The 142,510-nt window shown below is 48.4% G+C and overlaps 2 protein-coding genes across 12 annotated transcripts; one reads left to right on the plus strand and one right to left on the minus strand.

Moving 5' to 3' along the window:
* The first annotated feature begins 7,282 nt into the window (after positions 1 to 7,282).
* Positions 7,283 to 40,453, plus strand: AGPAT2 (1-acylglycerol-3-phosphate O-acyltransferase 2). Of its 2 annotated transcripts, none has more exons than XM_038374516.2 (6): positions 7,283 to 7,603; positions 22,059 to 22,192; positions 24,168 to 24,343; positions 24,709 to 24,804; positions 30,112 to 30,184; positions 37,607 to 40,453. In XM_038374516.2, the coding sequence occupies exons 1-6, from the start codon at positions 7,413 to 7,415 to the stop codon at positions 37,771 to 37,773; spliced, it is 837 nt and encodes a 278-aa protein (XP_038230444.1). In that variant the 5' UTR covers positions 7,283 to 7,412; the 3' UTR covers positions 37,774 to 40,453. The 2 variants fall into 2 exon arrangements, with proteins under 2 accessions (XP_038230444.1, XP_043354943.1); XM_043499008.1 differs by lacking the exon at positions 7,283 to 7,603 and adding an exon at positions 20,706 to 21,910 and having other exon boundaries at positions 22,054 to 22,192.
* Positions 39,301 to 73,128, minus strand: EGFL7 (EGF like domain multiple 7). Of its 10 annotated transcripts, none has more exons than XM_043499006.1 (11): positions 72,804 to 73,128; positions 66,511 to 66,580; positions 63,110 to 63,336; positions 57,214 to 57,411; positions 54,568 to 54,690; positions 53,965 to 54,077; positions 52,034 to 52,129; positions 49,606 to 49,785; positions 46,241 to 46,305; positions 45,674 to 45,836; positions 41,846 to 42,995 (listed from the first exon to the last, which is right to left on the minus strand). In XM_043499006.1, exons 4-11 carry the CDS (start codon positions 57,291 to 57,293, stop codon positions 42,973 to 42,975), a joined length of 843 nt encoding a protein of 280 aa, XP_043354941.1. In that variant the 5' UTR covers positions 57,294 to 57,411; positions 63,110 to 63,336; positions 66,511 to 66,580; positions 72,804 to 73,128; the 3' UTR covers positions 41,846 to 42,972. The 10 variants fall into 10 exon arrangements, with proteins under 10 accessions (XP_038230435.1, XP_043354941.1, XP_038230436.1 ...); XM_038374508.2 differs by lacking the exon at positions 63,110 to 63,336 and adding an exon at positions 72,234 to 72,293 and having other exon boundaries at positions 72,804 to 73,127; XM_038374507.2 differs by lacking the exon at positions 63,110 to 63,336 and having other exon boundaries at positions 39,301 to 42,995; positions 72,804 to 73,127.
* Positions 73,129 to 142,510: the final 69,382 nt, after the last annotated feature.

Genomic DNA, 142,510 nt, shown 5'->3' on the forward strand with positions numbered 1-142,510 from the left:
AAGGAGAAGAAAATAGTGAGTGAGTCAGGGTGAGCATGGGGAAGTGTGTCAGGCTGAGCCGGAGAAGAGTGAGTGTGTTGGGGGAAGGGAAGAGTGAGTGGGTCAGGGTGAGCACAGGGAAGAGTGAGTGTGTCAGGCTTAGCAGGGGAAGGAAAGAGTGAGTCTGTCCGGCTGAGTGGGAGAAGAGGAGTGTGTTGGGGGCAGGAAGAGTCAGGGAGTGTGTCAGGGGGAGGAAGGAGCGTGTCGGGGAGGAAGAGTCTGGTGAGTGTTCGGGGAGGAAGGAGTGTGTCAGGGGAGGTAGAGTCTCTGAGTGTGTCAGGAGGGAGGGAGGGTGGTGGGGAGGAAGAGTCTGTGAGTGTGTCGGGAAGGAAGGAGTGAGTGTGTCGGGGAGGAAGGAGTGTGTCAGGGGGAGGAAGAGTCTGTGAGTGTGTCGGGGGGAGGAAGGAGTGAGTGTGTCAGGAGGGGAAAGAGTCTGTGAGTGTGCCGGGGGAGGAAGGAGTGAGTGTGTCAGGAGGGGGAAGAGTCTGTGAGTGTGTCAGGAGGGAGGGAGGGAGTGTGTCAGGAGGGGGAAGAGTCCGGGAGTGTGTCAGGAAGGAGGGAGGGAGGGAAGGAGTGTGTCAGGAGGGGGAAGAGTCTGGGAGTGTGTCAGGAAGGAGGGAGGGAGGGAGGGAGTGTGTCAGGAAGGAGGGAGGGAGTGTGTCAGGAGGGGGAAGAGTCCGGGAGTGTGTCAGGAAGGAGGGAGGGAGGGAGGGAGGGAGGGAGTGTGTCAGGAAGGAGGGAGGGAGGGAGGGAGGGAGTGTGTCAGGAGGGGAAGAGTCCGGGAGTGTGTCAGGGGGAGGAAGGAGTGAGTGTGTCGGGGGGAAAGAGTCTGTGAGTGTGCCGGGGGAGGAGGAGTGAGTGTGTCAGGAGGGGGGAAGAGTCCGGGAGTGTGTCAGGAAGGAGGGAGGGAGTGTGTCAGGAAGGAGGGAGGAGGGAGGGAGTGTGTCAGGAGGGGAAAGAGTCCGGGAGTGTGCCGGGGGAGGAAGGAGTGAGTGTGTCAGGAGGGGGAAGAGTCTGTGAGTGTGTCAGGAGGGAGGGAGGGAGGGAAGGAGTGTGCCGGGGGGGAAGAGTCCGGGAGTGTGTCAGGGGGAGGGAGGGAGGAGTTGCGGGGGGGAAGAGTCCGGGAGTGTGTCAGGAAGGAGGGAGGGAGGGAAGGAGTGTGCCGGGGGGGGGAAGAGTCTGGGAGTGTGTCAGGAGGGAGGGAGGGAAGGAGTGTGCCGGGGGGGGAAGAGTCCGAGAGTGTGTCAGGGGGAGGGAGGGAGGGAAGGAGTGTGCCGGGGGGGGAAGAGTCCAGGAGTGTGTCAGGGGGAGGGAGGGAGGGAAGGAGTGTGCCGGGGGGGGAAGAGTCCGGGAGTGTGTCAGGGGGAGGGAGGGAAGGAGGGTGCGGGGGGGGAAGAGTCCGGGAGTGTGTCAGGAGGAGGGAGGGAGGGAAGGAGTGTGCCGGGGGGGAAGAGTCCGGGAGTGTGCCGGGGGGGGGGGAAGAGGGAGTGTGTCAGGGGGGAGGGAGGGAAGGAGTGTGCCGGGGGGGGAAGAGTCCGGGAGTGTGTCAGGGGGGGGGAAGAGTCCGGGAGTGTGCCGGGGGGGAAGAGTCCGGGAGTGTGTCAGGGGGAGGGAGGGAGGGAAGGAGTGTGCCGGGGGGGGAAGAGTCCGGGAGTGTGCCGGGGGGGAAGAGTCCGGGAGTGTGTCAGGGGGAGGGAGGGAGGGAGGGAAGGGTGTAGGGGGGGAAGAGTAGGGAGTGTGTCAGGGGGAGGGAGGGGGGGAAGGAGTGTGCCGGGGGGGAAGAGTCCGGGTGCGGGGGGAAGAGTCGGAGTGGGCAGGGGAGGGAGGGAGGGAAGGGTGTGTCAGGAGGGGGAGAGTCCGGAGTGTGTCAGGGGGAGGGAGGGAGGGAAAGGAGTGTGCCGGGGGGGAAGAGTCCGGAGAGTGTGTCAGGGAAGGAGGGGGGAGTGAAGGAGTGTGCCGGGGGGGAAGAGTCGGGAGTTGTCAGGGAAGGAGGGAGGGAGGGAGGAGTGTGTCCGGAGGGGGAAGAGTCCGAGAGTGTGTCGGGGGAGGGAGGAGAGGGAAGGAGTGTGCCGGGGGGGGGGGGAAGAGTCCAGGAGTGTGTCAGGGGGAGGGATGGGAGGGAGGGAAGGAGTGTGCCGGGGGGAAGAGTCGGGAGTGTGTCAGGGGGAGGGGGGGGAGGGAAGGAGTGTGCAGGGGGGGGAAGAGTCCAGGAGTGTGCCGGGGGGGAAGAGTCCGGGAGTGTGTCAGGGGGAGGGAGGGAGGGAAGGAGTGTGCCGGGGGGGAAGAGTCCGGGAGTGTGTCAGGGGGGGAAGAGTCCGGGAGTGTGTCAGGGGAGGGAGGGAGGGAAGGAGTGTCCGGGGGGGAAGAGTCCGGGAGTGTGTCAGGGGGAGGGAGGGAGGGAAGGAGGGTGCCGGGGGGGGAAGAGTCCGGGAGTGTGCCGGGGGGAAGAGTCCGGGAGTGTGTCAGGGGGAGGGAGGGAGGGAAGGAGTGTGCCGGGGGGGGAAGAGTCCGGGAGTGTGTCAGGGGGAGGGAGGGAGGGAAGGAGTGTGCCGGGGGGGGAAGAGTCCGGGAGTGTGTCAGGGGGGGAGGGAGGAGGGAAGGAGTGTGCCCGGGGGGGAAGAGTCCCGGAGAGTGTGCCGGGGGGAAGAGTCCGGGAGTGTGTCTGGGGGGGGGGGGGGGGAAGGAGTGTGCCGGGGGGGAAGAGTCCGGGAGTGTGTCAGGGGGAAGAGTCCGGGAGGTGGTCAGGGGGAGGGAGGGAGGGAAGGAGTGTGCCGGGGGGAAGAAGTCGGGAGTGTGTCAGGGGGAGGGAGGGAGGGAAGGAGTGTGCCGGGGGGAAGAGTCCGGGAGTGTGCCGGGGGGGAAGAGTCCGGGAGTGTGTCAGGGGAGGGAGGAGGGAAGGAGTGTGCCGGGGGGAAGAGTCCGGGAGTGTGTAAGGGGGAGGGAGGGGGGAAGGAGTGTGCCGGGGGGGGAAGAGTCCGGGAGTGTGCCGGGGGGGAAGAGTCCGGGAGTGTGTCAGGGGGAGGGAGGGAGGGAAGGAGGGTGTCAGGAGGGGGAAGAGTCCGGGAGTGTGTCAGGGGGAGGGAGGGAGGGAAGGAGGGCCGGGGGGGAAGAGTCCGGAGTGTGTCAGGAAGGAGGGAGGGAGGGAGGAGTGTGCCGGGGGGGAAGAGTCTGGGAGTGTGTCAGGAAGGAGGGGAGGGAGGGAGGGAGTGTGTCAGAGGGGAAGAGTCCGGAGAGTGTGTCCGGGGAGGGAGGAGGGAAGGAGTGTGCGGGGGGGGAAGAGTCCAGGAGTGTGTCAGGGGGAGGGAGGGAGGAAGGAGTGTGCCGGGGGGGGGAAGAGTCCGGGAGTGTGTCAGGGGGAGGGAGGGAGGGAAGGAGTGTGCCGGGGGGGGGGAAGAGTCCGGGAGTGTGTCAGGGGGGGGAAGAGTCCGGGAGTGTGTCCGGGGGAGGGAGGGAGGGAAGGAGTGTGCCGGGGGGGAAGAGTCCGGAGTGTGTCAGGGGGGGAGAGTCCGGGGAGTGTGTTCAGGGGGAGGGAGGGAGGAAGGATGTGCCGGGGGGGAAGAGTCCGGGAGTGTGTCAGGGGGAGGGGGAGGAAGGAGTGTGTCGGGGGGAAGAGTCGGGAGTGTGTCAGGGGGAGGGAGGGAGGGAAGGAGTGTGCCGGGGGGGAAGAGTCCGGGAGTGTGTCAGGGGGAGGGAGGGAAGGAGTGTGCCGGGGGGGAAGAGTCCGGGAGTGTGTCAGGGGGAGGGAGGGAGGGAAGGAGTGTGCCGGGGGGGAAGAGTCGGGAGTGTGTCAGGGGGGAAGAGTCGGGAGTGTGTCGGGGGAGGGAGGGAGGGAAGGAAGGTGTCGGGGGGGAAGAGTCCGAGGGAGTGTGTCAGGGGGGGAAGAGTCCGGAGTGTGTCAGGGGAGGGAGGGAGGGAAGGAGTGTGCCGGGGGGGAAGAGTCGGGAGTGTGTCAGGGGAGGGAGGGAGGGAAGGAGGTGCCGGGGAAGAGCAGGGGAGTGTGTCAGGGGAGGGAGGGAGGGAGAGGGTTGCCGGGGGGGAGAGTCGGGAGTGTGTCAGGGGAGGGAGGGAAGGAGTGTGTCAGGAGGGGAAGAGTCCGGGAGTGTGTCAGGGGGAGGGGGGGGGGAAGGAGGTGCGGGGGGGAAGAGTCGGGAGTGGTCAGGGGGGGAAGAGTCCGGAGTGTGTCAGGGGGAGGAGGGAGGGGAGGAGTGTGCGGGGGGGAAGAGTCCGGGGAGGTGTCGGGGGGAAGAGTCCGGGAGTGTGTCAGGGGGAGGAGGGAGGGAAAGGAGTGTGCCGGGGGGGGAAGAGCGGGAGTGTGTCCAGGGGGAGGTGGGGAAGGAGGTTCAGGAGGAGGGGGAAGAGTCGGGAGTGTGTCAGGGGGAGGGAGGGAGGGAAGGAGTGTGCCGGGGGGGGGAAGAGTCCGGGAGTGTGTCAGGGGGAGGGAGGGAGGGAGTGTGTCAGGAGGGGGAAGAGTCCGGGAGTGTGTCAGGGGGAGGGAGGGAAGGAGTGTGTCAGGAGGGGAAGAGTCGGGAGTGTAGGGGGAGGGAGGGAGGAAGGAGGTGTGCGGGGGGGAAGAGCGGGAGGGTGCCGGGGGGGAAGAGTCGGGAGTGTGTCAGGGGGGAGGGAGGTGAGGGAGTTGTCAGGGGGGAAGAGTCCGGGAGTGTGTAGGGGGAGGGAGGGAAGGAGTGTGTCAGGAGGGGGAAGAGTCCGGGAGTGTGTCAGGGGGAGGGAGGGAGGGAAGGAGTGTGCCGGGGGGGAAGAGTCCGGGAGTGTGTCAGGGGGAGGGAGGGAGGGAGTGTGTCAGGAGGGGGAAGAGTCCGGGAGTGTGTCAGGGGGAGGGAGGGAGGGAAGGAGTGTGCGGGGGGGAAGAGTCGGGAGTGTGCCGGGGGGGAAGAGTCCGGGAGTGTGTCAGGGGGAGGGAGGGAAGGAGTGTGTCCGGAGGGGGAAGAGTCCGGGAGTGTGTCAGGGGGAGGGAGGGAGGGCAGGAGTGTGCCGGGGGGGAAGAGTCCGGGAGTGTGTCAGGGGGAGGGAGGGAGGGAGTGTGTCAGGAGGGGGAAGAGTCCGGGAGTGTGTCAGGGGGAGGGAGGGAAGGAGTGTGTCAGGAGGGGGAAGAGTCCGGGAGTGTGTCAGGAGGAGGGAGGGAGGGAAGGAGTGTGCCGGGGGGGAAGAGTCCGGGAGTGTGTCAGGGGGAGGGAGGGAGGGAGTGTGTCAGGAGGGGGAAGAGTCCGGGAGTGTGTCAGGGGGAGGGAGGGAAGGAGTGTGTCAGGAGGGGGAAGAGTCCGGGAGTGTGTCAGGGGGAGGGAGGGAAGGAGTGTGTCAGGAGGGGGAAGAGTCCGGGAGTGTGTCAGGGGGCGGGAGGGAAGGAGTGTTGTCAGGAGGGGAAGAGTCCGAGAGTGTTTCAGGGGGGAGGGAGGGAAGGAAGGAGTGTGCCGGGGGGGGAAGAGTCCAGGAGTGTGTCAGGGGGAGGGAGGGAGGGAAGGAGTGTGCGGGGGGGAAGAGTCCGGGAGTGTGTCAGGGGGAGGGAGGGAGGGAAGGAGTGTGCCGGGGGGGGAAGAGTCCGGGAGTGTGCCGGGGGGGAAGAGTCCGGGAGTGTGTCAGGGGGAGGGAGGGAGGGAAGGAGTGTGCCGGGGGGGGAAGAGTCCGGGAGTGTGTCAGGGGGGGAAGAGTCCGGGAGTGTGTCAGGGGGAGGGAGGGAGGGAAGGAGTGTGCCGGGGGGGAAGAGTCCGGGAGTGTGTCAGGGGGAGGGAGGGAGGGAAGGAGTGTGCCGGGGGGGAAGAGTACGGGAGTGTGTCAGGGGGAGGGAGGGAGGGAAGGAGTGTGCCGGGGGGGGAAGAGTCGGGAGTGTGTCAGGGGGGAGGGAGGGAAGTGAGTGTGCCGGGGGGGAAGAGTCCGGGAGTGTGTCCGGGGGAGGGAGGGAGGGAAGGAGTGTGCCGGGGGGGAAGAGTCCGGGAGTGTGTCAGGGGGGGAAAGAGTCCGGGAGTGTGTCAGGGGGAGGGAGGGAGGGAAGGAGTGTGCCGGGGGGAGAAGAGTCCGGGAGTGTGTCAGGGGGGGAAGAGTCGGGAGTGTGTCAGGGGGAGGGAGGGAGGGAAGGAGTGTGCCGGGGGGGAAGAGTCGGGAGTGTGTCAGGGGAGGGAGGGAGGGAAGGAGTGTGCCGGGGGGGAAGAGTCGGGAGTGTGTCAGGGGGAGGGAGGGAGGGAAGGAGTGTGCCGTGGGGGAAGAGTCCGGGAGTGTGTCAGGGGGAGGGAGGGAAGGAATGTGTGTCAGGAGGGGGAAGAGTCCCCCGGGAGTGTGTCAGTGGGGGAGGGAGGCGGGACTTCTTTTTTTTTTTTTTTGGGGAAGAGTGTTATGCCGGGGGGGACGAGTCGGGGGTGTGTCCAGGGGGGGGAAGAGTCGGGAGTGTGTCAGGCGGGAGGGAGGGAGGGCAGGAGTGTGCCGGGGGGGAAGAGTCCGGGAGTAGTGTGTCGGGGGGGAAGAGTCCGGGAGTGTGTCAGGGGGAGGGAGGGAGGGAAGGACGTGTGCCGGGGGGGGAAGAGTCCGGGCAGTGTGCAGAGGGGGAGGGAGGGAAGGAGTGTGTCAGGAGGGGAAGAGTACGGGAGTGTGTCAGGGGGAGGGAGGGAGGAAGAGTGTGCCGGGGGGGAAGAGTCAGGGAGTGTGCGGGGGGGGGAAGAGTCGGGAGTGTGTCAGGGGGAGGGAGGGGGGGAGTGTGTCAGGAGGGGGAAGAGTCCGGGAGTGTGTCAGGGGGGGAAGAGTCCGGGAGTGTGTCAGGAGGAGGGAGGGAGGGAAGGAGTGTGCCGGGGGGGGAAGAGTCCGGGAGTGTGTCAGGGGGAGGGAGGGAGGGAGTGTGTCAGGAGGGGGAAGAGTCCGGGAGTGTGTCAGGGGGAGGGAGGGAGGGAGTGTGTCAGGGGGGGAAGAGTCCGGGAGTGTGTCAGGGGGAGGGAGGAGGCAGGAGTGGGCCGGGGGGGGAAGAGTCCGGAGTGTGCCGGGGGGGGAGGGAGGGAAGCGCGCGGGCGGGCCCGGGGAACGCGGAGCCCGGCGGGCGGGGCGGGAGCGGGGCGGGGCGGGGCGGGGCGAGGCGAGGCGGGGCGGGGAGACGGGCCGGGCGGAGCGGAGCGGAGCGGGGGCGGGGGCGACGGGCCGGGCGGGGCGGGGCGGGGCGGGGCGAGGCGGGGCGGGGCGGGGCGGGGCGGGGCGACGGGCGGGGCGGGGCGGGGCGGGGCGGGGGCGACGGGCCGGCGGGCACGGGGCCGGTGTGCGCGAACCGCCCCTTAAGGGCGGCGGGTGCCGCCCCTCGGCGCCCGGCCTGAGTTCGGGGCTGACTTCGCCGCGTCCCGGCGGCCGCGGAGGCGCAGCCCGGCTACGAGGGGTCCCCGGCCAGCATGGAGCCGAGCTGGCTGCTGGGGGGCGCAGCCCTGCTGCTGCTGCTGCTGCCCGCGCTGCTGGCGCTCAGCCCCGCCGCCCACTTCCAGCTCAAGATCGGTATCTACTGCGTCCTGTGCCTGGCGGCCTCGGCGCTGGCCGTCCCGCTCTGCCTGCTGCGGCACGGCGGCCGCACCGTGCGCAACATGAGGCGAGTGCGGCGGGAGGGGCCCCGGCCCCGGCAGGAGCCCGCCTGCCCCGCTCCGCCTCCGGCACCGCGAGCGGCTGAGCCGGCTTGGGAAGCGCCCCCTGGGCAGCCTGTGGGGAACCTGGGCGGGGGTGAACCTGCTGAGCGGGGGGGCCTTGGCTGGGCCCTTCGGGGTGCTGCTCACTCGCATGCCCCCCTGGGCACCCGCCAGCTCTGCTGACTTGCTCTGGCCCTTGCACTCCCGGGCTGGGGGGCGCTCAGCGCTTTAAAGGGGGCTTGTTTCATCAGCTGGGTGTGACAGGGCGGTCGCTGGGCCCTGCACACCTCCGAGGGGCCGCTTGTGAACACGCCTCTGGGCCCCTTGGCCCGCTGTTAGCCAGTGTGGAAAGGCTCCGCACCCTGAAACGAGTCTTGTGTTGTAACCCAGTGTTGTCTGATTGGACTCGCCCTTCCTTCGGAGATGGCCCCATCCAGTAATCAGAGTGCTGCAATCCTTTGCTGTCAACACAAACAGCTAGGTCACAAATACTGTGTTGTGACAGCTCTGAATGACTTGAGAATAGGAGGCTAAAACAGGTAACTGCTTTCTGTTGGCTTACAGGCAGGCCTTGGTAGCGGGCAACACTGGGAGGAGGAAGAGCTAGGATGTTAATGCCCCCTCCATCCCCCCAAAACAACACGCTTCCTTGGAGACTTGCAACCAAAGCACTGACGGCTTTTAACTCTGGTGGTTAGGTACTGTAAGCTACGGAACTGTGACCCATTTGCCACGAATAGCTTGCCAGGCCACAGGGTGCTGGCTCTTTTCCTTTCCAGTTGTTAAATGGCATTGGAAGGTGCGGTGGCTAAAAATACATTAAATATTTTCCTAACCTTGTTTGTTCCTGCAACCAATTGCTGTTGCCGCCCCAAGGATTCATAGATACTAAAGTAAGAAGGGACCATTATGATCATCTAGTCCGACCTCCTGTACAATGCAAGCCACAGATGTTAAAGCTATTGCAAATTGGCAGGGAGGTGACCTGTGTCCTTATGAGGGAGAGGTCTTCATGAAGTTTCTATAAGATGTGATCTGCCCCATAAACATCCTTGGGACTCTATAATTAGAAAGTCCTCCTTTCTGCTCCTTAGGTGTGTAGTTTTGTTCTGAAGTGGGAGTCTGGATTTTCTATAGGTTTAATGCATTCAGTTGCTAGTTGGAGGACATATATTAGTTGGACGGAGGTTTTTTAAATGCTGTATGACTCGAGCAGTTTTAATCTGTTTGGTTTTTTATCCACCCTATTGCCTAGAGTCAAACACAGCTGGCTGAGTGGGGTGATCTGTTAGATTGAGTAACTTGTCACTTACGCAGTAATGCACCTGATGACTGAAATCGCCAAAGGAGGGTGTGAAAGCTGGGAAGTCACTTAAGGTAAAAGAAAGCTAGTGAGCTGTATTCGGGACTAGGTAACCTGTGCTAGTTGGAGCCCTGACTTGTTTTGCCTCTGCTTAACAATCTGTCTCAACTTGCATTTAGCTCAGATACTCCGCTTCCTTCTCCAGCCCTGAAGAAGGAGCTCTCTGTAGCTCAAAGCTTGTACTTTATTGGATCAACTTCTGTTGGTGGAAAGATAAGACTTCTGTTTGTATGCTACACTTAGAGGTTATGCTGCTCTGATTCTGACAATGTTCAGTGCTGGCTGGGGTGAGGATCTTTGGGAAATCGCTTAGTCACGGGTTTTTGAGAACGCTTGGGACTTTCACAGCTGTAGTATCTTGATCATGCTGGCTCTGGCACTACTGAAAGTGGTGTTGTACAGACTCTAGGCAAGCTGAAGATGGCTGTAGAATTTCCTGTCACTGTCCTGATTTACTTGGGAGATAGATCCCCTAACTAAACAAAAGTGTCTTGGTGGAACATGGGCGGGGGAATGCGGGAGAAGCAGGGAGGGCAACTGAAAAGACACTCCTATGTGCCTGTAACAGGAATGGCAACATAGTGTCCTGACCACTTCTCAGAAATCACAAATGTGAAAAACCATTGGGTAGCAGGGAGCTAAGGTGCAGGTGTGATGGATTTAGAGCAGGGGTAGTTAATTATTTTTATTTTTTTCTCTGGACAAAAAAAAAGTACATATTTTTGAGGCTGTTCAAATAGTCTGGCTGTCCAGATTGGTGCTGGTTTGCCTATTGCCGAACCTGATATAGAGTGGCTGTGCAATAATTAATGAATACTGTATGTTGCCAGGTTATTGGGATGCTACTGTATGACTGTATTGGTTTAGTTTAATGGAGGGCTGGAGTGGGGAGAAAATGGCTCAAGACAAGCCACTGCTCAGCAAACACTTGAGAATTAGGAGATGAGGACAGGACAGGAAAGAGCCTTGGAATACAGGCCATCAGAAGAGTGGTGGCAGGTTTAAAAAGGAACACTATGGGCGATGGGGTGTATTTTTGGCAAGTCAGACTGGGATGCAGGAACCTGCTAGGTGTCTGTAGAAGCTAGGCCTGCCTAGATAGACATGCTGGCAGACTTTTAAAATCTAAATGCTTTGTTCCTACTGCAATATAAACAATACTTGGTTTTAAGAAGGCTGTTTTGTCACTGTAGAATCTGTAGACTATTGGTCAGACCCCTTCGGAGTCCAGCCAAATACACTCAAATCTGCAGGATAAGAATGGCTGATAGACCGGCCCCTAGGTAAGAGTGGGAGAACTGTGACATTCCACCCCAGGAGAGGTAAAGGCATGCTAAGGGGTGAGAGGTGCACTCAGACCAGCAAGCGTTCAGAGGTGCAGCTAGTCCTATAACTGACAGGACTGCACTGAACTGGAGCAGGACCGTAAAGCCTCTCCCTCAACAGGGAAATGCTGTTGCTAACCCCATGCTGACTCCACTTGGCTGTATTGGGAGCCTTCCTGTCAAAGGGCTGCTGGCTTTTTAAACCATCCTTGGGATCCCTGCTCAGAGCAAGGTTAAATGTCTTTATTCCCCAGATATGTCCATTTACAGTTATAGCTGTTGCTTCTGAAAGCAGTGTGTCCCTTTGCTCTTGTCTGTATGTTGGAGCATGGCCACCAGATTCTGCTTCTGTTATCTCTATGCACAGTGCACGTGTGGCAGCTTCATTTTTATGTTTGCTGCCACGGTCCTCTTTCCCCATGTCTCCCCACTCCTCAAAAAGTAGTTTGAAACAGCAATGATTATGGGTTAGTTCAGCATGAGGGTGCTTCTGCATTGGGGTCATATGAGGTTAATTATAATCTTGTGAGCAACCAAAGGGGTTTTCAAAGAGCAAACGCAGATCTATCCTGACGCATAAAACTGTCAGCTTTGTCTGTTAACTCTAAAGTGTGTAGCCGGAGGTGCTGTTTTTTGAATAAGATGTGAAAACAGGGGGCTGACCGGTAGGTGTCTAAGATGACCCTCTTCTGAAGTGTAGGGATGTTAACCTTTTCTAGTCCTAGCCAAATTCCAGTTGTGATTTTACATCTGTAAATTCCTTGGATGGTTTCCATGGTCTGACATCCTTATTCATGTCCCATCTCTAATTGTAGCTGTGTGCTATTAAGCAGTTTCTGTGTACCACCCTGGAGGTAGCTATGTTTTAGTGGTAGGTGGAATGACATGCTCCTAGATAGTAAATAAAGATTGTCTGAGATGAGCAAGTGATTTTTCTAGTCTCACTAGAGTGCAGTGGTAATACTGTTGTGGAAGTGTAGTAGCTAGAATGTGGCTTCTATAGGTACATGGTGTAATCTGGCATGCAGAAGCCAGCTACTCTGTGTTGAGCTTTCATATGAGCAAAATGAATTGATTCAGAATGGCTGTTTCCCTGCATGCTTCAAATATATATTTTAAATGCAAAGGTGTAGCTGTCAAAACAGTGCCCTGGTACTGCTGTGTATCTTTTGACAGTAGTGGCCTGCCACGGCCAGAGATGGGAATAGTCTACCTAGTTTTCCCTTGAGCTGCATACAGCAATCCCTGCATCTTTGTATCCGCCTCTTAAGCCATTCATAGTGCACAACAGATACTGGTCTCTCAAAACCCAGGAACCGCACTGCATGTTATCTACTTTCATCTGATCTATCTATTGGCTGTTTACATATACAGCTGTCCCTTACAGAACACTATTCTAACTGGAACCGGTATTATTGTGCTAAAGAATATTTCTGCAAAGTATATACAAAATACTTCAGCTGAGCATACAGAAGGGCTTGTAGAAACCACCACAAAACTGAAAGACACCTCAATCTATTGAGACTATACAACTGTCCTTTTCAAAGCAGGCCGAAAGCATGCTTGATACAAAAGTACTCTTTTATAAAAGCAAAAACTTTCTTCTCCTAGGCTCTTGCTGTGATCTCGCTACCGTGACCTCTCTAGATCTGGAGGAAGGAAGAAAAATCTAATTGTACTTCATTTGACCTCCGAGGCGGTGTTCTAGTGTTGTCAAAGCAACCGCTGTACTTGAAGGGAAAGTCATGCTACAATTACATGTTCAAAAATTTCCTTGGGTCATTCACTGAGAACTCTGAATCTTTCACACTTTCCAATGTGTATGTTTCTTGATCTGCCTTCTGTGTGGCCCATCGAGTCTTTTTTTGTTTTGTTGATCAGTCTCTCAGAAGTTCTGTTGCCTTGATAAACAGCCAAAAGGGTTCTGTAGCCATGGGTAAAAAAATATCTGCACGTTGGGGAAACTGTCTTTATGATATCATAGCTTTTGTAATTGCAACACTTTTTGGTCTGAAGACTTTCACTTCAGAAAGAGAACAGTTTTCAAGGGCTTTCCCTTCTCCAACAAGCATTCTTTAGAGAGCTGACTGACTTGTCCTTGTTTGGCTCTGCTGGCTGTCTGTTTGTTTTTAAATTAGTTCTCCCTATATCACCACCCAGACATCTCAACTACTCTGGTCTCCTTTCCCTTGCCTACATGGTGGCTGGGGCAGGGAAGCAAAACTGCAGTAGGAGTGTGGTGGGAGGGTCAAGAGCCTGGATCACTGGAGTGATAGGCTTGGCCCTCCTGCATGAGGGGTAGGTCTGAAGGATTTTTCACCAGAGTGGATGGGGAGTTGATACCAGCAAGAATAGTGATTTGTAGAGGGAGTGCAGGCAAGAGAGTAGAGGACAGACGTGACAGATGGGGAAACTGAAGACAAGATTTTAGAGTGGTAGCCATGTTAGTCTGTATCGGCAAAAATGAGGAGTCCTTGTGGCACCTTAGAGACTAACAAATTTATTTGGGCATAAGCTTTCGTGGGTTAGAACCCACTTTGTCAGATGCAAGATGTAACTATTATGATAGCCAAGTATTGTACTTCCTCAAAATGAGTTTTTTGTGATGGGGAATGCAATGATTCAATGCATGTAAATATACAAATAAGCCACCATCCTCCACTTCCTGGGATATTGCCAGCATGGCCCTGCGTGCTGCAAAGGTTATACACAACTGACCTAACACAGTTCTGCGGTTACAAACGCCCCTGGGAAATGATCCAAGTAGAACTGTCTTTCGTGGAATTAAAAGTCCAGTGGAAATGATTCCATTAAGATTCAGAGGGTTGTAGAACTGTCTCTATCTTGGCGTTAAACTAAACGGTGCCCCTTTATCTGTAAATGTGTGTTGTACCAGCATGCTGCTTGTGTAATGCAACCGCTGCACTAGCTGCCTACCTGTTGCTGCTCTGTGGTGGTCCTGCATCCTGGCAGGCGTATGATGACTTGCTTTGCAGTCTATGAACTCTGAATGTATTGTGCCATGTTAGCAGGATAGTTCCCTCTGAGACATGCCAATACCCCTGCCCTCTGATTGTGCATGATAGTAATTCTCATCATTGTGCTTAGTCTTTTCATCCAAAGTATCATGTTTTTTTTATAGATGTGGGGCATCAAGGTGCAGAGGCTCTCAGGGCCACAAAGGGTATATCTGTGCTGCAATTAAAAACCTGTAGCTGGCCTGGACTCCGGGGCTGTTTAATTGTGGTTTGGACTGTAGCCTAAGCTCTGGGACCCTCCCACCTCACAGGGTCCTAGAGCCTGAAAGTCTACACTGCAATTAAACAGCCCTGCAGGGCTGATCCCTGTGAGCCGGAGTCAGCTGGCATGTGACAGGCCAGCCCTGGGTGTCTGAATGCAGTGTAGATGTACCCAAAGGATTATTGTCAGGTGTGGGAGTGGAGCCTAGGAACTCGGACTCCTGCTGTCTGCTAGGTAACACTGCCATCTTTGCTCAACTTGCATGCGTTGCCTTCTTTTAGAAGGGAACCCCTCTGCCATAATGCTATGTCTCGAGGCAGCGCTGGTTCTGGGGTCTCAATATTGGGGGCGGGGGGGAGAGAAGTGGGGTATTTTGGTGCCCCTGGGTATTACTAGTTAAACAACCTTCCAGGAGACCTGGGCCAATTGCCACCCAGGGGTGGCAGGTAGTGCTGGGCCTGCCTAGAGGCAAACTGCCTCCTGAGGAAAGCTGGTGGTGGGGATTCCTGGTTTTAACTTGTTCTGGTTAGAACAAAGGTCAAGTTATTTTAAAGTCCAGCTCCACTGAGGTGGGATTGCACATGCTAAATGAGAGACTTTCTGGCATAGCAGCTTCCTGGATTGTCTGTGAGCCAAGTTCCCTGTTGCATCTCCTGTTTGGTACAGAATACACTATCGCTGTAGATAAGGGGCAGGGCTGGGCTGACCCTGCCTTTTCCAGGAAGGACAGGTGCCAGGCTTTACAGCAGAGCTGACGGTTACGGGCTGGTGTTTTGAGCATGGCTGAACTGCCTGTAACTGTGTGTGTGTGTACTTGAAATAGTGCTTTGCCTTTGTATTGCTTTAAGCAGTTAGTGCCTAATTCAGCCTTGTGTTTAAACTCTGATCCAGGTGAACTGAAGTGTGATCTGTGCACCTGCAGAAGCTCTGGATTCAAACTTTGGGTTATGGGACCCAAATGTTTGCTGGGTTAATTCTGTACTTGGGTGCCAGTGATTCCCCTACTGTTGTCTTCAGGTAGCATCACTGAAGTCAGTGCAGTTTATTCTCAGTCTATCTCGAAAGGGGGTAGGAAAGGTAGAGGGGTAGGTGTGTGTACACCTGCACACACATCTGAGAGGGTGGCGGTCATGGTGTGAGGAGTAAGTGTGTAGATTTTGGTTTTTAACCCTTAGCACCAGTCTCCGGGCATGTCATCCTGGCTCCATTCTCTGCACCTAGACTAGTGGATTACGGTTTAACCTGCACTGATGAAAGTTGACTGAATGAATGAATGACGCACACAGCTTAGAGATAACCATGGCAGGCTTTATGGCCTGGTACAGAGATCCTTGCCCCTGCCGCTGATTCAACTCCTGGCTCCATAATGTCAAACCCAACATAAGAGAAGAGGTTGCTATATGCCAATGTGAGGCTCGGATGTCACTCGTTACACCCAGCCGATTGAAATCTCATTAAAGCTGCCAACATGTAGCCTGCCCCATTAGAACTTTAAAAGCATGAAATGCACCCTGCATTGACAATATATTTTGGTGCTGGGGTGGGGGGTGCACTGCAGTTAGACACCCACAGCTAGCCTGTGCCAGCTCACACTGGGCTCAGGCTGTGGGGATGTTTTAATTGTGGCATGAAAGGTCTACACCAGAACATCTGGCTTGGACTGCAGCCAGAACTCTGGGACCCTCCCACCTCGCAGGGTCCTAGATCCTGGGCATCAGCGTTTACACTGCAATTAAACAGTCGCACAACGCAAGTGTTGTGAGTCTGAGTCAGCTGGCACAGGCCAACTGTGCGGGTTTTAATGGCTGTGTAGACATGCCCTTGGAAATGCATTCTTAGGTCTCTGATAACATATTGGTTGATTGATTAGACTTAATGTTTTAGTTTCACAATCAAGTGTGGCTTGTTGAGGCTTGTGAAATCCAGTCTGGTGGTCAGGAAGCTCTCTCAGGTGAGTGCCTGTGACTTGTATGGAACGCAAGTGTCTCGTTTTAAAATAAGAACTTGGCCTCAGGCATGTAGTGTTTGAAAAGAACCTTACAAACAGGAAGCGAGCACAGCTGAGCCAGTGCTGTGTGTGTGCGCGCGCGCGCACACACACACACACACACACACACACACACACACACACACACACAACGCGGAGGCCCTGGAGTGACATCTGGGATTTGACATAGCTGCAGCAGGTTGGCTGTTCTTTCTAACCCTGTGAGCAGCCATGAAAACTGTCAGCCTGGTCAGTTTAGTACAGCTGCTACTCCATAAGACTGAGCAGCAGCAGGGTCAGGAACTGGAGGAAGACAGACAGGATTTATCCATACTACAGACTACAAAGCCTGGACAGTGTAGCTATGCCAGTAGAAACCCCTAGTCACCCCACCCGAGTAACCAGGGAGGTAAAGGAATGCTGTTTCCTCCTGTCCCCTGCAGATGTCTCTCAGTAGCACGAGGCTTATGACCTTTGTAATAATGTCACAACATGTACCGGAGGAAATCCTAGCTGCAATGCCCCTCCTCTTGCCCAGTTAGTGTAGCTGAATGAGTCGGGCCCTGTGTACTCTGGCTCTGCTCCAGACCAGTACTTCACCCTTTATGGTCTGAGCAGTTTCAGGACAACCCCCTCACATGTTGTGCAACCTGGACCTTCCTTTTGCAACGTCAAGCCACCCCCCTCATTCTTGCCAGTATGTGCTCTTGGGTAATATGTAACCAGCTCCTCCTGCGGCTTTCTGCAGAGCTCTAGTTTCCCAGAGCAGTGACCTCTCCTCTGGTTTGGCGAGGGAAGGGTGGTGGAGTTGGAAATTGAGTCATTCTCATGGATAGGATACTGGTGATCCTTGTGCTAACTTTGTCACATTGGCTCTCGTAACCCCACCACACAATCCTTTTGACTTTGTGCCTGAAGTGAGACAAAATGGGCTAAACTTCTGCCTCTGATTCCTGCAAAGAACAAGTTGGTGTGTGTGTTGTGCATGCTAGATCTGAGCAATTGCCAGTCTCCTGTTCGTTCCTCTTACAGTAACTGACCTGTCCAGATGCAGACTTGAATGCAGCCTGGGTTGGTAATCACTGGAGGTTTCTATTTGTGTGTGGAGCACTGGCTCATTCAGACACCTTGAGAACCAGAAAAAAGGAAACCTACTTTATTTGTAGTTTACCAGTGTGACAGGGTCAGGCCAGATGGTTACAGGAGAATGGTTTTTGTTTTTTTGCAGGAGCATTTTCTTTATTTACCTATAGAAAACATCATTTACTTTAGAGGAATGAACCTAGATGAGTGGGTGGCACCGATACCAGGTCTGCCAGGTGTTTCACTGGCTTGTAAGTGATGGAAAACTCTCCCAGGTAGTGGACAATCATCTCGGGCTTGATTTCCACCTGGCAGATATAGTAGCCCCAGGTTAAGTAGGTACTTTTTCCCTGGGTAAGGTAATGGGGAAGGTTCCAGAACAATCAGGAACTTTCTGGAAACAATTATGGTAGTCAGGCTGATTAGAACACCTGCAGCCTATCAAGAAGCTGCTAGAATCAATTAAGGCAGGCTAATCATGGCACCTAGGTTTAAAAAGGAGCTCACTTCAGTTTTCAGGGCACGTGTGGGGAGCTGGGAGCAAGAGGTGCTAGGAGCCGAGAGTGAGAACGCAGACTGCTGGAGGACTGAGGAGTACAAGAGTTATCAGACACCAGGAGGAAGGTCCTATGATGAGGATAAAGAAGGTGTTGGAGGAGGCCATGGGGAAGTAGCCCAGGGAGTTGTAGCTGTCGTACAGCTGTTCCAGGAGGCTCTCTAGACAGCTGCATTCCACAGGGCCCTGGGCTGGAACCCGGAGTAGAGGGCAGGCCCGGGTTCCCCTCAAATCCTCCCAACTCCTGGTCAGACACAGGATGAGTTGACCTGGACTGTGGGTTCACGAAAACGGCCAAACTGAGGGCTGCCGTGAATCTCCGAGGCAAGCTAATCCACCAATAAGCGCAAGACCCACCAAGGTAGAGGAGGAACTTTGTCACACCAGACAGGAGCCATTAGCTTCACCCTGGAGGCCAGGTCGTCTCCTGCAGGCCAGTCCATGGGCTGTGATTCACTGAATTAAATGGGTTTCAGAGCAGCAGCCGTGTTAGTCTGTATTCGCAAAAAGAAAAGGAGTACTTGTGGCACCTTAGAGACTAACAAATTTATTTGAGCATCAGCTTTCGTGAGCTACAGCTCACTTCAAAATGCATCCGATGAAGTGAGCTGTAGCTCACGAAAGCTTATGCTCAAATAAATTTGTTAGTCTCTAAGGTGCCACAAGTCCTCCTTTTTTCTTTTTAATGAATTAAATTGATCTATCTCAGTCCCCTTCTCTGTGGGCCACTGTCCCTGGTGCAAACCACTCCTGCAGCTGGAGGAAGTGGGGCTTTCTCCCAAGTCTTGGCATAGACACTGTGCGGGGTAGGCCACAGTCATCCGGACTGACAGGCCCTGCTGTGTTGGGATCAGTGCTATGCAGAGGTGCTCATGTTGCATTACCTGGGCTGTGTTCGGTAGATAGAGGACTTGAGTCTCCTAGCACCAGTCCTGCCAATATCAAACCTCGTCTGGTATTCTGCTGACCTGACTAGTTTGGGGAGTGAGTGCTGTCCTGTCAGTGACTCCCACTAGCTCGCTCGGCATCTCTCTAGTAACCCTAAATCAATAGGATTTAGTGATGATCCAGGAGAAAAAGTTGCCCTCTCCTGACCTTGCTCCTGTCTAGGAAAACAAGTAGCTGCTGAGTCGGGCTAGTCAGACGCTTTGGTCTACTTCGTTAATAGCAAATCGTTTTTTGACAAAATGAGAATCTTTGCAGAAAGCTGCTGCTTTTCTCACTCTCGTTTTTTGTTTTGTCAGAAACAGCTTTGCCTGAATCTGGTGGTTTGACCAGTTGGACTCTTTCTGTGGGAAAACTTGAACATGTGAAAAATTGTCAATTTTCATCCGTTTTCTGCAGGGGAAGAACCGGTCCTGACCAGCCCTAGTGCTGGCACGGTGCCCCATGTATTCTCCCTTGGGTGTGGTGTTGTCTGCCTCTGGTATCCCACTCAGCTGGCTGTAAAAGTCCCAGTCTGTTCAGTCCAAACCAAAACTACTTGCAGAGTTCTCTCAAATCTAGTTGGGCTTTTGATGAGACTGTACTGTCCTGAGCGTGCAGGGCTTCTGGGAGGGGACCACTCAGTTCCTCCCAAGGCATGCTGTAATGAAGAGAATCCAGGTAGAGAGGGAGAAGTGCTTGGCGGGGCGTCCTAGTGGATAGAGGATGGGGACTTGGGAGAACTGGGTTCGATACCTGGCTCTGTCCCTGCTCCGCTGGGCTTGGGGTCTCAGTTTCCCTATCTATAAAATAAGGATAACACTTGCCTCCTTTAAAGTGTTCTGAGGTCTGCAGATTAAAAGTAGCATATAAGAGCTAGGTGGAGATGATAGGGAGGAGAGAAAACCCTAACTTGTAGTATGGACAAGGGTGCTTGTGACCAACTGCAGGCATTCTGGCTTGTGTGGCTAAAACGCTGCCCTGGTTACTAGCAGCTGACCAGGTCTGCCCCCGAACCGAGGCCTAGCTTGGGACATGGGTGCGTGGGCCTATGTTTTGTTTCCTATGGAGGGTAGGAATCTCTAACGATGCTGATGATCTGCTTTAGCCAGCCTCTGTGCAGAGCTGGGAGGTAAAGCATCCGGGAGAACGCTGCTCTGTGTGAATGCCCCTGGACATGCTGGCTCACGCTGAGGTGCTGTGTGAGATCGAATGCATTGAGCCAAGGTAGCTGGGGAGGTGGACGCAGCTGCACAAACAGTTGTGCTGGCTGAAGCTGCCATATGGGTGCAAATGAAACTGCAGCCTTTGCCCTGTCTGGCTACAGAATTGCTGCTCCCCACCGATGGGGAGGCGGCAGCCAGTGGGAGCTTCGGAAATGGCCATCTCTTTTGCTGGGGGGCTTATTGGAGAGTGAAAGTGCCCAACCCAGGCAGTCTCAAACCTGGTGCAGGGGAGATGGGGGGAACTTCAGTCTCGGCAAGCGGGGCTGTGCCTGGCTGTCTGGCATGTTCATGTGGAAAGGTGGGAAAGAGCTGCTACTGCCCATGGTGTGAGAAGGTCTGGTTAGGGTGTTCGCTCCTTCTGCCCCCAAGCCGAGAGCCAGTTTTACAAGACACCCCTCCCTCTCCTGCCAGCATTAGGGAAGCATGAAATACTCTGATTCCTCATTAACCTTCCCAGGTTCCAGATGTGCTGTCACACCTTCATCTTCATCTTCCCCTGTAGGTGGCAGTAGCTATACACGCACACCTGAAACAGCCAGTATGCGCTGGTCAGCTGATCTCTGGGCCCCACACTCCAATTCTGAGCTCGGGGGACCCTGTCCCACCACTATGGCTTCTAAGCGCAGATCCACACACACATTCTTCTCTTATTAGATCAAGTCTTTTGTCTTAAGCAGCGTGCCTGTTACAGTGAGATTCTCTGGCACTTAAGCACAGAAAACAAAATCCGCTCGTGTTCAAGTGTTTTTACACACACCCATCTCTCTTATCCCCTACATCTGCTGAGGGAGGCTGTTAGCTTCCAGTACACTCCCAGCATAGGCGCTTGCTTCCTCTGTCTCTCTGATGGAGGCGCCTACTGGCTGCCCCATCCCCTGCCCCCCCCATAACTGTTAGCAAGCAGGAGGTGAATGGCTGAGCATTGGAGCAGTGAAATGTGGGGTTTATCCAGCACAGCAGGCTCTTTGCGTAGGTGCTAGAAATGTATGGGCAGTTTCTCTCTGGTAGCTGCTGAATGTCCCGGCCCTGTGTCATTGCTCTGTTCGCCCCAGCCCTGTGGCATGCTGGGAAGAGGGATGGGAGGCTTGCAGTTGGAAGTTCTGGTTTTTAACTGCTAACCTTAATTTAAATGAAACTCTGGCTTGGCACTTAATTCCATAAGAGCTCTGACCAGCTGTGTAGGTGGTAGGAGCAGCACCCTAATCTCTGCTTGCTGGCAGGGAGCTTCTGTGCATCCTTGTACGGGGTGGCATCTTGGTTCTTGAGTCTGCATGAGTCATCCTGTCTTTGCTCCATGGAATTTCCTCAGCAAACGGCCAAACTCTCACTTTCTTTACTAGAATGCTGTAAATTGGCACCCTTGGTTTCAGAAACAATGATTGCTTGTGCTGTAGGGAGCTGAGCACAAAACTGAATCGCATCATAAGTGCTCAGCCCAATGTCTTGTCACTGGGTGCTGAGCTCTCCTGAAAACGTGGCTCCTGCCCGAAGAGCCCGCAGCCTAACTCAGTAGGCAAGACTGAGTATGTTGGGGAAACCCAAGTGGGGCTAGCATGGCCCATCTCCAACGGGTTCAGGAAACAACTTTTCTCTTGCCAGAACTTCTGAAGCAGCTCTTCATAGTGTAGCAATGGGGTCTGCACGGCTGGACCCCAGTACCTGTGTGGGGAGCCCCAATGAAGCCAGTGGTGCTCCCTACAGATAGAGCTCTCCTCTGAGTTCATTGCGGGATTGAACCCTTGCTTCTTAGTAAAGAATAACTGGCCAAGATGGCACTGAGAAGGATCCCAAGCTGCTCTGTGCCTTCTCACAAAGCTCTTTGGAGTGAGCATCTCTCCAAATAAGTTGCATTAGGCAGATATCTCAAGTAGCATTACATAAGGGCTAATGTACCATGTCTAGTCATCTTGCATGCTGGAAGATGGCAGGTGGTGAATGTACTGATCTGGTTCCTGTAGTGGGCTGTTTCACTAGACAAAACTTTCCCCCTGCAGATGGCAGTGTCTTACAATGATGGTGCAGATAGATGTGAAGAGAAATAAACAAATATGACTTCCAGGGAGAGGTCTACAAAATCCTGTAGTTTTGTGTATTTGATCATTGAGCTTAGTAGATAACTTGTTTGCCCTTTGCTTATATGGGCCTTTCAGTTATGTAACTTGGACTGAGAAAGTCAAAGCAATTTCCCAGACTGGGGAAGAATGTCGCACCTTTTTGGAGCACAGCAGGCCTGCGGCAGAGTGCTGGCGTCAGGGGGAGAGCAAATGGTGGCTTGTTTGACTTGCCTTGGCACTAAAGTGTCCTGTGAGGGGTTCACTGCTTCTCTGCACACCTCTGATCTGGGAGGGTGACTGTTCTGTGGAGCAGTGAGCTGTACTGCTCGGAGGGATTTAGTCCAAAGGTACCCTTGTGTAAGACCTTGTGCAGGGAGGCTGTCTGAGGGTGGGGTTATGTGACAACTGTTTGGGACAGGAATTGAAGGACATTGCATCCTCCTGCCCCTTCTAATAAACTACAGGGCAAATTAGACAGCTTCCAGCTCATGCAGGGACATCCCAGGACGTGTGAGGTGTTGACACCTTTTTTGGTCCTTGGAATCTGTTAAGGCAGAGGAACAGGCCTGTCTCCTGCCCTAGTGCTGCATCTTCCACACTGTAATGCAGACACTATCGACTCCATGAGACCTGCTGCCCTGACTTCTTTTCTCCTCTATGCAGAATCATCAAAAATATAGTCAAGAACTTCAAGTATATTTATGGCCTGAGGTTCGAGGCAACAGGTCTGGAGAACTTCCAGGTCGAGGGGCCGTGTGTCATCGTGTCAAATCATCAGAGCATCCTGGACATGACTGGTGAGTTGCTTGGGTTGGGAAAGAAGCTGTCTCATTTGAAAGTGAACTGTTGGGTGCACCTAGCTTTGCTGTTGGGGAAATCCTGCGCTTGCCCCTGATTTGGGGAGTCTCCAAACCTTGTAGTGGAAGAGACTCCAGGACAGCTGTCTGTCACACAGTGCATTGGTCAATTCTGCCTACAGGAATTGCCATTTATGGTGTTGAAAGCTACAGCAGTATCTTGAGCGGGGAGATGCACAGTGTAATGGGGTATTGGGTGAGCAGGGAAGGGTATACTTGCAGTTCAGGCTCTCTCCACAGAGCAGTGGAAGTGCTGAGCTCTGTAGCCTGGTACATAGTGATCTAGGTATTGCCAGACTGGATCAGACCCAAGGTCCATCTAGTCCAGTATCCAGTCCATGACAGTGATCACCACCAGATGCTTCAGAGGCAGATGTAAGAACAGCGGTGGGATAATCAAACACAGGCACACAAGAGGGACTCAGTGTGTCTTAGAGCAGCGGTATGAGAGTCCTAGTCTGAACAGTCACTGACTGGCTCCGTGCCCCCTCGGGAGAAGAATGTGGCTGCCCCCACTTTTCCTTCTGCCCATGCTCTCTAGTGATCCTCTGCAGGATACTTGTTACTACAGCTCGCTCAGGCTCTTAAAGGTTTAGCTGTGCCACCCCAATTACTGACCCATGGCAGGCATGGGTCAAGTCTTAGCCTTCAGTTGAGAGGAAAGGTTCTTCTACCCTTGCCCTGAAATAAAGGCCAAGGTCTCCCCATGGCTTAGGGCCTGGTACATCATTCAGAATGTGAAGGCTGTCCTATTAGGAAGGTTGGCTTGCAGCCCTCTGTCCTGCAAAGATAGAAAAAGCAAGCCAGGCAGTGAGGTATGTGGAGTGGCACCTGGAGGCCATACTCCCATTTCTCCAGGTTGGGACAGTAACTAGACCATCCTTCCATGGGTAAATATGCCAGCTGGAATGCCTCTTGATGCACTGTCTGGTTCACTTGGGTACGTCCCAAAGGTTTGTTCATCTTAATAGATAACGTTAGCATGACGGGGTAGCGAAAGAATTTTAACAAAAAACCACCAGAAAATAAGTTAATGGAGCCCTTCAAACAAGGGAGGAGACTGTGGTACACCTACTTTCTAGCTGCAACCTGTCCAGTGGCTCAGCAATTGAGACTACGTTGTTGTTGTTGTTGTTATTTATTATTAATTTATCGTGGTGCCTTAGTCTGTCATGGACCAGGAAGTCATTGTGCAGGTGCTGTACAAACACAACTAGAGTCTAGAAAGGAACAGGTGATCCAAAGGTGGTGGTGGTGTAACCCCATCTTGCAGACAGGGGAGTAAGCAGGGAGGGTCTAAGGCGAAGTGAGGAGTGATGGCAGAGTTGGGAATAAAATTGCGGTTTCCTTCATCGCAGCGCATTGCTCCAGCCATTGGCTCCTGCTGCCACCCTGTAAATGCAAAACGTAAAAAAAAAAAAAATTGCCTTTCTGGGCTGCAGCCCGTGTTGGAGAGGAAAAGGCTCCCCTAGCCATGGCAAGCACATGGGTCCCTTCTGCCATGCTCCTGCTGCAGAACCAAGGAGGTCCCTGAGGCAGAGCTGTAGAACAAGTGGTTATTTTACAATGTCCCCTGCCCCTCCCACCCACACCCCGTTCTCATTCTATCCTTTTATGACTAAGTCTCTTCAGTGTCTAATACCTGAAAGCTGCTGAAAGACGTGTGGTGGTGTGTGAGCTAGCGATGCTTCTGAATCAGCAAGGGATCATCTTTGCAAAGCTCTCTGGCTACTGCTGCCCTTCCTGTACATGAAGCCTGTTGCACCCATTCACTCTGGGTGCTTGGCAGCAAACCTGGGTTGGTTCACTCGTATGCTGACTATCTGGTTTGTGGGTGGAGAGAAGGGTGTTCTTGTTGTCATGGCTTATTGTGGGTGGGCTTCTTACACTCTCTCTCCCTTCACCCCGGGCTTAGGGTTGATGGAAATCCTCCCAGATAACTGTGTTCAGATCGGCAAGAAGGAGCTGCTGTACATGGGCCCTGTGGGCCTGATAATGTACCTGGGTGGTGTCATCTTCATCAACAGGAAGAGTACGAGCAATGCCAAGACGGTGATGTCCGGGGTTGCCCAGACCATGCTGGATGAGAACGTGAGTACAGTATATGCCAATAGGTTTTGTGAGTGCTGGGCACTGCTTGCATCTGTTACCAAGTAGAGGGCTGCATGTGCTGGAATATTAGTCAGATACTGGATTAAGGATGCGGGAGGGTGGGATACCATGAGAACTATTGTCTGACCTCTAGTACCTGGTGGCTAGTGTGGACTTCAAATGCTAGTCCTGGCTATAGCTATATCCTGCAGCAAAATCTTCTGGGGGGGTTGCAAACAACTAGGAACAGAGGCATGCTATCTATGATCTGACAGAACCTCTCTAGAGGGGTTGTGGGTTAATTCTACAGCTAACTTTTGGTGTGCGAACAAATGGAATTCATGGTTTATCTCACTGTCTTACAGGTGAAGGTGTGGGTGTACCCAGAGGGCACAAGGAACGGGAATGGTGACTTGTTACCATTCAAGAAAGGAGCTTTTCATCTCGCCATACAGGCACAGGTAATGCTTGTCAGCTTCTTTCACAGGCCAAAGCACTAAATGGGCCTTCCAGTGAAAAGTCTACCTATGGTGACCAGATACTGGCAACACTGGGTTCTTTAGCGGTCCGAAATTTGAGCATGATAAGACACCCTTTGAAATAAACACTGTCTTCAGAGCACCGAAGATAGTAAGTTGTAGAGAGAAGCAGCTTTCTCACTGGGCTCCCAGAAGTATGGGAGTCTCCTTTGAAAATGGCACCTGAAACATTTTCAGATAAATGGGATGGTGGGGACCAGGGGGATTACAAGGGACTGCCCTCCTTGGTGCATGGGGAGAAGATGATGGCCAGCCAATACCATGGTGTAGCTGGCATTCTCCTCCAGGACAATCCCATGGAACATGATCAAATTCTGGCTAAGTTGGCTCCTTCTACTACTGACTTGCATTATAGCTTCTAAAGTCATAGTTCTAAGTCACACATCTAGCCTGCAATAACTTGGGTTAGAACCCGCCTTTGTCAATTAGATCCCTCCTTTAGCCAACTGAATCACTTCCTCAGTGTTGCCTGCTCTACAGTGCATGGTGACCCAGCAGGTGCTGTGGTGTCTGCGTTGTTTAGCACAGTGCAGGTTGGGACTGATTGATTAGTGCCATGTCTTGGAAGAAACCAAGATTAAAAACGCTGCATAACAGGGTTTAAGGACTTCTCCATGTTCCTGCAAGTACCGAACTGGTGACTCAGCAGGTTCTGGAGAACAGCCCTGTACTGGGATGTCTGGGGAATCGGCTTGTCCAATGTTGCTGAAAGCTGCAACATTTCTTGAGTGATCCCACTGAAAGTGCAGAAGGTGCAGGTGCTGCCTCTTAGTGGCACTCTAACAAAGTATTCCTGTGGGACAAGCCTTAAACTTGAAATAAAAGGCAGCTTGGAGTGGCTATTAAATATGGTTAACTATGGCAGCTTTAAACCTGTGGCTTTCAACCCTTCCCGACTACTGTACCCCTTTCAGGAGTCTGACTGGTCTTGCAGACCCCCAAGTTTCACCCTCACTTAAAAACTACTTGCTTAGAAAATCAGACATAAAAATACTTTCTCACTTTTTTTTACCATATAACTATAATATCAATCGGAATATAAATATTGTACTTGCATTTCAGTGTGTAGTACATAAAGCAGTATAAACGAGTCATTGTCTGTATGAAAATTTAGTTTTGTACTGACTTTGCTAGTGGTTTTTATGTAGCCTGTAGTAAAACTAGGCAAATCTCTACATGAGTTGAGGTACCCCCCCGGGGTACATGTACCCCCTGGTTGAAAACCAGGGCTTTAAACCCCCACCTCTACCAGATCTATCAGACTTAATGGTGACTGAGCATAGGGTTCAGTGCACTAAACCTTAGGCTCTACAGGCAGCAAAATGTATTTTTCCCCCTCGGCCCTAGATGAGCCAAATCATTTAAAAGCATCCGGGATGGGTTTGCAGATCTATAGATAGGACAGGCAGTTGCTTCTGGGAGCATCATTCCTCTTGTATATTTAAATTTGGCTACCTCATTCCTGGGGATGAATTACTATGAGGACAAGATGCAGGGTGTGATCTAGTGAGCACTGGGGCAAGGAGAGCATTGGATGCTCCATCATCTTGCAAGCTTGTCAGTGTGGGGCTCCTATAAGATTTAATACAACCTTGGGGGTAAAGAAATGAATCAAAGTCATTAACACTGGAGTCTTTTTGTTAATGCTTGTTCCTTTAAAGTAGCTTCTGGACTCCATTTCTATGGAAATGGCCGCTCCTTCCTGTGCGGCCTGTGGCATTGTTTTATATGGTCTTCAATGCACTCTCTTCCTTAAAATGACAAGATCAGTGAGTGGCTAACAAGGGAGCACCCAGAACAGCTCCTTATCTTAATTGTTGTAGTTTCTAGAATTGCTGAGTGGGTGGGGTAGAGTGACCAGATAGCAAGAGTTTAAAAAATCAAGATGGCGGGGGGGGTGGTAATAGGTGCCTATATAAGAAAAAGCCCCCAAAATCAGGCCTGTCCCTATAAAATTGGGATATCTGGTCACCTGAGGATGGGGTCTGGAGCAGATGCTGCAGCAAAGGTGGGTTTAGGGGAATTTTGAGGACCTGGGAGGATTCTATTCTGCTGAATGGGGACCAATTGTGGTAAGGTCTCTCAGTAAATTCCAGTGTTGACCTCGCCTCTAAGCCCTAAGGCCATGCCACAAGGATGTTGTCTCAAGCTAGCACCATACTGCAGCTCTGCTATTAACTGGGGCCCAGCAGTGTAGCCTATTCTGTAACTCTATCCAGTAGGCACTTGACTTTCTCTCAGCAATATCTGCCCATACATGTGGACCTAATCCTAACACCTGGCTGGGGCAAGCCAGAGGTGAACTTCCCGATCTGAATTTTTTGCCAGAGTACTCAGCAGCTTGGGAGAGATGCACGATTTAGTTTGAGCAACTGTTCCCCACCCACCGTCCCCAAATCTGTTAACTGTTCCCCTAAAAAGGCTTAAATATTTTAGATGATGCCAAAGAGGATAATTTAGGCCAAAAATCTGGTCTAACTTGGATAGCCATCATTTACTGCCTCGCCAGACAGTGCAAACAGTGTGACTTGCATCTTAATATTGGGGTTTCCCTTAGCTCACAGACAGGCCATGGGGAAATCCTTGAACTTGTGTGCCTTGCAGGCAGCTTTGCTTCCCTATCTTAATCCAAGAAATGGCTCTTGGCAGGTATCCTGCAGAAGTTGGACCTGAACTTAAAGAGACGAGTTTGACCTAGATTTAGGCTGGTAGAGACTGGGAGGACAAAAAATCTTGGACTGTGCTAATTCTCCTCTTCTTGGTGGTGCTGGTTTCCTACATTGGTGCTTTGGTCTTGCACCAGCTCTGTTGTATCCAAAACAGGCCCACAAACCGCAACCTCTCCAAAGCTTTGGGAGCATGTAAGCCTATCCTGATTTAGACACACCAAACCTCCACAGTGTAACACTGGCTCCATAGCCAGACATGCTGTACTCTCAGCTCAAGCAGGCTTTTTTCTTTGCATATAAAGATCTCAAGCTCAGATACTACAGTGGTGGGTTCCAGGGCGAAACCGTAAGACTTCTGCGCTTTGGGCAAATGAACTTCAGTCTTGCTGGTTTAACCATTGCTGGCTTATGGAGGTGTCCCTGCAAGCCCTTCTTGGCTGCTGAACTGATCTGAACCTCCAAAACCAAAAATTGTTCGTCTCATTTGTGGTGGGTGGATTAACCACCAGTGAATGTTATTCTCTGCTGCACTAGAAACGAGGCATGTTTCAGAAGCTGTGCCACTTGTGAGCTGAACATTTGGTGCTCTCTGAGACTTGCTGGTGTCTGATTTCTTGCCACTCCCAAAGCAGAATCCTTCAGCACTCACGCTCAGAATCCTTCAGTGGCCCCAGCCTAGCTGCTGACCATTCATCTGATCTTGAATGTCTGGGCTTTTTTTTTCCTTTCCAAAGTTAAGCTCAGTGCTGGTGAAAGATGTAGCACCACAGCCCGGGGAAAGTATCCTTTTCAATCTCTAATGGATGCAGTGCAGGCAGCAGCCATGCCAACCTAGAGCTGCCATCTCCCAGGAGAAACTTGTCTGCAACCCTAGAAACCAAATACTCCCTGGGGCTTTGTGCTAGTTGCCACCCCTTTATTCTGAAGTGGCTGCTGCTAAGCATCTGACAGCCCTGTGTTTTGAAGGCTTATGTATTCCCCTGTGTCGTTGGGGTTTGGGAGGGAGCATGTGATTCTAGTCAGCCATTCCTCAGGCCTTGTCAACCCTTCAAATGCTTTGCCAGTATAGCTAGGCTAACGCTATCCACAGTGGAGACACAGTGAGGTGGCAGAAGGAGCTGTCTGCTGATGTAGCTAAACCACCTTCCTGAACCACACTAGCTGTGCTGACAGAAGTGCTCTTTTATTGACACAGCTGGGTCTACACGGTACACTTTTGCCAGCCTAGCTAAGTCGGCTGAAGGGGTGAGACTTTTTTCCTTTGTATGCTGCTAGCCAACATAGCTCAAAACTTTGTAGCATAGACTACACTCCAGTGCACATGGCATCCATCCCGCTCTCTGTTGTGCATCCTGGGGAAACAGCCACAACTTATACGCTTGCAATGGTGCAGTGGCCTGCTGAGCAGATACATGGAGGATTCTAGTTTCCCAGGCCACTACTTTGAACTTTATGAAGTTCACTTGAAGCAGAGTAGCCAGGCAGTTTTCTCCCAGATTTCTTCAGTCTTAGGAAGTCCTACCAGATTCTGAAAACCAAACACTGTACTGCTTGCTATCTTGGGGTCTTTCTATGCTTGTGGAGGGCATGATGTTTGTATGTAAACAAGCTTCAATATACAGGAGCAGAAGGGACCATAACTGACAGTGAAGCGGAAAATATTGAGATTGTAGCTCTTAATCTATTTCCTGTATATTTGTCTCAACATCCTTGATCTCTAATGGACTGATCAAACCCAGTGTGGAGCCTGTGGCTTGATTTAAGCCAATTGCAACTAAAGACCACAAATCAATGTACAAATTAGCCACCCAGTAACAAGTCATTTAAAGATGGATTTCTAGAGACTGGGCTAAGGACAACATCTGACGGGGTGGCTGACTTCATTTACATTCTCAGTAAGTCGTCAATGATAGATCTTCATATTGTGCCAGATTAAAAATAGCTGCCTCTTCTTCTCCATCTTTCTCTGTGAGAGGCATTGCCTTGCTCATAAATGATTGCAAACAGTGATTCATGTTCCTAAATGTTTAACTAGCACCAGCTGGCCTGCCCCCTCTTGTGTGCTCGGAAGTATTTGCAGTGCATGTTCGAGCTGCTTTTCAGCCTAGGGAGTTGCAGGGTTAAACGTGGCTGAGGAGGATGGTGGCTTGAGGCTTTGACTTGGGAGAGTAACTTTGTGGCTAAAGCACTGGCTTGAGACCTCAGATCAATTCCCAACACTGCAAAAGCTCCCTGTGACCTTGGGAAAATCACTTGGGCTCCACAAAGGTGTGGCGGTGTCTAATTTTCATTGATCTCAATGGGAGTTAAACGCCTAATACCATTCTGAAGATCTGGGCCTTAATCTTTTACTCCACTTTACATATGGGAATGGAGAGAGTAACTGTCTCCTACCCTGTGTTCTTTGGCTTTGGGGACTGTAGGCTCATTGGAGTTAGGACTCTGCTCTGTATTTGTAGAGAACCTAGCGCAATGGGGGCTTGGGGTTGGTGGGTGCCATGCTATTGTAATACAAAAAACCTCTTTAACTTTGTGGTACTTTTTCCCCCCCCCATTCAAGGTTCCGATTATTCCTGTGGTGTATTCCTCGTTCTCTTCGTTTTACAATCCAGCCAAGAAGCTATTTATATCAGGTACTGTACTGATTTGAACCCCTCTTGTGTATGGGTGGACTCTGTGTTTCTGGTCTCCCAGCAGAAGAAAAGCTGGGCTCAAGGCAGAGGTGCTGAGACGCCTTTATTTGGGCATTCCTGTTGCAATGGCTGTCCTCTTACTAAGTTGTGTTCGTTCAGTTTCTTGGAGTCTTCCGGAGCTGGATTGTCCAAGGCACTCAGTAGCCATGATCAGGGCTAGATGGTTTGTGGTGGATTGTGTGTGATTGGGTTTTTTTTTTTTGTTTTTAAATGTTTTTCCCCCGCAGAGCTCGTCTCACAGTGCTCAGTCAATTGAGCTCTCTTGACCATCTGGCCCTTAGGTGCCCAAGTAGGAGCTCAGCTCTTCTGAAAAGCAGCCTCCAAATCTCCTTCACTTAAACTGTTGCACCCTGACCCCAGTGGTGAGAGTAGTGTTTGGGCAAGAGGGGGGCAATGCTTGGTGTTAGGCCAGGATTGTTTCTATGTGCTGTGTTGGGCCAGCTGCTCTAAGATGCAAAGCGGGGTGCATTTAGGCACCTCTGGGACCAGGGATCAAATTCTTGCATCTTACAAAAAGAAAAGCAGTACTTGTGGCACCTTAGAGACTAACAAATTTATTTGAGCATAAGCTTTCGTGAGCTACAGCTCACTTCATCGGATGCATTTGCATCTTACAAGTGACTTAAGCAGCTGCTAACCTTCCAAAGCTCCCCAGATTACTTGGCTCAACAGGCAGTCTCTTCTGGGGGGGGTGGGGAGGCCCAGGGATAGAATATCGGGATGCTATCGGTGGGTCACAGTTTGCTCTGGCAGCATATAGAATGCCCGGTTACTTCCAGCTCTTCACTTTAATGAGCAAATCCAATAAGGAGGTAGTGACAGCAGTGAATAGAAGCTTTTTAGGATAATCCTTGGGGAGAAAATCAGCTGCTTCTGTCTCCTTGCTCTTTTCGATCACAACCAGGCCACTTCTGTCCCAGAGTTGGAAAATGGAGAAGGGGCTCAGCAGGTAGTCACTGAAGGTGGAGGGGCAAGAAAGAAGAGAAGAGCAGCTAGCCCTATAGGAAAAGGGGAAGAGTCAATGGAGACTACACCAAATATGAGCCCCAGGAGAATACAGGGTGGGTTGAAGAGGATTACAAGGGAGAATAGGAATGGAAAGACCTTGCAGCCAGAGTGAACAGGGGATAGACTGGAGAATAGCACCGTCGCCAGGAAAAGGCAGGTCTATATGATCTGGGACTCTTTATTGAGAAGAATAGACAGGCCTGTAACCAGAGCTGATCCAGAGAATAGAAGGGTGTGCTGTCTTCCAGGTGCTAAGATATGGGATGTAGACCTGAGGTTGAAAAGGATCCTAAAGGGAGCAGGAAAGAATCCCTAATTATTCTTCATGTGGGAACAAATGATGCGGCTAGATTCTCGCTGGAAAGTATTAAGGGAGTCTATGCTAGGCTGGGGAAGATGCTTAAGGAAATAGAGGCTCAGGTGATCTTTAGTGGGATTTTGCCTCTTCCTAGAGAAGGGCAACAAAGGTATGATAAGATTATGACTATCAACAGATGGCCTAGGCAGTGGTGCTATAAGGAGGGCTTTGGGATGTATGGCCACTGAGAGGCATTCCTGGATAGAGGACAATTCTCTCAGGATGGATTTCATCTGAGTAGGGAAGGAAATAGACTTCTAGGATGGAGGCTGGCACAACTGATTAAGAGAGCTTTAAACTAGGAATTTGGGGGAGATGGTTGGGAGATGTCCAGGTAATTTCCACGCCAGATTTTAGCATTGAGAAGGAAGAAAACAAAGTAAGAAAGGATATAGCTGTGGGTAGGAGAATGTATATAAGGAGGAAGGGCAGTGTGGATAGCAGTCTAATAGATTATACTGGCTGTAGAATGACAGTGCCTAATAGGGTACCAAATGTGAGCGAGGCCAAAGGCAAAAATTAAGATGTTTGTACACCAATGCGAGGAGCCTAGGTAACAAAATGGAGGAACTAGAGCTACTGGTGCAGGAAGTGAAACCAGATATTATAGGGATAACAAACCTGGTGGAATAGTAGCCATGACTGGACTACAGGTATTGAAGGGTATGTGCTGTTTAGGAAAGACAGAAATAAAGGTAAAGGTGGTGGAATAGCATTGTAATATCAATGATGAGGTAGAATGTAAAGAAATAAGAAGCGATGCAATGGATAAGACAGAGTCCGTCTAGGCAAAAATTACATTGGGGAAGAAAACTATTAGAGCCTCTCCTGGGATAGTGCTTGGGGTGTGCTATAGACCTCCGGGATCTAATTTGGATATGGATAGAGCCCTTTTTAATGTTTTTAATAAAGTAAATACTAATGGAAACTGCATGATCATGGGAGACTTTAACTTCCCAGATATAGACTGGAGGACCAGTGCTAGTAATAATAGGGCTCAGATTTTCTTAGATCCGATAGCTGATGGATTCCTTCATCAAGTAGTTGCTGAACCGACTAGAGGGGATGCCATTTTAGATTTGGTTTTGGTGAGTAGTGAGGACCTCATAGAAGCAATGGTTTGTAGGAGATAATCTTGGCTCAAGTGATCATGAGCTAATTCAGTTCAAACTGAATGGAAGGATTAACAAAAATGTGCAACTAGGGTTTTTGATTTCAAAAATTAAGAAAATTAGTTAGGGAAGTGGATTGGACTGAAGAATTCATGGATCTAAAGGCAGAGGAGGCCTGGGATTACTTTAAATCAAAGCTGCAGAAGCTATCGGAAGCCTGCATCCCAAGAAAGGGGGAAAAAATTCATAGGCAGGAGTTGTAGACCAAGCTGGATGAGCAAGCATCTCGGAGAGGTGATTAAGAAAAAGCAGAAAGCCTACAGGGAGTGGAAGATGGGAGTGATCAGCAAGGAAAGCTACCTTATTGAGGTCAGAACATGTGGGGATAAGTGAGACCGGCTAAAAGTCAAGTAGAGTTGGACCTTGCAAAGGGATTTAAAACCAACAGTAAAAGGTTCTATAGCCATATAAAAGAAGAAACAAAAAGAAAAGAAGTGGGACCGCTAAACACTGAGGATGGAGTGGAGGTCAAGGATAATCTAGACGTGGCCAAATATCTATACAAATACTTTGCTTCAGTCTTTAATAAGGCTAAAGAGGACCTTAGGGATAATGGTAGCATGACGAATGAGAATGAGGATATGGAGGCAGATATTACCATATCTGAGATAGAAGCGAAACTCAAACAGCTTAATGGGACTATATCGGGGGGGCTCAGATAATCTTCATCCAAGAATATTAAAGGAATTGGCACCCAGAATTGCAAGCCCATTAGCAAGAATTTTTAATGAATCTGTAAACTCAGGGGTTGCACCCTATGACTGGAGAATTGCTAACATAGTTCCTATTTTTAAGAAAGGGAAAAAATGTGATCCGGATAACTACAGGCCTGTTTGACATCTGTAGTATGCAAGGTCTTGGAAAAAATTTTGAAGGAGAAAGTAGTTAAGGACATTGAATTCAATAGTAAATGGGACAAAATACAACATGGTTTTACAAAAGGTAGATCGTGCCAAACCAACCTGATCTCCTTCTTTGAGAGAGTCAGATTTTTTAGATAAAGGAAATGCAGTGGATCTAATTTACCTGGATTTCAGTAAGAAATTTGATACTGTGCCACGTGGGGAATTATTAGTTAAATTGGAAAAGAGGGGGATCAATATGAAAATTGAAAGGCAGATAAGGAATTGGTTAAAGGGGAGACTACAATGGGTCCTACTGAAAGGTGAACTGTTGAGGCTGGAGGGAGGTTACCAGTGGAGTTCCTCAAGGATCAGTTTTGGGACCAATCTTATTTAATCTTTTTATTACTGACCTCAGCACAAAAAGTGGGAGTGTGCTAATAGTTTGTGGATGATACAAAGCTGGGAGGTATTGCCAATTTCGAGAAGGACCGGGATATCATACAGGAGGATCTGGATGACCTTGTAAACTGGAGTAATAGTAATAGGATGAAATTTAATAGTGAGAAGTGTAAGGTCATGCATTTAAGGATTAATAACAAGAATTTTAGTTATAAGCTGGGGACGCATCAATTAGAAGTAATGGAGGAGGAGAAGGACCTTGGAGTATTGGTTGATCATTGGCGGCTCATAGTCATCCTATGTGATATGGCTGTGCAAAAAGATAATACGGTCTTGGGATGCATTAGGAGAGGTATTTCCAGTAGAGATAAGGAGGTTTTAGTACCGTTGTACAAGGCACTGGTGAGATCTCACCTGGAATACTGTGTGCAGCTCTGGTCTCCCATGTTTAAGAAGGATGAATTCAAACTGGAACAGGTACAGAGAAGGGCTACTAGAATGATCCGAGGAATGGAAAACTTGTCTTATGAAAGGAGACTCAAGGAGCTTGGCTTGTTTAGCCTAACTAAAAGAAGGTTGAGGGGAGATGATTGCTCTCTCTAAATATATCAGAGGGATAAATACCAGAGAGGGAGAGGAATTATTTAAACTCAGTACCAATGTGGACACAAGAACAAATGGATATAAACTGGTCATTGGGAAGTTTAGACTTGAAATTAGATGAAGGTTTCTAACCATCAGAGGAGTGAAGTTTTGGAATAGCCTTCCAAGGGAAGTCGTGGGGGCAAAAGATGTATCTGGCTTTAAGATTAAACTTGATAGATTTATGGAGGAGATGGTATGATGGGATAACATGATTTTGGTAATTAATTGATCTTTAAATATTCATGGTAAACAGGCTTGATGGGATGTTAGATGGGGTGGGATCTGAGTTACCCAGGAAAGAATTTTCTGTAGTATCTGGCTGGTGAATCTTGCCCATATGCTCAGGGTTTAGCTGATTTTCTCCCCTCCCCCATATTTGGGGTCGGGAAGGAATTTTCCTCCAGGGCAGATAGGAAGAGGCCCTGGAGGTTTTTTGCCTTCCTCTGTAGCATGGGGCACAGATCACTTGCTGGAGGATTCTCTGCTCCTTGAAGTCTTTAAACCATGATTTGAGGACTTGAATAGCTCAGACATAGGTGAGGTTTTTCACCGGAGTGGGTAGGGGAGATTCTGTGGCCTGCGTTGTGCAGGAGGTTGGACTAGAACATAATGGTCCCTTCTGACCTTAATATCTATGAATCTGGCATCTTAATTCTTCTCCCATTGTCTGCAGTTTTAGTAATCTCACTGCTGGGCTTGTCCTCCAGAGGTGCCTCACGTGATGAGCCTTGGGCTAGGGGAAACCCTGACTACAAGATCTAGGCAGCTGCTCTTCACTGGGCCACAATGCCTCTCTGTTTAGAGCACTGCACTGGGACTTGGGAGACCTGGGTTCTATTCCTGACTCGGCTACTGGGTGATCTCAGGCAAGTCACTTGCCTGTGCTCTGCCTCAGTTTCCCCATCTGTAAAATGGAGATGACACTGACCTCCTTTTTGAAAAAGCACTTTGAGATCTTTGGGTGGAAAGTGCTATGTAAGAACTAGGATGTGGTATTATTACCTAAAGAGGCAGCTCTGGACCTGTGGTAGAAATATCTCTACAGAAGTTGGGGCATAGGGAGAGGTGTAAGCACCCTACTGCACTAGAGAATGGGCTGCGGCATGGTCCAGTTAACTCTCATCTGGCCCATACTTGCAGTAGATGATGGACAAAAAGGGAACATGTGAACAAAGCACCTGACACTACTGTGGTGTGCACAGCAGGCAATGTCCTATTCTGTCGTAATCAGCAGATGGTTCCAGGGTTCCAGCCTGCTTCCCCAGCACCTGGAGGCTAGGTCACTGGGTTGGCTTTTTGGCATACTTGTTATCTCAAGAATATCAAAATGCACCTGGTCCTGTAAGAGACAGCACCTGAAGGGCTCCTCCTGCCTCGTAAACACTCTTGCAAGGTGAGGCTGGAGTTTCTTTAATTGATCACTCGGGAGCTTTTGGCTTCAAAGGAATGAATTGTAATTCTCTCCCCAAGGACTTCCTGAGTGTTGTCCTAGCTGGGTTCAGCAGCACCTGCTCTGCCTGACGGCTGTACGCAGCCCTTGTGACAGTAAAGGGCATCCTGAGAACTGAGTAACTAGGAACTTCTTTCAGAAGTGGCTGTTACTTTTCTTGAGTGGGTACTTAGCAGCCCTGTTGAGTCCCCTAAATGCCATTGCATGCCACAGTGGTTCCTGCTGCTTCAGAAGAGAATCTGGGGGTATGTGGCTGGGTCTAGCAGGCTTGTTGCAACAGCAGGGTCTGTTGGTTTAATTATCCAAAAAAATAAAAATAAATCTTGCTCTGCACATCAAAAACCACCACCAGAGAACTGTACTGCTGGGCAGCCATGGGGAGGGTTGCTGGCACTTCTTACAGTCTGGGAAAAGCCAAACAGGATTGCATGGGTTCCAAATGAATGTGTGCCCCCATGGGTGGGAGGGTTAAGGGGGAAAATATCACCCAGCCAAATCAAAAAAATGTGACTTCAACTCAGAGAGCCAAGTGGCCTGGCCTCAAGTGAAGCACCTTGGCTTGATTGTGGCTTTCAATGACCGGGATCTGAGCAGATTAGATAGGCCAGAGGGTCTGTAGCTCAGTTAAGGAGCAGAAGTAGTTTACTTGCAGAAGCAAAGCTTTAAAGATCAAGTGGAAGTATCTTGTTTCAGACCATGCTCTTACTGTGTATGTAGTAACTTACCCCTATGGTCCCACCAAATACCTCCAAGTATCTAAAGGTTCCCAGAGAGTAAGATCTTGTTCCAGGTGGTTCAATTCACTCCCTAGGGTGAGGCCTAAGACACACTTGGGTATTGAATGTAGAAACGGCCTTATGTTGCGTAACGTTGATGCTCATGACACGACACTGGTCCAAGAAAATCTGCTCTGTTGAATGCTTATCACCACTTGCTTGTGTATGTGAGTGGGTTGTGCTGTCAGAATCCTCTCTAGAGAATCTGTTAGTATCAGCTACAAAAATTACTCTGCTTTCTAAAAATGTCACACCGGTGATCTTTTGCAATGGACTCTAATTGGAGGACCTTACGGACTCTGCCACTAGCCTGGTGGGGGACAGGGAAAGGAGTTGCAAGTTCTGCCGGGCTAGTCTGTTTTGAGTGAGTTACAGATGGAGTTTGCAGGCACTTCCTGCAATAGGAAGCCATGAACACTTGGGGTCTGGGTGCCTGCTGCCAGGAACTTCTTGTACACAGCCTTGTGACACAGATGAAAATGAGCTATCCCCACTAATGGCTGTTACAACTGATGTAATGGTGCACTTTGACTGGATCCTGGTAACTAGCACATGCGAGCTTTGCTATGCTGTCTGCTATGGCCATGTCTCCTGGGCTCCCAGGGGTTGTGAAGTTGGGGATTATGACTGGTATCTTAGTCATAGGGAGGGTGGAGAATGGCCATCTAATAGCCAAATGCAGAACTTAAGTTCCTTCTCCTGTTCCTAGGTAAAATCCGGGTTGAGGTGCTCCAGCCAATTGAGACCAAGGGCCTGAAGGCTGAAGATGTCACGGACCTCACGGAGAGATGCTACTGCACCATGAGGGAGACCTTTTTCCGACTGTCTGGCATGACGAGTGAGGCGAATGGCTCAGGGCAGGGCCCTCAACAATAGCTCCCAAATAGCAGGGACTGAAAAGACTTATTTCAATTGCCAAAATATCCAAGGGGTTTCTCCCCTTCGTTTGCAGCAGGTTTGGGCAAATCCTAAGCCTCTGCTTAGGGTAATCTTAGTTGACAAACACCATTTGTTGGGCCAGTTCTACTGTTCGGTGAATCTCTTTGTGGGTTCGTTATCTCCCATGGGGAAGTGTCTCATGCATTCAGTTTCTCAAACACCCTACAAGTGCTAGTGAAGCGCTCCTGTCCTGATGCCCAGTGCAGTGACCATTCCGAACTCTTCTGCAAACTCTGGCCATGCTCAGGCAGCTGGGACAGTAGGTGTTGCAGAACACCACATTAAGGTCCTGGCATTGACGCTGTAAGCCTGACACTTGCCAGAGCCAATCCACTGGATACCGAAGACCGTGTTAGGTACATCTTTGCAGCCTCCAAAGGATTAAAACTCGCTTTCATCCTGTCCCTAGCTGTTGGTGCTTGAGGAGGTGAGGGTGGGAGCAGTTATTCAGACAGTGTTCTTCATGCGGCTGCACTCCACTAATACATTCCCAGCGCTTACAGGCAGAGGCTGATGCCCTAGTGGTAAGTCTTGCTCACAGCTGAAATTTAACTTCTAAGGTCTCTGCCCAGCACTCAGTTTCATTCTTTCTCGCCTCAGACACAATTTGTTTTTTGCTGAATCAACCTGTTGGTTGGGGTCTTTTTTTTAAAGACCCACTAAGCATCTGTGGTTCTGCTCAGAGACAGATGGGAGACCAACCACTCACCCCTTCCTGATGGAATGGCCAAGTCCTAGGATGTAGCAGGGAACTGACATGTCCAGGATGCTCTTACCAGAAGTCCTGGGGCAAGTTTTTATACAGATGTCAGTCCCTTATTTGCTCTCCAGACAGAGTGAATTCCCCACCAGTACTTTTAGCAATCTTGCAGCCTAAGGCTTTCTTTAGGTGGGCCTCTACACATGCTTTCTTTGGGTTCTGCTGGGCTAGGACAGGTGGGCCTTATGGGGCCAGCTACTCTTGATGCTGTCCCTTAATGAAGTCAAGTTTCCATGTCCACTGAGTGGACAAGCTCCATGTGGACTTACTCAGGGGTAGGTAGGAGGGGGAAATGTGGAGACCTAAAAAACCCAACCAAACCTGCTGTATAGTGTCTTGGTAGGTTTTATCCAAACACTTAGCATCCCCATAGAGGTTTGCATTACAGCAGCTATCAGGCTATCTCTAAACAAAATCCCTGGGGTTTGTAAGTGATGCATGAACATGCCAAGAACTAAACTAAAAGAATGAGACAAACCCACACAGAGACGGGGACTCTTCTCTGCTCATCCCCATTGTTTTGCATTACAGCCAGCATCCATGATTTAGTATAGTCTTTTTTTTTTTTTTTTTTTTTTTTTTTTACTCCAGCTGATGGCTTGTTTTTAGCATGGTGCCAGGTATGATAGGCTGAGGGAAGGGTAGATGTGGCACTTCCTTGGTATTTGTTGCAACGCTTTCAGTGCTCAAATTTTTTTTGTTTAAAATTGTGTTTAATCTAGGTTTTGTACCTAGATTCTTTGTTGCTGCTCTTGCTTCCTAAGGGCTATCCTGTGCTGTTTGACACATTGCACATCTGAAGCATTGACCAAAAGACAATGCCTGCCATACAAACATGTCTTGGAACATTAGCCTTACTAGGACTGTTCGTGTCAGTTGCAAAAGCCATGGTGTTGGAGAGGTAAAATGTGCTGGATGGGGGAGGGGTATGATGGCCCTGAATTAGTGTTTCCTTTGGTCTGAATTTACCAGCTGGGAAACAGTAGCTAGAGGGATTCCCGGAAACTAAGTTTCAGACTCTCCTCACCCAGTGGTAGAAATGTAGAGCCCCTCTCAAAGGGAGTAACAGCAGAGATATTTATGCTCTCTGGGGAAGCGAGCCTTAGCCATGAAAACTCCCAGGGATTTGATTTAGAGGCCTTGTCAGCTTGAGGCAACATTCCCACAAAGGCAGTGCATCTCTTCTTGTAAAGTAATCTTGTGCAATGTATCGTCCCCAAGCTCCTGCTCAGTGGGTGGGAGTGGAGATGATGCTGTCTCAATCACTGAATTCCTGGTTTGTTTTTTTTGTTTTTTGTTTTTTTCTATAAAGGACACCAAATCTAATGCTTAGAAAGCACTAATGCAGAACTGGGAGAAACCAAATAGAGGATGCTGGGGGTAGGTAGCTCCACATGGTTCAAAGCTGTAGCTAGAGCTGTGTTTACAAATGAATATTGGAGCATCGATCTGGTACAATCCAGATTTCAGAACTGAAAAGCAGGAGGATTGCTTTCTTCTACTGGTTCTGTACTGAAATCAAAGCAGCACTTTTTTCCTTCCATAAGAATGGCAGACAAAGTGGCTATGTAAGCGAGGCAAACATCCAAGTTCTTGTGGAGATTTCATACCCTCTTGCCCAGTGGCTCCGGTCTAGAGTGAGCAGTTGGGATGGTAAGGTCATAACAGGTGGATATTTTTCTTTGGCCAATGATGACTCTGTATCAGATGTATAAATCCAAGTCTGTCTGTTTATGACTGAGGTGGGAAAAGAGCTTGAGCGTGCACAAAGGCAGTTGTCTGCTGTTCCATTTTTTTAGTTGTGTTTAAATGTATGTTTGATCAAATGTACATTCTTATAAAGCAGTTGTTTAAATAAAAAGTCTTGTGTGGGGTTTATTTGAACTCAGGTTGGGTTGAACTTATTACCTGGAGGAGCTTTTCCTGTGGGTGGGGGAGTGTACCCAATATTGTCAGTTTCCCCTTTGGTATTTGAGAATCTGTCGCTACCCACACTTTTGCCCCCCTGCGAGCATGGTGAGGTAGCAGGTGCAGAGAGCTGTCTGGACCAAATCTGTATGCAGGTTCTGCCTTGTCCATTCTCAAATGCATCGTTGTTTACTACATGGGTACATGTTAGTTTGTACACAATATACATCAAAGATTGCATGGCCACAAGGATCACTGCAGAGCTCCTGGCCTCATTACCAATTTTGTAGAAAATCTTTAGTGTTCTCACAACCAAGCACTGAACAGCTTGGGTGAGGTTGGCCAAGTGAGCTTCCTGCTACTAATGAGCTGGACTGAATGACTCCTGCATAAGGGAGTCAAAATGTGCTTTTGTCCAAGCTGTGCAGGGAGGACTTGTTTAGACAAGGTGGTGTGTGGAGCCCTACAGATGCAAATTTTGGATTGCATCCGCTCTGCCATCCACAGCTGCAGCGATCTGTGGATATAAATCTGGTATCTGCAGACAGGTGGGGCTCTGTATGTGCTATATAGTAACATGCTGTATGGACATAGCTACAGAAAACTGGGCACCCGAGTACTGCCTGGCATACAGTCCTTTTCACCCAAGTGTGGCTGAGGCTCTGGGAACACAGCCTGGGCTTCCTTCCTCTTAACCCGAAGGTAAGTACCTTCTCCTCCCTATAAAAGCACCAGAAGGAGATATGAGCTGCAAAGATCTGCTGGTCTTGAGTAGCTTCCTTACCAGCCCTTCCCTTCTGCTCCCCTATTTCTCCAGGGCAGAGGAATAGGCTGTAGGCACAGCTGGCAGCAGGCCCTCTAGCATGGTTACCAGCTCTGCTTGAGCCTAGTAAAGGGTTCCAGTAACTTTAGGGCTTCTAGGGCCTATGCTCCTATGTATGTGTGGAGGGGCTGGTCATGTTCCCTAGGCAGCTGTTTGTACCCTCTGCTTCCTGCTGGACCCTGTTGCCCCCTTCAGGCAGTGAAGAAGAGAGATGTTACTGCAACCCTTCCCCAGGGTCTATGTTCCCCCTTCCAGAGGCAGGAGGTGGGGAGAGATGATGCAGACCTCTCTACCTGCAGCTTCCTACCTGGGTGTGTGCATTTAAATCAAGTTGCACCTTGGCTGCAAGCAAAAGGAAGCTGCTAACCCCCTCAGCCTGACTCTGCTTCAGCAGTAACTGTGGCCTTAAGCTCCCATGAGTGAAATCATGACCTAGGGTAGAATAACTGGATTCCACTGGGCCTCTTTCATGGCTCAGCATCTTGACCAACCAATGACAAGCCCATGCTCGAGAGCTGTACAGGCCATAACTTTAATACAAAAACTGCACCACCCTACACAGTGCTCAGCTAATAGACCTCAAGTCTCCAGCTGTTTAAGTAGAAAAGCATTGTACCATAGAAGACTTGTTAGTTTTCTAGAAACATTAGGACCCTTCCTCCAGCAGCCTTAAGATAACCATGCAAAAAGGCATGAGCGCTGCAGGCTTTGCCCACAGCAACCTGGCAATGTGCATCCCTTCCTACTTTTAAATACAGCTATTCTGCCACTCCTAGTTCCATTCTGAGCCAAGGCTGGTTTAGCTGGCAAAACTGGCTGGTTATCTTGACACATAGGCAAGCAAGTGTGCCAGGCTTCAGTGTGTAAATGAAGCCAATTTTTAAGAAGCAAAGGGATTATCCCTCTCCTCTTCCCATGCCCTCTAGCATTTCAAATGGAGAATATATACTAGCTCTCTCAGGGGCAAGGTTTTAGTGACCAGATTTGACTTGGTCCATTTTGAATCTGTGTGAATTTCAGGTATGTGTAAAAAGGAGGTGGTGGAAAAGCCAAGGAGCAGAATCCAGCCCTCCTGTATCTCTATCTGCTGCTCTAATAGTGAAGCAATGTGTGGTTTGGCAAAACTTTCCCCCCTGGGTACTAGCAATAGCAAGGTCTGGCTATATAGGCTCTTAACAATGTAGATTTCTAAGCTAAACAAGCTGCAGCTTGCACAGATTTCATGCTGTGGTACCACACAATTAATTGTTGGCCTAGGATTTCACCTGACTCTCAGTCACAAACAAATTTAAGCACCAAATGGTTTTGCTTTTAGCAAGTCTTGTGTGGCACTGGCTGATGCTATGCCAGCTGGCCAAGCGCTTGGAAGAAAGTGTTATAATCCTGAGCATCTCGTACAACTTTGTCATAGGGGCAAAAAATAAATCCAAGTTAAAATCTGTCTCCAAGCAGCTCAATTCTTGGAAAAACACCCTAGGGCCCTTTGTATCAAAATAAGCTCTTTATGCCTCCATCCCACGTCATCCTGAAGGCGTCGTGGCCTCTTTTGCCAGGCTGGGTCAAGAGGTGCTGAGATAGGAAATCCAGGGTTACAAATTCACTCTGCTCCTATAATGAAGTGCTGCTTCTCTTGTTGTTGTTGTTGTTAGCGTTCGTTCTTGCATGAACCTGAAACCAGACAATTCCAGAGCTAATGTTAGTCAGGGCCAGTTTTGGGGCCAGTGATGGGGCTGGGGCCTGGTCTACACACTGATTTTGTTTTAGTATAACTTCCTGGGTGTGGCTGGACTTTATTTTTTAAATTGTGTGTAAAGCTTCACAAGCTCAGCCAATCTGAGGGTGTTTGTTTGTAAAGGGGGTAACTTTTGACCAGCACAGCTGATCAAGTCCCAGATTTCAGGGAAGGTCCTAGGCAGTTATGGGTAGAACCCTTACACCATCAGTCTGGGAATGAATTTAAACACAACCTTCTAGTAACATCAAATGCTAAACTATTAAACCATAGCAAAATAACCCTTCCAAACCACACAATGTTAGTTGAAGCTAGAGGGTTTTAAGGGCCTTGTTGTTTGGTCTTTTATCCACAAAGCATTTCACCATTTAATGCATCTATTCCAGTCCCCAGGGGGCTTAGATTTTTCAGGACATAGTACAGTTGGGGTATCCAAAAGTCACTCTTATCTCAGTGCTGTAGAGTCACCAAGCTATGACAGGCCTGATTCTAAACTAAGAACAGCTGCATTTTTCTATTCGTGGCTGCTGATTGCTTACCATGTAGACAGCCGAGTACCCTGCACATAGAACAGTGGAAGAAAAGCTGTGCCTGCAAATGAAGCCTTTAGACACCCCTTTTTAAAAAACTGGAGTCATGCTGAGGATGGAAGGAAGGGAATTCTAGCTACCTTTCTAAGCCCTGTTCAGGGGCAGGTCTTGCACCATTAATACTATTTAATTGAGTGTGATGGGTCTTAGTTTCCATCTTAATTTTTCAACATTCTTGTTTTCAAAGGGCAAAAACATCCATCTGACAGGATGTGACCTGGCACAAATAAGTTACAGTTCACACTTGTCATGTGGCAACATTCCAGTTTACATCACCACATTCTAGTGTTCGAGCTGGTGACAAGAATGTGTACTTAAAAGACCAAGTGAGCCTATTTCAAAAAATGTCACTACAGTGCAGCCTCTAACATTTTCCCCCAAACATACAAGGTGATGGGTGGGTTGTTTTTTTTTTAAAAGCAAATAACAGAAAAAGTTTTGCCCCTTTATAATAGGACTTGACTTTGTCTTGTAGGGCCTGTGTTTTTACACACACACATATATATATATATGCGCCCCTATATTGGAACTAGGTATATTGTAGGACTTCCGTTACGGGTTAGAGGCAGGCTAACTAATCAGGAATTAAGCTGTATTGTTGCTGCGCACCAATTCCTGAGTGGACAAATGATTGGGTTTCTCAGCAAGTTTGATCAAAAGCATTTAATGGAAAACAAGGCTTTCAAATGCAAAAGTTATAAATGGCTGGTAAATTACATACTTAAACAAAACACACTAAAATTGTAGTGGGGAATAAAACATTATACTATCCCAAGTAGCAGTGCTCAATTGAGGGCTCTGTACATTGAAATTAATGCAGCTGTGTGAAAACACCAAACCTATACAAGGCTGTATGCTGAAATTAACAAAGCTTGGTGAAATAAGTATCAACATAAAACTTGCTGTTAATTTCCATGACGTACATACTAGCTGGATAACTACAGCTGACATGAACAGGGTGGTGGGAAATTAAGCCCCATGCCTGGTCTTTATTCAGCTAGTTCTACTTTTTCAGAAGCTAAGGTTTTCATTAAATGTTTTTGTTCAAAGTTGTGGTGCAATTTTGCCTATTCTAAACAGCAATGATTTGCTGCACTGCAGAAAAAAAATGTGTAGAATTTTAGGAGCAACTTCCCCCAGTGTTCCCTGTACTCATGATTTGAACTAGTTCTGTACTCACCAAACTTACTTGGACTGTTAACTTTTGTATTGTGTTTCACTAAGGAGTGAGTTCTGACACTGCACCCACAAACCCTAGAATCTGAGGCAGTTTCTGATGTAGATGCTTATGGCCCCTGAACAGCAGTGGCATGAAAATGAGCTGAGATAATATGTATCCTTGCCACCACCTAAAAACATGTGATCTCCATGCAGCTGTTTGTTATCTTTGGATGCTGCACTAAGGGATCGGATTCAGCACCACACAAACAGCTTTGAAATGAAACTGTGCCTGTTTGTGACCATCTTTTATTAATTACAAGCTGATGAGTTTGGAATTGGTATGGAAGTAGATTAACTGTGGCATAGACATAACTGCTCCAGTTGGTCTGCACATGTGGGGTATGTCTGCCATTCTACTACTTAGATCTGCTTTATAAGAGGGAAGCAGTCTGGCATTTGTACTTTAAATGGCCCATTTTTTGTGTATTCCTAAGGAGTAAATCAGAGCATGTTACTGCTCCACCTGCTCCCCTCAAGTTTGGGATGTGACTTTTTGAAGTGAGCTTGTCTAGATAATGAACTGGAGTGACATTCCCAGAGTGTTCTACCAAAATGCAGATGGTGATTACTGTTTAAAAACAAGGGCTTCTCGTAGGCTGAGGAGGTGAAGCGCTACCCAGCGATAGAACTGGGATTAGAATTCAGCAGCAGGACCATGTCTGCCTTACAGACCCGGTGTCTATGGCAGTGTCACGGTAATAGGTGCAGGGGGAGAAGAGAACTCGCCAGTACAATCTCTAGCAATAACCAGAACCAAGGGCCATCTCCTTGCTGAGCACTGCCAAACTACTCTTGCTACTTACACGTCTCCAGTCGCTCCTCCAGGAAGGAGATCTGCTCACTCAGAGACTCAATTCTATCCAGCTGCCGCAGGGCGTAGAACAGCTGGCTGATGGGGTCTGTGCTGATGTCATCTGCTGCCGATGGCATGAGGTTATGGAATGGAGCCAAGAGTAACTGGAGTTTCTTTTGAGAGCGAGAAAGAGAGAGGAGCTGTTAGTTTTCACCCACCCAGCGTGACCTGCCAACAGCTGATACGACCAGCTCGGCCAGCTCCAAGGCTGGCGGGCTGGCAGAGCTGAGGGTTGGGGTAGTTGACTAGTGCTAAGAGGGCTCCTGGCGGGGAGAGTTGTTACAGTGTTCGCTACAAGCGGTGGGCGACGCAGCTGGGAATGCTGATACCAGAAGACAAGACGAGATTAGGTGGCGAAATTAAAAATAGAGCCGTCGAAGGGCAAAAATTCTGGATGTGAACAGCTGTGCAATGACACACTGGAGCCAAATCTTCTGACTGTGAATTACGAGTGCATCAAAAACAGGCTGAAGTACAAGTGCCTAGTCTCTGTCTGCACTCGCTGACGGGAGCTCACCTGCTCCAGCACTTCCACCTGGTTCCTGAGGGCTTGCATTTCTTCCTTCATTTCACTGGAGGCGCCTGCCATGAGCAAAACACCACAGGAATTAATAAAATCCCTCAAAGCAAACCGTCCTCAAAATAGGGCTGTGATGGTGGAGCAAGGGCGGCCACCTCTGAGGCACAAAAAACCCAGGAGCACCTAAAAAGGTGGAGTTGGCAGCGTGGACTGAGCCCCTGACGGATTTCCCAGCCATCCTGGGAAAACCTGGACAGGTGCCACTGGCAACCCTAGGCGGAGCAGCAGCCGAAGGGTTAACCCGGAAGTCTGGTGGACTGTGAAGGAATGAGCTGGCTGTGCTCTGCCACTCCAAATGCCACCCTCTGACATGCTTGTTGAGACCAGGATGCTCCCTTAGCTGTTCATTGACCAGATGCAGGAATGAAAACAAGCGACAGTTCAGGCTTCCCCCCGTATCAATCTATGTACTAGCTCGAAATCCCCCCCCCCCCCCGAGAGTTTACCAGCAGCTAATCCAGGAACTATGGCAAGAGGTTTGTGCAGTAATGACCAGCCAGGACACCAGTGGCTGATTGAAAACACACAACTGCCCGCAGTTGAGCCCCTGAGGAGGGCCTGTGACTGACCCCTGTGAGCTAATTAACTGCCCTTATTCTGAAACCCTTGTGGCCTGGGATTTACAATCCTGAAGAGCTCTGTGCCATGTGTTCACACAGCCTCGGCTTTTGGGATTCTTACTTCTGGATGGTCCTGTCTGTGGGGATGGCTGCAGGGCAAGATCTTAGTCATGCAAGAATGTGCCTTCTGCCCCTCTACACGCCTGTTGTACAGAGAACTGGGGGCAGAACCTACACTCGGCTTATGACTCCACTGACTTCCCTGGGGTTAGGCAGTTGATTTGGCCCTTTGATATTGGTTTGTTTTGTGGTTTTTTTGGGCAGAGATTCACCAGGCTCGATCCTCCACCTGCTGAGGATCTGGCCCCAACCAGGCTACTAGTATAGTCAAGCAATGCCTGTTCTTACTGAAGAACGTAGTTCTTTGCATTGTAGCAAATCACAAGGCATTGAAACACAGAAAGCTGTCCAAGCCCCAGCCTCTAACCCTAATCCTGATGGGCACATTACCTCACAACCAGCCTTTGCTCTTCAGCCTGAGATCAGTTCACCTTTTCCCCCTCACAGGGTAGCAAAGCATGGGTCCAAAATGTGTGTGTGATTCGGGGGGGGGGGACTGGGATTACCTTTGTTCTGAACAGGAAAGAGATGAATGTTTAGAATTATTGCCTGGCTGTAACTAATTTGGTGGAAACACAGGAGGTTACTCCAGGGCCAAAGGATATTAATTAAGAGAAGGCCATCAGCCACTGACACTTTTCCTTAGAGAGGCTCAGGTGCCAACGATATTTAGAAAGTGATTCATTTTCATTCCTTGGCTTTGGCAGGTTTCCAAAGGGCAGTTTGGGATCTGGGATCCACAGGGCCCTAGAGCTGCACTCCTCTGACAAAGCAGGAATGCTCTGACGCCCAGCACACAACAGTGGGCTGCAGCAAGGTGCAATTAGCAATGGGATGCCTCAATGCCCTGTGTTAGCAATTGTCCTTGTGCACACGCAATTGAGCAGGGCCTTGCTTTCACTTAATGAGCTCGCTGGAGCCTGCTCCCCGTCCGCAAAGCCCAAACAACTAGCCACTGATCGTCCGCTGAACGGAGCAGGTGTTGCTAAGCTGGGCTGTGGTGTATGCATGGTCTGTCCTACCCTTCCATGGGCTTGGACGACAGCAACACGGGTTGGATCCACAGCAGAGGCGAGCCGGCCCAGCTCCGTTGACTTCAGTGGGGCTGTATCTACCCAGTGTGAAGAGTAAAAGGGCACCTGCACCCTTCCTCGAGCACCGTCCGCCGTGCCGCTGCGGTCCTCAAGGCTGGCCAGCTGGGGTAGCAAAGAATTTGCTCAAGAGGGTGGGACTCTATCCCGTTCAGCCCTCTGCCTCCTGCATAGCACTAGCGATAAAGCCGGGGCAGTGGGTGGAACTGTGCCCCTTGTACCACCACAGAATTATTGACAAAGGCGGCTATGATTCAGTCACGGAGGTCACGGCAGTCACAAATTCCTTGACTTTACTGGACCTCCGTGATTTCTTTGGCTTCAGCGCCCCTGCCCTGCAGCTGGAACCCGGACCGTGCACTCCCCTGCCCTGTAGCTGGGGCTGGAACTGGGGCTGTGTGCCCCTGCCCCGCAGCTTCCACCGGGGGCTGCGGTTGGGGCCATGTGCCCCATCCTGCAGCTTCCACTGGGGGCCAGGGCCGTGTGCCCCTCCCCCCAGCTTCCCAGGGCTGTTGCACTCCACCCATGGCTGGGGCTGAGGCTGTGTGCCTGTGGCTGGATCTGGGACTGTGTGCCCCTGCCCCCCAGCTGCAGCCAGCTCCAGAGCCGGGGCTGTGCGCCCTATCCCCCGTGGCTACTCCCCACCCTAGCCGCTGGATCCAGAGCTGTGCCCCCACCTTCCCCCAATGGCAGTAGGGTTCAGACAGTCAGTCCCTCCCATCCCTCTGGGACTCCAGCTCTCATTCCTCCCCATCACCTAACCCTAACATCACAGACAGGTCACAGGGTCCCGTGAATTTTTGTTTGCTGCGCGTGACCCGTGCATCATGTTTACTAAAAATAACCCTGACCAAACCTTAGCCTTATTGCTAAACATGCTGCAGTTACACTGGAGGAGACAGCCAAGATTGCCCCAAAGGCAGAAAGGTGCCCTGCCCCGGTGGCTCTGGAGAGGAGAAAGCCGAGAAGGCAGGCCCCAGGGATCACGTCCACAGCCATACGCGCTGGCGCAGCCCTTCCACCCCGTGCTGCTCCTGTCTGTCGCCAGTGCTGGCCACAGCGCATTATTACTCACGGTACGAGTTTGAAGTGTCACAGCGCGTACCAAAAGTAATAATGGGCCGGCACCAGCGTCGCCGCCACTCCCGTCCTCGGGGCGCTGGAGTCCCACGCCGAGAAAAGGTGACAGTGTGCTGACCCCGTTGTCTCCACGCTGGCCATGGTGTCTCAGGGGCTTTGGAAGCCAGCTCCTGGCCAGGCCGAAGTCCCACCAGCGAGGGGGCGGTCTCGCCCAGTAATCGATTAAACCTCACCACAAGCCATTAGCCCCATTTTACAGCCGAGGCATAAGTGGGTGGGCGACTGGCCCAGGTCAGAATCGAACCCAGGAATCCTGGCTTCCAGACCCCTGCTCTAGCTCCCAGAGACCCCCACTGCCTCACACCCTTTGGTTAAGGTTATGCAATTAACATCCAGCCAAGCAGTAAAATGCCCAGGGACTAGCTCCAGCCCATGCAGGGGTGGCTGTTACCTGATCGATTGAGGGCAGGGAAGGCAGAGGTCTCTGTGTCAGTGGGTGATGCCGAAGCATGGCATGATTTCCCATCGGCGGAGAGCCTGTGACCAGCCACACAGGCACAGCCATAGCTCCCAGGTGTGTTGACACAATGCTGGCTGCAGCCGTGGCGCGGGCCAGCGCATTCATCCACGTCTGAAAGTACAGAGGTTAAATTCACAGGGGCTCAGGTGGGTGCGGGCCATCAGGAAGCAGCCCTTGCGAAGACAGGGTTAGCACAGAGCACAGCAGATTGACACCACCCAACAAGACATGGGCCCCTCACAAAGAGCGTATGCGGGACAGCTAGGACTAGAGAGCAGTCAGCCATCCCTTGTGAGACGGCTTGATCCAGGCTACAAGTTGGGGAGACCTGTGCGGTGACAGCTGGCTGGATTAGTGAGAGAGAACCTCCCAGGGTCTGTGCATACACAAGCTGCCCCAGTAAAGAATCTCCTTTGCTATCAACGCAGCCAGCTCGGGTCTCTCTTCTAGCAGGAGCTAAATTTCCTGGCCCTAATTCTCCACTGTGTTACTCCCATTTTTACACCACTGATGCTGCACCAGGTAAAACTGGAGTAGCCCCGGCGTGCACAAGGCCCAGTACGTCTACAAGGGGCAAAAACAAAGCCCCTGATCTGAATGCTCCCTAATTCTGGAGCTGGATCCACCTGCTCCCCGCTCGGGTGAGCACTGTTCACTGCTCTGTGTGTGTGTATGTGTGTGTATATGTGTCTGTCCCCCAAACAGCCTCACCTCACATGGGGGCAGCTAGTAAAGCCATGCCCAAAAAGTGAAATGAACATGACAGCTCCCCCCTGTGCCTGAGCAAGTCTCTTCTAGGCACCAGGAAAATCTCTTGAGCTGGGATCCAAGCTGTCACTACAGCCTTGCCAGTGAGCCGTGCCTACTCCACACACACAGGCTTTGGTATTACAAATGCGCCAGATCCTCAGCTGGTAGACATTAGTGCCGCTTCACCGGCTTCAAGAGAGCTGATTTACACCTGTCGGGCATCTGCCTCCAACCATGTACTGGACTTATTGGGCCTCTGATTTAGCCTGGGACGGGGTCTTACACCATTTGACTCCATAGTTACTCCTGTGTTACACCGTGGTAAGCGAGAGGCGACCCAGCTCCGCTGCGTCGCGGGCTGCAAAATCGCCGCCTGCACCACGAATAGATTTTATTGAGCTGCGCTGTACCTAGAACGGCGGCAACACCTTGCAGGCCTCCCGAGGTGTAACTCAGCAAGGCCTAGAACGCAAATGAGGCCTCTCTAATAAAGTGAGCGGGAAATGCCATTTAGGGAGAGATTCTCAAGTGGTGTAAAGCAGCCGAGTGCCCCCCCTGACACGGGTGCATCACCCATTTACCCCAGCTGAGGCTCTGGCCTGTTTGCTTTTCAATGGCATCCAGCCGCGGCACTTGCAGAAGGAGGAGGGAATGGAGGGAAGGCCTCCAGCGCATCTCCCACAGCTAGCGCCCCCCCCCCCCCCGCATCCACCGAGCAGCCCGAATGCCTTACCTCAATCTGCCAGCTACAAGCTAGTTTCTGCCTCCCTCTGCTGGGTCAACAGTGTTACGCCAACAGAGCCCTTTGGCTGGCGCTGGCTCACCCCCTCCCTGCTGGTCTATGGGAGCTGTGGGCACGAAACAGTGCTTCCCCTCCCCACGCTGCCCCCAGACCTTTGCTGTCAGTGAGAAGTTCAGTGACCTGCCCAAAGTCACCCAGTGCCAGAGCCCAGATCCGCGAGCCAGTCCTATCGTCCCTTCCCAAGCGCTGCCCATGATTGACAATGCCCACACCCCTGAGAAGGCAGCCCTTGTTCTAAATGACGGGGCTCACCCAAGAGGAAGCAGGGAGCGTCTTTTGCACAAGCACTTGACCTGACCATTGGTGAAGGCACAAGGGCTAGGGCAGCACTAAGCTGCTGAAGATGCCTGACGGCCCATTACATGCGCCAGGTCCAGTGCTGATGCCTTGCAGAGGCAGTGCCCACGTATCTGAGGGGCTGACCCAAAGCATGGAATGGAGGCACCATGCAGCTGGTGTCACGGGTGGGGTAAGCGTGCTGGGTCCACCTCTGCAGGCAGGTATGTGTAAAGACTCTCTGGCAGCTAACAGAGCATGGAGTTACTCTCTCAGCCCACGGGCCTGGGACGTTGGTGGTGCATGGCTCAGGTTCACTCCCTGCTGAAAGCCAACAGAGGAAACCGTTAGGCCTGGGTGCGCTTCACAGTGCCACTGGCCTATCTGGGAGATTGTTGGTAGCCACAGCAAATCACCGTCTACAGGTCACCTGCTATATTCCGCTGCCCCCCTGCCCTGCTCCCATCGCCCCGGCAAAGGGAATCCCAGGGAAGATACTGAAATACAAAACAGGGAAACCAGAGCTGTTACCTGACTGGCAGGATTTCCCCCTCCAGCCTGGGGCACAGGAGCATCTGTCTGGGGCTGAGCAGCTCCCTCCATTTTGACAAGGCAACCTGCAAATGGCTGTAAAACAGTAACGCACGGTCACCGTGTTGCCGAGGCAAATGTCTGGGCCTCCGTCACACGCACGTGCTCTCACCATTGCGGATTCCTGTTGTCGGGGAGATTTTATTACACACTTGTGAACTCCTGTCCATGCCTTTGTGCGGAGCACAGCTATGGACTGTTCCTGGCCGCCAGCAGAAGACAGGAGACTGTTAAAGGGGAGTAAAACCATGGGGCCGGATCCTCAGCTGCTGTCAATACCCATAGCTCCATTAAGATCAGCGTCACACGGCCCCTTGCCACCAGCTGAGGACCCCACCCCATGAATGCCACAGCCTCCATAGTGAACCAGATCTGTATTACGCTCAGCATGTGGCACGTCCAGTGAGGCTGACGGGCATTCTGCGTGAGACAAGCAGTAGAATACACCACCGTGACTCACAGAGGGCAAAGGTGTGAACACCTCGCTCCCATGGGCCAGCAACGAGACGACGTGTGCAAATAGCTGCTCCCAGTGGATGTAAGAGGTTCGCAATCCAGCCCAGAGTTGGTCAGAGATCCCTGAGCAGATCAGAAAGGAGGAATCAGCCCCAGAAACTCAGTATAAGGTGACCAGATGTCCCGATTTTATAGGGACAGTCCTGATATTTGGGGCTTTTTCTTCTATCGTCCCCCCCCGTCCCGATTTTTCATACTTGCTGTCTGGTCAGCCTAACTCAGTATTTTCATATAGCCTGCTAATAACTCCGGGAGCTCATCAAATGAAGCAACAGATCTAGGACAGTGTCTTGAATGGCATTGAGGTGATGCCTGGAAAGCCTTTCCACTTGTGCAATAAACAGTCTTTCATTTGTAGCTTAACCCATTCCAGCCCTGGAAAGAGGAAGACATCCTTAGAGTCTGCGAAGGGAGTGGGGTGGGGGGTGAAGAGGGGACCTGCAGCAGCTCTCAATCAGTGAGAGGCTCTGGGAAGCTTTAGTATATCACAGTCTGGTTTGATCTAGTAAGAGATTAGCCTCTGATGTGCTTGGCATTCTTTTTGCGCTGTTCATCACTATTTCCCCCGAAAAGCAGAGCCATTCCATTACTGCTGATTTATGCGGAAAGGGTTTATTAATTTCTCCTCTGGTATATGCCAAGCTAATAAAGCGATATATGCACAAGGCAAGCAAAGCAAGGCTATAAATGAATGGCTAATTGAAACCGATTTGTTCTCACAGGCGGATGTTGGAAGGAAAAGTGCCTGCTTAGTACAAGAGAGAATTACACTAATTTCAGACAGATCTGGTAATGAGGGCAGTGACTGGATAGGCTTTTGAGGCACACAGCGGTCATGATCAGAGAGGCGCTGAGAGCCCTCAGCAGTGTGTTAACAGCCCCTGTCTACGCTGTATTTCCTTTCCACCAGCTGCACTGTGTTTCCTTCTCACCAGCATTCTGTACTAGGAGAACCACTCCCACCAGCATGATGCTAATGCTTTTCATTCAGAGATCTCAAAGCCTTTTGCCAACGTGGGAGTAGTAGGTACAATCCCTGTGTTACGGATGGGTGAGCTCAGGCTCCAAGAGGGTGTGATAGGCCCCTGCCAAGTCAATGGCAAAGTCAGGAACAAAATCCCCATCTCCGGACTCTCAGGTTGGTGCTCAAGCCAGGCTGTAGCTGTCCCTCTCAAGGCTATGGGACTGATTTCTGCTCTTTTTTACACCAGTGTAGATCAGGCAGAAAGCCACCGACGTCAATGAAAAAAGACTGGTGTAAAACCAGTGTAAGGGAGAGCAGGACCAAGGCACCAAAGGGGAGATGCTGCAATCTCATCACGATCCATATTCTTCTCTCTCTGCCACTCATTTACCTTTGTTGCATCCGACTGCATGGGGATTTGCCCGTCTCCATCCGGGGCAGCACATATACATGGGCTGGGAAAACCTCCTGTAGGCCAGGCGATAGGCAACCTTGTATGTGGTTCTGCAATAAGTTTCAGGAAAAGAGTTAGGGACTGAGCCCATATGGGGTGCGGAAAAAGCCAACTGCTTCACCCTGGGGAGAGTCACAATCCTTCCCCCGCCTTGCTCCTAGGCTTAGGGAGTAAACCAGGTCATCCCTTTGCCACTTATTTCCCCTGTTGTGCCAGCCTGGCTCTGCCAACTCCCTATCCCTTCCTGCCCACATGCTCCCAGGAGTAGGGGCCATGCCCGCACCCAAGATTCAAGTACTGCTGTCTCTCCCAACAGGGGTACCGGGGAATGGTCTTCCTCCCTTTAGTGCAGGGGTGATCACTCCTTATACATCTCTGAACAAGCACCCCGGGGAGATGCTGTGTCTCTGGGTGAATCCTTGTCCTCGGCTTCCCCGGAGACTGTAATCCAACCCTGAAGCAGACAGGCAATGCCAGATGCCACCAGTCTGTCTGCAGCAATGGCGCCCGTCATTCCCTGAAGCTGGCTGCTCTCCTCACCTGTACGAACTGCAGAGCCAGTGTCCCTGGCACGTTGTGAGGTAGGGCTGGTAGACAGGCTGCACGTGGGACTCCACATACGAAGCGGCTCTCTTCTGCATCTCTACAGAGCACACCCTGCGGCTAGACAGAAGGCATCGTGTCCCACACAAAGCGAAAGCGACAGGCATAAAGCAACAGGGAATCAGGCCCGAAGGCAGGTGTAGGAATGCAGGTAAGGAATGTGCTCTGAAAACCCTTCCATGGAGCCAAATCCAGCTCCAGTGCAAGAGGATGTAACACCACTGCCATCTGTGCAACTGTGCCCTCTTACTCCATGGCTGCATTTGGCCCATGAGGGACCTGATTCTCAGCTAGTGTCAATGGCCCCATGCCTCCAATGGAGCTATGCCAATTTCCAGTAGCAGAGACTCTGGCCAAGAACCTCGCAGAGGGTCGGTTAAGATGCAATTGCTAAGGCCCCCTTAATTCCTCATTTACTGGAGCAGAGTTTTTGGGGTGCAGCTGGGAAGAGGAGCTGATAGGGCTTCCAAAACTTAACACAAGTAAATATCTTGAATATCAGCTCTATATCCTGCGCCACTGCAGTGGGCCTCACGCAACTGAGAGCTTATATTCTGCACATATCTCAACGAGGTTCTACACTCGCAGATACGCTCCCTTCTCCCCTCAAAGCTGCAAGGCTACCTCTACAGTTTGCATCCAGGCGCCCTTGCTGGCCATCTCCAATCTCCCTGAAAACAATTCCACTCATTCCAATGTCGGGAACAGGTATCTGCAGCGAAAGGGCTGCTGGGTGACTGCCATGCAAGGTCTCAGAACAGAGGCTGACGCAGGCTGCTGTAAAGTTACCGTGCAAAGGAGAGGAATCCAAATCAATTAGTGGGGGGAATCATTTTCCCCCGAACAGCAGATTAAAGGGGACATGTCAACGCTGTAAGAAAAATCATTTGCTTTTTAAATGGCCTTTGATTTGTTTTCGTTCCGAGACTGTGACAGCACTGAAAAACAACACCTAGGTGATGAGAAAAAACAGCAAGGACCAGATTCTGCTCAGTGGGGTAAAATCCCTTCCACTAAGTAGCTCTAAATTTGCACCAGGGTTGCTGAGATCAGGATCTTCTCCCCTCCATACGCACACACATGCAATGTAAAAGTTTCATGAACTTCACATCCAAAGAGTTCTTGGTTAAAGATTTTTGCACCCTTTTGCCAGCTTGAGAGGTTCTGTTCAGCTGGATGTTGTCTGGCACAGATCTTAGCCTCTGGAGTAGAAGCCCACTAAGAAACCCGATTATTTGTGTCAGCTTCCCAGACAAATTAGAAACTTGAACTAAAGTGCTGAAACACTGACACCAGATGCCTTCCATTAATTCAGGATAACTCATTTCACCCTGCTGGATTAATGGTATGAAAGAGGCAGTTTTGCTGACATTATTATGAAGATCTATCTACTCTGGGTGTGTGTATGTATATCAACAGCCAGCCTTGTGTGTGTGTGCACGCACGCACATACATGTGCATGTGCACAAGACAGAGAGATTCAGCTTGTGGACTTCCTTACTACAGGACTGCAAAAGATTCGATATTGTAGCAATGGGCTGGGTCACTCACTGTAAAACCATACGAGATAGGTCAGAACTACAAAACTGGGGTCCAGATATCAATATTTACAAAGTTAGTGGGAAATGAGTTAACTCGGGGGAGCGGGGGAGTCAAATCCAGACTTCCCTGAATTTTAAGATGGCAGTCAGGGGGAAGTTTTGCTTTGGAGCTGGGATGCTGTTTTGACCCATTAGAGAGTTGAGGGCTTGTTGCCCAGTTTATGTCCAAATCTGAATTTCCCCCCAGTTCAAAGTGTGTTTCGATCCAGGGATTTGGTTCAAACCCATCTCTAATTACAATAATAATAGCAGTTATGCATGATCAGATAGGGGACATCAAATCCCATGCTTCAGGGCACAAACTGATTGACACGGTGGTCAGGAAGGAATTTTTCCACCATCTACAGCATTGCCGACTTAGGGGTATGAGATTTTGCACTAGTTTGATGCATCTCATATTGGCTGCTACTTGTGGCAGGATATTGAACGTGGTGAACCGGTCATTTGTGTGTGCATGCATATATACATGTGTACTGGCGGGGGGGGGGGTGCATCTGGAGTGTGTACGTGTGTGTGAATGCATGTGGGTGGGTGTGTCAGTGGTGTGTTTGCACTTATGCTTGAAGGGGGTATATGCCTGCAGGAGTGTACACTAAAGACACAATAAGAAATCTTTAGCTGTGTATGCTCTATTTAGCTTTTTGACTCCCTAAGTCAAGTGGCAAAGATACTCTCTTTGTATATGCTGCATGGACCTAGACCGATACGCTTGAATGTATTTGGATGGCTTTCTGCTTTATAGACGCAGCAAACAAACAAACACCTACACTACCCCAAGAAGAATCTTCAAGGTTGTCTCTTGCCTGTCCCCGCACCTAGAAAGCGGCTCATTCATGTGCAGCAGACTGGCTGAACTTGGCCTTTCATGTCTCCTTGAGCCTGGCCCCCTGAAAGGCCAGTCCTTATTCTGGCTTGCAGAGAAACCCAGCGGTATGCATGCGGCAAGCCAGACTTCTGAAGGATGGACAAAGAAGAGGCTTACCCTGACCGGGCAAAACACTCAGTGCTGGTCACACCAAGGATTAAGACAAATCCCATGAGGAGGCAGCTGATCCTCTGCATTTCCTGTCCTCTGCTGGCTCTTTCTTTCCTGCTGTGCGATATTGTGTGGCATGAAGGGGTGTCACTCTTCAGTGGGAAGCACTGGCTCTTAATGCATGTCTCTCTTCAGTGGGGAACCCTGGAACCAAAAGAATAATGACCTTACCATGCTGCGTCCTTTCTGGGACGGTGACATTTCAATAGCCCCCTTTGGGCCTATCGAAAAGACAGCACAGGGGAGCAAGGTGTATTGCTACTTTCACTCTAAGGGACTAGGAATTTCCCTGCTGTTCGCTAGCAAAGCAATGCGGGATATGCTCTTACGATTATTCAGTGGGAGCTAAGTAGGTTTTAAAAGTGAAGCAGCAAAAACAATTTCATGGTGTTGTTTCTGGCTTGGGACTCATGCGATCTGGGTTCAATACCCAGCTCAGCCAAAATCTCCCTGTGTGACCTGGGGCAAATCACTATAGGTGCCCCATCTGGCACAGGGATAAAAATATTTCCTTTGTCTCGTTAGCCCCTAAGCATTTTGGGGCAGGGACTGGCATTTCTTATTTGTCTGTACAGCCTCTAGCATGGCCTCGTTGTTACTGCACTATTAGTAACATTAGGATAGCAGTCCCACTGATGGGTTTTAAAATAAACAAACATCACTAATGCCAACCACCCACTGCTCACGAGTAACCCTACAACGACAACGGAGCATGTGCAGCCCAGACCTCACGAGTGAGTCACCCTGGAATAACAAACCAGTATGTCCGGCCAATCCTCACAACCAACCCTACAATAACAAAGCACCTGTGCAGCCTGCAGCTCACAAGTCACTCTACACTAACAATCCAGCATGTACAGCAGCCTTCCGACACCAAACCGTTGTGCATGTACCAGCAAGGATAAGAAAAGAAGGTAATAGAGCTGAGCCTGAAGGGTGTTCCATGTAAAAGTGCTTAAAAAAAATTAGAGAGGGTTATTGTTATTTCGCATCTGATTCACATTAAATACTTCTGGGTCAAATCTTCTGCTGGCCATAAAAACCTACATCGGTCCAATGAAGCCAGTGAAGTTACGCTGATCTACACCCTCTGAAAATCTGTCCCCACAAGTTTCTAAACCCACAAGTTTAAGAAGCTTTTCTTTTTCTAGGAATAAAGTAAATGGCTTGTTGAGCTGTATCATTCTGAAATATGCCACTAGTGCCAGACAGGGAGGCCAGTACAAAGGTCTGCAATATATATGGCATCATAAAGCCACACGTGTCTCACTAAATGAAATAGTGAAATCATGTCTCATTCCCTCTTAAACACAAGGGTCCTCTCCAGTGCTTTAGAAGGCTGAATCTTTTCTCTGCAAAGCCAATACTAACCAAGTTGGGAACAAAGAGGCATTGATTCTGCTTGCAGAAGGCAAATACACAAGGCAGCGTTCTAGCGGGTCAATAAAGATATCTAATTTAAACAATCCGTTGACCTCCAGGTGATGGAAGTTAAAGGGAGAAAAACAACAAATCAAATACATGACAATGAAAGAGAGTCAGCCTTTCTGACTGTACCCTCTGAAACAAATCATTTTTATTGGGAGACACAAGCTTAATAAGATACAACCCCATGGAAACGGGGAAATGTCACACTGATATAGTGAAAAGCTTGTTAAAGGGGAAATCAAGCCTGGAAATAGAATTGGAATGATCCAGGCTCATGTCATGGCACTTCTTTAGAAGAATTTCCAGCTCTCCAGATCTTCAGCTGGTATAGCGCCACTGAAGCCCGGTGCAACGCCAGCTGAGCATCTGGTTCAAAGCAGAGCAAGGCGGCCATATGGCTAATAATGGTGATGGGACAGAAACCAACCCCTCGTGGATTGGATCCTATGTCCAGAGGTACCGTGGAAGAGGTCAGAAGCAGCGAGGAAGGTCTGGAGCAGAGGGGGAAGTGAGGTCCAGAACAGAGGAGGAAGAGCTATAGAAAAGATAACACGGGCCCTCACTCCAAACACTCTTGCTCAAGGTGCGGCTGGATTAGGTCAGCTACAGCCAATGAGGGGACTTATATTAGCAGGCAGGTTGTATCCTTGAAGAGGACAAATGCAGTGATGCCCAGGTAAGGGATTGGGCCCCTAGAGAACATGAGGGAAATGGCCCACAGAAGCAACTGAGAAAGAGACGGACGGCTTGACGCTGGTTAAAATCCTGAGCTCAGTTTCACCCTGACAGTTCCGTGGACTAGATCCATGCATTTGAAGGCCAGAAAGGACTTTACAGTCACCTGGCCCCAAAAAGGCAGAGCAGACTCCATCAGAAGGCTGACGAGCAAACCTCCCTCTTCTTGTAAAGGCACAGAGGCTACCATCACATCACCCTATTTGGTCTGATTAATCCTAAATAGTTTGTATTTAGGATTATTGATAGTGTTGGCTGCCTCCCATGCGCCCCCTCGTGGCCGGGCCAGGGGCATGTGCAGTGCCCTGGCTCTATTTTCCCCTTCTCCAGGGCTCCTTAAACAATCACCATTCCAAAGAAAATTAAAACATTCCCCACCTGGGAGCTCAATGTATGTGTTCACTCCTTAACACATGCTGACCCAACCCCAGTACAGTTCAATGGCTTCCCAGGAACCAAACTTGCTCCCAACAGCTGCTTCTTCAAGCCAGCTGCAGCTCCTTCATCTTCTGTTTCCCAAGGAGCTTCACTGCAGCCACCGGCTGCTCTTTATAGGGAATTACTTGATCCCATTCAGGTGGGGCTTATCCTGTATTCAGGGCTGGCTTAGCTCTAGGCTCTCCAGCCCATGGGGCAAGCCACCCCCTTACTGGTGCCAAATCACCACCAAGTTGCTCCTTTTGTTGCCCCTTTTGGGTGGGGGGGAGGGAAGGGGCCAAAAATCTTTTCCACCCTGGGTGACAAAACACCTGCTCAGATGCTGCACAGACCTTGCGCTGGCTGTCTACACCAAATTCACCCTCTAGTTAGTAATTTGTGGTGCTGGCCTCCACAAGGAATCAAGCTTAGGTTCATTTACAGAAATAAGAATGTCAACCACCAATGGAAAGAAAAGAAAACTCTTTTGCACACCTCAGCGCACAGGGAGACATCTTACAACGGCTTGGGTGGTCTGATGACCCTCCTAATTCCCTCCAACCTCACCTAGGCTAGAGCACGGTGCAAATTCTCAGTAAAATCATAATCCTCCGTGCCAATGGTATTTCTTCAACAAGACTGAATTCCGCATTCTAAATCAAACCCCGAAGATCATCTCAGACCTTCGACCAAACTTCACTGACAGAGTTTTTCCTGCATGGGGGTGGCAAAGAGGCCTGGGTCCAGAAGGACAATTTGTTTTGTTCTGTTTTTAAAAATCAAAAACTCTAAAACAGGATTGTTTTGCCCCCCACCCATCAGAATGTATCTCCGCCTCCACGGTGTTTTAAAATCAGGGTTGTTCAACGTCAGCTCAAGATCCAACCTTGATCAAATTAGAGCTGTTCTACACGTTTTAATGCACAAAGGAAGCCAGGACCCCTGAAAGCTGCAGAAGATGCCTAATGCTTGTTTGTCAAATTGTAATTTAGCACTGTCTTTTCTCTGATCTCTCTTCTAAAATGATTGACAGGGGTAACAATGCTTTTTCTGTTTATGTCCCAGAAAAATCTGTGTGTGACGAGAACAACAAAACCCCAACAAAATACATTTCTGCACACTCTCTCTAATCTCAACAGTGTCTCAAGTTTTATAATGTAAAGTATGTTGCTCTGTTCATATAAGGCTACTGTATGTAGTTCTATGCTCCTGAAATGCTAGGAAGCACCAAAGCCTGGTAATATGAGCGTCTGTAGCCAAATATGATTCCAGTGTTGCATCTGACTTCTATCCAAAAATATACGCTAAAATTCCTGCCCTCAGAGCTGATCCCTAAACTACTGCAGGAGCCAACAGAAAACATTATCACATGTTGTGTGTCAACTATGCTACTTTCGCCTGCTCTGTAGCTGAAACCCAAGAACCGGCTAAAGTCTATTATTGAATCATTGTGTCGGGGACTATTTTCTAAGTGGCGCAGGAGGGTTCAGGCCCACCGCTCCCATTCACCTCCGGGAGTGAAAACGTTCCTGAAGGATCCATTCTGACATTCGTCATGTGGGACTTCTGGGAGTCATGTTCCCGTCACGGGAGTGCCCTGATCCTACCTGGAGATGTGTAACTCAAACTCTTTTGGACTTGAGCAAGAGACAGAGCAACTTTCTCAAGGATCCCCAAACTACTCACGGCAATTCTTCCTCCAGTCTGCCAGGACAGGCGCTGGGGCTCATTAGTATTCCACAGGCCTCTGCAGTAGAGTACTGTGCAGCTGAAATGTCATATTCAGTAAGCATATTACGACAAGATCCTGCAGCCAGTGGTGCTAAAGATTAGATCGATAGATAGATGGGGTGGATGGGGATAGATAGATAGACAGACAGACAGACAGACAGATAGATTAGTTAGAGGAGGCAGATAGGGATAGATAGACAGACAGACGGGGCAGATAGGGATAGATAGATAGATAGATAGATAGATAGATAGATAGATAGATAGATAGATAGATAGATAGATAGATAGAAGGGGCAGATAGGGATATATAGATAGACAGGGCAGATAGGGATGGATAGATAGATAGATTAGTTAGATGGGGCAGATAGGGATAGATAGACAGACAGACGGGGCAGATAGGGATAGATAGATAGATAGATAGATAGATAGATAGATAGATAGATAGATAGATAGAAGGGGCAGATAGGGATATATAGATAGACAGGGCAGATAGGGATGGATAGATAGATAGATTAGTTAGATGGGGCAGATAGGGATAGATAGACAGACAGACGGGGCAGATAGGGATAGATAGATAGATAGATAAATAGATAGATAGATAGATAGACAAAAATTTCAGATGAGCCCCAGCTCAGATCCAAACTTTGCCAAACTTTGGCGTGTCTGGTTAAGAATTTGAATGAATCTTTTTCTAAATTAACCATTTTTTAAAAATAGAGATGAATCCAACGTCTGCCCTTGTGGCGCATAGGGAAGATGTGTCTCCTTCTGCAAGCGCTATAGGATTCTGCTAAGATTGTCAACCCTGAAGGTCAATCATCCACTTAAGACAACTGTCAACAACCATCAACTAACTTCCTGAACGACAGAGCTGTCCATCTCCCTGCCTCCCCTCCTTTGGGCATTTCAGTCTCAGAGCCGCTAGAGGGGGGCCTTTCCTAAGGGTCAAAGAGACCCCTGGAGCTATTCTGAGCTCCCCTGCAAAAGACAAGCCAACTGTTGCAGGGGTGGGCGCGCGCTGCTGCCCCAGTAACCCAGGGCAGCCCTGCTGGGGGGGGACCCCATGTTAGGGGCTCCATCAGGGCAGGCCAAGTCACCAGCTCAGTTTCTTTCCGGCTGATCCAGCCACGCGTCTGGGATGACTGGGTGCAGGGGCATCTGTGATGCCGGCGCAAGTCCTGATGCTGCTACCTTGCATCTCCGCAAACTCCCCACCTGGCCCCTATGATCGCCCCTTTCGGGTCTGATCCTGCCGCTTTGGGAACCGCTCCTGCAGAAGCGCGTCAGATTTTGCAAATAACCCAGGGCATCCCTTCCCTCCCAACCACCATCACTGCCTTTTTGCAAGGAGGAGGCTTCCCCCACAAATTTGGACCCAGCAGACAGCGCGTGCAAAGAAATCCGAATTGCAAAGCAAGCGGGGGGGACCTCACCGCACGTGAGTCGAAACTTTGCAGCCCCCTGGTCAGAGCGGTTTGCAAAGCTGGGGCTCAGCCATGAAGTTGCAATCTCCGATTTCCAGCCTACTTACTTTTCCTGCCGCTCCTAGGAAGGCGAATTTGCAGAGCGAGGGAGAGAGCGCGAACTGCCCTGAGCTCGCCTGCCCCACAGTAGCTGCGCACACGCCGGAGCCCCTGCCCCCAGCTTGACCGACCAGCCCGCGGTCTGTAGCCCCTTTGCATTTCCTTCCCCCCGGGGCTGTGCCGCACCCCTCGCCTCTGAATCCAATGGGCTCGTGGGAAGGATCAGAGCCGAGCCCTGCACCGCGGGAATGAAACCCACAAAGCAGTTCGGGGGAGAATCCACGTTGCACCGAGGAAGACCCAGCCTCCCCTTCCCCCTGCGGCTGGAAACACCCCCTACCCGGGGGGGTCCACCTGCAGCCTCTCCCGACCCCCCAGGAGAGGGGGAAATCTTCCCCCGCCTTTCCACCTGCGCCTAATAGTCACCTCCGGGGTTACCTCTCTGGGTAGTCTCAGCAGGGGTCCGGAATCCGGATCGTGTCCTGGGGTGACTGCTTACCCATTGCAGCGGGGCAGGACCGTGCAAAGAGGAGCAGGGTGAAGGGGGATCCCAGCGGGGTGCGTGTTCCGCGGGTGCCCCCCTCCCACGTGTGGTACCCTGAACTGGTTTCTAAAATCATCCCCTTCCCAGGAAAGCAACACCCGCTCCGATCCATCCAGCGCACCCCTAGCTGCGGATTGCAAAGGGGGTGGCGGATGAATCTAAATTTTAGGCTCGTGAGCGCTTCCTGGCTCCTCTATCAACAATCAGCCCTGTCTAGGGTCCCCTCAATACAGCTACTAGCCAGCCTGCCAGTGTCAAGATCTACAGCACACCCAGCCGCCTTGCACAAACATGGGCGTGAGGGTGGCTCGAGGATTAGGTCTCCAGGATGCCATGTTTCAGAGCAGCAGCCCTGTTAGTCTGTATTCGCAAAAAAGAACAGGAGGACTTGTGGCCCCTTAGAGACTAACAAATTTATTTGAGCATAAGCTCTCCTGAGCTACAGCCCACTTCATCGGATGCATTGCCATGGATTATCCAAACCCAAATTGCTCACCTGCATGTCGTGCTCACTAGGGGGCGCCAAGCAAACAACCCACCTCAAACCCAACTGCAATCTGAAAGCTCTGGGGGTTGGTTTCCCCCCGGTTCTGTTTCCTTGGGTGGGTTAAATTGCTCTCCGTCCAGCTAGGGCGAGTTGCCTGTTGTCCAGACTGCTGCTTCCCCAGAGAGAAGAGTTCATTCCATGATGGGCTGGGCGCTTTTTCGGCTTAACATGCCCCCCGCAGAATGCAAAACTAAACCATCTGAACCTTAATGGGGCATGTGTTTGTCACGTGTTCTCAATGCACTTTAGAGCAGTGTTTACCCCCTACTTCACGGAAATAGCAGGGCGGGGGTGTTTTTGTTTGTTTTGTTTTGTTGTGGGGGGGTGTTAATTCTGCCTTTTATTTCCAAGAGGCCCCAATTATGTCATTGTGATTAAAGGGTTGGGTTGTGGGTGGGTTTTTTTTTTTCAGTCTAACTTGCAAACTCTCTTTCCAGAGGTTTATAACTCAGTTCAGTGTAAGCTGAGACTCAATGCACAAGGGGTTAGGCTGAGAAGCCAATTTGTTTCTCTTTGCAAAACTTTAGAAAACTCTTTCTAGTGGTTTTTGAGCTACCCAAAAGCAGCAGTGAAGGTCTGGATGTCTCAGGTGCATGACTGAGGAATGCCATTATTTATCGGAGTGTTGTGTACACTAAGAATGAGTTAAAGTGAATTTGAATTCTTGTCTGAGAATCAGTGAAATATCCTTCAGAACTCTCCAAATTACCAACACATCTCAGGGTATGTCTACAGGACAGCCAGGACTGCGGCACACCCACGGTGCTGCAACTGTGCCACTGTAGTGCGGTAGTGTCGGAAGGAGTTTTTCCACCTACATGGTTAATCCATCTCTATGAGAGGTAGTAACTAAGTCGACGCTAGAATTCTTCCTTCAACTTAGCCACGTCTACAAAGGGTCAACTTAACAATGTCGCACAAGGCGCAAAATTTTTCACAGCCCTGAGCGACGTAGCTAGGTCGATCTAATTTTTACCTATAAATCTGACCTAACAAATCCTATGACACTTCAAGAACCAGGCATCAAAGCTCAAGGGCATAGGGCCCAGTTCTAGCAAAGACAGTGGTGCTCAGCAGTTCGCAGGATCAGCTCCTTACACATTACATTACACAACAGAATAAGATAAAAGCGTAAATGCTACGGCCCAAATGTGTCCCTGGTGCATTTTCATTTCCTCTACCCCAGTTTCACTACAAGGAACACATCAAGCCTAATGGCCCAGCTGCCCACAGACTTCCTCGCTTTGCATGTTATTTTGTTAGACGTGTTGGTCAATTATCAAAGACAATTGTTCCATCCCTTTGTGCAAACCAGGATTTGCTTTGTTTCTATCTTTCCTCATAAGGAATTAGAGCAAAGTCGTGCTATTGTTCCTAAAACAACTTAGCGCAGTCTCCTGCCACCTGGCCATCCACAGAATTTCCCCCAAAGCCAGCAGGAGCCTGGCGTGTGAAGGAAGGTCAGGATATGGTCCACATGGGAATATTTGTTACCCTCTAGCTTGGGTTGGGTTTTTTTTAGCACATGGACATTTAGGGGAAATAGCAGATAGACAACAGCAGCTCAGAAATTGCTGGCACTTCTACTGTCTGGGAGTTGTGCAGGCTGCTGATTTAAGCCCAGCTGCCCCCGGTCCACAGTCACATCAGCTGAAGGTTGGAGCTAGAGCCCCAGCACAAGGTCACGATGCACTGGGGCTGATTCTCCACTGCTGTGCATTCATTTACACCCATGCCAAGTGAGCGTGAAACACAACGCGCCAGATCCTCAGCTGACGCCCTAGCTCCATCAGCCGAGGCACTTGCCCCACCATTGTGTCTTGAGAGCATATTATCCCCCCTTTGCCCTGGTGTAAATGACAAGGAGCAGGGGAGTGGAGAATGAGATGCCATGCATGTGATGGGACGGAGCGAGCACATGAGAGGAGTCCAGCTCCCCAGAGGCAGAGGTGATAACCAACCCCATCAAAGGAAAAGGTTATTGGCTCTGATTGAAAAGGTAGCTCCCCTTTGTGTAGCATCTTGCATTATGTAAGCCCGAAACAGGAATTGTTTTATTCCTCCATCTGGATCCATCTACCCCTGGAGAATTATTTAAACTCATTTAATCTCATAAACTCAACACACAGACAGCCCTTCCCGAGAGCCTCACAGGGACAGTAATAACCTTAATGCACAGTCTATTATTGCAGCTCTACTGCCTGGGGGAAATGAACAGTGCCCGCTATGGAACTCTGCTTCCAAAGATATTTCTATTAGCCAAGTGAAAAGCTTGTCCATAAAGGTGTTGGAATTCATTTCACTGCTGTGTCACTCACCTGATCTGTTGAAATCAGTCATTTGTCATGAACGGAGGATGCTTCCTTTAAACGGCACCATGATTTCTTACTGTTGAAACAAATAAAACCACGGTTATGCACTGCCATTCTCCTGACATATGATTTCCTTGATTCAGATCTTAATCATTCTGGACCTGCTTTTGGATTCCTTGTGCACCCAACTCTCTCTCCAGACTATTTGGGTGGGGTAGCAGGAGTACAGGATCAGGCTCAATCTCAATACACTTTTAGCGAATAATGGAACCACACTACAAAAATGCAACCATGTGTTGGTGGCGAATGGATGGAAAGAAGTGACTGGCGCTGTTGTAGGACAGTGTCCATCCTTGGGATGGTACATTTTCTTTATGTGCAACGCAAGTCCTGGAGGACACATTTTCACTGTGGGGTTTGCATGAGCACGATCCTTTACACTGGTATAAATTGGGAGTATCCCCACCAAAGTCAGTGGAGTGCCACTGGTTTAAATCTGGCACAAGAGGAAAATCAGGTCCTGTGTGACTTTAGATTGTTCCAAAGTGCAGTTATAAAATAGGCAGCACTATATTATGCTGTATCCAATAGTCATTCCAAAGCAATGCGTGAGGCTGAATTAGGTCCTTAATTCCCATCTTCCTTAAACTCATTTGAAAATCCCAGTTTTAAAGCATCAGTGCACAGCCCCAAGCAGTGTGTTATCCCATCCCCAGGGCTCGTCTGCATGGAGGAATAGCCTGGAATAGCCATTCTACACTAGCTCTCCATATGTATGCTCTTATTCTGCACTGCCTTTGGGCAGTTTAGCTTAATCCCCTTTGGAAACAAAAAGCCCACCCCACCCCACCCTGAGTGGAATAAGAGCACACCCTAGTTTATTTCACAATAGCTTCCCCGTGCAGCATGTTATGCCATTCTCAGTGGTCCACCCCTAGGAATATGCTATTTCATCCCCAAACCGAGTGTTATCCCACCCCTAATACTCATCCTTGAGCAATGTTATACATACTCAGTGCCCATTCCTAAACACTATGTTATACCAGCTGCAGTACTTTCAGACATGTTCGAAATTTGCCAACAAACACAGAAACACAACTCTATGGACAGATATTTCAGTCATCTTTGAATTCCTAGGGCGTATAATGCTCTATCAACATTGCACAATGAATCCTCATCTCATTCCTTGGAGGGACGTCAGCGATATTATCCCCGCTCTTCTGATGGGGAAATGGAGGCAGAGCGGTTATGTGACTCATCAAAGACCACAGAAAAAGTTAGTGTCAGAGCTAGGCATAAAATTCAGGAATTGCTGGTGCCCTGGCCTGTGTTCGACCCACTACACTACACCACTCTTTGCCAAACTGCATCTGAATTTAAGGTGAAATATTTGACTGGAAAATTTGGGGCCCAATCCTGTAAGATTCCAAGCACCCTCAACCTCAAGTCAATGAGTAGCAGGTGCTCAGCTTTGCAGGATTATTCCTTAGTTATGTAACAGAAGTGTAAAATCATACTTAGATACCAATATGTGAACAAGGGTGGATTAATTCACACCTAACTGCATTCATGGCACACAGCATTTAGCTTCACATCTAATAACAACACACTAGGTAGGAATAAATACACCATAATTCAAGCTCTCTGTTATCTTATTGCTTAATTATTTCTGAAGTGCATTGCAGCAATTTATAATTTGCTATTATTTTAGTTGCTAAAATGTTTGAATTTTTGCTCCTTTTTCTAGGACAAATCTTTAGTCAGGCAAACTCTCACTGACATCAGTGTCACCTAGGGAAGGACTGAGGATAAACTGATAAAAATCTATTTGATCCCCTGTCTGTGGGGAAGCATTCAGTGCCCGGGAGTGTAATATTCACTTCACCGGGCCAACGCCCAGATCTTCAAAGTTATTAAATACCACTGAGTACCTGGGCACAAATCCTCAACTGGTGTAAACTGGGATCACTTCCATAATTTAAATGGAGCTGTGGTAATTTACACCACTGAAAATCTGTCCTATTGCTCCATTAATGCTAATGCTATAGGATTTCTGAAAAGAATGTTCATGTCTTTTAGTTCTTGAGTTTAAGTCTATCTGGATTTGATACTATCCCTAAAATGATAGTCTGGACAATTCACCCACGGTGCACCCCGCCAGATATTAAAAGTGGACTCCTGCTATATCTAATATTATTGTTTGGCTCAAGACCAAGAAAGAAACGTTCCTGCATAATCTCTTCCTATTTGTAAAAAAGTTTAAATCTGTCTGCCAATGCAGAGTCTTAGAACAGCAATGCTGCTTTCCCCACAGACTAAAATGTCAATTATTCCACACTCCAAATGCTTTACAGCATCAGTTCTAAATTAAAAGCCAGGTTAAATTTTAAGGGTAAAATTCTTCTATCACACCCTCATCCTCATGTCACCTGCAGTGCAGAGTCTTATAGCATGTGCTGCAATATGCTAGGCACACTGTTTCACATAAACCCACTGACATCAACAGAGCTTACATGAAATCCTATGCAGTGAAGGCTGAGTGTGGGATAAAGATAGGATCCTGGATTCCTTGCACACCCGGTTCCCAGTGACATCAGAGTTTTGGGTGTGCAGCAAATGCTGCAGTAGGGCCCTGATGGGGGAGTACAGGCTTTGGCTCTAGGTCACAAGGGAGTTGTGGCTCTGAAAGAAAATGGTACCCTGTATATATGAAAAATGGATAGGACTAACTAACAGAGGAGACACAATAGGAGATGCAGTACTAAAGCCCTGATTCAGGAAACTATCCCTATTCAGGAAGGCATGTACATAAGAGAATACGAACAGCCACACTGGAGTCAGACCGATGGTCCATGTAGCCCAGTGTCCTGTCTTCCGACAGTGGCCCGTGCCAGGTGCTTCAGAGGGAATGAACAGAACAGGGCAATTTATCAAATTATCCATCCCCAATCATCTAGTCCCAACAAAGTCAATGGGACTTAAACATGTGCTTAAGTGCTTTCCTGAACTGGGCCTTAGAGGCAGTAAAGGGCAGGATAGATAGATAGATAGATAGATAGATAGATAGATAGATAGATAGATAGATAGATAGATAGATAGAAAAGCAAATTCTTAAAACATATTTGCAATAATTTTGCTACAAAATCAGGACTGACCCAGTAGTTGTTCTACACAATGACCTCTCCTGAATTGCAGTGGGGGGTTTGCATGCAGCATAGCTCCAGGAACAGATACCTAAAGTAACAATGATTCTTTAGTGCTTCTTTTTTAAGATACCGAGCATTTCATTTTTTTAGGGAAAACCTGTCCAATTGGAATGCTTGGAAGGGGTCTTTTAAATTAAGGAAACAGAGGAGCAACCCCTATTTCACAAAGTTTGCTAAGAAAAAAGACTGCCCACCATTCTATTCTCTATTGCACTTGCTGTGGACCAGACTCTGATCTCATTTACATGGTGTAAATCCAGAGTAGCTCCACTGAAGTCAGTGCATCTTAAAGCAAGTGAAATTGAGATAAGAATCTGGCCCATAGCCTTTAGCCTGTCAGGTCACCTATCGCCCAGTGCTGTGGACACCTCTGGTCCAAAGTCTACAGTCATTATTCAGGCAAATAGGTAAATGTTTTGCTGGTGTAAAGACAAACACTGAGTGAGGACCTCAGGACTGGCCTCTTATAATTAAATACTATGGCAGTAATTCACTGCAGTCTAATTTTCTCCACCATAAAGCAAATGTATGAGCAACATTAATATCTTTATTATTTAGCCAGGTTTATTATATATTATTACTTATGCTTGCATATTATTTGCACAACATTTAGATGAGACAGTGATGGTCACTGTATAAAAGTCAAGAGAGAGAAACTTACAAAACACGGGTCTCTATTGCACCTGGATCAATCAAGAGTCACTCCATTAACTTCAATGGAATTACACTAGTGTGAAATGGGCATAAGTCAGGAGAGAAATCAGACCCCATGTTTTTTCCTGTACATTCACCCAGCAAAATTACTCCCTAAGGAAATATACTGCCCTCAATCCATTGTGGGAATCAAGCTGAGTTGCATGCATGGATTAAATTGGTTCTTAAATCACAGCTCTGCAAACAAATAGTTGCTTCAAGAAGAAATCGTTTTAAAATAGATCATTTTTCTCTTATGATCTTTTGATTCTAAGAGACTGTTTCTGGTTCAAAAGTGATTGCACATAAGCATGGACCAAAGTAGAGTTTTTCTAGCTTATCGGCTTTACAAGAAGCAGACCAGCGAGGAATACTGGAATTCCCATTACTGTAGGGTGGGTAGTGTAGTGGGAGAGGAGGGCAGAGAGAGATTGAATATAGAAACATTTTAATTTCTCCAGTTTGTTTTTTCTGCCATCTATTCTCTCTCCTCCCCCCATTCCCTTTTTTGTTCTTTTGTGTCTATTTTGAAGGCACACATTAAATCTGCCCCCTTATGCTCTGAATTGACTTACTGTCACATCGCCCATGTATATTGATTGAGACTTAGATTTATTTTGCTGCAATTTGTAAATTTACTGCCCCTCCACAAAATCCATATTATAAAGAAATATGTCAAAATGAGCAAGTTTCTGAGATTCAATTTCTCTTCATTAGCTGTGGGGGAACCCACTGGAGTTGGGTCTCAGATATTACTGAGGGGTGCAAATTCAGATCCCAGAATTAGACTGTGGATCACAGGGAATAATGTTTAAAAAGTCAAACAAATATACACTCTAGTTACAGTCAGCGTTTTCTTACCCCACTGCTAATTCTGCTGTGATCCACAGTAGATCCAGATTTAATGATGGGGGACGGGATCTGAATCCAGCCACTACATCTGTGTCGCTGACTCATGCAATCAGCTTCCCAGGGCCAATGAAGAGAGTGTCAGAAGCTTGCTCATCAGCTCATCACCTACAGTTCCTTGTTCTTTTATTCTTTGCTTAGTGAATTAATCCGACTACCATGGCAAAATCGTCTTTTCACTCAGAAAAAAATGCCCAATGAGAAAGCATTCCCTAACATTTAACTTCTGTATATCCTCTATCTCCAGTGCCAGCCACCTTTTGAGTATCACAATAACTGACACCCAAAGTACCCTCCAAACTAAGGACAAAAGACAGACCGCCCACCCACATTGTGTTCTGCCCTGGATTGAGGGCAGTATATGGCTACAAACACACTGTAGAGATGTAACATCACTTACCCCTGAAATGCAGCCCCCTCTGGGATGAAATGTGACAGCTCTTTAACAGCACACAGAACTCCGCAGGTCAGTTCAGGGAATCAGGGCAGAAAGTATGGAAATCACCCAGCTATATAGCTGTAACTTCAGATGATCTTTGACTTCTTGCTTGCCAGAATCAGATAATTCTCAGCAAATAGAAGCACACTAAATATCCAGGATATGCTGCCCCTATTTGAGATTTCTGGGACATTCCCAACCCCTGGAGATCATTCAGTGCTGTATTTTGCCTAATGACTTTTTTAGCATTGGTAATCGAAAACAACTGGATCTGATTAGTAATAAGCTTTGCATTAGAGCTCTTTGAATCATTGTTACATGGGTGATGAGGAGAGGAGAGAAGGGTGCATATTTGCACTGTATAGCTTTGTACCAACATGCATGTATCATATGCAATACCAATAGCACTCTTAATCATTGTACCAATATGGGGTAGAGAGGAAAGTGAAAGAAAGTAACTTATGGAAACAAATGAGCACTACCTGTATAGTTCTTGCCACTGTCTCTGTTTGCTCCCACAGCCTTAAAACCCAGACTTTGACCTGTACATGGACAGTACATAAATTAAACTTCTTATATTTGACCTCCATCACTCCTCTTTTCAAGACAAACAGCTTGAGTAATGGTGAAGTGAAATTAAAAATTTGCACGAAGGGCTGGATTCTGCCCTCAGCAATACTGAAGACAAAGGAATTCCTCCGGACTTACCCCAGTGTAACAGAGAGCAGAGTTGGCCCTATGTGAGCACACTGGGCTCATCTCAAAAGAAGCCAATAGTTGCTTTAAAAAACTGCTTTGCTGTAAGAATAATTTTTTATTTTTATTTATTGAGCCAGACCCTGAGGTTCTTAGTTACTTTCTCTGGTCTCATGTTCTCTGATGTTCAAAGCCCTGTTGAAGCCACTGGAGAGAGACCTCAGGAACTGCCCTGTTGCTACTGGGATAAAGTAGGCTCTGATTGGCATCTTTATTAACCCTCATTTGCTGGCTTTCCTACCCATCCCCAGCACCCTGCAGCCCTTGGGCACTATGCCCACTCTGGCATACAGTACCTGCTACGTCCTCTCCTCCTCTCTGCGCCCCTCTGCAGTAGCCATGGGAAATAGGCCACCTTCTTCTGCTCCAAGCAACTCTCCACAACCCAGCCACCACCTCCTCTGCTGTTTGTCGCTGCTGCATGGCCAAAGCCTCTCCTCCCCAGCTGGCTGCATCTGCTCCTCTCCTGTGCCTCCCTGGCGTGGCTGGTCACTGGTGCTGCAGGCAGGCAGGAGGTCCCTTTAGAGGTGGAAGGGAGGCTTTTTATGCTTTTCTTCCTGTATAAATCAGGATTGGAATGGACAATCCCAGACAGGACTTCCTGTGTGTGTTGCTCGCTGATAACGAGCTCAGAGAGCAGAACAAACACAGTGGACAGCTCACAGTGGGCCGAGAGAAGGACAGGGCCTAGGGACAAGGCAGAGCTAGCAGCCCTCGTGGGCTTCCCCGTGACACCCCAGTCATGGGGGGGGGGGGCTAAGAGCCTCTCTAGGCCACCTCCAAGCCGTGTGGTGCTGGGACCCGCAGACTGACAGAACACAGACAGCCCCAAGTGGCTGCAGTGAGAGCCCCTCTCTGGAGCTCCCCAAGCTAGTCTGAGGGTCACCCTCAGACTGGGCAGATAGATGGGGGGAGCTTTTCAGAGACACTGGCATGTCTTAGCTTTTAGCAATGAGCCTGGCTGCTCCTCCGACTCTGTGTTAAATCCAGACCCACTGCCTAAAAAACCAGGTCCCCTGTCACACGGCTTTGGGACTGGCGCTGTGGGGAGAGCTGGGCACCACTTGTGCGCCGAGTGGAACTGACCCCTCGCCCTCCATCCCGGAGCACACCCCGATGCTGTCCATGGACATTCTAGCTGCACTCAGGCCAAGACCAAGTGGGACTCTTTCTAGAAGTGTTAAACCCCGCCCAGAACATAGCATCTCTTTTGCTCCCACCGCACTGAGATATTTAAACACACAGGCTCTCAAGTGGCTGATGGGTGAAGAAAACCTACCCACCCCTAAACACCTGGTGAGCTAGAAAACCCTGGACAAGCTACAACTGCATTGGACAGAAGACAATGAGCCTTTCCTATCTGCTTCATCGGTTGGAACTCATCCCAGGGCAGCAGTGACTGAAAGCCAGTAGCATCTGCTGGCTGTTCGGCAGCCTACACAAAATGAGTCTCAGTCAAGTTCCCAAGGGGGAGGCATGCATGTCCCCAGCTGGTGGCTTGCTGGAAGTCAATGCTCTCACATGGCCTCTCCACGTTTAGTTCAGGGCATATTGGTGGGAGAAGCTTGCTGTGCCTGGATTTGGATTAATATCTAATTATATCTATTATTAATTACTGCATCTATTCATATCCAAGTATGGAATTATACATCACAATCATTAAGGGATTTTTTAAAATTCTCACAATACCCCCTGCGAGGTAGAGACGTGTTACTCCCATTTTACAGATGGGGAACTGAGCTACAGGGTAGAATAAGTGACTTGTCCCAGATCACACAGGAAGTCTATAGTCAAGCTGGGAACTGAACCTAACGGGTCATCCTTCCTTGCTTAGCATTTAGTCTAGAGATCGCCATCTGGCACTTTAGCATCCGGTCTACATTCATTAGGAAACAGAAGAAGAAAACATTGGGATGCATAATATTATGGCCCATCAGAACATGGGAATTTTGTCCCCAGGCCAACCCACCAATATTTTCATCAATATTTTGTCAGGATTTCAAAATTCCCCACAATCAAAGTTCAACTACCACGGCTGGTACAACTACCAGTTTTAGCCGGTCAAAGATTGGGGGTGAGGGTAGAAATTCATGTATTTTTCCCTTTTTAAAAATATTGAAATTCACAATTTGGATTAAAAGAAATGACATTTTGAAAACCATGCTATGCCTGGTAAAATATTTGAAACTGTTGCTAATTTTACCTAATCCAACTGAAAGGAAAGAATCTGAAAACACAGCACATGTCTTTACAGCTGCGCTGCCTCCCTTTCTCTGTGCTGGTAGGGGTGAGATTTTTATTTATACCTGTGCTCATTTACACCTTGATTCAGCCACACACATAAGCATGTCCAGACACCCCCATTCAGCACAGCATTTACTCATGTGAACAGGCTCATTGAAATCACAGCAACTATGCACATGTCTAAAGTTAGGTGCATACTTAAGTGTTTTAGGGCCTTGAGATAGCAAAACACTTTAGCATGTGCTTAACTTTAAGCACACAAGTGACCCCATCCCTATTTGGCAAAGCACTTAAGCATGAACTTAACCTTAGCTGAATCAGCTGAATCTTTATTTCCCGGATTTACTTATTTTCCTTAGTGGGTGGGAGCCTTTTCATTGTTATTTTTACTACCATCATTTTAATCTGATATTTTTAACAATATGTAATTTCAAATTGTGTACAATTCATCATTATGATTAGCATTGTTTTCCAAAGCATTTATTTGTCACCCATCACCATGGTATCTGGGTGCCTATTAGGTAGTGCATGTTGTACTGAATAGTGCATTTAGGGCTTTTTCCAAAGTCCATTGAAATCCATGGAATGACTTCCATTGACCAGAGTGGCCTTGGATCAGGCAAAGGCAAATGCATTATACACTGATAGCAATACAGAACTATAACTAACCAGAGCTAGGAGGTCAGCATAATGTCAGATCAGAGACCCCGTGCACTGGGAAGTTCAGATCCAGAGTTCCTCTAATGCTCAGTCATGGGTTCAGTTCTGCAAGGTGCTGAGTACTCATGTGAAGTGCTGAGCAATCTCATGTCCCAAGATCCCCAGGTCACCAAACTCAACCCCCCCTGAGTTTTGGGAAAGATCCGATCCAGACTCAGCTCCAGCGACTACCTCTAGCTCTGACCCCTCCTTTCCCATGTCTTCTTGCTTATTCATAGCAATAGGTCACAGTCCATTGTTGAGAGCATATCAGCCACCCACCCAGCAACAGATCACATGGAGACAAATGGAGGACTCTTTTTCTGACCTCTTCGTTCAAGCCAGCAGGAGTGAAAATGTGATGTGTGGAAAACATTTCCTGTTTACTGAAATATACCGTTCACTTTAGCTGGTGAGGCAGGAAATGGTCACAAGAGGCCACAACATTGTGTATTTTTAAATTCAAAATAATGACACTTCATCTCCAAGAGATTTGTTATCCTTTTGTGGAGGTCAGGACTTTTGGTAAAAACGGTCTGGGGGAGGAGTGTGCGCGTGTGCGTGTGGGGGTGTACAAATTCAAAGTGCTGTATTGACTTGTAGATAGTACTGCAATCCGTGTGTGTGTGTGTACATTCAAAGTGCTGTATTGATTGTAGATAGTTCTGCAATCCGTGTGTGTGTGCGTGTGCATTCAAAGTGGTGTGTGTACTTTCAAAGTGCTGAACTGATTGTAGATAGTACTGCAATTCGTGTGTGTGTGGGTGGGTGGGTGGGTGCATTCGAAGTGGTGGGTTGGTGTGTACATTCACAGTTCTGTATTGGCTGTAGCTACTCAGGACCGCAATCCGCATGTGTGTACAGTGCCAGGCTGAGCTGCCGCTTGGGAGGTGCTCCTCGGTTTGAAGGGAGGCGCATGCTATACCTGTGAGAAGGGGCAGCCAGGTGCAAGCTGAGCGAATGGCGTGGCAAAGAAGGTCCCCTGTTGGAGGTGCTCAGGCCAGGGCACTTGTGGGAAATAATGAATGCTGAAGAAAAGGAAGATGACAAACAAGCAGGGCTTCCTAGCCCATGCGAAGGACAATGAGCAAAATGCTGTGGGCCAAACTGTGCCATTTCATCTGCCTTGAGCAGGGCGTATGGTGCTTAGGAAGATAAACCTTTAGGATCGTTTAGCCAGCTCTTCTCAGGCACCCCATCCCCTTTTGGGATAATTTGGCCCCGGGGGCACATGCAGGGGCAGTCCTTACATCCTGCACCCCAAGGTTTCTATGTGGCCCCCTAGAAAGTCCATTAGGCATTGGCATGGAGTGCAAATCTATCAGCTCAGCACTCATATACTACGCTGATGGGCACTACAGAAAAACCTAAGAGAGAGAGAGAGAAGCCAGGACATTTATTTTCGAAGCAGGGGACCTTGATCCTGTGGATGTGCTCTATCTCAGCGACATTCCATGGTCCTGATCATTTGTCTCTGATGGCAGTTGAAGTAGAAGAACCACTAGCTAATTTGTTCTGTTATTGTCCCACTACAGGAGATCCATTTGCTCATAAATGTTTATTCCCCCTAACTCCAAAGTCTCATCTCTTTTGCAGAGAAGCTGAATTCTGCCTGGTTTGAACTTTTATTTTTTGGAAGCTATTGGCACGAATGCAGCTGGTCCCCAGTCTGATATGCGTGCTGCAATATTGTGTTTGCTCACATTGTAATCAACAACCTGAATGATTTTCTGGGAGAATATTATTCCATAAAAAGGTGTGACATTTTAATTAACGTCTGCAATGTAGTATTAAAAGAAGCAGGTAGCAAACTAGAGCAGATGGCAAAAGCACCATTGCATGCCATGGAGCTTTAATTTACAAGATTTCCACTCTTGCAACTCCTTTTATGCCACTTATCCTTGCTCATCTCACATTTGTTTTAGGCACCTGTGTAGGGCCACATCCTCAATTGGTGTAAATCAGAATAGTTCCATTCGCTTCAGTAGCGCTATGCTGACTTACACCAGCTGAGGATCTGGCTTGTGATCCTTTAGCATTGAGCTTTGCTAGGTTTACAGAAACCTTGCCAGTGAATTAAACAGTAGCTAGGGTGCAATGTAAATCCTTTGCAGGCTTCTATGGCAACACGTTGAATTTGGGAGTATTAGCTAGTGATTGGGCTTGGGCCCTAGGTCTCCTGCGTTCTAGTTCGGTGACTTCTTGTGTGATCTTGGGAAAGGTATTTAATCTTCCTGCCTCCATTTTCTCACCCAGGGATAATAAATCAGTGCAATAATAACCTATAGTGCAATCACAGGGGTGTTGTGATGTTTAACCAAATGAAGTCTGTAAAGCTTTTTTTAGATTAATGCATGAAACGTGCTACGTAAAGGTGACTCCTTTTATTCCAGATGACATGGAACCCCACTGGCTTTCTTTCCTGTGTTAAAAAAAGAAATCAGATGCTTACCTGAGCTAGAAAAGGTGGCTGGAAATGGGATTTTAAACCTAAAACGCTTTGGGGACCCTGGGAAAAAACAAAATCTTTCAGTGCTGGGCCTCCATTGCACCTGGCTAGCGACTCTCATCTTTTCATGCCTCATTGATTTGCTAGAAGTGGGGGGCACACCTGTCAGCCAGCAGCACAGCAGGTGTTCATCACCTAGGAGGGTCTGGAGTGAATAGAAAACACTGACATGAATGCTGGGCTCCAATATACCCATGTTGCTCCCAATGAATTCATAGCCACACGTGCACATCCAAGAACCTGGGCCCAGTGCATCACACAAAACTTCACCCCTAGAGTACATCCTGTTTCTTATACATGCTACTTGCCCTGAGTTGAACTGCAGCTATTTTTATCTTTGTCTTTTCTTTAATAGGATTCTCATAGTGGATATAGCCAGGGATGCACTGGTGGGTTATGATTAAAGCCACCTCTGGGATTTCTATGCACACCACTCAATAATTGCACAGGGGAATCCCAGCTGTCCCAGGACATTCCTTCTGACAATCAGTGGAACAAATAAGGCAGAGTCTGGGAATCCATCCCAGATTTTACAATGAGCCTCGCACATGCTAGGCCAGAACTTTGGGAGTTTAGGGAGTGCTGGGTAACTACCCATGCAGAGCAGACATGGTCAATAGAGCGCTTTGAGGAAAGGAGCTACCACAGTGAAGCTGGTGCCCCACAGTACAGTTGGTCAAAAATGGGAGTGGGGGGGAAGCCTGGCAAAAATGAAAGTTTGGACAAAATGTTTGGACAAAAATGAAAAAGATTTTGCCAACTTTTCTCATCAGAAGTTTGGGGGCTTTCATAGAAAATCTGAAACCTGCGGGATGAAAAAAAGCCACCAACAATTGGCTTTGAAAACAAAAAGAATTATTGACATCAGACATTCCCATGGCAATTTATTTTGATGAAACAGCCATGCTTTGTTAAGAAAACAACGAAATAACATCAAACAAAATGAAACAACAAACAAAAGATATTTCGGTGAAGAATTTCAGCCAGGTCTGAACAACATTTCCCAGCTTTTCTCAGCAGGAAACTGCACAATGCACTCGGGTACTAAGGTGATGGGGAATGGAGGACATGTCAATTAATCTGTCGAATCTATCTATCTGAGGAATTTATAACATGGCTAAGAGCGTCAAAATGGCTAATGATTTGGTTTGCCTCAGGCTGTGGGTGTCCCAAGTCAGGGCACAGGAGGTATTTCACATTGGGAACCAAACAATTGGAAGGACCAAAAGGAGAAGTCACTTTTGGACTATTTGGCTGCATGTCTTTGGCATTTGCAGTGGGGTTTTTTTTAATGCTCTTATTTTAAAGAGCCGATCTCAAACAAACTTTTTTAAAATAAACATTCTGGAAACTCTGTTCATGTCAAGTCTTTCCCATATTGTTTCACCTTGTCTGATTCTTGTTATCAGTTCATATTTCCCAGGAGGTGCTTCCGAGCTGTCTGAAGATATGAATTAGAAAGGGTTTCTAAGTTCCAAGGTCAAAGCTGCACCTTTACATACCAAAGGAAATAGCTAGAAATATCAGATTCTACCCCATTTCATTCAGAATTCAAGTTTAGCATTTCTTGGGGCAGGAACCATCTCTCATATCTGCTTATACAGCACCTAGCAAAATGGGGCCCTGACCCCTCACTGGGCCATCTAGATGCTAGCAGAATATAAATAAAGAAATGATTCATTAATAGTCTGATCCAGTTGCACTGAAATCAGTGTGAATCCTTCCATTTGGATCAAGACTTTTATTGCTACTTCTCCTAATTTAACACCATGAGCTAATAATTACTGATTTATTATTTAAAACATTAAACTCCCTGGGCCCCGTCTCACATTGAAAGTGATAAGGGTTTTGACCAATGGCAGCCTGAGAATCTGATCCCACCAATGCTGACTTGCATGCGCAGTCCTTGCGTGAGCAAATGGTCCCTTTGACTTTAGCGGAATGACTTGCTCAGCTAAGGACTACTTGGGTAGCTAAGAGTTCACAGAGCCAGGATTTAAGGCCCCTATTCAGGAAAATATCTCTGTTGTGGAAACACTTGAGCATGTGCTTAAAATTAGATATGTGCTCATGTGCTGTCTTGAAAAGGGAGGGACTGGAGCACATGCTAGATGGCTTTTCTGAATCAGGACCCAGGTGAGAACAATATCACATGGTCTGGATGATTATGCCAGGTTATCGGAGCATCACTGCCCAGCCTACTCAGCATGGATGTGCTTGCTGTTGTTTGGCTTATGTGCCCCACACACCTGCCATGGAAAGTGCTCGACTGCATTCTCCCTGCTGCCACACCACAATGGAAATTGTACAGCAGCATTCTCTGCACCGACAATGATACTCCATAGGGCCAGGCTCTGTGTAGCTAATGTATTAAGTTCAAGATGGCTGTTGCCGAATCAGACCCCCACGTGCTATTAACCTTGCCTCTTGCTTCTGGTATGTTGCCGATCTCAAATGAGAGTTCCAGGGAAACCAGATACAAGAGAGAGGGAAGGCTACTGAAGAGCTTTGCAAAGTAATGTTTCTCGCAGGCTGGGAAATTTGGGTGTAGCGGGGTGGCAACCCCTCTCCTCCTCTGAAGGGGTTAAAGCAGCCCTGCAGAGGGCTATGAATGGGAAAAGCAGGCTGATTGGGAAAGCAGCCACAGCTGCGGCCAGCTTAATCAGGGTCCAGCTGGCCCTTATAATAGGGCTGTGGGCCAGAAGCAAAGACAGACACTCTCTCTAGCTTCCTAGAGAGAGAAGGACCTGGCTGCCTGGAAGCTAAGAAGAATACCTAAGGTGGAGCAGGGCTGGGGAAGGGCAGATGATGATGGGGAGCTCCAGCCTAGCAAAGCCCCGGGCTGCAGGCCTACTGAAAGTCCTATGAAAGGGTCCTGGGGCTGCAAAGGGGCAGCCCAGAGATAGGCAGAGGCAGCTGGTCCAACCCCCTTTGCCGATGATGAGTGGCTATTACAGACTGCAGACTGCCCCAAGGAGCAGGGGCTAGATGATGATGACCAGCAGTAGCCCCTTAGGTAATGTGGGGATAGAGGGTTGGGGTTCCCTTGAGTGGGGAGACCCAGATTGTGGGTTGCTGTGGTGGGCAGAACCCTGGGTAAAGGACACCGGGGTCCGGGGGGACAGCAGTGGGTGAGATACCGGCCTGCAGACGGCGCTCCTGGCCGGAAGAGGTAATTTCCAGGACAACCAACGGGAGGCGCAGAGCCCGTGAGTCGCCGCCCCGCGACACTGGGTCTAGCAACAAACACGGAGTAGGAAAGCAGGGCAGAGTGAGTTATCCGAGAAACTGTGACTGAGATCTTTAATGCTGCCTAGGAGATTCAGATCCCTAATTCCCATTCATTTTAGCAGGAAGTAGGTGCCCCCAATCCCTTGGCAGCATAGAAATGATCATCCTTTGTTTGAACTTTCTAATGTCATGCATTCTCCAAAATGTCTGTAAAATGGAGACAAATGTCATGAATATAACAAATGGCGCAGCACTGATGATTCAGCTGATACACATTTGATGAAGTGGTTGGGAAGGGAATGAACTCATCTTCAAACTATATTCTCGGCGGTCAGCCCTTGGCATTCTTATTTGTAGAGTGATAGGGTCTGGGATGGAAAAGAAAATCCGTGGCAGTAATTTCACAGCCTCTCTTGAGCCAAGCTGACTCAATAAAAGTTTCCTGGTGGTTTTCTTTATCTTCTCTTTGGTGTGGGATAATGGTTCATGTTTATCTTGCCAGAAAGAGTTTTCCCTTATCTCAAAGATATCTCCCTTGTTGGAGCTCGGGGTTGCTCACAAAATATTTGTGCAAGTCAATGACTCTGTGAAGCCACAGAGAAAGGAAATAAACAGAAGGTGGGGCAAATCACATTTGTGGTTTCAGATATTTCTCTTTGTATGGCTGGGCACTAATGGGCTCTGTTCAGAAGAGGCATGATACACACCAAGGTAAATAGCTTTTTTCCAGGGCTCAGCAACTTGTAGGACTGGGCTCTGAAGACCTAACCTAGTTCTCATCTTTCACTGAAGTCCATGATAAAAAGAACTATCGAAGACTGAACAAGAACCTGAGTTTTTGGTCCCAAATTATTTACTTGTACCAATTTACATTGGTTGAAGATAGGACAGTGTGTGTGTATTATACATCTATTCTTTGAATGTAAAAAGATTAGAATGAATTTGAATTTGAATTTACCTTGAATTTACCTCCATCTGATCAAAAACCCAGAGAAGTAAAACTCTCATTGATGTCAGTGGGCTTTGGATAAGGTCTGTAGTGAGGAATTCTTACATTATAAAAACATACATAAATCCAGTCATTAATTTCATGCAGTTAGTTTCACCTATCTTTCATTTCCATTAGAAGGATCTGTACAAACAGTTAACCATGACTTCCATAATCACCCCACTAATGTTTTTGGAAGCAAATAGACCTTAATGTTTGTCTCTTTCATTTTTTCATTTCCCCTTAGTTTTATATCAGCACAGGATATGTCAGAATATGTCAACAGATAATTACCTAATGGCTGATAGCTGCTGCATGCTGTCTTGAATTACATGCATCATCATTCTTCTTCTTTTTTTTTTTTTAAAGTAACCACTTGCCAACAAAGTGTAACTCCTAAAAGCCGAGCTCCTCTTTCAGCAAATAAATAAAATATACGTGTGGAATGGTCTTTAGTAAATGACATTAAATGAGTATAAATAAATCCCAGATACTTCCTACGCTGTGTGAATGCGGCAAAGAAACATTTTCCCCCCCTGTTTCCAACCTCAATGATCTGCTTGTCTGGTGTATGAACATTTTTAGAAGTAAATCAAGTTTAAATGTTTAAAACATTGCTGCCATTGCTTCTCATATAGGGAACCTGATGATTATGCAGGTTAACGAAAGCCTTCTTCTGCCGTTGACTCCAATGATTTAAAATCCCTTCAAGGCTGGGCCTCTATGTAGCACTGTGAGGTATGGCTCCAAAAAGGAGATAGGTCATCGAAAAAGGGTACAGAGAATGAAATTCATCCCTGTGCAGCATAAAACCTATGCACCGTTTAAGTTCCACACCAGACCATAGGACAAGTTGGATGAGTAAGTGTGACTAAAATGATACACAGGGATTATTCACCGTAGGGCTGAAGTAGGCCTTAAGTGGTACGTTTGTGTTGGCTCTCTGCACAGAGGTGGATTTGACCCTATATGAAGAGACCTTACAATGAGAAGACAAGTATTTTCCCCACCTCCTCGAAACAGAGCCCTTTTATGAATGGCACAAGATGGGATTAGAATCCTGGAAGCTGTTTCTGTGCGTCCCTCAATCTCAGCAGTGATAGCATGCACATCACTGAGCATCTGATTCCAAATATCATAATAAAGATATAGAAAAAATGCAAAAGAAAAGACTAATTTGGAAGCATAGAAGAAAGGAATAAACACCATGGATAAACAGAGGCTTGATATTCGATAATGATGTGGTCATAATAAGTCAATGAGAAACGCTTTGCAGGATGAGATCTATTATTGATTAATAGAACAGCACTGAGCAATGAAGAGTTTTCCTTATTGAAAACCTTGTCACTGTGAAAAATATACTCTAAGGACCTAACTCTGATCTTGGTTGCACAGGTGTAAATCCAGATTAACTTTCCTTCTGGAGCAGTCTATAGATTTAATAGACACTAAACCAGTAGGGTTCTATAGAAATGAACTAGAGAGCTATAGATATTACTCAAAAACCTACAGAATTGAATGGAGCATGATCTTTTTCTATAGAATTATTAAAGCAATCTGTAATGTTGGATAGAGTATTATATCCCCGTCAGCAAATTCTCTCCATTGCTTTAAAGACTCTATACAAAAGAGGCTCTCTGTCTTTCATAGAATATCATGGTCGGAAGGGATTTCAGGAAATCATGTAGTCCAACCCCCTGCTCAAAGCAGGGCCAATCCCCAATTTTTGCCCCAAATCCCTAAATGGCCCCCTCAAGGATTGAACTCAAAACCCTGGGTTTAGCAGGCCAATGCTCAAAACACTGAGCTATCCCTCCCCGCCTTTCCTTCTGACTTGACTGGATTTACCCCAATGTAGCAGAGAAGCAGAATTCAGTCCCAAAAGTCACACAGTGAATGCAGAAGTCCAAACTTAGGAAATAGGAAGAACAACAAAAAAGAACTGTTGATTTTTTTTTTCTTTGAAATTAGATGTGAATCAAAATGGCCACAGCCATGTATTTTGTTGAAGCACTTATCTCAACCAAAGGAAGAGGAAATTCCCAAGAATGTGTGTTCGTTAAAAATATTAACTAGATCTAATGATTATTTTTGGTAGCTAAAACTTCCTGGGCGGAGGGTTTTCTGCATGCACTGAGCTTTTACCGAATATTTCAGTGCAAGTTTAATAAATACCCATTATGCTCAACTCACTACACAGTTTACAATGCAATGGATAAAGGGTGGAGATGTGTTTCTCTTTCTTTTGTATTGTAAGCCACTGGTAAAGTGCACAGAGTTGCACTGAATTAGTGTTTGGTTATTTTCTCGTATCCTCAAATAAAGGAGGCTGGTTCACACAGTCCAAAATCTCTGTTTCCTCTCTGGCAGGAAACAGGAAGTGAATGCAAGGGGGAGATTTGGAGTTTGCTCCTAAGAACAATTAAACTCTCCTCCAGAGGGGAAAGGGATCTGCGTCAAAAGGAATTCACCTTTTTTTGGAAGGGAAGAGAGACTGACCTTTAGTTTAAAAGCCGGGAAGAATAAAAAGTCTAGGTATTTAGAGCTGCCTGCACAAATATAGTCATAAAGGCCTTTTCCTGATGTAACAATTCCAGCAGCCACCAGTGACTTTGTTCAAGTGGTTCATACTGGCTGGAGTGGTGGGTCCTTACTGAAAACGCCCTGACTTGCTATTCCAGGTGAAGGGTTTCGCCCAGACCTGCTGACTATTCCTGTTTCGGAGAGACAGTCCCTCTTTTTTTAGCAAAATATTTCCCATTTTTTATTGCGGCCCTTCCAAAAGCTTTCCTGGCCCAAGGCACTTCAATGGATTTTAGAGAACTGTCCTTATCTTCCTTCCCAAATATCCCTATTGATAGCTCTCCAGCACTGGCAGGTAGGACTTCAGTACAACCTGCCACCGAGACAAGAATTAACAGTGGAACAGCCAAAGCTGGTCTCTTTAAAGTCAGTGACAAAACTCTCATTGAACTTCCTCAGTGCAGGATTGTGCCCTATAGCCCTGATCTCCCCTCCAATGAAATTAATAAGTGTTTCTATCGACTTCACTGGCTGTTGAAGGGAGCCCTTAATTAGCAAATGGGGTCCATTTTAAGAGACTTATATATATGTTGGGTCAAGTTCTTATTCATTTTGTATCCAGACCTTACTCAGACTTAAATACAGTCTGGAAATCATCAAAATACAACATCCAGACCAAACTCAGGGTTTATCAGAGCTGCATACTTCCAACACTACTTTATAGTGCAGAATGCTGGGGACTGACAAAGTATGACACATCCAAACTGTCTTCATTCCATACAACCTGCCTCTGAAAAATCCTCTATCTTTTGGCCCAGAACAATCTCAAACTAAGATGTATTCACACAGTGCAGCCAAGAGGATCTGAGCACCATCACTGCCAGGAGGCATTGGAGATGGATTGGCCATGTGCTTCGGATGGACACTAAGTCCATCACCAGAACAGCAATCAAATGGACACGTGAAGGCAAGCGAAAACGAGGCCGCCTGAAAACAACAGAGAGAAGAGCTGTGGAAGCCGAGCTGAAAAACCTTGGGTACAGCTAGGGAACTATTGAAAGACTTGCCAGAAATAGACAGGTGTGGAGGAGCTTCGTTGCTACCCTAAACACCAGAGGCATAATGGGTACTAACGAACTAACTTACTTACTCAGGCCAGATTCCCATTGGAGATGAAGCCAATGGAAGTTCTGACCGGGTATGAATGGAGAGCCTGAGGCTGCGTGTACCAAGCACCCTGAATTCCCACTAAAGTCAATGCTGTGCTGCACCGGGAAGGATGAGCCCTTGTAACATGACTTCAGATCTTGGCCCAATGAAACTAAACACAAGGAAATTGCAAGTTTCACCTCCTTCTGGTGCCTTTTACCTGGAGATCTCAAAGCACTTCACAAGTATTAATTAGACTTCACAATGCCCGCTTGAGGTAGGGACTGTTAAACTCGCTGGGACAGCAGAGGCACTGGTGAAAGAGTCAAGACTCGAACCCAAGAGTCCTGACTCCTGGCTACCGGCTCTAATTACTGGACACCTTGGGTCAGATCCTCAGCTGGAGTAACTCAGCAGCGTTCCATTGGCTACCACGGGGCTATGCCACAGTTTGCACCGGCTGAGGACCCACTGCCTTAAACTGATGTTCCAGTTTTCAGCTCCCTTTTGGCTGCTGCAGCTAGAACATCATTTTCCCTGTCACGCTTGCCACACGTGTAGTAGGTAATTTATAGGGGATGGTTGATTGAGGGCCTTTGGGATGTTGCAAAAATCATTCTTCCCACATATTTAAACAAGCTAGTCCCGAGCAGGTTTCCTCTCCTCCAAGCAAAATATTTGTTCAGCCCATGAAACCACAGCTGGGCAATGTCAGCAGTGAATGTTGGTGAAGTGTCAGTGGAAGGAACAGAAACTAATTAGACAAAAGGGGCCAAATTCCTCCCTGGGAGAACTCTGCTGAAATCTATGCAGGCACACCAGGAAATTTAATTTGGTCCAATAAGTAAATCCATGATTTTTTTGCTCCCTTCCTACATGAACAGGCTTCACTCAGGCAGGCAGTCCCATTGATCACCATGTGTGGCAGAAGCAGCTTCTTAGTGCCCAATCCCATTCCAAATGAACTCACTGAGATCAGAATTCGGCCCTATGACTATACTGATTTATTCCATGTGATCTGCACTGGCTACCTAGCAAATACCAGGTTTTAAGGTTCCGGGGACAAGTTTCTGGACTCACTGAAGTCGGTGGGCGTTGACATAGGTTTTGGACCCTGGTCTTTGTCTCTCAAGCCCTAAATAAGCTAGGGCCTTGCAACATGAAGATACACCCTTGTGAAATAGCTGCATTCGAGGGGGAAGCTAAGGCTGGTTGAACCCAGATTCAAACTCTGAGGGAGAAGGTCCACACAGTGCTCAGCAATGGGGTCTTGGCCAAGGCATTCACACCAAGGCAACTGGACTGAGCTTAAGCTTTGCTACTTGTCAGCAGCACTGCTCTTTTTCTGCAAACCTTCTCTCCCATATCTGCCCGGAGGGACCGCCCGAGCTGTGGACTCTCAGGAATGTACCTCCTAGGTCTGATTCCTCCTGCATGACAGCTTAAATCTTCCCATGGGTTGAGAGAGCGAATGCCTGCCATCTCTTAAAGTAATGCTTGCTACTTTGGGGTACGTGTAATCGGTGCGCAAATACGACAGAGAGGAGCGTTTTCGAAAAGTACATAAATGAAAACCTGGGTGAGGGAATATCTTTTATTGGATCAACTGGTGTGGTGAGAGAGACCAAACCCAGAGCTCTGGGTAAAGATGGTCCAATCAAAGGTATTACCTCACCCACCTTGTCTCGCTAATATCCCGAGACCGACTCAGCTGCAACAACACTGCATAGAATAAAAAAACCCTACCAGGGAAATCAGCTCCCGATGCTAAAACTGCCATCCTCCAACCATATCTTGGCAGGCATTTCACATTCCTTGTCCTGAGGACCAGGATTCAATTTGCATGCAGCTGGAGTCGCATCACCATCCGTCCAGCACTTGGAAACACACAACCATAGATCATAGAGGAGCTTAGTGAAAGATGTAATTGTTTTTGAATGGAGTGGGCATCACCTTTGTCAAAATTATGTGTCATCTGAGCCTTGTGCTGGACAAAGGTGCGTCTGGAAATGGCCTCTATTGTTATTAGTCACCGTATATCAGGAAATGGTGTCATTCTCTATGGCTACTCTGTCTTCTGCAGTTTCATTGCCAGTGTTAACCTCTAGGCTGCTCGGAATTTACATCTTTTACCTTATTAGCTGATTAATTTCACCCAAGGCCTAACGAATGTAGCCAATCAACCTACAGCAACCAGGCAGAATTTATTAGAGTTCAAGGGTGAAATTCTTGCTACCTTTAGGACAACGGCAAAATTCCCATTGACTTCAATGGGGCCAGGATTTCTCCCCTTATATATTAAGCTGTCTCTTTAACATATTAAGCCCTGGTCACTGAGGATAACGAGACTACATATATAAGTATAGTTTCCACACTTGAGTAAAAATGTTCAGAATCAGGCTCAACTGTGTTCCATTCATATTTCTGGGTTATCTGAAATTCTGGTCAGCCTGGCATTAAACTCTCCAAATTCTCACCTAGTCATTCAGACTACAGAGCTTCACAATAAACTTGGCCCACTGTAAGAGAATGTGCAAATAGCCTATCAGGAATGCAGCCTGTGGCCTGAAGGGCTAGAGCAAAAAGGGAAAGACAGAGAGACAGATAAAGAGAGAGAGAGTTGGTGGAATACGCTGAGAAAGAGCTAATCGGCTGACACGTCCATGGAGAAAACACACACCTGAAAAATGAGCGCAGTCACCTGGGGTGAAGTTCTATCATGGGATTCTCTCCCATCATCTGAGCTAGAGCTTTTGACGATGTAAACAGCTAAATAAGAGGAGCCTGGGTTTCTTCCCCACTTCGGATTGTGGCTATATACATTGTGTAGCACAGTGGTTTTCAACCTGTGGTCCACAGACCCTTGGAGGTCCACAGGTTATGTCTCAGGGGTCCATGAAAGGTTGTTGTTACCATAAAACAATGGTTTTCAACCTAAGATCTGTGGACCCCTGGGGTCCGCAGACTATGTCTAAAATTTCCAAAGGGGTCCGCATCTCCATTCAAAATTTTTTAGGGCTCCACTAATGAAAAAAGGTTGAAAACCATTGGTATAACAACACCCAGCAAATAGTTCTCTGAAGGGCAAGGAACTGGCTCTGTTCTGTCTAGAAGGCAGACTGCTCCACAGCATGGATACCCAGTATATATTTTATCTTCCACGAAGGAAAGATAGTTCTGAGGGGCCACAGCACTGGACTTGTGAATCTGGGTTCCTTTCCCAACCCTGCTACAGACTTAGTTCAATTACCTCAGGCATGTCACTTAAACCCTCTGCGCCTCGGTTTTCCCTCTGTAAAGTGGGGCTAATACCTATTTCCTAAGAGATACCAAACTTCTTACTGCTCCTAAAGCGCTCTAAGATGCTTGGAGGGAAGGTGCTATAGGAGGGCTCTCTGATGAGCTCAGGAAGGTTGTACTGTACAAAGGGGGCTGGCGGAAGGAGGGGTGGAGGTGACTGTGTGAAGATGACAAACAGCTGGACAAGGCAGGGGCTATTAGCAAAGCCAGGGGCAACATGGGTCCGCTTGACAAGCACTGATGTCAGTATGGTCCAGAGAGCTCCATAGGTTGTTTTCAGCATGGAGGTCCTGCTCATTTGATACTCAGTCCTTACTCAGGCTTTCACTGAAATCAATGGGATTTAGCTAGGAGAAGGATTGGGAGAAAACAGGGGAAAGAAAGGACCTCAGGAGTTAGACTTTGATCTACCTTTACAAGTGCCGTCTATATGCATTAAACGCTTGCACTGAGAGGAGAGTGTAAGGGGAAGCAGACATACTAGAAGCAGATACAGCTTTTAGTGCGTTCCATGGACAGTCTGAAGATGTTACGGTTTTCTCTCCACTGCTATAGGATCTTTCTTACTCAATGAAACGCAATGGAACCTGTGCCAGCCAAAGAGATTGCTGGAAGGCTGGGGCCAATATTTACTGGCAGAAAGAAAAATAACCCTTTAGCCTCTTTATTCATAAAATGCAACATCCTTTAACGAATCAGACTCTTGTGAAAAGCTGCTCTCTCACTGGCTGAAGGGCACAATGGGTCTGTTCTCTAAGCCAATGAGGACTCCGAAGGTCAGTAAAGGCACAGTGCGTTAATGTCATAGACAAAATGATAACATCTATACCAGTGGGTTGATGGAATAAAGACCAACTCATTGGGCCAGAACATTGTCACATGACCAGTGCCTCCTGCTTTGGAAATAAACATTTTCAGTTTTGACACATATATTTTCCATAAATACATCAAGTTTTCTCTCAGATTTTGGGGAGGGTAGCGGCAGGAGACCATTATCTCCAGAGCAAGAGCAGTACCTCAAACCCAACACTATTGCTACTATAGCCCTATGCCCACAGCTGCTGAACGCTCTGCAGTCCTAGGACTGTCCTCTAACAGATTATGTATGATGAAAATCACTTGGACTCAGAATCAGTGGAATACAGTGGAACAGATTAAATATGTATTTCATCTCATTGTTTTTCTTTGCTTTGTTTTTATTTTTCTATTCTCAGACCTAACGCAGCTAGCAACACACCCTAGAGCTAGTTCAGTGGCAAGTGTATTTTGGCAAGGACACATTTCATGACACTGTTTTGAGAGCCAACATTCTGATTTGCTTGTCCCTTTGTGCTTGCTGCAGGTTGTTGTGAGAACAATTCGCTCTGGGAGTCACTGTGCACGGAGCTGAGCAGCCCTTTGCACCCAAGTGATTTTGTTCAGGGGATAACAGCACACTGGCTTGGTGTTCAGGGAGATGACTTTCATTTCCCAATTGGCATTGTTTATAGCCTGCCAGGGAATATGGAAGAGAAACAACATGCTTGTCAGGAGCTATTTTCAAAAAGAAACACTGGGAAAGAATGTGCGAAAGATAAGAAAATGCATTTTTGCAGCATCTGGGAGGCCCTTGTGCAAAAGGATAAAGACAAAGAACGAGAAAGCTCTTTATTTGTGACAAATTTTCCAGGCTGGGCAGCCAAACAGGACATCCTGCTTCAGTTCTCCTTCCTCTCCTTAATTAGCATTGTGTTCAGGACACCACCATTACTGTTGGCTCAGCATTTCCATTACGAAGTCCTGTTTTCAAGAGAGTTTAGGAACTGGGCCCTAGAAAATTTGCTGTCAACATAACACTGCTTAGCCCAGGGTTGTCTCTCTCTTTCTCTTTTCCAGAGAAAACCAGAAGCACTTTAAGTTGCCGTTGACATGATCATCACGCAAAACGGATGCCAGTGTAATGTTTGGTGAATGTTTACATTATCCTGTACTTACAAACAAAGAAGAGTCTGAAACCCTAGATCCATACTCCTCTGAACTTTGGGAAAGTTTAGGTTCAGCTCCAAACTTTGGATCCTGGGCTCATCTCAACTGAAGATGTCTTAATTCTCATCTGAAATGTCCCGGACATTTAAATCTGTAACGTTGATTTAAAACTTGGAGGGCTATGTTTTTCAAAAGCGACCAGTGATTCCGGATGCCTCAATTTTCAAGTGACCAACGTGAAATGCCTTAAATGATGATTTTCCGTGGGCGAGTGCTCAGCCCTATCTGAAAATGAGGCCCATCTTTAAAGGGTCTCAAGTTGGGCCCTGTAAAACTGAGGCACTCAAAATCTCTAGTCATTTTAAAAAATGTAGACCACAGGGTCGTAGTACAAGAGCTGCATTTTCAGCTGCATTCTTCACACCTGAAATTAAATTCAGTCCAGATTCTCAGATATCCCACATTAAGGTGGGCTCCAAATTTCTCAGTGGAAAAGCATCTGGCTAGGTTGTTGATTGTTACATATTTTTATACCAACTTCTTAGTCCCTGTTGTTTTCCTTCTCTGACAGAGCTCAGGGTTTAGAGTATTTCAGTTATTTTCTAAGCATGTTTTAAGGGTTTCCACTTTTTTTGCTCTTTCTCACACACGCAGGAAAAACAACTACGAATGATATGTCGTAAATATGCTGTTTACAATAACAAACCAAGTTCTATAGGGGTGGAGGTGTTGTGAGGGGTTGTAAAACTAGATAAAGGAACCAGAAATCCCACACAGGCCGGGTGGGAACTACACAATGCTAATGGCAGTGCTGGCAAATGGTTTGGCTATCGAATGGCTTGTAAAATGGACTTTTGACCATACCCGACTGAAGCCTAACAAATGTGGGAAAAGATGGATTGCTACAAAGCATAATCTGACTGAATGTTGAAAATCCTCCTGTAAGAAACCCAACTCAGATCAAATTTAGTTTGATGGGTTTAACACATCAAATGAAACCACCTCGCTTTAGTTCCTTCAACATCTGGTCCTGTAGAGAGAGAGTTGCATTCTAGTGACCTGTGCAGCAGACAGGAATTCTTCAATTCTAATCCCCTGGCTAACACAGTCCGCTCTGTGGCATTAAGTAGGGCATTCTCCGTGATGAAAGTACCAACCTCGTAGTAGTACTGAGATAATTGATTAATGAGTGAAATGCAGCCAATGAAGTTGATTAAAGAACTAAGTATTATTAGTGTAAAAGAAACATTTCTACAACGTAGAAAGGCCGGTGGTCTGACTGAGCATATCTTTGTGTTTCTTCCATGCCTACCACCAGAGAGAAAATAGGATCACTCTAAAAGGTGCACGTGTCACTGCTGGTATTTGCAGACCCATAACCTTGGAAGAAGATACAAAGGTGCATTTCTGCAGAGGATAGCCCAAGGCCCGAACTGAAGACAGAGACAAGCTGAATGTCCTTTCAGTCCTTTGAGCACAGAATTGGCACTTCCAGGCCAATGATTCAATGATCCTGTCTGCCCTGTAGAAATGCTGTGTTGGGGGACCCATCATACACAGCAATCCCCAACCACATTTAAAGCCTGGCATGGTCTTGCAGAGCAGATGGGGCAAACAAGTTCCTATAGGATGCTTCAGCCATGGGCTTTGCAGGGGTGTAGCACAAACAGTTGAACTATGATTCAGCTCCCATCTATGCTGCAAATTCAAGCTTAAATCATATCGGGGGCTGGCTGCGTTGAATCAGGTGCCCTGGTGTGGGTCTTTCTCCAGTGTATACGGAGTACACAGAGCATATGTCAAAAAAGTGTATCAGTAGGCAGAGAACCTTCATTAATAAAAACTATTTGAAACATTCCAGTGCAGAACCATCAGCACTGACAAATTCTGCCAGACTTCAGCCTCCCTACCCGCACGACTGCACCTTTCCTTAAACAATGGCCTTTATTTACATTAGACCTCTCGCCTGTTTCCAGAATCCTGAGCTGTGTGCTACTATTTTGAGAGTGGCACAGAAGGCCTGTGCCATTAGCTATAGCCACTGGGGACTTCAACATGTTTTAATACTTGTTAACAGCATGAGATTTTCTTGTCCTGGGGTCCTTTACACAAGCACCCTAGAGACATGCTACCTCTGAGCAAATGTAGCAGGGACTATGAGTGTGAGGCTTGAATTAAAATGAAATGACGGGTAAGCAAATGAATTCCCCCTCCTCAGTAAATCAGCAGTCTTATTTGTTTATCACCAGTTCTAACAACTGCAGTTGGGTCTTACGATTTATTATCATTGCTAGATTATGAGCTGTGATGAGATCGAGAAAGGCAGCTCCACACATCAGATGCTAGGATTTTGCATACTCCAGAGTAGGAGATTTAGATACCCAGTTTCCAAGAAATTTAATTTTAATGGAATGTGGTCAAAATCCCTTAGGCAGCTTTCATGGAAGGAAACCACAGCCCAGGTCCTGCCTGGCCAGCAGCAGCAGCATGAAGTTCCCCAACATCACGCCATACCAGGGTACTGCCAGCCTAACCTAGTGATCCAAAGGGGTTTTCAGTCTCAGTAACCATTCAGTCCTAACGGGGAACCAATTCGTGCTAATCGGGGCTGTGATGTGGACGATTGTCAATGGGGAACTGGAGTGAGACCATGAAGTTCATTTTATATAGGGCACCAAATAGGATGACTTTCATGTGCTACTGACCTGGGCTGCATTGGGACCAGTGACTTAGAAGCCAAAGGTCCTGGGGCCTGATAAACACCCTTATTACATTGTACACCACATTGGGCGAGCCGTGAAGATACCCCGAGAGAGGCAGATATCGTATCCCTGCACCACAGGCACTAGCTTTGTCCGTTAATGACTTTTAATTAACACCGGGCATTTCACAGCTTGCACTGAGTTATTTAAAAACCCACAGCCCAGTAAAGCTGACCCTGACCCTGTTGGGACCGTGGACATAACCAGTTCAAGCACCTCCCCAGGGATAACAGAGCTTCTAGCTCTGCTGAGAGCTATCGGCATTATAAATGCATTTGCACCGCCATTTGGCTATGGAGCTGCTCCTTGGGCTGGGCTCCATCACCCCTCAGTAGCGCTCCAGGTGGTGCTGTCAGGCGATTGTCAGGCAACCCCCATTAGCAGCAGGTTCATGGGATCGACTCCCTCACTCTCGAGTATGGTAAACCACAGTTCTAATGTTAAGTCAAGGCAGGAAGAGACCAGGCGGAGATGAGTGTTTCCTGCTTCTCTGGAGTGAAACAGAAAAGAGCAGTCAGTCAACAGTCCCCCAAGTGCAATGGCAAGATAACTTCAGATACAGCAGGCATCACTTCCGCCTTTTGTCCCTGGCTTTTTTCAGGCCTTCCTGACGAGGAGCGTTCCGTCTCTGAAGGAATGTTGTTTCCACCAGCAGACAAGCGGTTCATTTAACTCCCAGCAGCCACCTTGTCTGCGCTTTTCTTTTCACTTGGGGCGAGCACACGCATGTGGGCATGCATGTCTTTTACAATCCATTGTTGATGGCATTGCCTGGTCTCATCAATCCTTTGCTCAGGGCTCCAGGGCACATTAAACAGACTAAACCACCCGAGGCAAATTGTTGGGGCGCGATTTCATGGGAGATGTCTGGAAATTTACCATCAGCTGATTTGCCATTTAGCAGGGTGCTGGACAAGTGACCCGTGACAGTTAAAACTGGGTAAAAACGGCATGGCCTTTCCATTCCTGACCTTTGTTGTTACACATTTCTGAGGTGAAGGGCAGTTAGTCGCGACTCTCATGGGGTCCCTCAAGGAAATAGCCCCTCTCAGAAAAATGCGGCTGAAATTTAGCATAGATGATGCTGTGTCCCATTCATGGCTGTTCCCAGACTGACTCTGCAACAGGGCAGATCCATGTGAAGGCTGCAGGTGCTCCAATGGCCCAGACTGTGCCCATCCCAATAAGTAGTTCAGGGAGAGGCACCCACAAACAAAAAAGCCTTCTACTGACCCACAGGACAGGGACAGCACTTGGTACCTACCGTGCAAACACTCAGCCCTGTCACCGCCCACCCCACCCGCTACACACACACCCCACCAATGTGCGTGGACCTGCCTCCGGCTGTGAAGACGACACCCGTGTCCACTCCATAGCCCAGGCCTCTCAGTGAAAACACTTAGTACTCCCTTTGCTGGTGGGTTTTGTGATGTGGCGACAGGACAGAGGCCACTCATTCATTTCACACAGGCCACCAAGCAGCCATCAGATGGTGCCAGTTTGAGTCAGCGGGGAGCTCTCCCAGGAGGTGGATCTGTGGCTCCTTCTGCTACAGATTTGACAGGAGTGCCAGGAGGTTCTGATTAAAGATGCCACTAAGTATAACCGCCACTGCCTCCCCGCTCCCCCAAATAAAACGATGTGAATGCAGCACTGCCGCAGGGATTTAACATGCACCAGGGTAGGGAGATTCTAAAATTATCTGTCCCAGAACACATCCTCCTTGTCAGTTGCATAGAACTTTGTGACAGGATTTAGGGTGCTCTGGGTTCTTTTGATACTTCCTGGAAAGTAGATGCAATTCAGTATTTGTTGATGCAAGAAGAACCGTGCCCCTTATTTCTTATGTACCTAGCAGTCACCACTCTCTAGAGGATGGGATAGGTCTAAACCAAGCATTTTCTATCTAGAGGACACTGAAAACCAAATTTAATGGAAGCTGTCCAGCCATTATGCTAGGGGATAGACTGGATCATCAGAGGGCTCTCTAGAAGTCTTCGCAAAGCCACATGCTTCTATGGAAATCCCTTTTTCAGCTCCAGTCCTGTCATAGCCCATTATATGGGAGGCAGCCCGGTTTAGAGGAAAAGCACTGAGCTAGGCGTTAGACTATTTGGGTTCTGTGCCTCGCAGCCTCTTTGCAACTGACCTCTCTGCACCTCAGTTTTCCGGTTTGAAAACAACGCTTCCCTGCATTTTAAAGTGCTTCCAGATCTAGAGCAGGAGAACTCGCTCTTTGTATTGTATTACTGTTGCTCTGACTGATTTCACGGACTCCAGTGTCAATCAGGTATAAAGCTCTGTCTACACTACAAGTGCGGAGTGTGGTTCCCCGGCTGGCGTACACAGACTCACACTAGGTCTCATTGAGTGAGCATCAATAGAAATAGCAGGGTGGCCACGGTAATACAGATAGTGGCAGCGGAAGCATGGCTGAGCTGTGCCTCCTTGTGCTACCCTGACTATACTGCTAGTTATAGTTGTGCTAGCCCAAGGACACAGCGCACATGCTTGTACGGTAGTACCACACACCATGCTAGTGGGGTAGACATAGCCGTAGCCAATGAAGTTACAGCAGTGTAAGTCAGTCCAGACTCTGGCCCCAGCGAGGAGCTGTGTTCTCCACAAGTTGAATTTCCCCATACCTTTGAAAGCAGACAGCATTTCCACCTCCTAAATTAGCTTTTTCCAGGTTCCTGTTCCAAACAGGCTGCCAGGTGTTGTCCATCTAAATTTAATGGCCCTGTTGTGAGCTATTTTGGATCCAAATTATCCTGAGACTGTCTCTTTTATTGAAGTAATGAACTAAATAAATGCCACTTCCTCTTTCGATGAAAGAGAACAATTAACAGTTAATATCTCGGTGCAGGGGGGAGTGGAGCTCCCATTAACCCCGATAGTCACAAGGGACGAGGCACACGTCCTGGCTGTCACATCTTTGGGAGTAAGCGGAGCTGGTCTCATATTAAAGGGGGTGATCGATGATTCTGGAATCCAATGGTGAGAGCAGGCAGCTTGGCCTCCCTGTAGGAGGCTGGGACACAGTTTCAAAAGTGGCCTCCCCTTTGGGTTCCTCAGTTTTGGGGGCTGATTTTCAGAGGTGCTGAGCACCCACTACTCCATTTGAAGCCAGTGGAAGCCACGGGTTGCTCTGCACCTTGGCAATTGAGCCTATACGGTGTCTAAAGGTGTGTATCCCAAATTAGAAGCTGCTAGCCTCTCTCTACCTCTTTGCTTCTTCCTCTGTACAATGGGATAGTGCTTCCCGATGTCAGGATCGTTAGGAGGCTGTGTTAATCCGTGCATGGAAAGGTCTCTGAGCACCTCAGATGGGAGACGCTAAAATATTTATTTGTTATGACCAAACTATACGTTGAAGAAAAATTATGTTTCAAAGAGTTTGGATTGTTCTCAAAAAACTTGGATCAGAAAGACCTCAGCTGTGAGTTGCTCCTCGTAGGCAGCGACGCACCTGACCTTAAATCCTGGAAGGATGAATGTGTGGTTTAAGGCACTGGATTGGAACTATGCGGGATCTGAATTCATTTCCTGGCTCTGCCACCACTCCCTGTATGCCCTTGGGCAAGTCAATTAATCCCTCTGTGCATCGGTTCCCCTTATGTAAAATGGGGATAATGACCCTTCCTGGCTCTGACCCCTTCTCCAACTTGTTTACTTAGAGCCAGACTTCTGAAGGGGTTTAGGTGCCTCACCATCCCCTTGAAATCAATGGGCATTCAGCACCTAAATACCTTAAAAAATCTGGCCCTTTGATCACAAATGCCATACATGGGTTAGGGAAGGAATTTCCCCCAGATCAGATTAGCAGTGGCCTGGGGGGGTTTTCACCTTCCTTTGCAGCGTACAGTGGGGGTCGCTTGCCAGGATTATCTGAATCTATCGCATGCAATCATTTCCCTGCCATTGCAGGGGTCTCGGGCCTGGTGCCCCTCAGTCCCTCATCTTCTCCGCCCACGGCACATCATGGGATAGTCTCCTGTGGGCTGTGATACTTGGGTCTCGCTTCCATTGTTGGGTTCAGCGTGAGGGTGCTGGGTGCTGGTGGTGGCCTGTGATATACAGGAGATCAACCTAGATGCTTTAAAAAAGAAAAGGAGTACTTGTGGCACCTTAGAGACTAACAAATTTAGTGGTTCCTTCTGGCCTGAAACTCTACAACTCTTGATGGACTCTGAGGCAGTGACTGTGTCTTCCTATGTCACTGTCCAGTGCTCGGCCCAATGGGCTCTGATCTCAGTTGGTGCCACCAGGCTCTGTACATGGCAAATAATAATTCTAAACAGCCCTGAGCTTTGGTTTAGTTCAGAAGCAAAACCGGATTTGTGGCCCAGATTTTACACCCAGTCCCTATGAGGCAAGGCCTGTCGCCAAAGATCCCTGAATTAGGAAGCGTCACAGGGCAGATTAAGAGACTACTAGAGCATTTCACGTCTTCAGGAGAGCTGCAGAGCCGATGTCGGCTTTCAAAGCACAGGGAAATTAAGGGCCTGATCCTGCCAGATGCAGAGCTGTGAGTGTGTGGGGGCGGAGGGTTCCTGCCATCTCGCACCTTGAAGAATTGGGCCCTAGAAAAGGGCAGCATCAATATTCCCAAAGAGCAATCCAGAATATTAGTCTTTTATATTGTTCTCCCCGGACTCCCCTGTAAGGACACAGTGTCTGAATATTTTAGAATGGCATTTCCATCTTGGGGTCCTTCGTTAGCAATTATCGTCCCCTCTGGTCCGATCTAATTTCTAGTAAGAAATTACTACTTAGAGATAACCGGCCCTTTGGATGAAGTTTAATGGCGGACGTGTGTGTGCACATCTGTCATCTCTATACATTCTTTACCCCTTTCCACTCTCCAGGGCTTTCTGTTCTGACACAGATCCTGCCACACTATACTGCTGCTGGGCCACGTCTCTCAACTCCAAGGACTGCCAGGTGATGGATCTTTGTTGTAACACGACCTCTTTCTACCATTCAAAATGTTTATCATAAATAGGGGGCCCAGGCCTATCGCAGACAGATTCTTGTATACACAGCCCCCAGCCCACACCTGGGAGCATCGCTGCATGAGCCGCCCATGCTAAGCTTTTCCATTAGAAAAGCCTTTCTCGCAGCAGCTTACAACTCAGCCATAAATATTTGCTCCTGGCTGCAGATTTCCTATGCGAGATCTTAGCCGGAGAACAATTTTTGTTTGAAACAATCTTACTCTGGATGTTTACTTTTAATCCTCCCATCAGTTAAAAATGCCTTCATTCTAAATGTAATAATAATAGTAAATCCCTGATGGCTCCCTTTGTTGGGTTTTTTTTAAGGACTATGGAAATCAAAGGTCAAAAACAGTGTTTTGACTCATGCTGTCCCAGCAGTTCAAATGAAGCCTGACTCGGCTCTTCGCCTTGTGCTACGCTGGGGACTTTGCCAATGACTTCACAGGTTGCCAGCGCTAACCGGGAATCTGGGTATTGTCTGGTTGTTTTCAGGCAGCTAGGCCCAAAACAAAGCCCTGGACTTCCAACTTGACAGCCTGGGACCATCTCTGCTCTCAGTGCTATTTGTAATGGAGTTTTGGGGCCAGATCTTCAGCGGATGTCGACTGTGGGGGATCTGCCCTGCGGGTGTGTGATACGAACAATGAAAACACCTCTACTGTCTCTGCGGCTATCTTTATCGCACGTTTGCATTCTGTTCCCAGGTAGGAGAAACCCATCGATATCAGCATGAGGAAAGAGAGCAGGATGCACATAGCTGCAGTGCAGAGGAGAAGCTGGTCCTAGAAGAGGTCCCCTGCTGTACTCCCCCACCAGACACACACTCACACACTGCAATTTGCACATTTCCACTGCATTGAAACTAAGTCTCACTGCATGAAACATGATGGTTTCCATTGGACAAATAGGCCTTTCCATAGAATTCAGGGCTGCTCAGATTCAGGTCTGGGGTCAGGCCCATCTCCGGCTTCCGGAGCCCCACACAAACATTGTTCTTCAGTGTTGGTCATGTGAATTAGCAGACACCTCAGATCCCAACATGACATTGAGTCAAAGGCACATGCCCATGAGTTCAACGCAGCCTGTAAAGCAGAGTGAGTTTACTGAGTGCTTTTGGGTGAGGGTCTGAGATCCAATTGTAAAGAACTGAGAGCCGCATGGCTTTGTTACAGCACCATCTCACAGCTCTAAGGGTCTGACTCTCAGCCCATTGAAGTCAGAGTCTTTCCATTGACTCAGGAGCTTTGAATCACTCCCTAGGGGAGGTAGTCCGGACTTTCCTTCCCCTTTGTTGCAGAGAGAGGGACAAGCTCTGGGTGATGTAGAAGGCAGAGCCCCTTGCAACAACTTAGCTCCCCTCAAGCATGGGCTGAGCGAATGTAAGGGAGCGTGAGGGTATGGCTCAGCCCTGCAGCACAGCCACGGCCTGCCTGGGCCAGCTGATTTGGGATAGTGGAGATCAGGCTGCGGGGCTACAAATTGCAGCATAGACGTTTGGGCTCAGTCTGGAACCCGGGCTCTCAGACCCCACAACACGGAAGGATCTCGGAGCCCAGGCTTCAGCCTGAATCCAAATGCCTACACTACAGCAGCCCCGCAGCCCAACCCTTGCGAGCCTCAGTCAATTGACCTGGGCTCTGAGACTCATGACACAGTTTTCTGTGGTGTAGATGGTGTAAATGTACCCTGAGAGTCCCAGGTACACCACTTGATGCATCACCTCTGAGCCTGGCTCAAGGACCTGACTCTTCGCTAAGCAGCTTGTACTGTAGGTTTTCCCTCTCTGTGTGTAAAACAGCTCCCTCTGCCCCCGCTAGGTGAGGAGTAACTCATCCGCCAGACCCTGACAGCCAGGCTGCCGGAGGGAGGGAGCTGGCCAGCCCAAAAGGAAAAGGATATCATGCTTCTCGGAGCTGCAGCCGTTTGGAGGCTACAAAGGGCCGTGGGTCGGAATGTTATCCAATCTCTCGGAGCAGACATTTCCGGCTGCACTTTTATTCTGCTTCATTAATAAATCACTAATCCCGCCTGCCTGTGGCTGGCCTTGGAGAGGAAAGCGGAACCTGTGCGAGTGTGGATGAGAGCGTGTGTGTGTTACAACCAGCTCCACACAGAGAAACAAAACCCTTGGTGCTTCTTCCTAGAAAAGGGTTTACAGTTGTTTGAGACCCATCCTCGTGCCAGTAACTCTGACTGGCTCATGACACAGCAGATCTTTACTCATAGACCATGGCAACCCCTTTACTCATAGACCATGGCAATCTTCGGAACAAGTGAGAATCTGCAGGCGATAAAGATCCCTTCTGAGTGCCCTTCTCTAGTGGCTACATTTTTATCCCTCTATGAGATAACCCGCCAGGCTGTGACACATGGCGAGCTTCCTCACAACGGTGTCCTATCAATAAATTAACAGGCTTGCCTGCTGTCAGGTATGGCCCAGCAGGTTGCAGCCCTCCCCCTCCTCTGCTTTGACGAATGGAGGAGAAGGAGGAGCACTGATTATGGACCGTTCATGCTGCACTCACTCGTCAAGGCTGTGTCAGCATTTCTAGTCGGAAGCTTCAGTATCAGGAGTTGTCTAGCTCGGCCATGAAGGAGTCACAGCAGCAGGAGCCCTGGCGTCACAGAGGCCTGGGTTGGAAAGCACATTTTGCTTCCAACGAACACACTCACAGTCAATTTTGACACAACGGGTTCTTCAGGAACCACAAAGACGCAGGCTGGGCAGTGATTGAAGGGCTGGATTGCAGGATGCGCTCAGGGAAAGGGAAATGGACATTAGCACCAGAAAGAGCTGATGAAGTAATAAAGAAATTACGACAGTAGCTGATACCCACAAGAGATAGGATAAACCCTAAGGGGTTCAAGGCGTTACAAATCCCCAAACAACTTTTGGAATCTGCAGAACTAGTTTGCTTTGGAAACTATTTTTCCCTGTAATTTACACCTATCCCCCCCCCTTCACACCCCAGTCCCAGCACACACATCCCTCTCCTGGACAATTCACTAACAACGAGAGCCAACACAAAGATGTTCTTCTTGCTCAAGTGCAGCTTATGCATAGACAGGACAGAAGAGCCGCTGGCCATGCCTCACAAGCTGGCTGCCCTGTATGCAGGATACAGCACAGACGGGAAGGAGCCCATTTACTCTGAAACAAATGCTCTCCCCTGGATTCCAATAGTGATTCCTACCAGATGAATGCGCTAAGCGTGGCCCTAATGCCGTGGTGTAGCAGGAGTGGGAATGTAAAGGTGGCTTTAAGTCTCTTTTGTTCAGAGTCCAGGGCTCATCCAATATATGCTGGTTCATCTGCATTTCAAAGGGCCATTCCCTATATCACGGATATGCTTCTGGAGGGTGATGGATACAAGATATGGCCTTCTCTAAGCAATTATAAAAACTGGTCCTACCAGATCTGAGCTGCCACTTTCTGCGGTTACAGTAAGATTAAACATATTACGTTTGCAGGAGAATAATTTACAGAAGCTATTCAATGCTGACCTGGCTGTGCTTCAACACATTTAGCTCACGTAAGGCATACAGTTTTCCTAAACTCCCTATGAAATTTTATAGTTGAGTGTTGTTTTTTGCAAGTTCACATCATACAGCCCTTTACCCCCACATGTTGTGGGTTTATGAATACTTGTTGATTCAAGATGCAGGCTGAAAATTTCAAGTCTTGAAAAATCCCCATGGTTCCAATTGGATACGCCGTTTTCCTTATTTCTTGTGCTAGCTTGCAGTGTGCAGATAAACAGCTGCCATGTCATACCCCAGAGGGGGTTGCATTTCATTGGTAAGTGAAATGAGAGCTCTCTTGCCTACCTTTCAGGCGGGTAGAGATGTTGATTTAATTGAATTCATATTTATAAAGCTTCAGATGAAAGGCATGAGAGAGTTAAGCCCTGAGTTTTTCAAGCCCTGCATTATTCAAATGTAGGGCTGGAAAGGACCTTGAGAGGTTTTCTAGTCCAGCCCCTTGTGCTGAGGTAGGATCAAGTAAACACAGACCATCCTCGAGCGATTTTTGTCTAACCTGTTCTTAAAACCTTCAATAATGGGGATTCCACAACCTCCCTTGGGAACCTATTCCAGTACTTAACTGTCCTTATAGCTATGAAGATTTTCCTAATATCTAACCTAAATCTCCCTTGCTGCCGATTAAGCCCATTACTTCTGATCCTGCCTTCAGTAGCCATGGAGAACAATTGATCACTTCCCCCTTTCTAACAGCCCTGAGCATATTGGAAGACAGTTCTCAGGTCTTTCCTCAACATTTTTTGTCAAGACTAAACATGTCCAGTTTTTTGTAACCGTCCCTCATAGGTGAGGTTTTCAAAGCCTTTGATCACTTTTGTTGCTCTCCTCTGGACTCCCTAATTTGTCCACATCTTTTTCTAAAGGGTAGCTCCCAAAACTGGACACATTATTCCAGTTTAGGCCTCACCAGTGCTATGTAGAGCGAGACAATTACTGCCACTGTCTTACATAGAACACTCCTGTTGGTACACCCCAGAACGATATTAACCTTTTTCACAGCTACATCACATTGTTGACCCATACGCAATTTGTGATCCACTATCACCCCCAGATCCTTTTCAGTTGTTTTTCCCCATTTTGTAGTTGTGCGTTTGATTTTTCCATCCTAAGTATAGTACTTTGCATTTGTCTTTATTGAATTTCATCGTGTTGATTTCAGACCAATTCTCCAATTTGTCAAGGTTGTTTTGAATTCTAATCCTGTCCTCCAAAGTGCTTGCAACCCCTCCCAGCTTGGAGCCATCTGCAAGTTTTATAAGCATAGTCTCCATTCCAGTCTCCAATCATTAATGAAAATGTTGAATAGTGCCAGGTCCAGGACAGACCCCCATGGGACCCCACTAGAAACCTCATCCCAGTGTGACAGCAAACCACTGATAACCTTTGAGTACGACCATTATTTATTATTAGAGCTGGTTGAAAAAAATTCAAGAAAACTTTTTTTCCATCAGAGAAATGTGAGAGGGAGCAAGAGCCACCTCAGTGTAGACTGCTGGTTAGGGAATTTTATTCAAAAGAGGGACTTGAACCAGGATCTCCCCTCTCTCCTAGGAGGACCCTAAGCACCAGGCCATTATGGGTTGGGTAGGCTAGTCTCTCTGTCTTGTATTTTTCATAAATATTTTCAAAAGGTCTCCACTTTATTCCGCACTGGAACCAAAACATTCCATAACCTTGGCATTTTTTTGCAAAACAAAGTCGTCGCTTTCTGGCTAGCCCTATTTATTATGCCCTTTGCCGGAAGGTCACCTCCTGCTTAGGAGCTTCACAGGAGCCTAGCTTCACATGGATTTCTGAAGTCCTTCAGGTTAGATGCTAAATTTCTCATTAGCAAAGTCCTGCTTAGCTTCGAGTTTAGGAGCTCCGCCAAACTGAAGCTCCTGAGTGCCCCCATGCCGCGAGCAGTTCAACGTGGCATGGCCCAGCCCCAGGTGGGAAGATGTTCTCTGCCATTTGCTCAGAGGGTCCCTTCCCCTCCTCAGCTGCCTTTCATCGGGGGTAGCCGTGTTAGTCTGTATCCACAAAAACAACGCGGAGTCCGGTGGCACCTTAAAGACTAACAGGTTTATCTGGGCATAAGCTTTCGTGGGTAAAAACCCCACTTCTTCAGCTGCCTTTATATATTGAAAGCAAACAGTCCGAGTCTCTGTGGACCCTTCACCCCACCCCTAAACAACGAAAGCAGCATCCAAACCTCACTGTTTCTTTGGGAAAACAAACCTAGTTTGGAGAAGGGCCGCTTCAGCCATGCCGATTATCAGAGCGAACTGGAGAGCGAAGCGAGTTTTTTCGGGGCATTGGCTGCGTTTTCCAGCCTCGGGCGAGGTCTGATACAAAACGGAATGTGTCTGCAGCTGGGCTGATGGTTAGATGGGAGCAGCCAGTGACTCGCCGGACCCCAGCTCAGGGGCTCAGTCAGAAACCGCTTCTTTACTCCCTTCCAGTCAAGGATCCCCCAGCACTTGGGGGGTCAATTCTCCACCTTCTTAGCCAGCTGGCGAGGTGCTATTATCCCCTTGGTGGAAAGAGAAGCGGATGCTCAGAGAGCCCAGGTGATTTTTGCTCAAGCATGCACAGTGGGCCAGGAGCAGAGCAGGGAAAAGAAGTCAGGAGTTCTGACTCCCAGACCCCTGCTCTAACTGGGCTGCCTCTGACAATCCGCATTCATTTTTTTTGCCCCTCCCCACTTCATGGGAAAATGAAAGAACAAAGGATCCTGCTCAGCAAACTGTGGAAAGAGACACCCGAGCAAATCTCCCCTTGCACAATCCCAGCTGTGCAGAGCTCACCTCACTTTACAGTGCTGCCCTGGGCTCTGCTCAGGGCTCCAGCATTAAAAGAGGGCAGAGGAGATGCATTTTTTGGTCCGTCTTGGATACAAAATAATAAAGAGATCACTTCTCATTTTAAATATCACAATCCACAGTTGTATCCACTAAATCGGATATTCTTATTCCTTTCCCCACCCGTTTCTATCTAACTACATCCGGTTATCTTATAACCCCATGTAGCCTCACTTTTATCTCTCTAGGTGCACCCCCATCACCATTGTTAATGTATTTAACCTGGCAACATCCCTGTGAGACAGGGCAGGGCTACTGTACATATGGAGAATTGAGAGGCTGACCGTGATCACACAAGATGGTCCATGGCAGAGGAGGGATGGAACCCAGGTCACCCATGGCCCATGGTAGCCCTCCACCCAGTACTGAGGGGCTGAGTCCCTCCTGCCTTCTTGCAGTTGGGTTCCCAGAGCATTGCAGCAGTGGCAAGCTCCAGGCTAGTAACACAGGGGTGAATCAGGCCCTTAAACTACAAAACCAGCCAACTAGTTTAATGCGGTGCCAACTCAGCCCCTTGAAGCAAATCAGTGAATCAGGGGTGGAATTTCCAACTTGGAAATCCGGCACCCGCATACTTTTGCAGGAAGAGATCCTAGAGCAAACACTGCCCCCTGAGTCTGACTGCCGTGGTGTATCTTTACTGTGTAAACACTGGTATAACGGCACAGCGGGATCACTTACAGATGTTTCTACACAGATAACATAAGGGAGTCCCTCTGGACCTGAGGCATGTTCAACTATTAGTCTAATGTGTCAGCAGGATTGATAGGGGGAGGGCGGGTGGGGGGGAACTGGAGCTAGTGCCCAAAAGCTCTTTCTGATCCACTAGTAAAGCATCTGAACCTTTGCACTTTAAAATATCACCTTGAAAATTACAAACAGAGCTGCAAAGAAACAAACAAACCCCTAATTGGACATCAAATTTAGTTGACTAAATCACAGCAGTGACTATCTCCGGGTTTCAGGGAGAGGTGTGAAATGGGTTGGTTCCTTCCTACGAAGGAAGGTGTTATGTTTGCTAACAGTTTGCTCTGTCCAGTAAACCCCTTCCCCTGAGTTTGTGGGGAGCGGCGGAATCATGACTCATACTGTTAGAAGAGACCCTAAGAGTCATCCAGTCTAACCCCATCTTGCGTGATCTTGGTCAGACTCTCTGTGCCTCGGTTTCCCCATCCGTTTGACCTTTGGTACTTTGATGGCATGTTTGTAACTGCGACTTTGTAAGAGCAAAGTAATCCCCCACAAACCGAACTCCACTGAGTTACCCCAAGAATCAACATTGCCCGTCGTTTCTTGCTGTGTCATGCCCTGACCTAGAAAATGTGCTATGGGGAACAATTCTGCACTGAGTGATGAATCTGCCTCACGGGGGTGTAGTGAGGCTAAAGACATTAACGCCTGTGATGGGGGAGTTCCTGGAGAGAGAAGGATGGGAATAGATAGGGTTATCCAATATAAGGGTGTCTTTAGGCCGCTTTTCTAGAGTGTCCAAGGACCAGATCCTTAGCTGGTGTAAATCAGCATAGTTCTGGGCCAATTTACACCAGCTGGCCATATCATGCAATGATCATCTCTTTCATATAGTGGCTTTGCCCTCGGAGAGGCTTGGCACTTGGGGGAAGTTTGGGGAACGTTTTGACGCCATTTTTTTAAATTTCAAAAGCCACCTGGTTCCCTCCTCACTTCCTCTCACCCATCCCTGTTCAAACAACTGACTTTGCTCATGGCCTTGCCCACCATTCGCTCCATCCAATCCCCATCCAGCTGGCCAGCCTGAACATAACCTCAGCGCTCAGTGTCCTGCTGCCCTGCATGTTTTGTAGCTGTTTACACCCAGGAAGAGCAAGTGTGCAAAGCCACGCAGTCACTTTGCACTGGGTGTAAATGACGACACACGGTGCAGGCCAGCTGTGAATTTCTCCAGCCTCTAGTAGCGGATTGATCTGAAGCTGGATTTGACCTGCTAAAAGTGGAGTGCGGGTTGGGGTTCTGCAGGCCGCATTTCCCATCATGCTTCATCAGCCACATTTCTCCTAGCTGAGTCACCATATCACAGCACCAGGCTCAGCAACCAAAGTGCAGTACAAAGTGTCTCTGGGATATACAGGTGCACTGGACACTAAGCTGTGCTGATTCCTAGAATAGACGAGATCGAGAACCACAGCAGCCTCGCCCAGGCTCTGGGTCTCTGCTTTAAGCTGTGCGTGACGCGACGGTTCCCCAGTCCAGGCCTACTTTGTAAAAAGTTGTAACGTTAGCTTGGTAATAAAACAAATCCCTGCAATCGACTCAATTTCCTGTTTTCCCGTTAAAAAGGGATGGTGCTTAACGAAAGCCCTTGACCCTGGTGAGACAATGTTAGAGAGGATGTGATGGAAATACACACACACAAAGGCACATTCCTAAGCTGGGCTAGGTGGCAGTAACGTATACCAGAGGCTGCCGATTTATTTGTACATCTGCCTAGACACAATAGCCTTGCCATGCCCTAAGTCCAGGCACAGCTGCTAGTTTCCTTTGAAGAAAGGCAAGGAGCGTCTGAGAGGGCCAGGCAGAGAAGCAGAACAATGGAAAGGAAAATCTAAGCTGCCACTGTGATTTAAATTGCATTGGTTTTTCAGAATCACAGGATCTTTCCATTCACTTGCTTAACGCAAGTTGGATTCCTCCAGGACTACTTTTGATCTCAAAGAGTCTGATATAAAACCTGATCCCAAAGCTCCTAGAAACACAGTAGAAGTCTCCCATTGTCTTCAACGGGGTTTGGATCAGGCCCCTCTTTCTTACAAGCACCTGTACCTTTGTGCAAGACAACCCTGGCAGAAGTGGTGCTGCCCCATTGATCGCTGCAGTCCTTGCTCAAAGGAATTTGCAGTTGCCCGTGTGATTACCCTACCATAAACACCAACCAGGCTTGCAAAATTTCACCACAAAATATACCAGTGCCGGGTCCAAGATGCTACACAATGATCTTGTTCATGGTGGTGACAATATTCGACTTGCCCATCAAAACAAATACAGCAGCCCAGGCATGTGGACAAGTCAAGGTTTGCACGGCTGAGCTCATATTATCTGGTTCTAGCACGGGAGCAGGCAGCATCAGAGAAGATGAATGCAGCGAGGCTAAGCAAAACCAGGGGTTTAGATGAGAGAGAGGGGAAAAGTTTGGGTGCACAGAGGTAATGGAAGCTGCTGCTGAATATAGGATCGTATGTGTGTGTTAATTTGCCTTCCAGTTTGCTAATTGCATGGCCTGAAATCCTGGGTCTATTTCTTGGGTCCAGCCCTATTGTGTGTGTTGCCTGACAGCAGGCTCCTTCCATGAACTGTCCATGAACTAGCAAGAGCCCTGGATAACATCCCCGTCCAAGATCCTTGCACTGGCCACATGCAGCCAGGCCTCCCCTTGTTGCCAGACCCCACCAGTTTTCCCCAGGGGGTAGGGAAGGGGAGTGTCCTCTTAACTGAGAGGGTGAGGAGCTGGCTTCACGGGAAGGGTTGTGATAACAATACCTAGCACTTTCCATAGATTTCAAAGCACACAGAGAAGGGAAGTGACTTGGCCCAAGGTCACACTGCAGCACATTCAGTCCAAGTGAAGTCTTCCCACTAGGAAAGTAGGACAGCCAATGCTCCCAGGTACAGGTCTGCTCTCCTCTGCAGGGGATGGACTTATAAGACTGGCTCCCTTATTAAAGGGTCACGTCTTATATCTTTTGGATCATCTTGACCTTCTCACCAGCAGATGGAGACATTTCTGATCTCACCTTTCCTCCTCCACACTACAGCGCTGCCTAGGGGATACCTGGGGATTATCTAATTCCCTATCAAATAAACGGAGAGATGCCAAAGCACTGCATTGGTGATATCCTTGTCTGTATTGCCCTTTTTGTCATGGTACCCACGCCTACAGAGCTCACGCTGTTGGAAGGATGACAACATTTGCCTACTGGGTTTATTTCCTTTGCATCTTTTCTCTCCACAATGGTAAAAGCTTAGGTATTTTTAGTTTCTCTTTTTTTTTACGCTTGGTAACTAAATCCAGCAGTGCTGCACCTAGTCATCTAGATGTGGGGGATGAAGAGAGAGGAGAAAGAAATCAGGCTGGACAGCTGTCATTACTAGAAAATGGTGGTCTAAATGGAAACAAATGAAAAGTCAAGGCTGCTTCATGAAACCCAACATCAGCTGAGTGAAAAACACCACTCAGAGTTTATATTGTGTCTGGACTTTAATTATCGGGTCTCCTGATTCTCTCTCTTAACAGCAGACGTGAGACAGAAATAAAGATCAAGGGAAATAGCAGAGGATCCTACTCAAACATTTGAAAATCACACCAGGAAGTCTGAAGAGCCTGTACTGGGAATTCAGGTCTTTGCAGAGAACAAAAGAAATGGAGGAAACATCAGCTGGTGGATTTGCATTGGGAGCAGCAATGGGTGTGTCTCCAAGGCAAAGATGGGCCCCTCATAGCAGAGCAGAAACAGGACTTCGTTATGAAATATATAGGGTTTTTTTTAACTAAGTCTGCTGGACCCAACTACACCCTCAGTTTCTCACTGTCTTTCTACGTCCCAGACCAACTAACATGGCCTGTGCAGTTGGTCCAGGTGATAAGAGACTGGACTGGACGGGGAGTCAGGAGACCTAGGTTCTGTTCCTAGCTCTGACCCTGGGCAAGCCTCTTCAGCGTTCTGTGCATCAGTTTCCCCAGATGTAAAAATGGTGATGTTGGTACTTACCCTCCCTCCCTTGTGAGTGCTTGGAGAGCTAGGGATGAAAAGAGCTAGGCCTTATTCTAAAGCCACCACATGGGAGGCTTGATTCTCCTCCCACTAATACCACTGTCTTTCCATCTGCATCACTGCAAGTATTCCTGATTTACACCAGTGTAAATGAGAGACGAATCCGGCCTAGGCTCTTCTCAAGTCCTGACCTGGAGTCAGCAGTCCTGGAAGGGACTTGCTGACCGCACTACAGGCCCAAACAGGAGGGTGACCACCCATCCCGGACTGGGTGGGGCCATCCAGAAATGCAGAGATCAAGTCCCAGTCCTAGGCTGAACAACTGTGTGAAGTGCTGGACCCTTCACCTGCCCTGGGCAGTGTGCCTTGGGTAGTGGGGATACGGGCCAGGGGATGCTCTTGGGCACCCCACCCAGGACAGGCTCCCTGAGCAGCTCCGACCACTGCCTGTCTCTGGCTTCCAGCCTGGTCCTGAGGAGAAGCAGGAGCGGGGCCACCGAAGGGGCAAGGGCTCCTGCAGGTGTTCCAGTTTTGCATTTTGAAAAGTCAGTCACCCTACCAAACCGATGCCCCGAAGCCTCCTTCCTGTTCCTGTCTGGAAAGCAGAAGCAAAAATGCCTAGCTCAACAATCTCAGAACTTCCCGAAGTGGTTCTGATCGGGGGCAGCCCCTGGCAGAGCTGCCGAGCGTTACTGGCAGCACTTCCCGCTGGGAACTCTCCGGAGTTCAGCGTGGCCCTGCAGCACCTATAGATACAAAAAGGAAGGACCCCAAATCCAGGGCCCACCGCCAGACCTTGGTGGAGAGGTGTGTAAAGGGAGTGGATTCCTACACAAGGACCTGCCCAGCTTCTCGAGCCAGAAAGAGCAGCTCAGAAATCTGCCACAAGCACTGAACCCTGGCAGGTGGCGCTTTTGAAGGGCTGCTAATGAAGAAACTTCCCTCCCCTGCAAACGGCTCACTTTGTCCCATGGCAGGTGAAGCCTTTGAGAGAGCAGAAGGGGGTGGGGGGGCCGCCATGGGCCTTTGCTGTCTCCACCGTCTCAAGCTAAGGAATAGGAAGGCCATGGACCGACCCCCACTTTGGTGCCACCTAAGGCAATGGATGCTGTATTAGGAGAGCCACCAGGCTTAGCTAATTGAGTGACCGAGGGATGAGAACAGTGGGGTGCCTTTAAAAGCAATGGGGGGTGAGGGGGAAATCCACCTTCTTCTGTACTTCACCCCTCCCTCCATCTTCTCATTTTTACAGTTTAGTTGCTCCTCGAAAGCCTGCCAGGGAACAATGGTGCAGCGAGAGCCTCGCTGCGTTCCTGTCAGAGAGCAGGGCGCTTCCATTCAGCTGCCTGGTGCGGCATCCACAAGGCACATTCCAGTGGCGCCCTCGAAAGCACAGAGACTCTGAAGAGGCAGATAATTAAGCCTTTTTCCACGGTGGATAATTTCAAAGTGCCCCCGTCTTGTTACTTGGCGGAAAGCCGAGTTCAGCTGCTCGGCCTCCTGGCGCGCCGGCGAACCCCCAGCAGGCCCGTCGCCCTCTCGGACAACACGAGCCGGTCCAGGAGGAGCAGCTATTCCCACCACTGTTGCACAGAATAGAATGCAGGAGTCATGGCCGGAGAACGTGGGGAGCCACAGGCAGTGAGAACAAGTCATCTCCTGACCTCACAGAGTCAAAGACTCAGGAAATCAGGGCAAGGCCTGGAACGTGCAAGACAATACTCTCTAGGTCGAATCCACTTGGAAATAGAGGATTAGATGGTGACTTGAACTATGCACATACCTAGGGAGGAAAAACCTCCCTTTCACCTCACCCTTAGGTTCAGGTGCATAGGAGCAATGGGGCCACTTGCCAACTTACACCATCTCTGGAGTTTCTGGGCAGGGAGTTGGTGGAAATCATGCAGGGACTGGGGTGCACCTTCTCTTCTCATTGACGCATGGAGGGTGCACAATCTGGTGCTGATACAGCCAACAATAACCCATGCCAAGGGAAAGAATGAGCAGGCATTCTGCCTCAGTGGGGTATCTCAGATACTTTGCATCCTGAGGCTACTGCTGGGGTGGGGTGGGAGCTTACACGCCCCTGCTCAGGGCAGCACCTAAGGTCAGAATTAGAGCTGGGGGGGAGGATTTTCTGATCGAATGTTTTTCCATCGGAAAATGCTCACTTGTCAAAACTGAGAAGTTTCCCAGAAACGTGTCGCCTTTGATGAAAATGCATTTAGAGACAAAACGTAAGAGAAGCGTTTTGATAAGTGAGTTGGTTTTGACCTTTTTGTAATTGTGACATTTCGATTTTCTGTTTCAAAACAAAGTTGTGTTTACATTTTTTTAAATTTTATATTATAAAATGTACTATAGAGTGGGAAAAAGTTTAAATAGGAACAAAATATTGCCACTTTGTCAAAACAAATGTTTAAATCAATCCAAAATGAATATTTTTTTTAGAATTTTGGTTCACAGGAAATTTTGAATATTTTTTCATTTTCATTCCATTGTGGAACAACAGAAATTTCAAAAATCACAAAATTCCCCCTGAAACTCAAATTCCAATTCTTGCCACGCTGTGGTCAGAATCCAGCCCTCCCTGTACATCCTAGCCAAATTGTGCACCAAAACCAGGGTTACAAAATACCCCAGCACACCTGACAGCAAATAACAGTGAACTAGCTACCCTAATCCTGTGTCCATTGTTAACACCAATACGATTAATTAATCTATTCTTTGATATTGAGGTTCTTAGACCATGCCCATCATTCTGGTATCTGGGTACCTGAAGGTTCATGCTTAACACTAGAGCTGGCCAAAGCATGACAAGTCCATTCCACTAGTTTTCAAAATTTGTTTTTGTTCCACATTGCAATGAAACACACACCTTTTGAATGTTGTCCTGACATGCAATTGGATCAAAATGTGACATTTTGGCTTTAAAAGATCAGGTTTTCAATTCGGGTCTCTCTGATCAGAAGTGGCCAGACAACCCTCCAGTTGAAAACCTCATTGAAATCGATGTGTCTCCACAAAACATTTTGGCTTTGACAAAAAAAATCATATTTTGATGAAAATATGTTTCATCGAAAATGTTCTGACCTGCTCGACTTGATACCGTTCCTCCATGAATTGCAAAGTGCTTTGCAAAGGCATGTCAGCAGCATTGCTGCCAGGATGAGCTAAAAGTCTCCCTCTCCAAAAACAGCCCTACTAGGGGATCCACTTACAACACATTTAACCTCTCAACCGGTTAGACTTACAAGGCTTTAGCTTGATTACACGACAGGTTGGAGACAGCTAGGCCCCATTGAAACTCAACTTTTCAATGTGCTGTAACTGGACCCCTGGATAAGTTATTTTTATAGTGCAGACAGGCCCCCAGTGTTGCGTTTTCAAAAACACTCCGCACCCATTGAGACACCCAGACAAGAGATTAGGTTCTCAGAGCTGCTCCATGCACTGGGTGTACAGCCCTTTGGGAAATCTATCATTTATTTAAGTGCCTAATTGGAAGCTGAGTTCTTGAAAATCCATCCTCATTGGTGGATGCTGAACACTTGCCAATCTGGTCCTCAGTGACTTGCCCACAAGTCTCCTGACCCAGCTTTCTGTGTGCTACCAGTTACAGCACACTGCCTCCCGTGGTCTCGGACAGAATCAAATAACATTCCCCCCTCTGCTCATTTTTACACTGGGATCCAGCGAGGATCAGCAGGGGAAAGGAAGGGAATCTCTAGAGAAAGCGTCTTCTTGGGAGATTCCAGGTCAGGCCTGCAGACTTAAGAGATGCCAATATAACCTGATTTCCAAACATTTCGCTCCCTGCCTTTTGCCCCTCAAATCCCTGCCGGAATGATCCATCCCAAGATTACTTAGGGGAGCTGATTAAAGGCCCGGTTAAAGGTGCAGAAACCCAACCTCAAGCCATTCCCAGCGTACTCCAGAAGCAAGGAGTATAAGCTGTTTGAGACAAGTGCTGTCTTTTTTAATACAAGTGTGTGCAGTGCCTGGGGCCCAGTCCCAGACTGGGGTCTTGAGGCACTCTTGTGATGCAAATAATTAATAATATTTTGCATTTCTATTGTACCTTCCATCAGAGCATCTCAAAGCACTTTGCAAGCACTAAACGAGTTAATCCTCATAACCCCCCTGGTGAGCTAGGTCAGTATGGTTATCATCAGCTTCATTATCAGATGAGGATACTGAAGCAAAAGAGAATAAGTCACTTGCTCATGGTCACGTAGTAAGTCAGTGGCTAGCCAAGAAATGGACCCCACTCTCCTGGTTCCCAAGACCACACCCCCCACTCAGATCAAACCAGAGCCAGTTTGGTTTGTTTATGATTTTTTAAAACTTTTTTACAGCCAATCAGCTAGGTATAATGCAGAGGCACAGTCCATCAGAAATGCAAATCCTTATCTTTATTCAAAACAGGTCCAAATACAACAGAATGGGAATCTATCAAGAGATAGTCTAATGAAAGAGACAAAGCAGTCACTGGTAAACATAGGAAACAGTTTAATGTCTTGTCACATGGCGGATGTCTGTTAAAATAACTACTGGACATGCCAGGATACCCTGGCACGTCAGGAAAGACATCATAACACCATCCAGCTCTCATTTTAAAAGGACAGTTCCTACGTGTTTTCCTTGTGAACAGCCTTGAAAACAAACTGATGTAAGTTGATGACTAGGGCTGAAAGAAACAAGCCAGGTTCTACTCCTGACGCTCAAAACTGGGAGGGATTTTCCTCTATCATACACACATGCTTTATTTAAAATTGATCTGTTTAAGATCTAATTACCTCTCCCCTGGCCCGGTTTATGGGAGGAGGAGCATGGTGGGCAGTAATCAGTTACCATTGTCTCTCATAAACAAATTGTTATGTTATCCTGGTCCAAAACTGCAAAGGTTGGTTCTGCAATGTCTTTTACTCTCCTTAGCCCTGTAGGAGCCAATACAGCCATAAGAGAGTGAGCTGGATTCTGGGCCAGCTGAGTTCTGCCTTGCCTTCTTAGCTCTCCCTTGCTGCCATGGTCATTTAAGGGAGCAGTTCATTGCATTCTTCAGCAATGTAATTTTGTGTCATGGTTCACCTAGTCTCTTCCAAGTAATTCCCTTTGCCTTGATGGAGTTTCAAGTGACCTGCCAGTGCATATCGACTGGATGTTGTTAAATCTTGCATTTAAGTTGCATCTTGTTCATAATGGGATCTCAGAGCAGAGCACTGAGTGGTGATATTGGCTGGCTCAGCGACATGGAACAGTGTCCAGCAAGGAAATGGAATTAGACAAAGTGATACTTTAAAAAAATAGTTCTGTTTCATCATGTTGATGATTTCAGAGCAGCATGGAAAGAAAATGTCCCATATTTTTAAAAAATTTTGCATTTCATGATGTGCTCTCTGGATTGACAATGCTGCACTGCCTTCTGTTTTCTGGGTACTATGCCTTTTAACTTTTAAGGACTCTCCCTGCAGGTAGAATTCCACAGCCATTTTGTTCATAGAGAAAACACAAACTGCGCTCTCCCTCACACAGACTTTACTTTTGTCCTTTCTTGTTGTTTTCCTTAACCCAAAACAATTTAGGCTGATTGCATATGGGAAAACATAAAAACACAGGATTTAAAGAATGTTTCCTTAAGATCAGTTCAAAGCCAATAGGGCTGGTAAACTGAGATAACTCCAAAGTAGCTCCACTGAAGGGAATGCAATGGAGATCCAAATTCAGCCCAGAGAAGACAGTGTAGTCTAATGGTTAGGGACTGAACTGTGTCAGGAAACCTAAGGTCTATTCCCATCTATTTGCTGTCACTCTCTTGCCCATCCCAACCTTTGTATATTTAGACTGTAAACTCTTTGGGGCAGGAACTGCCTCTCTCTGTGTGATTGGATCATGCCTGTAGGCACTACAATGATACAAATTATAAATAGTATGTCTTGCCCGCCAGGTCTGGAAACACCTCCTCTTGCAGACAAGTGGTGCTTTTCCAGCACAGCTGCAGCCCCCTCTGGAAATGGTGTCTGAGGATACACAAAGAGAATCATCAAATTGGTGCGAGCGTGCACTGAAAGATATATAACAGAGGAAACAGATGGGAAAGGCCTTGTCATTAGGTTTATTCTTTTGTTTAGAGCACTAAAACACGACTAGCACTCGCACACATATGGATTTAAAATGATACCTTCACAACTGGTGCTTTCTGAGAGCTTGGACAAACTCCCCCAAAAGGCAGTTCTGCATCTTTGGGGGGGCGGGGTCTGACCTTTGTTCTAAAGGACTTTTCAGGCCTGAGCATCCAGGGAGATTTTGACAAGAGTCATCAGAATAATCTGTTAGCAAGAAGAAAAGCACTTACTGTAACTGGGGTATATATTGCTTCACTCACTATAGGTCTGGACTTGGAAAGTACAGAGTGAATGTCAGCTCAACACAAAGTCAATGGGAGTTCAGGGTGCTGGGCCCCTTGCAGGATGGAGCTAAATTTGCTCTCCCTAGAGTAACTGTGCTCTTGAGAAGGTGCATTTGTGATCTTAAATGCCTAGGAGCAGATCAGCACCCAGCTTGCGAAACTGCCTTCTCTGTGGCTATGGATGTCACCAAAGAAATGGCAATCACTATTCATGTTAAGGATCAGGCATTGACTCTCCAACTGAAGGGCAAAATTCTGCTCTCGGACCTGCATGCCATCTCAGATCCGCCTCCGCTTGTAATGCCTGGGTTTCATACTGGTGTTAATTAGAGACGAGATTGAGCCAGAACCCCAGCACCAAACACCTAGAAACATTAGTGAAGCTCAGGTCTGGACCCAGATCCACATGCAAATTTTGTACAAACCTGAACAATGAAATCTACAGATGGAAGGAAGGTAGAATTCAGAGCTGGAATCTGCCATGCTGATCTGAGAGCAGAACTTTGCCCCAGATGTCTGCAGGTTTCTAGCAGGAGGAGAGGTAAAAGTATATTGTAAAACTCCCCCATCCCAAAAAAAATTTGCACAGACCTGAGTTTAGGAGCTGTGGTGTTGTCAGGGATGTGAAAATGTCTGACACTGCCTCAGCCTTTGATGGTCACAAGGGCATCGTAGACATGACTGGGCATGGTGAAATGAGAACCAACCCAAACCCATGTCCAAACCAGAACCAGCAACAATTCAGAACTTTTCAGATTATGGGTCAAATGCTCAGATGATGTCAATCAACATAGCTCAATGGAACAACACCTGTTGGCACCTGGGGAGGATTGGGCCCTGTACATTTATTTCAGTGTACACAAGTCACAATATTGTGATCCAGATCAAAGAGCTGAATTTCCCCCAGAGTTCAGGGAAGATAGAAACAAAGCCCCAGAGCCTATCAGTCTACACACCTGTGTATCTCTAATATGCCCACCACCATGATGCATAAGAACTGCCCCTTGCAAGGCGGCGAGCACTCCTGTGGCATGCAGAGTGCTCTGAAATCCCATCCAGGTCAGTGGAACTGGTGGATGCTCAGCGCCACACCAGACTGAGCCCTAAATACATCTGAGCAGGGCTTGGGTCCATCTTGTTTTAAAATTATTTTTTCATGTACCTCTGCTATAACCTGAGACCAAAATACCACAAGGATAGCTGGGGCTGCATGATGTTCTCTCTGTCCTCTATATAAAATACTTCGCTGACTGAGTATCTGAGCACCTCACAATTTTTAATGTCGTTCCCCCTCACCACACCCCTGTGAGGTGGGGCAGTGCTGTTTTCCCATTGCACAGCAGGGGAACTGAGGCACAGGGAGCCTGAGTGACTTTCTCAAGGTCACACAGGATGAGCGAAGACTTGAACTCAGGTCTCCTAATCTGGCGCCCTATCCACTGGGCCATCCTTCCTCTCACTGTGCTGGGAAGCAGGGAGGCAAGGGAATCTCTCAGTAAGCCTGTTCTTGTGCTATCACCTTTCCCAGGGTTGGAAACCCAATGTCATGTTTGGAATCAGCATCCACATTCTTGAGAGCTGCTCTGAACTGACTCCAGACCTCTGGGCCTCCTGCAGTTTGCCTGTCTGGAATGTGCTATAACACCCAAAAAGATACAATGGTTTGTCAACGTGATGAGATATTGTAGGTCTAAGAACAATGCTTTCTGGTTGAGTTAGATCCCAGTGGATCCACTTTCCCAGCACTGACCAGGGGCTTGGGATCCCCAAATCAGCAGCACCACTTGGTTAAGCTGATTGCCTTCATTGTCTTCTCCAGACATTTCTTTCTTTGGATCTTTCTGGGCAAGTGTGATTAATCCCTAAAATCATGGAAATGAAGGACTGAGACTTGGGCGTAACTAAATTGCCAATTGGGCCTTGCAAAACGAGGGCCAAACCTGACCAACAGCTCCCTCTGCTGTTCTCCTGGCAGATCTTCCCGAGAGTTGCGCCAAAGCCTGCTCCAGTTGAGCGCTGCATTCAGCTCAGCTGAGTCCAGCAAAGCCACTCGGTTTGTCACCTCATCCAGATTAGAACACAGGCCTCCAAAGGTCTGACAGGCTAACGGATTGAACCCCACACATTTTATGGTAGTGTAATAGCTCATGTCTCAAGAACAAAGCGAGAGCTGATTAGATTCCAAAGACGTTTGTACCCAGCAGAGCCCATGCTAAACTATGTCGGTTCTGGTGTTGCATCAGACACATAGATAAATACAGAGCCAGGCTTTCTAATGGATATGTGATAAAGACACAATCCTGCCTGTGGAAAGAATATATTTCTGGAGGGTAACATATCATGTAGAGCACTCCTGCTAATGAACTAGACCTATTCCACAGATACTTATAAACAATCCTAAATATATTGGCTAATCCAAGTAAAGACCCTCCAGTCACACTTTCTATTAAGGGGGCATTTGTAAATGGTTTCAGGTTAATAGCGGATTATTATGCACTGGAAGCACGTTTCAGATATAAGCCATGTGTGTTGTAGATGGTTGTGAACGCATCAACCTATTGTCCTGGTAGAGGCTATAACAATCTAGAACAATTAATTAGCCATTTATTAAGCCATCTGCTAATCATTTCATAACAGTTTATAAAGTATTATGAATGTGCCTTTAATATGAAGCATACCTGGTCCTCCTTTTAAAAGGTGGCTCCAGTCTGACTGTGTACAATAACGATTCAGACCCAGTGCACACTCTGCTGCTGGTACTTGTCCCAACTATTGCATGGGTATTTTATTGGCAATATGATACTACTAGCGCTGTATATACTGTGACAAAGTTCCTCCTCTACCTTGGTGGGTCTTGTGCTTATTGGTGGATTTGCTTGCCTCGGAGATTCACGGCAGCCCTCAGTTTGGCCGTTTTCGTGAACCCACAGTCCAGGTCAACTCATCCTGTGTCTGACCAGGAGTTGGGAGGTTTGGGGGGAACCCGGGCCTGCCCTCTACTCCGGGTTCCAGCCCAGAGCCCTGTGGAATGCAGCTGTCTAGAGAGCCTCCTGGAACAGCTGTACGACAGCTACAACTCCCTGGGCTGCTTCCCCATGGCCTCCTCCCAACACCTTCTTTATCCTCACCATAGGACCTTCCTCCTGGTGTCTGATAACTCTTGTACTCCTCAGTCATCCAGCAGGACGTGTTCTCACTCTCAGCTCCTAGAGCCTCTTGCTCCCAGCTCCTCACATGTGCCCCACAAACTGAAGTGAGCTCCTTTTAAACCCAGGTGCCCTGATTAGCCTGCCTTAATTGTTTCCAGAAAGTTCCTGATTGTTCTGGAACCTTCCCTGTTACCTTACCCAGGGAAAAGGCACCTGCTTAACCTGGGGCTGATATATCTGCCATCTATAACTCTCCTGTAGCCATCTGGCCTGACCCTGTCACAATACATAGAATATTGCGCTATAAAACCAGAGGGCTGGATTCTGATGTTGAGTTATGTCAGTGGGAGTTATGTCAGTTATGTCACCCAGGGAGCAAGGTGCTATTCCATGAAACAGTACCAGCATTATACACTGGTAGACTGTCTTCCAAGACAGGGTGGAGGAACATTTGCAAGGACATATGTGTGTGTGAAAGCTGCTGTCCTTGTTGTACCCATTTTGTGGCTCAGGAGAAGACTTGAGACTCCCCTTGTGACTATCCCTTGTGCACCCTTCCCCAGCAGTCTGGTCACCCTTGGAAAGAGAAAGGAAAATATTGGTGCAAAAGCCAACGGTTGAAAACCCCCTTTTCAATAGACACAGACACCTACCCGCATGGAAAGATGGCAAGGACTCGTGCTGAAATGTGTGTATTATTGCAGCCGGACAGAGCAGAAAACCACGCAACCATGGGCCCAAAGCAACATCCTTTATTTCCTTCCTTGTCTATCCATTTAACCTATCGCCCAGGAGTTGGAGACATTTCTGATCAAACTCAGCCACTACATGAGTAGCTGCCTGGGGGAAGTTTTCTATTCCCGCATAGAAGACAGCAGCAGACACAACAGAGAATGTGGAGGGGTGGTTTGTAGACTTGTTCATATCCAGCCAGCATCAGCGGTTTTTGTCAAGCACTGACTTCTCACAGCACTTTCAAGCCCAGTTCAGGGTCAGAAAGGTGAATAGGGGCAGCTCCAATTTGCAGACATTTGTGTGAACATTTTCTGTCCGAATGTGGCTCATGCAGAGGATGAACCAAGAGGGCCTGGTGAAGATAGACTGGCAACAGACGGTGGAAAGAAAGAGACCCCAAGGAAAGCCAAGGAAGAAATGGCAGGATTGCACCAAAGATGATAAGCAGGTGGACCTTCACACTGCCTCCGACAAAGATGGCGGACGCTTGCATGATGACCCGACCTGTGACGATGGGATAAGGGGAAGAAGAAGATGTGGTTCATGCAGCCCAGGTTTACTTTGGGGTTTGGATTTGAATGGAACCAGAACCACCTTAAATTTTTGAGGAAGCCACAAAATTCCATCTGGTTTCACGTAGCAATGACACAGCAACAGGTTGTGCTAGCCCTGTAAGGCAAGCTACAGGCCCAGTTGCCACTTCAGCCAAGAGCCCAGGCATTCTGGAGGCCGTATTCCCCAGAGGGGCTGAAGGAACTGTAGGGTCTTGCTAGGCATGCTGGGAAGGATAGTGGGGGACATAAGAGGCAACTTTCCCTCAGAAGAAGGAGAGTGCCCAAGAGGAAGGGGCTCTGGGAGAGGGGAAAGTTAGCTGAATGTGTGGTTTCTTTGTGAACCCCCAAGATACCTTGGTTTTGGGCTGGAACAGGGCTGTGTTGGGTTTGTCGCCTGCCTTAAGGGACCAGCACATCCTGTAGCCGGCACATTCACCATGTCTGCAATATTTTTAGACCAAGCTGTAAAGTGGCCCAGTTGGCTTGAAATGCCCCATCTCAGACTGCATTGTGAAAAGGAAACGATGTAACAATAATAACTCGGAGTTAACTTGAAGATCTTATCACACTTTATAATGGTGAGTAACTATTACCCTCCTTCTACGTCGATGAAGATGTTGAGACACAGAGAGATGCAGAGACAGGCCTAGAACTCAGGTGTCCTCGAGCCTCCTCCCCTGAATAGCAGAGCATGTTGCAGGTATGAGAATCCAGCACAACATTACATCTGCTGGGGTGGGAGGGCAGTTATAGCTCCCCAAAACTGCCATTGCACGTTCTCTTCCTATGAGACTGCTTAATAAACTTCCAAAAATGGGGGGCCACCTGGCACAAATATTTTCAGAAAATTGTTTTCTAAACCAAATAAACCAAAGGAAATTACGTTGGGCTTGTGGCTCACATTCCACACGGCCAATAGCCTATCTGGAAACCCAGATAGAACAAAACGGAAGGGAAACAGCTTAGTAAAACTCTAACCAGTTTGGGTAGGGGCTGTACATAGCACTGGTCCTGATCCTTGGTTGGTAGCCTCTGAGCACTGTTGCAATACAAATAATAATAAAGAGAACACTCCCATTGTCTCCGGACAGAAATACGGAGCTCGGCTTTTTGCGCCGGTATCGGTGATGCTGGGATATAACGCGCAAGGCCATGCATGGGCAAATAACGTTCCAGGGGATGGTATCATGGGCTCACAGCTGGTAAGAGCCAGAGTGTCAACAACCAGCCTGCTGTTTATAAAGTGGCAGGGTTAGAGAACAGGATAACAATGCCGGCTTCTTTCCAAAGCTTTAAGTGACCCGTGTAATTATCTCCTCACCCTCTGACCTGATCTTGCCTCACGCACCTTTGAAAGTCTAAGGAAATAAATGACTCCTGCGTGTTTGATTTATTTCTGTCTCTGTGGTGCGGATGGGAGGTGTTTCAGGGCTAGGATCGCTGGCGAGTTGGACTGACCTAGGGTGTTATTCTGAGTCACCTAAGCCAGGGAGATTCCTTTCCTTTGAAGCAGAAAGTACTTGAAATGGGAGGAATTCTGGAGCCTTCTCCAAACACACTTAATTAATTCAGTTTATCACAGGAACAACATCATCATCAAAACTGCGTAACTGCAACCAGGGTCCCCCTTAGGACCAGTGCATGTCTGGGAGTAGGAGCCTGATCTGCATAACTGCTGCCAATGGGAATTTAACCAACAACTGCAGCAGTCGCTGGTTCAGGCCGTACTCAGGTATTTCCTCTGGACAGCAGCAGAGCTCAGAAATAGGTAGGCAAAGAAAGGGCCACACTTTAAAAAAAAACAACTGTCCATTGCACCCACCACTTCATGCCAGAAATCAACTGCAGGTGGAGAATTGCTGGGGCACTTGACTGCAAGCACAAATGCTAGCCTTTAGGGGGTGCATTTTCAGAATGGAGGGGGCTTCCTTTTTGCAGGGATACCTTTGCACCCAGAAAATGCACCTGCAAGTTGGCAAACGTGGTTGAATCATGGCACAAAAATCTCAGTACTTGTACTTCTACCCTCCTGCCTGTGGATGCTAGTCGTAGTTAAAGTAGCACGTCCTGCAATTTGCACCAGTCAAATGTGGGTGGGAAAACGAAGGTACACATTTTAGGCCAGCAGGACCTCAGAAACTTACACTATCCCTCTCTCTACACCTACCCTCTCAAGTAGCAGCAACCAGATCTTCAGGCATTACAACTATTTCTAAACATCAGAGCAGGGGAAATGAATGGGCCTAGCAAAATATTTGTAATTAATTAAAGGGTTGTTTTTTTAAAAATTCACAAGTATCATAATAAACTTGATCATCTTAGCCAAATAATTAACTAAGAGATGGTGCTGATAGTAGGAACATGCCCTGTTCTGTTCATTCCCTCTGAAGCACCGGGCATTGGTCACTGTCAGAAGACCGGATACTGGGCTAGATGGACCATTGATCTGAGCCAGGATGGCCGTTTTTAAGTTCTTATGACTATCCCAGGCACATATCTCAAAGGCTGTAATGTCCATCTGGGGAAAAAACAGGAGCAGTGCTGATCTGAAGAGAGCAGATGGTGCTGGTGAGAAGGGACATCAAAAAGAGTAGGAGATCAACAGACAAGCTCACATGGTTTATTCATCCAGTCACCAAAGAATAAGGGCCAGATCCTCAGCTGGGATAAATCGCCAAGTCTCCATTGAATTCTGTGGAGCTACATTAATTGTCACCAGCTGAGGATTTAGGTGTTGGATATTCATAAACAGGATCAGGAGGGGGAAAGGAGAAGTCTGTGGGTCTATCTTCACTGCAGAGTTAGCTCAAGCTACCCCATTGAGTAGAGCAGCCACCCTGCAAAGTAACACTCCAGTGGCTGTGTCCACACTGGTGCTGGGCTCACTCCTGTGTGGCACATGGCTTCTGGGGGCATAATCCAGGGCTCCTATCACGGCTTTAAGCTGAGCCACTCTATGAATTCTTTCCCAGTGAATTGTGGGAGAATTTGTTTATCCTTTTTGTGAGTTCTAGGAGAGGCTTGGAGGACCATCAGCACTCGAGTGGCGCTAGCTTGTGTCCACAATACAGAGTGGTAGTGTTAGCAGCTGCTGAGTTGTGCTAAATTCAGCTTTGGCCTGTATCCCCTCTCAGCCCAGCCAGCTTCAGTTAAAAGCACCTCACTAGAGTGATGTGGTATTGTGTGTGGATGGGATGGGAGTTAGAAGCAACACTCGAGTTAACTTTGCAGTGAAGACAAGGGCAATGATGCAGATGTTGCACTTTGCAAGAATACAAGATGTGAGAATAACCAAAGGGAGGAATGAAAAGCTCCTTATAATGCCAGTGAGAAAAGAAACCAATCAAATCATGACCTTAGAGCAGAAATCGGTCCTGCTTTCAGTGATTCTGAATTGATGGAGTTTTTAATAAAAATGGCTCTTTGACCAAAAAAACACCTTTTATTTTGGTCAATTTTTTTCCAGGTTTTAGATGAAACACCAAATAACTCCAGGTAACTTAAAAAAACAACAACAACATTTTCCGTTAAAAAAACCCAGGGTTTTTTGTTTAAATTTTTTTGTCATGAGAAATTTTAAAAACTGAAAAAATTAACAATTTCCCATGAAAATACTTGATCTTCTCCCACCAGCTCTCATGGAGTTATGCCAGTATCAAACTGGTCAGAGTGAAAGAAAATCAGGCACAATAATGGAAGAAACCAGGCTGGCAGGCAGTGTAATCTAGTGGCTAGAGCATTGTAATGGGATTCTGAAGACTTGAGGGGGGGTCTATTCCTGACTCTGCCACTGGTTTGCTGGGTAACCTTGGGGAAGTCATTTCACCTCACTGTGCCTTGGTTTCCCCATCCGTACAATGGGGCTGATGGTACTGAACTCCTTTGTAAAGTGCCTTGAGATTTACTGAAAGTGCTATACGAGAGCTCAGTGTTATTATTGAATGACAGCACCTGAATTGTCTGCAGTGTTCCCTGCCTGTTTGTCACACAGCCTTTGAAGTGGGAAGGCCCTGCTCAGGTACCTGCGAATGGATGTTAACTGGTTATATACATTACAGTGAAACGTTGGCTGGGTTAGTGCCCTACAGCACTGCTGGCTCATGTGGGTCCTAAGGGTATTTCGCAATGTGGTGTTAATCCAGCAGCATGGTTTGATTTTGTAATCTCTCTCTCTCCCTCCAAAGATAAACCATGGTGGGGGACTGCTGTGTAACATGCAGCAAGCCTGAAATGCCTTCCAGATGTTACAAGGCAGCACAGCCAGATCTCTCCTACTGCCAGATTAATCAAGTCACCTCAGAGTCGCTGGCTCTAAAAGACTTAGTCTCTTTGCACTCTTCGAGCTGGGGAGTGTGACTTATTTCTGACTTAAGGGGAAAGACTCAAGACCCTACTAGCCTCAATATCCATCATGCTTACACTCAATGAAGGGGCTGATCCTAGAAGCTGATGAGTGCTCTCAACTCCAGCTGGAGCCAAATGGGGGTGGTGGCCTTGCAGAATTGGGCCCAGCGGTGGCAAGACTCATCGTAACAAAGGAAATGGGGAAAAGAAAGTTTTGCTTCCCCCGAGCTCTGTCAGTAAGGCCATTCTAAAGATTTGGTCTTTTCTGTGTTGGTATAATGGGGCCCTCATATCAACTGGGGCTTTGGACACTTACCATAATGTTTACCACTAATAACTTAAGCTTAGTGGATTCCCTTCCCCTGCTGCTGGATGGTGCCCCCTCAATATTACTGCATCTATTTATTTTCCGTACCTTTTCCAAGAGACTGTTCCAGGGCAGTATGGTAATCAATCAATCTCAGCAAGTTAGTGAGGGAGGCATCTCAAAGTCCCCTCTACATGAAATGGAGACTCCAGCCTAAAGTTGAAGAACGGTGAACACCATCGGCTGGTGTGAAAGAGAAGCTATGCACGTACGCTGCCCTGCTCCTAGAAAGGGGTGAATTTCACCCCTGTGCTGGGGCCATCCCAGGGTTAATGCAGCACTTATGAGGTTCATCAACTCTTAAGAGTCTGGACCATCCGGAGTGAGATGAAAACGGGAGTCTCAGACCTATGGCTGTGAAGGGTTCTGCCTTGTGCCTGCCACTCGCCAAGCTGACAGGTCAGCAGGACAGACAGGATCTGCTGGGATTCCCCATGAGAACACAAGGCCCTTTGAATGCTCCTGGCTGGCTGGACTTTACATGGCACTGTCAGTGCCCTCTGGGGGCTAAAACACGACCTTGTCCAGGGCTAAAATTAGAGCTGCCTTTTCTTGCACAGATTGGTGGTGGCTCTAGGTGAGGATGGATTGCTTTGGCTTTGCAAAGTCACAGCAAAACCCACGAGGACAGGAGAGAAGAGAGCGCTTTGGGTGATCTTTACAAATGACTGTTCATATTCCTAAATACAGATCAATAAAGCCAGCCTCTGCTCCGTTTGTCTGTGCAGAGGGCAGCAGCTTCTGCGACTACGTCTACACTACGAGCTGGGGGAGTGGTTCCCTGGCTCGTGTGCTCTCTCATAGAGCTCAGGAGCAGAAATAGCTCTGTAGCCACAGTGGCCAGGTAATGGCAGCCTGGCTGAGCCAGGCCGAGTACCTAAGCCAGTGGGTACGTTCTCGGTACAGCTCAGCCGTGCTTCTACCTATGCTATTCAGCTATTTACACGCACGCTAGCCCAATGAGAGTGAGTGCGAGTGTGAACGTAAGCAGGAGAATCACACCCCGAGCTCGCAGTGTAGATGTAGTCTAAGATGCTGCATTAAGGAGTTAACTATGCTCAATTTGAAATTAAAGGGCAGCAGGAGGCAGAGCGGGTTGAAAAAAATGTGATGAATTTCCCCCCCATCGAAGTACTGTTGCATTCAGATCAAAACGTTTCATGGAAATGTATCGCTTTTGATGACAATTTTGTTGGGACGGCGTCTCACATCCGGGCACTAATAGAGTTAAAGCTTCACAGTGTCTGTAACTATGTCCACCAAGCTGAGTTATGGGTGGGGGAGAAGAATTGGAGAAATACCCTTCCAGCTCTTTTCAAAGGGGATTTAGTTCTGGTGAACTAACAGCCCTGGCACAAATTAGCACTGAATTCTGCTTGACAAGCCTGTGGCTGATTCCCTTTGTGGTGAGGAACCCTCAGGCAGCATCGAGCTGCTCTGGCAGCGGGGTGCTATTCTGAAAGGTCACTGGTGTACGTAATACAGGGAGGTTCCTCCGTCCCTTGAAGGCACTTATAGAGTTCCCGATAGCATCTGAGCACCTCAGAATATTAGGTATGTAGCTTTTCAGTCCGCCCCCCGTGAGGCAGGGCTATGCTATTAACCCCATTGTACAGATGGGGACCTGAGGCACAGAGACACCAAATAACTCACCCAAGGTCACATAGGCAATTTGTGGCAGAGCAAGAATTAAACCTAAGCCTCTGGCAATCCCCCCAACCACTGCACCAGCCTTCCTCTCCCTCAGTCTCTCACAGCTGCATCGACACTGCAATCCTGGCTGTTTCTCCTGATCAGTCCAAGCCGCTGACCTTCACTGATAACCTTGGAAGTGCCCCCTGCTCTCTGCCTGGGGCCTGGAGAGAAGAAGAGCCGGGAGGAGAGAGATGTGAATGGGAAAGAAGTTGACTTTTAACCCTCCCTGCCACAATTCACTTTTCTTCTAATAGGCACCGAGCAAGAGTCCAGACGATTTCCTTCTCCCCAACACTCATTCATCTTATTTCTGCTGCCTGGATTCAGCCTTGGAGAGACACCCGTTAGCAGTGGTTACCCCTGGCAGCCTCTGTCCACCAACAGCACCAAGACACAACAGGGATGGGTGTGCTGGTAAGGGAAATAGAAAGACCCCCCATCCTCCCCGTCTCTGAACGACAGAAGAAAATTATCATACAGACCCTCTTGCTGTGGCACGTGTTCAATCTAGCAATGGCTATGGAGGTACAGCCGCCAACCAAAGCCTGGCCTACACCAGGAAATGAGATTGGTATAACTATGTCACTTGGGAGTGTGAAAAATCCACCCCCTGAGCCGCGCAGTTAAACCGCCCTGACCCCCAATGTAGACAGTGTCAGGCCGATGGGAGAATTCTCCAGTCGTCCTAGCTACAGCCTCTCGGGGAGGAGGAGTACCTACACCCATGACAGCCCTGCACTGCGGTTGTCCCGTCCCAGCCCATCACACTGCATTAGTAGCCTTACATATGAATATAGGGGCTAAAATCCACCCTTGTGAGCTAGCAACAGCTGACCCCCGGCGCTCCCACCCAGGTGTTAAGTGTGGCCAGTGATGCCACTGTGGCCGAGCTGGTGTTGCCAGCCACTGGCAGGACCAGCTCCAGGCACGAGCAAAGCAAGCACATGCTTGGGGCGGCACAATTCCAGGCGTGGCATTCCGACCACCTTTTTTTTTTTCTTTTTTTTTTTTGCTTGGGCAGTTGCACTCTTGGAGTTTGGGGCAGCAAAAAACCTAGAGCTGGCCCTGGCCACTGGTCTGGTTGAAAAATGGAGACGGATCTGTTCCTGTTACTTCTCCAACACCTTTTGGACAGGGCTTTCCCAGCCAGCTTTGGTTCCGTTATCGGGCTTGCTGTGGGGAGTTCCACAGCCACGGTTACGCTGGTGAGATGAAATGGTCCCTTCTGGCCTTGACATCCATGGCTATTGATGCAAAAATGACTGAAGCCATGGCCTTAGGTCTCTGGGCAAGCTGCCCAGTTTGGGGGAGGGGGGCTCCAGCTGTAGAAGCTCAGCCTCTGATCAGAAGCTCTGTCTCCCCAGGTCCCAGGACAGAGGACAGCATGGGAGGTGTTATCTGGGAAATGTCTCTGCACTCTGTCACTGCCCCTACATAGAAGACCCACAATACTGATGAAACAGTTAATGCTGCCCTTATCGGAGCCGCTGCTGGAGCCCTGATGATAAAAAGGCCATCAAGGAGGGAGGCAAAAATCCATCTCTAAACAACAGAGCACTCAGGGCCAGCCACAGCCAGGGACAACGCTCTTCCTGGGGATCAGTGTTAACTTCTCTGGGGCGTGCAGCTTCTGAGCTCCGTAGCAACACCTGCTGGAACATGCTCCCCCCAGATGCCTATGAAGTTAATTTCCCCAGATGAGAAGACTGTCTCTCTCACCAACAAAAGTTGGTGCAATAAACGATATTACCTAACCCACCTTGTGTCGCCAATATCCTGGGAGCGACCTGGCTACAACAACACTGCACCCAAGACTGAAACAGACACTTGTCCGTGTAATCAGCTGCAGTGTTTGCCCAGGTACCTAGTCTCTCCCTCTCTGTGTTTTCAAGTGGTGCACATTAGAGTCTCATCACAGGGGATCTGCTGCTAAAGCAGGGGACACAAAGTGCATTGTCCTAAGTGCAGAAGGAGGTTTCCCAAGCCTCAGTTCCCCTCCCACATTTGTGTTGCTGAGGACTGAGAGCTGTTCCCCTTCTTTACACTCACCCTCCCTCCTCTTTTTCCCCCTCCTTTCTTCTGTCTGGGACTCACTCCAGAACCATCGCAGGGAAATTCAGACCCAACTGACTTCCCATAATCAGGACCGGCCTAAGAGTTAGGCCATGTGGGCAACCACCCAAGGCGCCCTAGTCGGGGGAAAGGGGGTGTTGTCCGAGTGCCGCAAGCTGGTGGGCCTGGGCTGATGGAGTGGCGGTGAGTGCGGGTGAGCCTGGGGTTGGAGCCCCTGGCCAGCTGGGCGGGCAATGCAGGCAGCAGGGCTCATCCCTGCCAAGCCAGCAGGCCAGCCCCTGGGTCTCCCCTTCCCGTGGGCACTGGCCGTGGCTATGCATTCGCTCCCCTCCTGCTAGGTGGTCAAGGGGTGTATAGCCAGGGGAACCCCTGGACACAGAAACTCCTCCCTGTGCAGCCTGGCCGCTGTTCTCAAACTCAAAGACAGGGTGCCAAAGTACAAGTGTGCCCAGAGTGCCATTTTCCCTGATGCCGGCCCACCCGTACCCTATGTGGCATTGGAAGTATAAGCCCCAGGGGCTGGAGATGCCACTGCAAATAGATGTCAGCTTCCAATCTTCCTTTCTTATGCAAATTCTCCGCAACAGGTCCAGAGGAGAGCAAGCAGCAGGTTGTTAATTAGATGAAAATAAAGATTCAGAGTTGTACTTAGAACTGCAGGGTGCCTTGAAAGAGATGGGAAGAACAAAGACCAGGACTGAGACAGAATTTTGCTCACTGTACTTTTTTCCTGTGGGTGAATTTAAGTGGCAGGGAAATGAGAGGCTAATTGCATTTTGCAACAGCCAACCACATGGCAGACGAGTGCTGGACCCCATGCATCTGTGACATCAGCCCTGGGTTTCTCCTGAGCACACCTGACAATCATGCTGGATGGTCTGATATTTTGATAGAGGTGCCTAAGTAAGCCTGTCCTATGCTCAGCCAATGCGAGCTGTTCTGATGATGCAATGCTTTGAGCTGGTGTTTCCTTGGTTGAGTGAGTTGCCGCTCCGTACCTTGATAGTGGACTTTCTCTGGTGCTATCTAGAATTGGAACTGGTTGCTTTTCACTTTGCTCATGCCAGTCTGTTCAGCTAAGCTTTCTTCCAAGGCACTTATTTTCCTGATTCCTGTCTGGACTCACTCTGTTTTACTCCAAGCACAACAACTTTGTGATGTGACTTAACATCCACCATTGGGCTCACCAAACTCGCGTGCACCTGGGACCTAAGCCAAAGTTTGAAATCTAGTTTGTTGTATTAACCCTTCAAAAGAGAGCGAATTTCCAGGGTACCCATCACAAAGGCTTTCAGAGCCTCTGAGTAGGAAGGAACAGGTGACGTGACCAGTACATCACATCCATGGTATTGTCGATCTGAAAGGAAGACATTCTCCTGAACAAGTTGCTCTGGTACCCAGATAATAGAGAGCTGCCCATGCAGGTCGGCACAGATGTGTGCCCATCATCTTGACAGAAAACCACCCACTATGGGAGAGATCATTAAGGCAATAGGAAGCGTTTTAGGCCTTATCGCTACCTTCTGTGTTCTGTCAACGGCTTTCCTCCTCTACCTTTATGGCTATAGTGACATGTAGAGTTAATCCTCACCATCTGTATCGCATATTACAATGCCTGCAGCCCAGCCAAGAGTCACAGGCAGCAAGCTCTCCTGCCTCTCTCATGCCCCCGTGAAGGATACGCTGCTGGATTAGAGCTGCAGCGGGGTAGGGACAGCAATGCCCAAGCAGTAGCTTCCAGCCTTCCCAAGGCTGTTGCTGTCTATTTCCAGCTGATGGAGGAGAGCTAGGCAAAGTGTAGATCCATAGATCCGTTCAGACCCCCTAGGAAGGGCCCCATCTCTTAAGGAGAAAAGGAGTACTTGTGGCACCTTAGAGACTAACAAATTTATTTGAGCATAAGCTTTCGTGAGCTACAGCTCACTTCATCGGATGCATTTGGTGGAAAATACAGAGGGGAGATTTTTTTCCACCAAATGCATCCGATGAAGTGAGCTGTAGCTCACGAAAGCTTATGCTCAAATAAATTTGTTAGTCTCTAAGGTGCCACAAGTCCTCCTTTTCTTTTTGTGAATACAGACTAACACAGCTGCTACTCTGAAACATCTCTTAAGGGCAACCCTTGAGAGCTCAGTCTTAGAAGAAACTATTATTTATCATGCCTCATCTTTATATTCCCCTGGAGGCATTTTAATCAACCGATTTCATTAGGAACAGAAAGAGGCTCAACTTGCCCCCTAATTTCCTGTTCCAGCTCATTGGAGAGAGACATTTTTAGAGCTGGGGGAGATCTGTGGCAAAGTGTATGTTTCGGGGGGGGTGTCTTGTCAGTTTACACTGTAAACCATTTGGGTGCATTATGTGTCTGTAAGCAGCTAGTACAAAAGGACTTTCATCCCCGTTGGGGCCTCTGGGTGCTACACAGTAAATATAATAATAGATCAGATCTTGAACTGATTCCTGTTTTTATTCATTCCCATCACCAGAGCCCTTTACCTTTGTGATATTCAGTAGCCAAGGCCCCTAACAGAAATAATGGCAGCCAGCACACAGAGAGAAAGAAAGGTGCCCAGACCATGGTACTTTTGCTCTCTTCTATTTTGTTCCTTCTGGTGACCCCAATGCCCTCTACACATGTGGGTTTCACAGCTCCCCTGCGAGGGAGCTAAGCATCATTATCCCCATTTTACAGGTGGGGAACCCCAAGGACAGGGAGATGAGGTGATTTGCCGATGTCACACATCGAGCAGAGCCAGGCATTGAACCTAGGAGTCCTGGCTCCCAGTCCAATTCTCTAACCACTAGATATCACTACAGTAGAGTCCCCTGTGCCCCTGGGGTATGATGCTGTCACATACCATTGGGTTAGGTGCAGGTTGAAGCTGGATGGAAAAGCAGGGGGTGGGGTGAGCCCCAATCCAGCACTGCTCCGCATATGCTCTCACCTTCCGACATGGCCCATCTGGGCCTTGGGCTCAGAAGCTTGCCCTGGTGCCATTTCTGTGGTGTGGAGCCAGGGCTCCAGGGTGCTCACTCCAGCACCTTTCACCGCTCGGGGAACTGGGGGCTGAATTTCACCTTCCCCGGGGACCAGGCAGCCCCGTCACTTGCACGGTTCCCTCCTCTAGCTGCTGTCAGTAGTGCCCAGCTCCCAACGGCCAAGATCGTCTCAGACCTGGCCACACACTGGGTATGGAAGAATTCAGAGCAAGGGCCTGGGGCTCACTTAATCCATTCCTGGTGCTCCTGCTAGGGATGGGGTGATGAGGCTCAGATGGCTTTCAGCCACCTTTGCCCTCCCTGTATTCTGGAGCTGGTGGGTGGCGGGGGCTGTCTGGCCCCTGGGGTACGTTAGAGCAGCCTCCTTAACTGTCGAGATGGTTCCTGCCTGCACTGACCTTATCTGACCCTGCAAACTGGGTTCTACCATTAGCCTCCTCCTGGGCACGGAAGGACCAAAGCGAGATGGGCCCTGCAGCCTCCGTGAGCTGCCCCCCGTCCAAATGGTGAAGGTGGAGTCAGACACACTGCATCACAGAGACTCAGGTGCTTGGCTTGCAGGCCCCACCTAGGATGGAAGATGCTTAAGAAGAATGGGGACGATGGCCTAATGGTCCGTGTGCTATGCTGGGAATGACAAGACATGGGTGTAATGCCCTGGTCCATCACAGACTTCCTGTGTGACCTTTAGGCAAGTCACTTAGCTTCCCTGTACCTCAGTTCCCCCATCTATAAAATGGAGATGGTAACACTGCCCTACCTCACAGGGTTGTTAGGAAGCAATCAGATGGGACAGGAGCTTTACAGGTACTTATGACAGAGTCGAAGAACCTGCAGTTCCCTTTGACTTCAGTAGGAGTTGGCGATGCCCTGCACCTCTGACAAATATCAGACTTTTAAGTCTATTTCAGTCAGGTTCACACTTTCAGGTTTCAGAGTAGCAGCCGTGTTAGTCTGTATTCACAAAAAGAAAAGGAGGACTTGTGGCACCTTAGAGACTAACAAATTGATTTGAGCATAAGCTTTTGTGCGGTTCTCATGCCCTAGCACAATGCTGCAATGTTCGGACTGCAAAATACAGCAGGGAACATGCTTATTTTGAAAGGGTTCTCTTGACATTGTTTTTAGTCACGAAGACAGTTCTATTCAGAGTAGCTTTTGCAAAACCTTTTTTAAAAGTTTGTAGAAAACCTAAATATTGGGGGCTAGTTCCTCAGGTGATGTCGATCAGTGTAGCTTCAATATCTGCTGGGGATATGGCCCTGGGTCTAAACTATCCAGCATGGTCATTTTCATTGCATTTGAGTTTGACTACTTCACTTTAAAAACCCTCCACACGCTTTGACTCCTGGCTTTGATTCTGGGTTTTGAACGAGATTATTACTTTTCCGGGCTCAGCCATGTGTTACTGTTTATTTGCATTGCACTCCAGCACAATCTTCGGATAAGGATACCTTATGTTTGCATATGAGCTGCAAATTTTATTTTAATTTGGTGAGTATGAGCCCCAGGGGCCTCTTGGATGCATTATAAACAGTCACCGGCTCTGAAAGAACTCTAAGCCACCATGCACTTTAATCAAAGCCCGGCTCTGAGGCAGTGGGGGGCAAGGCGAGAAGTGGGAGGGACAGCCATGGGGAAAAAGGACAGAGAGGTGTTAACAAAGGGACAGAAGGGAAACGATGCAAAGAGAAGGAATGATGTTCCCACCACTAGAAAATGTCCTAGGAAACCCTGCGGGGGCAGGGAGATGGATTACATCGTTTTCTCCACATGAAACTTAGGACCAGATCTTCCACTCAGGTAAATCAATATAGTTCTGTTGACTTCTGTAGAGTGATCACCCATATACCCCTGTTGAGGATCTGGCCCATTGCATCTGATCCAAATATGTCTGCAGAAAGCAAGGCATTTTCCCCAATGATTTCTGCAAAATTGTACCCCACCTACAAGCTAGCGAATGTGTCTCTCCCCTAGGCTATCCCGTCCTTTCACCCCAACAGCTGTCTCACACCAGATCTTTCTTTCCACTGCATCTCTCAAGAATTTCTGGCTACCTGCTTCCCCCTAGTGTGCAGTTCCAACACACAGCAGGAGTCTGGGAATTTTTGCCCATTCTGCCAGGCAGGCAGCTGCTTTTGACGGGCAGTGGGCATGATTCTGAGTCCCTTACGCCTTTGGCAGTGGAGGTCAGGGTTAAGTGCACAAGGAAGACAGCACTGGGCCTAATGTTTACAATCAGAGCACTGGCAGTTCAAATAGACACCTCCTATTGGCTCATGTCTCATTGACTCTTGGCTTCACCAGTTTTAGGCTGCTAGACCCAGATCCTCAAAGGTTCTTAGGCTCCTAACTGAGGATCTGAGCCCTAGTGTCTCATGCAGACCTGATGAGCTGGGTGCTTTTATGCAGCAAGGAGTGGCTGGGCTGTGACACGTGGGTGGCAAAGGAGACCCAGACTAAAGAAAAGTGGCACAGCCCAAGCTGGGGTCACCCAACCAGCCACCACTGGTTCCAGAAATGACAGAAGGGATTCCGGGGTGATTTAGTCCAACTTGGGGACAGCTGATGGGCCAATCTGTTTCTGCTTTCAGACACAGGTTTGTAATTGTAGGCTCCCCCAGGAGAGCTCGGGAGAGCTGCCTTCGGTGCACGTGTACAGGAGAGAGAGACTGTTGGCATTCGGTATTTGTATTGCGATAGCATCTAGGAGCTCCAGTCAGACACCAGGACCCCGAGGAGCTTGGGGCTGTACAAGCCCAGAACAAAAATCTAGCCCCTGCCCCAAAGAGTCCACCGTCAGCATGGCACTAACAAGTCACTCGATCTACTGGGATCTGAGTTCTGGGAAAGAGACATGGAGGCTGCCGTCAACTTCAGGAGCCTTGGCTGCATTAGGGTACAATTTCCATCAATGCAACTCCACTTGGGGCAGTGCGACAGCTGCCATTCTGGTAACACACTGGGGATGGAAAGAGGGATTTCTAGAGCTAAAAGCAGCAGCAGCTACAGCTTGAGCTAAGGAATCAAGGCTCCCTAGCTGTGGCAGTAACAGACTCACATTCTCTGTGGGGATCAGCCACAGAGGAGAATGCATAACACCCACTTGCTAGTGAGTTACAATAGCAGCCCAGGGAGCCTCATCGTAGACGAGCCCTGCCTTGAGCAGGATTAGTCCAAAGCGAGCTTAAAATGTCGGCACCTGCCCGGAGGCCTGTATACATTAGCACACCTGCTGTTACCACTTATGAACCTGCACTGGGGAGAACAAGAGTAGGAAATTTGGAGCAAAGGAGAGCCTAGTGCAGACGCCACCCAGAAAGATTGGGCAGAGCTCTGTATGGCCATGGTATTGCTGGCCATTAGATGGCAGTGTAGCTTAAACAATGATTGTGCATGGCCAAGGATGGATTTGAAAGTTTCGGGTGTCTCAGTTTCCTGCCCCACCTGAACAAGCTCAAAAAATCTCCCCATCCTGCCTATCGCAGAGCTGCTCTGGGGAGCTGCCCGGAGAAACTTTTCAAACTGGAGACCACAGTTTTGAAGCAGCTCTCTCATCTTTTAAATCCAGGAGTGTCTCCGATATTTTACATATCACCTTAACCACAGGAACAAGAGCTTACTGGCTGAATAGGAAGTGTTAGCTAGTGGTCTGCACAACAGACTGAGATGCAGGATGCCTGGCTTCTATTCCCATCTTTGGTCACCACTGGGTGACCTTGGGCAAGTTACTTTCACTGCTCTGTGCCTCAGTTTCCCCGTCTAAGTCATTATAATACTTGGTGTCTAAGGATTCCAAAGCTCTTTGCATGACACAGTTACAACAGAAATGCAGCAGCCACTGCTGGAATGGAGGAGGGCAACAATGAGCCATGGAGCACGTTGTTCAGCGCTGGAGTTGGGACAGGTTTAGCCAAGGGCCCTTGTTGATTCAGTTCCTAGAGCTGAAGGCCAGACTACAGCTGCCTGTCGCAGGAGTCAGGATGGGGAATACCTGGAGGCACCAAAAAGGAGCAGTTCGCTGTTTCCAGAAAGCAATTTTTCTACCTAGCAATCGAGTGCTTCTCCCCACCCCGCACAGCAAATCTTCTCCTAAAGCCAGCAGTGGTGGGAATGAAGGTCTCTCTGCACTGACTCTCAGTAACGCTGATCCATGGTAACACGCCTGTCTGATTTGCATTCCTCCATAGTCCCCATCTGTGAGTTGGGAGCCTGTTTGGAAGGGAAAGGGGCTGGTGTTTCCACTGCACTTCTGCTTGAATTAAGTATGGGTGAAGTATCAGCTAAGATCTAGATGCAAAGCAGGGTTGGATGCAGGGGCCAGGATCTCTTTCCCTTCACCACTGGTACTTCCATCACCCCGTTGACATTCAGTTGGTAGGACCAAGGGAGGTGTTAGCATATAGCGCTCCCATCGCCACATGATACACACATCAGCACAGCAGGTGCTTTCCCCCTGCACCATCCACTGGCACAGCCAGTGCCCCTAGCTGCATAACACCACCTGTTTCAGGGCTAGGTTATTCCATAACTGTCCAGTGTGGAATTTCCTGCACCTTCCTCTGAAGCAGCTAGTGCTGGCCACTGTCAGAGACAGGCCACTGGGCTAGATGGACCACTGGTCAGATCTAGCAAGGCTGTTCCTACGGACATATGGGGATGATTCAGTGTCACAACCTATCCCTCAATAGACCCAGCTTGCTTGGCAGCCATGTGGTTATTAAGGAACAGAGTAACTTGGCAGGATTTGTCTTTTCCATTGAGGGGAGCTTAGCTGGGGCATCCATCCGACGGGCTCAGCCTATAAAAGTGATATTTATTTATGTTAACTTGAAATGTGCTGAAATGGAAGTAGAGAATGGGGGAGGAGTGGGGATTGCCTTACATTTAGGCTGGACAATAGTGAGACCCGGTAAATTGTGGGTGAAGGGAAGTGAGATAGCTAAGATGCAAGTTAGAGATAAGTGAAGACATCTCCCCGGGACATGTTGTAAACATGCTTGGTTCTAACTGGTTTTCATAAGAGTTTTCAACAAAATGTGAATGTTGAGGATGAATGCTCTCTATGTTGATAGTTATTGGAATGGCATTTATGCTGCTGCTAACTACGGTGAGGGTTAATATTAAACAGCCAACAAGGGAGTAAAAGGTATAACCTGAACAAGCTCAAAAAATCTCCCCATCCTGCCTATCGCAGAGCTGCTCTGGGGAGCTGCCCGGAGAAACTTTTCAAACTGGAGACCACAGTTTTGAAGCAGCTAATTAATTAGGGGGTTCTATTATAAAGGATTATAACCAGGGTCGTACACTAATTTAGATTAGCGCGCTCATCCACCATCGAGGTACCGCTAGAGAAAGGATTCTATTCTCTTTCTTCCATTCAGGGAGTGATCCCCTGGGTGCCCCGTTCGCCTTGGAAGGGGAGTGCAAAATGCAGCATGTGATTAGGTGGCAATGCCTGCTTGCTTTAACTAATTCTCTTATTTTAAATCAAGTCTCCTGGCCTTTTGTTCATTGTGTCATTCACAGTCCGCCACTAAATGAAACTGATCACTAGCTGCCCCAGAGGCTAGAACCTGAAGCATTTGAATGGGTTCTTGGTATTATTGTTTATATTTAAAATATGAATTGACAATGTTTAAATCAAAGGTTATAACTCCTTTGCCACTTGCCCCCTACAGACCTGGAGAGACACCCTCCTCCCTGGGGGAAGCAGCTTCCCAGACAAGGGGGGCCTGCTCCTCCCATCATTACACCAGTGTAAATCAGGAGCAACCCCACTGAAGGCAGGTGTGCTGTGTTCAGAGCTTTCTGCAGCCCTGGCTTTGGTGCACATGGTGGGGGATGGCTGCTGCCCACGGGCTAGGCAGAGAGGATTGCTGCTCTGAGGCAGTTCACGGGGCTCAAAGTGGGCCTGGTAAAGCTCAGCTGAGTCACCCAAACCTCCTGGAAACAGCCCATTTGACAGAACAAAAGGGGCTTTTTGGTCGGGTGGGTGGGAGGAATGTGACCTAAAAGTCCCGTGGGGTGACCCAGCCACCTGACCTAATTATTTTCAACCTGGCTCGAAAGCACGATTGGCACAAAGGGGCGATTTCCCAGGCCGTCAACCGGCCCTCATTATCCCTGCTTCTCAGAGGCTGGCAGGCTGGGAGGGAGCAGGCGAGGTGCAAGGAGCGCAGGCTGCTCAGCCGGGGAAGCCAAGATGGCAGCTCCGTAAAGCCAACGGCTGCTTGCAGAGGACTTGGCCTTTTCCAGTCCCTCCTCGCTCGCTCTCGCCCAAACAATGCAGCAGCCGAACAAAGCAGGAGGGAGCCGGAGGCCCAAGGGGAAGTGCTGGGCGAGGGGCTCTCACCAACGCTATCTCGCTGCCACAGGAAAACAAAGGACTAATTGTGTTGCCGGGTAGGGGCTTTATCAAGCTGGAGTTGTTTTCGTTTGAAGGCGAGTAGGGATGGGGGGTAGGGCAGGGAAATGCCCGGGCAGGAATGGCTGCTTCCATCTCTGGCACCAGTGATTGACACAGTGTGGGGAAAAGGAAAAGGTTTCAGGGAAAGGTGGAAGATGATGAGATGGTTAATCCAGGATTCATAGAGTCCAAGGCCAGAGGGACCATTGTGATTGTCTAGTCTGACCTGGATAACACAGAACTTCCTCCACAATAAGTCCTAGAGCAGATCTGTTAGAAAAACATCCCATCTTGATTTTAAATGGCCAGTGGTGGAGAATCCATCATGACCCTTGGTAAGTTGTTCCAGTGGTTAATTACTCTCACTGTTAAAAATTCACACCTCATTTCCATTCTGAATGTATCTAGCTTCAACTTTCAGCTATTGGTCCATGTTGTACCTTTCTCTGCAAGACTGAAGAGCCTATTATTAAATATTTGTGCCCCATGTAGGTACCTATAGACTGTGATCAAGTCACCCCTTAACCTTCTCTTGAGCTAAATAGATTGAGCTCCTTGATGCATGTTTTCCAATCCTTTAAGAACATAAAAACATCAGACCGGCCCCACTGGGTCAGACCAAAGGTCCATCTAGCCCAGGGTCCTGTCTGCCGACAGTGGCCAGTGCCAGGTGCCCCAGAGGGAATGAACAGAACAGGCAGGAGCAGCTCCAGGCACCAGCAAAGCAAGCGCGTGCTTGGGGCGGCACAATTCCAGGCGCGGCATTCCAGCCACCTTTTTCTTTTTCGCTTGGGCAGTTGCACTCTCGGCGCTTGGGGCAGCAAAAAACTTAGAGCCGGCCCTGAGAACAGATAGTCACCGAGTGATCCATCCCCTGTCACCTATTTCCAGCTTCTGGCAGAGGCTAGGGACACCATCCCTGCCATCCTGGCTAATCCCTTATTCATTCTTGTGGTGCTTCTCCGAACCCTCTCCAATTTTTCAACATCTTTCTTGAAATTGGACACCAGAACTGGACACAATATTCCAGCACCAAATCCAGAGATAAAATAACCTCTCTGCTCCTACTTGAGTTTCCCGTTTATGCATCCAGGATCGCATTAGCCTTTTTGGCCGCAGCTGGGAGCTCACATTCAGCTGTTGGACAGAGGTCTCCTCTCATAAGAGTTAACCCTCCTGGATGGCGCTCTTGATTCAAAATCGTTCATTATTATTTGTATTGCAATAGCACCTCAACTGAGATCAGGGGTCCATTACGTTAAGCGCTGTACGTACACAAAGCTGAAGATCTCACTGGCTAAATAAACAAGACAGACAAAGGTGGAAGGGGAAGCAGAGATGGGACGTGACTTAACCAAGGATATCCAGCAGGGCAGTGGCAGAGCCAGGAACACAGCCCAGGTTTCCTCTGCCCCAGTCCAGTGCTGTATCTACTAGACTATACTACCTCTGAGAAAGGTGCCTTGACACCACCTGATGGGTCTTTGCTGTGAAATGAGTTTTGTGGGTCTCTGTTTCCCCCATGGACTAGTGGCCACATCACAGCAGTCACCATGAAAGGGAAAGGCCAAGGGTTGAATGAGCCCAGGAGACTGAACTGTCCCTCGCTGTATCAGTAATTCTCTACATTACGAGACTTAGCCCCTGATTCTTTACTGCAGCAGGTCTGATTATTGACACCTGTGCAAAGTGGGTGTAAAATAGCCTGGGTATTTGTATTCCTATAGCCCCAGGAGTTCCAGTCGTGGGCTAGGATCCCATTGTGCTAGGAGCTGTACAAACACAGCCTTTTAACCCCCATCTTGCTCAGGTGAAGATAGCTGCACAAGGTGCAGGAGGTGAAGAATTAGGCCCTTCAACTCTGTAGGTATCAGCTGTCGAGCGACATCTCAGCCTTTCAGGCTGCAGGAAAATCCAGGCAAAGGGAAGGATGCCCTAGTGGCAGGGTTGATATGCAGGCAGTATTTTCCAAGCCAAAAGCTTTGAAGTGATTTGTTTGTAGAGCAGCCCAATGGTCCTGTACAACTGAGCTCTGACACGCAGGTGTCTCACCCACACAAAACCCCGCCTATATTATTCAGCACAGACCCAGCGAACACGGTGTGACCAACATTGCCTGCTTTCAGCAGATGGCACACAGCAGAGTCCATGTCACAATCATGCATGAGTAAATAAAGACAGAAAGAAATATGGGGTATGTAGCTTGTGTAACTTGTGATGCTTTTTCTTCTCTGTCTACTGCATCTTTACATTTCTAAGAATTCTTCCTTAGTTCAGAGCTCATCAGCCATTTTGTCCTCAGAATGGCGGGAGCATATTCCAAGGAGAGAGACACCACTTTGCTCTTTCCTGGAGACTTTACTTTTGCTCCTTCCTCTTATTTTCCTTAATCTGCCTGGAAGCAGATGCTTTGCTCAATGTACAGAAATAGCACAAGAAACTGGCTTCCTCACGTCTAATGGGAATACCAAATCCGTAATTTTCTTAAAACCATCGCCACCCCAGACCTCCACTCAAGTTAGGCCCAAAAACTCTGGTCTCGATAGGACCTAAAGGACAATCCCTGTTCCAAAGAACTTGCGATCTCAGTAGCCAAAGGAAGATTATCCCCCGTTTACAGTGGGCAAAGTGATGCCATTAGTGACTGAACGATTCTCAAGGACTGTATGCAGTGAGGAATCTGTATTCCCCTCCCAGATCTCCTGCATCCTTGTTTAGTGCCTTAACCACAAGATTGTCTTTCCTCTGCCCAAATGATGCACCCTAGCTAGCTCCACAAGGCACATATACCTTTCTCCCCATCTATAAAGTATGCCCAATCCTGTCCTTCACCAAATGACCATTTGCTGACAGGGCTCTTCTGTAGCTTTAAGATGCTGCCAGAACATGTAACATGTTGATCTTCCCAGCCTCCACTGACCTTCTGAAGTCAACTTAGTGGAGAGTAATTAGTGTGGTTATCAAGAGAAGAGGTGGATTAATGTGGGAAAGTCACTGATGAAGACGGAGGAAGGCAGATGCTTTCCTAGAGTCCTCAATCAATACAGACCTTGGAGGATGAATGAGAGCTTCAAAGAAAAGCATCAGTGAACAATTGAACGCTGCTAGCTCCCGGCTGGCTGCGCTGCCTGAAGCGATGAGTGAAAAGATGGCACGCTGCACGCGGCACATTCTAGCCATGTAGCCCTAATTTGTGTCTTTGAAATGAGCCACTGCCCATTGGATGGACCCACATGACGGAGGAGAGAGGAGGAGGGATCCACAAACAGCCAGGGAGGCAACGTTGCACAAAAGATGCTTGTTGTTGTTCATTTGAGTTTAATGCTCAGAGAAGCGAGGGGCTGAGACTGCACATCGTGAGCCCTGTGGGGGACAAGCGAGCTCCCTGACCCCTCCTCGAAGGTTTGCAGGCCTGTGGCGCCCACCCAGGCCCCCGATCCAATCCCCAGGACTGGCTCTTGCCTCCCACAGAGGGTGCATTCTCACAGTGACCAAAGCTGGGCATAGGGACAGCGGGCGGGGCTGTCTGTGATCGTCAGCATGCTTTGCATGATGGGATAGCAATGGCCCCGCACTCAGGCCTGCTTAGCTTCCCGAGATAAAAGGGGCTTAGCCCCGTGGCACAGCATCTGTGCTGTTAGTCTGGGTGACATGAGGGGCGATGACAGCTCTTTTTGGGAGCCCGGTTAGGAACTGTCACAGCAGGAGTGTGCTGCTCGCCCTGCCAATGACCCAGGCTATCTGCAGTGTAAACAGGACCGTCC

This window comes from Dermochelys coriacea, chromosome 16 (genome assembly GCF_009764565.3).
Source record: "Dermochelys coriacea isolate rDerCor1 chromosome 16, rDerCor1.pri.v4, whole genome shotgun sequence".
Lineage (NCBI taxonomy): Eukaryota > Metazoa > Chordata > Testudines > Dermochelyidae > Dermochelys > Dermochelys coriacea.

What these genes read in the sequence shown, in the direction of transcription:
- EGFL7 (XM_043499001.1), bottom strand. Translation starts at nt 54,902, where the DNA reads ATGGGCCAAATGCAGCCATGGAGTAAGAGGGCACAGTTGCACAGATGG. An exon ending in GGGGAAATCCTGCCAGTCAG is followed by an intron (nt 49,786 to 52,033) that starts GTAACAGCTCTG and finishes CTGTACTTTCAG; the next exon opens with ACGTGGATGAATGCGCTGGC. An exon ending in CCCTGCCCTCAATCGATCAG is followed by an intron (nt 46,306 to 49,605) that starts GTAACAGCCACC and finishes TGCTCATGGCAG; the next exon opens with GCGCCTCCAGTGAAATGAAG.
- AGPAT2 (XM_038374516.2), top strand. Translation starts at nt 7,413, where the DNA reads ATGGAGCCGAGCTGGCTGCTGGGGGGCGCAGCCCTGCTGCTGCTGCTG. An exon ending in GAGCATCCTGGACATGACTG is followed by an intron (nt 22,193 to 24,167) that starts GTGAGTTGCTTG and finishes CCCCGGGCTTAG; the next exon opens with GGTTGATGGAAATCCTCCCA. An exon ending in AGACCATGCTGGATGAGAAC is followed by an intron (nt 24,344 to 24,708) that starts GTGAGTACAGTA and finishes ACTGTCTTACAG; the next exon opens with GTGAAGGTGTGGGTGTACCC.